The following is a 143,305-nucleotide window of genomic DNA, read 5'->3' as shown; positions in this document are numbered from 1 at the left end:
TTAAGAGAGCCTGGAAACGGATACAGAGCCAGCCATACAACAGTGCCAAAAATCATGGGATCAGGGATAGTCCTATCTCTCCCTTCCAGATTAGGTTTATTCCCCAAGAGCAGTAGTAGTATCTGTGATAAAATTTCAGTTTAACAAAAACTAGTCTGAGTAGCTTCTTAAACTAGGAACAGAGGAAAGCAAACGGATGCTTAATTAAACTCTGAAGTACAAAAGGGATTCTGACAGTTTAAAAATATGTACTTTAAAATTGTTTTACTTGCTAACTATAAACAAAAAATTTTCCATGTTGGAGGTTGAAAAAGGAAAAAAAATACTTTTTTTGCAGTCGCTAACCTTTTAGGAGAGTCAGTTTTTACAGTTTGAGACTATTCCTTATGTAAGAAAAAAATCTAAAAAACAAGGATATTATTCTAGAATGAAGAGGTATTAACAAGAGACCTGGAGGCAGATTAGTACATGCAGCTGCTCGTAACATTTTGTTTTGTTTTAATTTCCCAAATTCTTCTTGATTTCCTGAAAGGTTTGCCCTTTTCATAGTCCTGGCTTTCCAGTTTGTGCTTCTACTTGTTTTGCTGAAGTGAACAAGGTGGTGGCCTGCTTCTTCAGGGTGAAAATACAGGTGTCATGTCAACTTGCACCAGTCCAAGCCTTGGAATAACAAGTGAATGTTTTGTAGAAAAAACGTTTTCTGTGGAGAAAATCAGCTCTGAAAGGACTAAGACAAACATACAAACACATGCCCTTTTATCTCTTTTCCATTTTCTTTTTACCAGTTTTCGCCCACACAACATTCTTATAATGATCACTACATTGTTCTTAAAAGTAGATGAAAATTATGCTTTGTCCCTTTCCCAATAGAGAGATAGTTTGCTCACAGTACAGAAAAGAAGAGCAGGTACTTAGTAGTTAATAGTATTTGTGATAACTAGAATCTTGTCACCTCACCACATCATTCTCTGTTTCAAAAGTAAATTAAAGTCTATGAGTGGAGTGTGAACAGTTGTCCGTTCCACAGAGCAGAAAAGCTTTTGAGTAAGAACCAAGTTCAAAGCATTTACTAAAATTTAAGCCAGTTATCCCGATCCCTACCTCTCTTGCACTCTACCTTGGCTGTCAGTGGTTGAATCTTGAATTTGAATCTGATTTGCATCAGTCCCAGGAGGAGAGTAATGTTGAGGGGACCCCCATTTCCTAGTATAGATACATCTGGTGATCTGCACTGGTATTTGAAAAGGAGCCTAGTGCTTCCACACACTGTCCTTGCCCTTTTTAATTCATAAATGGGGGAAGAAAAATAAGAATTATGCCTAAATCCCTTTCTTGTCATCTCTTTCCTGAAAAGGAAGTAAATAGAGATAATAAAAAGTTAAAGGGAGGGAAAATACCTCGATGTACTAAGCAGTCATCAGTGAGCTACTTTTTAATAGAGCACAAAATTAAATGAGATCTATGACATGTTTTTTGCTATTTATAAATTCCTTCATACAGGAAGACGTTAGAAGGCTTCCGTACAGCCTGAGAGCTTCCACAGGAAGAGCTTCAAATAGAATATCTCTTTGCTTGGTAGCCTCACTGTAACAGCTTTTTCAATAGTGTTTCCTTCTCCCTTGTGCCCCAGAGATCACATTTTCGTTATGAACATTTAATTTCTTACAGCTGAATTTTGGGTATGTGGTTTTTAGTAACTTTTTTATCTTTGTGTGTGTGTGCATGTATATGTAGAGACAGACATATACGCAAAGATATGCATAAAAACATGTTTAGATACTCGAAAGCAAGCTCCTTTTCACTCATGTTAATTCAGCAGGTCTGATCTGTGCAAATTGAGTGAAGATTAGAAAACCTTACATCAGAATGGATGTTGCTTAGTGTCAGCAGATTTTCTGAAATTCAAAGTGAAAGAAAATAACCAGTCCTCTGTTCAGGGTGGATGGTATTCTCATCTGCTGCACCGTTGCAGCTGTAATTGCGCTACTAACAGCTGTAGTTGTATCGCTCACAGGATGCCCGTAATTCATAATATCAGGATTGTATTACACTAACTGTGTTACTTTCTTCCATGTAGCGTGGTTTGGGGTTTTTTTTTTGTTTTCTCCCAACTCTTTATCAGTCGATTTTTTTTCTGCAAACAGTCAATAATTTTGAGGAGACATTGCACATAAAGCTGCTTCCGTGTCTCTTGCCCTTCCGCTGATAAATTGTGACATGTCTACCTTTATTACATTATATAGAAAGCTGAGGGTTTTTTTTCTTATACGTGGTTGCAGAGGCTCTGTAAGCCTAATGGCCGTTCTGCAGAGTCATTAGCACATACGCTGCAGTCTGTATGAGGTGAGGGCATGGAGCAGCTTAGTGAATTATTTATGATTTTCTTGCCAGAAATTGCCAGGGGTTTTTTCCCTGTCTTAGTGATGTTAGTTCAATACAGTTGTCTTAAACCAACTGTCTGCAACCACCAAATAAAAATCATTAACAGATTTTTTTTCCATTAGATTGTTTTATTCTGTTTTATAAATCAGATAGCTATTAACTGTGAGTGCAATTATGTGTGCATGTGCACAGCATCTGCATTGACAGAAAGATTACCAAATTTTACTTGTTTTGCTTGTTCGTTTTTACACACATGTAAAATAATCTCTGGTATTCTGAGAAGTAATTATTTCATACTAAGTTCGAATGAGATTATTTTTTTAAAAAGGTAACATTCTTTTTGCACTTATTTTCTGCTTTCTCCAGTTTGAGAGCCCTGTCGTCACCCACGAAGTAAAAGAAAACCATCATTTTACTAATTCGAGGGATCGATCAGAAAGTTTTAGTTCTATGCAGTCTTAAAATCACTTGCTCCTCAAAGATATTTGATGTAGCCTTACAAAAGTGTGTATATAATCTTCATTTTAATCTTTATAAGTGAGTGTATAATCTTCATTCTTCTTCTTTCCTTTCAAAATGAAATTTTTGACAGTGAGGGTCATGGAACACTGGCATAGGTTGCCCAGAGAGGTGGTGGATGCCCCATCCGTGGCAACATTCAAGGCCAGGTTGGACGGGGCTCTGTGCAACCTGGTCCAGTTGGAGATGTCCCTGCTCCTTGCAGGGGGGTTGGACAAGATGACCTTTAAAAGCCCCTTCCAAGCCAAACTATTCTATAAGTCTGTAACTTACACAAAGTCATAGAGTCACACAGAAGTAACATAACACTTCTAGTAAGAACATGCAGCTGCCTACCTGGGTAATTGTTCAAACACTGCATTCTTTTCCATCCTCTCTTCTTGCTTTAGGTTAAGCTTTACCCAGATAAAGCTGTTTACTACACTTGTAACAGCCCTTGATTCAACAAATCTTATCTCATTCTTGCCATTACTCAAATACAGTTCATGGACACTGAGTTACATGTTTTCCTGAATGCAGTCATTTCATCTGTTGCTTAAACATGCTACTTTTGGTTTTCTCGGTGTAGAAACCACCCAGGTCTGGTAATTTCAACTGTGCTTCACTTGGAAGTTTAATTTTTAACTCTAAAAGTATCTGGAAGACAGGCATAGCTAATACTGTTTCAGATCCTTGCAAAACAAAATCACAAAATATTGCTAGGCTGTTATTTATCCAGTAGATGAAGCAATTACAAGCAGTGTAGTAGATAATGTGCACCTAATTGCATCCTTGGTGGAATTCATTGTATCCTCCTTTTCTTATCCTTCTTAAAGCCTAAATACGTATTTATACAAACACAAAGGTTCATCTGTGTGAGAATAAAGTGTTCCCCAAAACACCTACTTGGTTTTTATTTCATATGAGTAGCTTTTAACTCCATATGATTTTTTTTAACTTTTCTCCTTTAAGGGCAAAGAACAATAAGATTTGCATACGCTGCTCTTTTAGATGTTTGAATTTCTCTGTGTATGCGCACACGTGCATGTGTACACATGTATGTATAAAAGTAGTTAACGTTACTAGTTAGCAGCAATATAATTAAAAGCTCATCATAGCTCATTTTGTTGAGTTTTACTGAATGCTTTTACGCCCATGTTTGTCAGTTTTTCTAAGGAGTTGCATGTTAATATATTTACCAGCTGAATTGTAGCATTTTTAAATTGAAGCAAATGGGAATGCAGCTCCCTAAAGATAGTGTATAATTCAGAAGAAAAAACACTAATAATTATTATGATTTGTGAATTGCAGTGAGGCTGTTGCTCTCACTTTTCTTTTACATTGGCTTTTGTGTTTGGCTTGTGTATTTTAGACTTGGTAGTGAAAAAAACAATAATTTTCTATCAGAATTAAAGATTTTGTCTTATAGTTAACTTTTCTTTGTATGTTTGTCTTCAATGCAACAGTAGAGTGATTACTACCTTTGAAGAATAAATCTTTGATTTTAGCTTATAGGTCTAAGTATGTAGTCACCAGGACAGGAAAGTGAATGAACTGGAAGTAAAGAGGAGTCTGTTAAATAGAAAGTCTAAATTCTGTAATGTAACATTGTGGAAAGGCATATATAACTCCATATGTATTTTTGTCTCCTACCAGCTATTGATTTGATTCCAGTGTATATTCATGCTTCTCTTACTATATAATCAGTTATTTGCAAAAGACCACCAGTTTACCCTAGCTTTGCTTTTAGAAGTCTTTTTTCCTCCCTTCTAAGGGAAATAGGTAGGAGGAAGGAAAAAACTGCTGTCGGGTTTTTTAATGCGACAGAAGATTTTTCTGTTTCCGACCTTTTCCCTGTGCTAGGTGCCAAACACTCATTTTAGTAAGTCTAACAGCACTAACGTCCTGGTCTCAGGTCCTGCTTTGTGTTCATATTCCATGGCATTTTTGTGGATTGGTGAGCAAGGCCAAGTAGACCACCAGAGCTTGGTCACGTGGCCCAAAACAAAAAATTTCTGCCTAATCTCAACGCAGAAGATAGTGTAACTTGCTGCCTGCTGGTAGTATGGCTCCAGTGTTACTGTTTGGGAACAGGAGGAGGGAAGGGAACCCTCAAAAGAAATGTGGCTTTAGGGAAGCTTGAGCCTGTGTTTTTCCAGCAGCTGAGACTACTGATGAACTTACCACCCTCTGTCATTCACTGATGTGAAGGCTCCTGACCTGTTCTGCCCCTGAGATGCTGCTCTAACTCCTGCCTGTGGCATTGGGCTCTGTTTAAGTGAAGTTAATGAAGACACGCGTTCTAAGATATGGTAGCTTGCTTTCACTGAAGGTGCTCAGAGCCCAGGGGCAGAAGTACCCAAGCCCGTTATCCTGCCTCTGGCAGTGATGCATACAGGATGCTACAGACTTCGCCTCTGCCTTATACTCCTGGCACATACACTGAGCTTTTGGCAGCCAGCATTTGATAGATTTCCAGGACTGGAAATTGTATTTTCGCCATTGTGTTTAGTAACCTTGGATGAACCTTTCTTTTCTGCATTTGTTCATTTGTATTTTGAACATCCTCATGATTTGTGCCAATGAGTTCCACAGTCCAATTTTGCATTATATAAACTTTCTTTTGTTAATTTGCTGTGTCATAGCTGTATTGGTGTCCTGTACTTTTCTGGGAGAAATAATGAATAATGGTTTCCTGTAGACTTTCTGCTTGTCATTCACTGTCATATGTAGTGTTCCCCCTTGCTTGTCTCTTCCAGTCTGAAGACTGACAATTCGTCTAGTCCTTCTTGTGCAGAAACCTTTTCATACCAGTGATCATCTGTCTCTCCCTGCTTTGTATCTTTTCTAATTCTTCTGTCTTCGTTTGAGGTGGAATGATCAGAATGGATAGCCAGATGTAAAATGAGGATGTATCATTTATGCAGTGGTGTAACGATGTTTTCTGTTTTTTTTCTATTCCTTCATAATTACTCCTAGCTTTCCTTTGCCTTTTTGACTGCTACTGAACCACCTGCCCACAGAAAGTTATCCACAGTGACTGCAAGGTCTCTGTCCCGGGTGGAACAGAGCTAATTTAGAGCCTATTGTTGTGTATGTATAGTTAGGGCTGTGTATCCCTGTGAGCTCCATTTTACGTTATGTCAACATTGTGCACTCAGAATTTGTAATATCCTTCTGCAGTTCTTTGCAGCTGGTTTTACTTTGACTATCCTTTTTTCTTTTTATTTTTTTTGTCAATAAACTCTGTCATATCACTGTTCACTCCCTTATCCAGATCACTTTACAAACAGTGCAGCACAGATCCTTGTGGGACCCTGCTGGTAACCTTCCTCCATTGTGAGAAATGGCTGTGTATTTCATTTCCTATCTTTCAATCAGTTATGGAAAGTCATGTAGGACTTTGCCTCGTAATCCTTGCCACCTTAGCTTCTGCCAGAGCTTTGATCAGGGACCTTCTCAAAGGCTGTTTGGAAATCCACATTCACTCCAAGCCGAATCACTGCTTCCCATGTGCTTCCTAACTCCTTCAGTGACCTCTGAGAGGGTCTGGAGGCAGGACTTCACCCTCAACAAAAGACTAGTTGATTCTTCATGGATGTATCTCATATATGTATGGATATGTTCTAATCAGTATTTATAGCTTCAGTGCATGTGCCAGCTTTAGCAGTAGCGTTGTGCGGTTCCCCAAGCCCTTGCCCTGGAGGGTTTCCATGTGGTGCTTTTGCCAGCCTGTCTAAGGGGTAGCCGGTACAGACAGTGGTGCACAGCTGGGAGCCAGCCACCTCTTCAGCCGCTACAGCTGTGAGCAGTGAAATAAGTCCTGGGAAAGGCCTTTCCCACCAGCTGTTTAATCTATGTGAAGTACTGCTATTCCACTGTTGGTTTTTTCCCTCTCCCCTTTTAATACTAAAAACAAAAAGGCAGGGGGGTTGAAGAGGCAAGCCTCTGTGCAGCCAGATATACGGCCTCATTTTCTTCGCTTCCCGTTTATGTAGGTGTAGGGGCTATTTTGAGATGATGTGCAAAGGAGAGTAAATTGTATTCTTATTTTGGGTTGGAAAACTAAGCATGTGGGTTTTATTTCTGTCATCTTTATTTCCTCCTGCATTTCATTGACAGAACATCATGGCTTGTTTTCAAACTGCAATTGCTTAAGTACGTTGGAGTTCTTGCATTTAGAAATGGTCTCTCGTATGTGAATGTCATAATATCCTTGTGTCATTACTGTAATGTAGCATCAAAAATTAGGTGCTTAGTAAAGAAATTTGAGGGCTTTATTCTTTAAAAAAGACACTTACAAAGGTACAATTTATGGGGCAGTCAGACTGTTCAAGAAAATAACCATAAATATTTTATTACATGAAAGTGGTTCTTGTTCTCTTCTTTGCATGGCTTACTGTGAAAAGAAAGACCAGAACCTTAGAATGAGATTGTCTGTACAGTCCAGAGAATTTCTTGGGAAGGTCGGTTTTTGCTGATTCATGATACAAAAATAAATCAGCATTTAATGAAAAAAGAAAATACGTGTTCAAAGGCAGTAAAAGGACAATAATTCCTGCATTGAGTGCTACTTCAGACTGTGGAGCTCATTGGCACATAGAAGTCTTCAAGAATTTGTTGAGAGTCCAAAAAGATGGTGGAACACAAGAGCAGTCAGTAATATTGAGAATTTCAGAAGAGGTTCTTCCTCTGCATCGGAGCTCAAGGTCAACCCAAAATACTAAGAATCAGAATGAAAGCTTGGAGAAAGGAGTTGGAGTGACAAAATGCTAAAATAAATATAGACAAGGAATATGAACCACTTTATTCTTATCACATTAGACAGAGTGAGGAAATAACTTCTCATGAACACCATACTTCTGCAGTGTTTGTACCTCCAAGAAATACAAATGTCAGTCTGTTAGTACTGAGAGGGAAAATAACCAGCTACCTGAATACCCATGTGTTCTCTGTAAGCTGGAGCCAGCCGTTCAGGACAAAACGTGCATAGATACGTGTATTGGGTGCACTGCTTAGCCGTTGTAAGTCTGCCTCATTCTCCTAAGGCTTTTTTCCAGGAGGAAGTTCTGTCCTTCTTTCCAGTTAGACGAGTGCTGCATCTTGCCTTTGCATTCATAAGGGGAAAACAGGGCTGTAAACTCCCTGCGTTTAAAATCGCTATAAGCTTTGCTTACTTGCTTTCCTGTATGTTTCTAATCAAGAGGGACAGTTAGCATCTCTCAGACAAGTCAAAACTTGAATCGTATTAATTCTGAGCAATCTGAAATAATGAAAACAAATAAAAACTGTGTAAACTTCACAGACATTTTACAAACTCCTATTTATGCATGTTTGTGCAAAAGGTACAGACTCAAAGAAAGCAAGAAAATATAATATCTGGAGTTCCCCACCTCACACCATGGGTATGTGTGTTTTCCCCACAGCAGCCTGAGCTTAGGGAGGAGGAAGATTTTGGCCTAAACACCGAATTTTCTTGACATTGCTAAAGAGACTGTCAGAGCAGATCTGTCTGCGTCCCGTGAGCCAATTCAGGAGACCACTGTTGGTCCCTCACAGCTTAGCTCTTGCAGTGTTTCATGCTGAAAGCCTTTGATGCTTGTACCAACATAGCTGCAGTGGATTAAGGAACATGTAACAGAGGAGAAATTTTACCAGCTCATTCTGTGTCACCTCAGTGGGACTGAAATGTCAGATATACCTCACTTTCCTCCCAGTTCCCTTTCACATTGCATCACACCTCCTCCGCGTGAATGATACCATTGCCTTCTGCTCTTGAAACGGTGGAGGTAAAGTCGATTACTTTAATGAATTGTCATTGCGGTGCAATGCAGGTTCCGGGTTGACCAATGTTAAAACAGAAGAGATTTCTGAAGTGAAGATGGATGCAGAGTTCCGGCATGACTCAGGATATGAAGTTCATCATCAAAAGCTGGTGAGTTAACTAACGGTGCTTTCCACACACGCGTTTTGAGTTGCTGATTCAGTCTTGAACTAGTGGGTCGATTATGGCCGTGTTTCCCCGGTATGATGTGGATGCTGAAAGTGCCAACAAAAAGTTTTCACTTGAACAGTTTATGTTTTTTTTCTGGTTTTCTCTTAAATGAGAGTAAACCTGGAATAATTTCAGCAGAAAGGATGGAAAGCATTCAGGTCTCACATGAGAGGAAGTTCTGACAGTTCCTGCCCTTGCCCTGCCACGTGACTGGATGTGGCCATATGGGCAGTACTTGTCCCACAGTCCATCTGTCATGGTCACATAACTAGAGAGAAGGGATACAGAAGAAAGAAAATGCTAAGTTTAGGAAAAAAAAAAAAGTTTTATGGAGACACACAGCATGGTGCAGCAGGAAATAGAGTGACACCATTTCAGGAATAGATTCCTTTTCTGTAGAAACAGATGGTGGTGGTACATGAAGGAGGCTGAACTCCATGGAGCATAACCTTTCACAAGATTGCCTACTTGGGATAGGAGGAGATTCTCCACTAGTATTAATTTTATTTTGTACTTGGCTGTGTCTTGTGTGTTCTGTTCCTTGAGGTATATTAAATTATTAAAAGATGAAGGGCAGGTAGGAGCCAAAATATTGTTCCCCGCTTGAACTGTGCTTCTTATGAACACAAAAATAACAATCAAAAGCAGTGTAAGCAAGAAGAAGCATCTTCTGAAAGCTTTTTTCAGTCCCTTAATAAGTAATGAAGAACCTGTACAGCAGCGTGGACTATAAACCTTTTCTACTTCCTCTTTTGTAAAAGTACATTATATGATGAGATTTCCATTCCACGACTTTCAATAACCTGGTATTAAACTTGAAAGCTTTTTTTTTTTAATGTATTCTTAAAGTTAAGTAATGCTGAAAATTAAAATTAACATGGGACTCTAATTTGCATTTGAACTAGGCAGTCACTGTGTGAAAAGATATTCTGCCATCTCTTTGATGCCGAGAACTGAGAATTCCCAGTTTGACGAGCTAATCCAAAATGCATTAGCACTAATTTGGGAAATTCTGACATGCTTAGCTCAGATAGGTTGAACATCCCGATGGAGTAAACCCGTGCAGTTTACTGAAGGGAAGGAACTTGCAGGAATGTGGTTTAGACACAGTAGTTATTGATCTTGTGTCACCATGCACTTCCCGGCAGCAGCCTTTAACGTTTAAGTGGTTTGATACCATCCTGAGCAGTCTGGTGCTGCTACCCTTACTGCGGTGGCATCGTGCTAGGGAATGCATTGCAATCTCTCCACTTGGGTAATCTGTGTTATGCTTAAAATGGGGCTTTTCCAGCTTTTAAAAGCATTTAGTGCCATACTTCTTACTGATAGGTACAACCATTATTTATAAAATAGTAAACTATCTTTTAGGTTATCATTTCAACTGAGACTGACCAAGGAGTCCGGTATTGTTGAGAAAGTGCTGGACTGATGCCTTACGGGGCATTGCTTGTTTACCACATGCCTAGCTGATGCCCTTCTCTATTAGCTTGAATTCAAAAGCAGTAAGCAGAAAATACTTTCATCCGTGTTTTTTCTCCTGTGCCGCGGTAGGATTTACTGAAACAGTCTCCTTAGGATGTTGCTTTGATTCCAGCTGCATGTTGTATTTTACACACAGACTTCTAAATTGAGCTGAAATTGCGGTTATTTTCTCCTTTATGAGTGTTCATGTTTTAACTGTACATTAAGTTGATTTTCATGGCTCAGTGTGCTTAAGGCCTTCCTCTGTTGTACATGTGTATTAGCTGGGGCATTTCACCATGCTCCAAAATAGTATGGTAACAGAATTTCAGTCCTCGGCAGGTAAAATTGACAGAAGAAATTGTTGCTTCACATCAGCTTATTCCAACACTGCCCATTGTGTGTACTTTCCACTGAATTTTTAACTTTAAGCACATTCCTTGCTTATGACTAGGAACAATATAAATATTTATACAGCATGCTTTAATACCTCTCTGAGGAAGATTGTGTTCCTTAAAGACTGCAAATGTGATACAGCTCGTTATAATTCTCAGCTGGTTCCCTGCTCTTCTCTGCATTTTTGTTAAATACTTGTCAAAGTATTTAGTCTTTCAGAGTGAGGTAGTCTTACAATTCTGTGAATGTAATTTATTCTCTAATCCTTTTTGCCCATTTTGGTTAATAATAATAAAAGCCTGCTGTTGACAAGCGGACAAAAGATTTGTAAAGTGTGCACAGATGTAAAATAATCCAGTATATTCCTTGAATACAAAGCAGAACAGTGAAAACAATCACCCACTTTTCATACCTGCTTGTGTTGCTAAAAGCCAGTCTTACTAAATGCATGGTAAAGCGTCTTGCTGTCCACTGATTTGCCTATCAGTACACATAATTTTAAGTAGATCTGTTTTTCACACAACTGTCATCTCATCTAGGTCTCACATGAGTATGGTCATCATCCAGGTACAGCTGATTCTCCCTTTACCCTGCAAAATCTTAATGCATCCCGCGGTGGTCACTTAAGTAGGCATGCTCGTGGTTTTTGGACTCTCATCTCTTTGATATGAAAATTTTCTCCCAACTTGTTGTACGGAAGTTTCCCTGCTGTCCTACAGATCTTAACTGCACCTTTATTGAAGAAATGCATCAGACATAGTCCAGACAAGCCACACAGATATAGATTTATGAACACTTTAGTGATTAGCATTCTAAAAATAAAGAACTCTGTATGCTCCCTGGTTAGTCCTTTACAAGCAATGACAGTCAGTTGTTTTGCAGTTAGCTTGACTCGCTTACCCAAGGAAAAAAAAACAACTTCTGTCTAAGACCCATGTAAGGCAGAGACATGGAAATGAGTTTTCCCTTTAGCCACAGCACTGCTACACCACAGGCAATACAGCTTTCCCAAATTGTTCTTCTCCAACTATGAAAGCTTTGTGGTACAGCGATCCAGTTTTGAATAATTAGGATGACATGCAATGCTGTTTAATTACTGATACTTCAGTAAGCTTTAATTTGATGTGGCAGCTGGACAGGTTAGCCAAGTATTTTGTTAGCCACCTTCCTTTATTTTTCTTTTGTAGGTGTTCTTTGCTGAAGATGTGGGTTCAAATAAAGGTGCCATCATTGGACTAATGGTGGGAGGTGTTGTCATAGCAACAGTGATTGTCATTACTTTGGTGATGCTGAAGAAGAAGCAGTACACATCTATTCATCATGGGGTTGTGGAGGTAAGAAAAAACTACCAAGCACAACTGGTGTCACGTGTACAACACAGTCGACACACTGCTCTCTAAATATATTTACAAATGAAGAAAACATGGTTTTGACTAGCCTGATGTTCAGAGTTGGAGTGGTTGTATCTGGCAGAGTGGAATCAAATTGCCTTATTTCGTAAATTCAGACACAGTATAAACCATGTTAAATTGGGTGTAAAACCACAAGAATGTCTTCTGGAACTATCCCAGACCAATCATCTCATAATGTGAAAGTTCATTTTATAGGAAATTTAGCAGTAGCCGATGAGCAGATACTGGCAAGAGGAAAAATCTGTTTTTACTGTTGGAAATGCGCATACACAGATTCTTTATTTAGCTTGCATGTAAATGTTTGAGGCAGATCTTCTGTGGATTGTACTCTACACTACAAGGATTTTCACTATACAGATGCTTTATTACTTTTTGTTCTCTAAACAACATTTTTTTTTGCTACCAACAGCTTTTGATTTATGGCTAATCTAAAACTCATAGATTTGAGAAACAAATAATACATATGACTCTCATATGGGATTTTCAAGATGAAAACCCTTGTCTTTTCCCAGTCTACCAAGTAAATTTGTGGTCAATTACAGTAACTTAAAATACCTCATCTGTTGCTTAGATGTAAGAAAGGATCTCTGTAAGTAGAAAAACTTTATTATGAGAACTGGAAGTTGGTTCATGTCACTTTTTTTTCCCCTTGTGTGTTGATATCTACTTTGCTGTGTGACTGTCTGATTTACAGATAGCACTTATATCAGCCAGCACTTGAAACATTTATATGCTTTTGCCTTCCAAAATTGGTATTTTAAATTCTTGATTGAAACTAAGTCTTGTTCAAGTCCACAGTTACATTGGTTTCACCTTGAGTCAAACGCACCTTGCTTTAGTCTTGCTGGAGACATACATGCTTCCTGATGCATGTATTCACCATCTCAGGCAATGAAGGGTCTTAAAAGTAAGCCTTTGTCTTAACCCTGTGCTTGTGTGTCCCTATGTCCGTGCTGCGGTTGCCCACGTGGTTTGAAACCTTCCAAAGAGACATGGTCAGAAGAGCACCAACAGTTTGGGGTGAGATTTGAGCAGACAGCAAGCCAGGCGGAATTTGGACTGAGAGGCAGAAAAAAGCAAGCAAAAATCTCAACTTTAACTTTCCTTATGAAAGCTTCCAGCCCATTTTGTAGAAAATTGAAACAGGTTTTAGTTTTAAACCACCTAGTTGGTAGCTGCTGACAACAGTTCTGTAACCTGAGAGCCTCCTGTGGCTGAATTTAGCGGCAACAGAATAGGTCAGGAGGCTTGCTGGCCAAAGTCCTCATTCAGACATTGAACGTGGACATACCATTATTGCCGAACAGTCTGAAAATTTCAGATGGGCTTCACCTCAGGGAACGACGCAGCAAAGGTAATCCTGCATTCCTAGGAGCTTTCTTCAGCGACAGTGAACTTGGAAATGATGGACTAGAAATAATATGCTCAAACTGAACAAGTGATTCATGTCAAAATGACAGCATCAGTTATGGTTTTATCTGTAAAATTTTTTATTCCCTACAGCTATAGCATGCGCATCCACCAAGAATATTAGTTGATTTATGGTACCACACTGTAGATGGTGTTGCCTTGTAGATTTGCTGCATTGTGTCTGGCATTGGCAGGCAGGATTTCTTATTCTGCCAGACTTGCTTTGTGGTCTTGGCAGACTGCAGAGCCTCACTGTCTGAGCTTCTCGCCTGCAAGAAAGGCATAACATCTATTTTTGTCCTAGGTTAGTGAAAATTTTTAGCACTTACTTTGTGGAAAAAAAAAAAACACCTAAAGATCCATGTACAATTCATGCTTAATATTAAAATGTCTTCAAAATTAAGCTGTTCCATTCTAAAGAGGATTCATTTATTCAGCAATAGTGCACCTTTAATGTGCCATGCACAAAAGAGCAAATCATATAAAAATAACTGTACGTCAGCTTTAGGTCGGTTGGGTGTATTTTAACAAAACTTATAACCTGCTTGTTGCATGTCAGAAGTTACTGTGAGAATTTAACTCTCTGATAATAATGGGTGCAAGGTTACCAAACAGGTACTGTTCCACCTGTATTCTTGTCTTCCAAAAAGTCAACTCTGACCATAGTACTTCTTCTCATTTCACTATTTCTTTAACAAAAAGCCTTATTAAAAATCCTGTTAGCCTTTTTTGGAAGCTCTGAGGAGGAATATACTTGTTCTATTTAGAAGAAGTGTCATAGTAATTTTCTTCCAAGCCTGAGAATATAAATGTTTCAAAGTGGTTCAGCCTCTCCAGGAGAAGGACTGCCACAGTCAAGTAAATGACTGAGTGATTTAAAATTACTTATTATATGTGCACATAGGAGCTCCAGGAAACATTTTGAAGGTGTTTTTTGCTGGTGCGCTCACCCCAGCTGTCTGCAGGAGGTTGCTTCCTCCATGAAAGCAGGTGGCAAAAGAGAGGTTCTCACCTCTCCTGTGCTCCACACTACAGCCAACTGTCTCAACTCCTCCTCTTCCAGGATGTCCTCTTGGAAGCTCATTTGCTTTCTGTCACAGAGGCAGCACCTCCAGCGGGAGCATGTGGGGAGAGGTGACAATGGGAGGGCTCACAGCAGTAGCAAAGAAGCCTTTAAAGTTGCTGTAGTACTATCCCAAGTCCATCTCTCAAAGTATCATCTGCAGGTGTAGATGAGGCAGCACCCATTTACCATCATTTAAACAACAACGTTGTGTTCAGCGCATCTCTGAGGACTGCCAGCACCTCCTGTCTGGGCTTTTGATCTGCCCCATGTGTGTAGAGGCAGCACGTGATTTTTTTTTTTCTGCAGCATTACCATCTTCCTGACTCCACGTTAGGATTTTCTGTGTGAAAGATCCATAGGCTGGAGCAGAAAGGGGCAGATGGACAAACAGTCTCAAAAGAGTTTATCTGCCTGACTGAGCTGTTTTCTCAAGAGACATCGTGCTGTAGAAGAGAGAAGCATCTACACTGCTTCTCAGCAGCACCAGAGTACCCACACCTCTTACATGCTGAACTTCTGCCACCTCCATAATGGGTGCAAAAAGCTTCTTAAAATGGTAAAGGGCTTTAGGGATTTACTGACAAGGAGATAATCGGGTTCAAGGCATGTCATTTGGCAGAGCAATACCTAGGACAGAGGTTACAAGGAATGAGAGGAAGAGTTTGTCAGAGCTGAAACAGGTAAAAGTGAGTAGAAGAGAAGACATTCAGGATGAACGATAGTTCGCGCAGGTTGGCAGTGAGATGCATTACCCTGCAGCAGACAGCTACAGGAAGGAGAGGAAGTACCAGCACTAGTCATTGTAAAGGCTGAAGGGGAAATTGAAAAGAAAAAAAAAAATTACATTAGACTCCAAGTAGGAGCCTTAATAAATCCCTTTGATCTCTAAATGCCATATTTTAGAGGTTAATGGACTTCCACTATAAACTAGTTTTATCAAAGTGAGACTTTATAATATGGAATATTGTGCAAGGGTGTTAAAAATTCAGTCTGATTTTACTGTCCTTACTCATTTTTTTTTTTCCTAATCTTTCTCCTCCCTGATTTTCTTCCAAGTTTCTCTAGTTCCTCACCAATTCTTTAGTCTCTTCTGCTTTGCACTTTCTTTGATTCTTTTTTATTTGTGTTATTGTCTTACCTCGTTTCTTTCCCACAAGCAGATTATGCTGTGTACTTATCACATCTCCTAGTCCTGAATAAGAAGTGCTGAGTGGGAGGCTTAAGCTAAAACGGGTGACAGGGTTCAATACAGTGTCTGGAGCTTAAATATGAAGAATTACAGCACAGGATCTGGCATGCCCCTCCTTTGCATCCCAGCCTAGTAGGGGTAGCCTCCTAGAAAGGAAGGTGCTCTCAGGCATGTATTGATACACGGAGATCCCTGATCCTTCAACCCCAGAGCTTCATACTGTGCTTTAATTTCATGCTGGAAGAGAATCGGTGGGTGGGTTTAGTTGTGAATTGTTAGGCTCTCATTTCTTGATTTGGAGAAGTACCAGATACTCCACTAGTGTGGTGTTATTGTGCACAAGAACCAGGGCTGACCTGGTGCTACGGCAGTCCCTTCAACAATGAAAGGAAGGGTGGCTTTTCCTCTGCACTTCCTTTGTTTTCTTATTTTCGGCCAGTGCTGAAAAGGCTACAGGGACATCTGCCATTTTCCCTGCTTTATTCTTCTCTTCCCTTCGCAGCCATGTTAGTGACAACTTTAGCAGCAGCAAATGGCATGTGGCGACATTGTCACAATGGAAATAGTTAACGCTGTTAAATTTGCGTGGTCCTCAGGGCAGAGATTAGGCCTTTTACATGTTTGTACAAAACCTATATGGAATGGATGTATTAGGCCCTACTGCTGTTACGCTGATGATGTGCATCGAAAGTAAGTGCTCTGCCAAGCAGCAGTAGCATCAAGGAATTGCCAGAAGTGGATTCACTGCATATGGATATAGGTGGTGTCTCCTTGTGGAGGGAGAAGTTGGCAACCCCTGGAGAAAGGACAGGTAAAGCAGCAGGAAGCAACCCACCCCTGCTGCTGCCATTTCTGCTGGGTGTAGGTGAGACTTGAGCAGCAGACACAGACGAGTCTTTAAAATGCGAGTGCACAGTTGTATGCTGGCTGCTGAGAACGTTGTTGTACAGAAATGTCTTGGGGATTTGGGTGTAGGGGTGGAAGAGGAGACAGGCTGTGAAATTCCCAGCAGTTCTCCTGTCCTGGGTGAATCAAAATGATTGTTGACAGCCAAGCAGAGCACTTGCCGCTTGCTTGGGCTGGCCAGGGGAAGCTTGTGTCCTTCAGAAGAAAAGAAAAGATTTCTTTTGTCACTTTTGGAGACAGAGGTGGGCAGGGAAAGAAAAACGCTGTTCCCCCCTCCCCAGTTTCTAAAACAAGGGAATTTTGGAAAGAGCAGCTTAAAGCAAGAGTGCCATCTCTAAACAGGATCTCACTGCCTGAGAGCATGTCACAGGAGGTGAAGAAATAGATGTATTTTGGGTTTGTTGCATAAGAGAATTATTCCATACAAATCTAACTTAAAAAGAGTGAGCCAGTCTTCGAATGGCAGTATTTTATCAGAAAAAAAAAGGCCAAATTACATTGCGGAATCAGAAACACAGGGAGCACCGTGTCACCTCAGCCCAGTGATCTTTTCTCCCTGGCATCCCGTTCCCTGCCAGCAGGAGTCAGGGACTTACTGGAGTGTTTGGGACTCCCAGCTATGGAGAGTTTCTCAATAGCTTGTGAGCAAAAGCGGTATGTGACCCTTGAAGTTGGATATTTCACAAAAATGTGCAATTATTGCGCAAGAAAATTATTTGATGGAAGATAGTGTTGATTGAAACTGCAGTTTGAGAGTTGGAACATGGGTGAGGAGCTTTAGAAGGTGCACAGGTATGAAAATGGATCACGTTTGGGGTTAGCAGTTCATCTGAGCAGTCCAATACACGTGCCACACAGAACCATTTCTTCTCTTAAGTAACAAATAAAATAACATCAAGACAGAAGATGGCTCTGAGAGGAGCCATTTTCTCATGGTACTGTGGGGAAAGGTGGTCCTGTGGTATAACCTACCAAAATAAATGAATTGCTGCAAAAATAAGCTGAGCAGTCTGCATTTGCCCCAGGCGTGGAAGAACATACCTTTACTCTTTCTCCAGGATATGAGGTAACAACTCACCGAAGGTCACAGTCTGTCCTCACTAAGCTGAGTTATTTCCAGTATTGTAGAGTAGGTTTAAAATTAGTAGCAGACATAAGTACTTCTCCTTTGCTTTTCAGAGTAAGTTAGCTTGCTTCTTAGAAGGCTTCTTGAGAGAATACACTTTCTGTTATCGGTTGTTTTAATGCTAAAATTAAATGTTCTTCCTAAAGGTCACTACTTAGAGGAATGCACAGGAAAATGTTCATATCTAATACTTTAGTGTACAGTTTTAGAAACATTCCTGATACTAAATTTTTTATGATGTAAAATTCATTTTTTACCTTCTCTTTTAAGAGCTGTCAAACACTAGAGGTAACAGATAGCAAATGAAATAGCTGACAAGCAGCCTTTCTTAGTGGTTAGCAAGGTAGCCCGGATACGGTAGGGTTTGAATACACAGCAGCTACGGAGCTCATACAGCAGTGGTAAAATACCTAATTAACATTTAGAGATTGTTCTTGCCCTCTCTAATTTGATGGACTATTAGATTTCTGTAATGTTCAGTGAAGGAAGAAAATAATTTGTGGAGCCACAGGTATTCAACGGAAAAGTCTCGACTGAGCTGTCTTTATGCCTGTCTTCCAAGTAATCAAGAAAGGTCAATTTTTGTTAAGTAAAAATACTTAAACTAGTGCAGACACGTCAAGCTTTTTGTCACTGAATTGAACCAAACTTGACCTTGGAGCCAAAGAAGTTCTGTTTCTGTAAGTGTAATGGGATTTTTTGCTCACCTTGTACCTGGTTATTCTGGCGTTTCCTTGATACCTTCATTTTATTTTTTCCAATTAATTTTTCTTGGTCTTGAGACCACAGCATCTGCCGCAGATCTGAGAGCACAATATAGACAGAAGGCAACCTCAAGCCGCTTCCTTCAGCTTTTTAGTGAGCTGCTTCTTTTCTTTTGAGATCCAGTTGATCCTAAGTGCAGATACTGATATGTATCCTAGGAGGAAAAAACAGTAATAATGGGGGACTAGTGGGAAGATGCAAAATATATCCCCTTTTTTTTGTTTGTGGAGCTGCGTGCTTCCTCAGCCAGACAACAAAAAAAAACAAAGCTGGTACTGCTGAGTTTGGACAGTTGGTTTTGAAATCCTGCAGCCAAAAAAAAAAGAGTTGCAGAATTGTTCCTGTTGCTTTATCTTCTCCTGTGTATTATTCTATCCAGAAAGTGAACCATGACGGTCCATGCTGGAAGGGCCATCTCTTGCAAGTTGCTCCTTAAATCTGTTTGCTGGCTTCTCATTTATTGCTGGGTGTTGATTTTGTTCATGAGGCCACTTGCAGTCCTGCATAACTTGGAGAGAAGTGTTTTCAGAGACAGTTGTCTCTTCAGACAATGTTAGAGCCTCCAGGTACTAGATTTAATGCTCTGTTTAGTGGAGAAGTATCCTTATCTCTTCCCAGCCACCTTCCGTTTAGACTTTCTTATGAGATTTGAACTAAGCTCGGGACCCGACTTAGTTTAATCCGTGTCAAAAAAAAAAGAAAAAAAAAAAAAAGAAAATAAAAGGAGGGGGCCAGGGAAGACCCAGTGAAACAAACTCTGTCTTGTGTTTCAGAGGATGCTTTCTGCCTGAATGCACAGGAGAGGGTACAAAGTGTGTTGGATGGCCGTGAAGTGGGGAAACATGGAGTAAGCTGTGAATTAAGCAAGAATCTGACCCTGGTTGTTTCTTCTCGCGGCAGGTGGATGCTGCAGTGACACCAGAGGAGCGCCACCTTTCCAAGATGCAGCAAAATGGCTATGAAAATCCCACCTACAAGTTCTTTGAACAGATGCAGAACTAGGACACCACAGCAGCCTCATGAGTTGGACAGCAGAATGATTGCTTCACTGCCCATCGGTGTTCAGTTACAGAATAATGTGGAAAGAAAGAAAAACACTCTGTTTTATTATTTACTCATTCTCGCCTTTTGACAGCTGTGCTGTAACACAAGTAGATGCCTGAACTTGAATTAATAAAATCAGTAATGTATTTTCTCTCTCTTTCTCTTTACATTTCAGTCTTTACACTACATTATTAATGAATGTTTTTTGTGTACTGTAAAGAGGCTAGCTGTATTTAACTAGTGCATGGGTAGATTCTCTTTCCCAATTATTTATCATGTAGCTCCTTAGCCAGTTGTATATTATTCTTGTGATTTGTGACAAAAATTAAGTCCTAATTGAAATATGCTTTAAGAATTGATGGGGGATGCTTTCTGTGTCTGTGGGGTTTAGCTGCTTCTCTTTGCTGAGCATTTTTTTCTGATCACTATGCATTTTAAAGTAAAACAACATTTTTTAAAAAGTATTCCAGATGAGTTATTGAAATTCTTTTCCTCTGCAGCTGCATTTTATTGTACAGATTGTTGCTCCTGCTGTATTAGTGACGTAGAAATCATGGGAATACACATTCATTTCTTTGTGCCTGTTTTATGTGCACACTTTAGGCATTGAAAGGTAAACTTTATTTTCTTTTCCATGTATCTTTTTGATCTTAAAAAAAAATATTAAAAAGAATCCCTGTTAATTGTGAGCACTTCTGGGGGGAAAAAGTGCCTGCTGGTCGAAAATTAACAGGGATCCTCTGCAGGATGATTGTACAGAACCATTGCTTATGAATTGATAGCTTTCTACACTGTGTTACATAAATAAATTAAGAAAAAAACGTTTGGGCAAGAGTTTTCTTTGGAGGCAGAAAACAAAGATTTCTGAAGGCCACTTAAACAGAAAGCATGGAAGTTCACACCGAGAGAGGGTTGGGAAGGGTTTTTCCTACGAGGATCGTGGCATCCGCAGTCGGAGCAGAGTGGAAGGAAGGCAGCAGTGAGACAGGGTGGGAGCGAGAAATGCCAACTTTGGCATAGCTGCCCCTCTAGGACATCGTCTCTTTTTTTTTCCTTCTTTCTTTTTTTCTTTCAGTTTGTATAATAGTGTTTTAATGTAAATAAACACATTCCTGGAGGAGCCCTGTTGTGGTGGTGTGTTTCTGCGCCAACCAGCCACCCTCACTCGTGCAGAGGAGCGTGGCGTGAATGACTAACCTTCTGCCTCCCCAGCCATCCCCAGGAGCAACTTGCAAGCTCTTCTCTCGCCAGCGCTGCTCCACTGCTGTCAGCTTCCTGGCGAGATCAATGCCCTGCGACGTGCCGCATCGCTGGACACAAAGAGGAGCCTCCCACCCAGCCCAGTACTGTGGCGTGGGAGTGGGTGGCCGGGAAGCATAAAACAGCACCACCAGTAATTTTTTCCCCAAAGCTGCGGGAAGAGGGTGAAGCTGTTGATGAGTTGTGGTACATAAACCCCAGCCCGGCACCTTCTGGTGCCCATTGCTGGCTGGAAGCCTGGCTGAGAGCTTCCTTCAGCCCCTGTGCCTCTGGGGCACGCCTGCGGCACAGGGAGAAGGGAAAGCACAGTAACCCACACCCCTGGGCTCACCTACCGAGAGAGGCGAGACCACAGCAGGTGAGTGGGCCTGGTGATCTTCAAGGCAGCCTCTGTACCCAGCTTGTAACAAGGACCCCTCAGACTAAGCTTGGAGATCAGTTGGAGGAGCTAAAAATTGGGTTATGAAGTAACCCAATTACGTGCATGTTGAGTGAAAAAGAAAGTTAATTACTGTTTCTGCCTAGCAAACAGTAAGCAAAGCAGGACTGAAGAAGGAGAGCTAGGAGCAGAATAAAGACAGCAAGATACATATCCAGGGAAAGTTTCTTGCGTTTTATCTGCAAGCCACAGCAGCCTCTTCTCCAGCGTTGCCTGCGGCATTTGTGTCCACAGTGAGATGAAGTGTGGCTGCAGCAGGGCTGCACAGCTCAGGTGAGTGAGGGAGTTGCTCTAGACCTCAGCTAAGACCACACTTTCCAGCCCTGTTGCACTGACTCATCCCTTCTCCCAATCACGACATTCCCCAAAACCTCACCTGTTTGGCCGATTCGCCTGCTGGCCTGGCACACAGCCGTGCTGGCCGGCTGACCAGGAGGTATGTGCGTTCAGAAGTGGACAGCCGGGGCAGGTAGTTTCGCGAGCCCCCTGCGAGGATGCAGGATGAAGAAGAGGCACCTGCTACTCTGAACCAGTAGCAGGAAAAACTGCGGAGTTTCCCACTGCCTGTCACCAGCCAGGTGTTTGTTCCTTCTGCTCTCTCCACGATATCAAGAGAATTCAGGAGAAGGGATCAGAGCCCTGGAAGTGGTTGGTGTTATTGGCAGGCCCTGGAGTACCGGTGTTTTATAAAGAATTTGCAGAACGTCCCCCAGAGGATTTACCATCTCTGGCTTTAAAAATGGACTGTTCAGGCCAGAACAAGTGGTGGTGGTGGTGAGCAGAGGCCTTCAGGCCCAAAATTGTTCCACAAGAACCAAAAATGTTTTGTTTCACAAATATTCAGGGTTAGGCTTTTGTCTGTTTGTGTATGCCTTGGTATATAGGGCAGGCACACTCCCTAGAAAGGAATATATAAGACTTCTGTGTGCATGTCCAGTGTCATAGAAAAAGATCGCACTCTCAGGGGAAGTGCAGTCTCATGAAAGGAGCATTATCGAAATTCCTTTTAGGAGAAGCTGGAATAATCTGTAAGATATAGAGGGCCACCGACCTTTAGAGTAAATCCAATTTATAATCCCATAATTCCATGCAATCCTAGTTACAGAAAAATGCAATTACTTTGAACAGTAATTCCCAGACAGTCAAGCTTCCTGTGTGGAGTTATTTGTCCGGTGAGACACTGGTGCTGCTCTTGCTACTTGTGGACCAACTGTTAATTAATGACTCAGTTTTATGCATTGATTAAGTGATTAGTTTTTACGATTCCCTCCACACAGGCACACTCCTGAAAGAAAGGCAGTAACTACACACCGTGACAGGCACGTAAAGCACAGGGGACGAACAAAGTTCCTGAAACTTCAAGACAAACACTCCCACCACCACTGCAAACGCGAAAGCTGCCTAGCAATTTATCACAGTTCCCAGGTAACAGCAGCAGCCTCCTGTCCGTCTGTAGCCATGCAAGCTTCTTATTGTGAGAAGATTGTATTAGGAGTGAATAAAAACAGTTTGATAGGATCATAAAGTAGAGAAGCTGACAAGAAGAGGGTAGCTAAGCACCTCGCTTCCAAGTGCAGGATTGATGGGGCATCATCCACTTTCAGCAATAAACCAAGCGGGGCGGTTGCATGCAGTTGTGGGCTGGAAACAAAATTCCATTCCCCGGCCCTGAGGAAATTACTGCTGGAGGGGGAAAATAAATAAAATTAAAATATCCTTGTGTGTTGAGTTGATACTTTCTATAGAGAAAGTTTTCTATCCTGAGTCATTTTGACAGAATGGGGTTAAGAAGCACTTAGGCCACAGGTCCATCAGTGGAGTTGGTGAGGGTGGTCCCTGGCGAGGTGGCGCGGTGCCGGGCAGGGGTGAGGGCTAGTCCCAGCCTTCTTGGCCACTTGCACACCTTGCTGGTGGTCCACCACTCTTGGTTGGTTTTCACAGACCCACTCGGATTAGCAAGTACTGGATGCAAGGCAAACATTATCAGACACATGCTAGAAGACCCTCCCTAAAAAACATACATGCGTACATGTGCCGCGCTCTGCAGTCAGTACCTACCTCTTGCTAAATTTGGTTCTCCAGGTACAGGGGGATCTAGTAAAAACAAACTGGGGCCTGGTGTTGCCCTTATGGAGAACAGCTCACAGCAGCTGTATTTTCTATTAGGTCTGTCATGATCCTCGCACAGCTCCAAAGTCTCCGTCCTCATTATATCTGCACTTACCAAAGCAATTTTAGGGCCATCGCTGTGTGGCCAAACGGCTCATTTTTACTGTTTAAACTAATGGATTTTGTGGGTGGTGGGTAAGCTACTGTTAAAATGCCTCAAGGCAGCAAGATTGAAAATATCCTAATGATATATGAGAACAGATTACAAATAATGCTGTGTGCAGCATCCTGGCGGCATTCCTCTGCAGTTTTTCCACCACTCAGAAAGCAAGGGTCTCAGTTCGGTCAGGCCAAGATGGCTCTTCTCTCTTGCTGCTTCCCAGTAATTCTCTCTTCCACCTTATTCCTAGGAGTAAGCACTAAATCTTCTCTGCAGCTTTCTACAGTCCTTGCAAATTTATTTGGCTGACTATACAGAAAAACCTTGTAAAGTTCCAAATATAAGTATTAGGATTTATACAGAGGTAATAAAATATTCTGCCTTTTGATGAGATTCTTAGTTAAAATTGAATTTGGACACTGAATTAGTGAATGAGTCTCCCTAACTAGTGTATCCTGTGTTTGTACCTCAGTTTTTCTAAGGTAGGTCAATGGAGAAAAGCATCCACACCGACTCCATCTTACTATGCCTAAGTACTACTTCAGGCTATAGTTCTGGGAAGCATTTCAAGTGTGGGATCTTTCTTCTATTTCATTAGGATGAGGGGTCAGGAGAAACGGACAAAATATTTTCACCCGGCTAGGATGAAACTGCCGGCCCAGGGCACCCCTCTGAGGACTGCCTGGAGGGAGCGCACTGGGCCCTCTGCTTTGGCCTGCCGAGTGGCTGTGCGGGCCCACGCCGGCCATGTTGGATATGCTGCTCCTTTGCCCGAGCATTAATGGCCTGTGCTGGGGGGGAGGGTGTCTGTAATGTTCAGGCAGCACAGGGATGCACCAACATTTTAGGCTGGCTGAGATCCAGCCCAGTAACAATAAGTTTGAGGTTACAAAATCCTATCAGCAGTAGTGAGGACTGGAATCCTACGCCAGGTCTTACATGCATGGTGCCCAGCGACCACCTGGAGGGAGCCGGCTTATTGGCACTGTCAGGGCCGGACCTGGGGAGCTGAGCCAGGGCCACACTGGCTTCAGCAGCTGGGGAGTTACGGCAGAGCCCGTGCTCTGCTGCCAGTGCTCTCTGGCACAGCACTACAAAAGATGATCATCACCTGCCTTGCATGTATGATCATTAGAAACTCCTTATTTGCAAGAGAATAAAGCCTCTCCAGAGCTAACACAATGAGCAACGAAAGACGGAGCTGCAATTAGCCTAGTCTTTTTTTGAAATATCATTTGTATCCATTACCTATCCAGAGTGCTGTAATACAGTTTGTCTTTTATTTTTTTCTGGTACAGAAAGCCTGCATCCCGAAGGCACTAGGCTGGTTTTGGCAATAGGGTTGCTAGAAAATCTGCTGTGAAAGTCTGCGGGCTGCCAAAATTCAGTAGCCGAAAGAGTTTAGCAGTTAACAGCCTTTGCTTTGCAAGCCTAAGTTTCACATGGTTACAGGCAGCACAGCAGAGCTGCTTTCCCTTGAGGAGGGAGGCCAGGCCTCCTTCTGCAGCCTGCCAAGGACAGCCCTGCAGCCCCAGTTCTGCCTGGCCCGGGGAGGGTGTCGGGGCATCCTCTAGCAAATCTGTTGGCACTGGGGCACAATAAAGGTCCATGGGCCCACAAAGAGTGGAGCAACTCTCAGCCTTTTCTGAGAGAAGGAGACACCTGGAGCCACAAAAAGATTTCATCCATGATCCCAATCCTGCTTATGATCTGCAGTTTATCCAGAAAACAACCAGCCCCACCGTGACCTGCTTCAATACATAATCAGTGCCATAAGCAGGGATCAGAGGACACCTTCCAAAGGGTGTAGGACCCACCAATGGAAGCTCAAAGTAGAGAGAAAAAAAGTCTGATTTGCACTGCATAGTACTGGCATGACCAAGGCTCTCCTAAGCCAGCTGAGAGGAGAAAAGAGAGTAAGGAATAGCAGAAACACACAAATGGATACACAGTGTCAGAGTGAAGGTCTACCTAAGCCCAGCATCCCACTTCCCATGGTCACCAAAAATGGAAGGCTGAGGAAGGGTGTAAGGGATTCCTAGATATCCACTGTGTTCTTCCCCAGGGGTCTCACTTTGCCAGGACTCCCTGAAAGTCGCTAGTGACTGAGCATATGGTGCAAACCTCAGAGAACATTTAACATCCACAGCACCTGGTCCAGATAGGCATGTCTAGAACAAGACAGTGCAAGGTGGGGCTTTGATGGGATGCCAGCATACAGGCCCTCCTTATGATGGAAATGCCACAGCAGAGTGTGTCTAGCCAAGATAACTGCTACTGCCTTTGGCCTATATTGACATTTTTAATACAGAATCACATTTGTGACACAGAATCATTAGAGTAAAACCCAGTGATTTTTAGGCAAGTGACATGTCTGGGAATAAACTCTTTTTAATTGGGCTGAACATATACCCGTTCCACCAACATACTGAATCGTCATTCTGAGCATGACTTTGATCAAATAATATAATGCTTAAACATAATGGCTAAACAATATCATGCAAATCAAAATTATGATTTTGCTGATTCCTCTGAGCTCTCAGCTTCTCTAGCCTCCTGGCAATATTAAGGAATTGAGATTTGGTACGATTCTAGTTGAAGTTGCTCCTGAGCTCACAGTTAAGCTAAACAATGTAAATGCAGATTGAAGGTGGCTTCAGCTTTCAAATCTGAACTCCAGACAGAAAAGTAGTCTCAGTACTGTGGCAGGTGGGTAAATGGTATTTTGGACTTCTCTCTGTAATGCCACATTAAAAAACTATGTTCAATTAGAAATTTTCTGGACTGCTGAGTGTAATACAGTAACAGCAGACCAGCCTATGTACACAGAGCCTCAGATAATGAGGGAATGGACTCAAGTTCAGTGAGCTTCCATGCCTCACTCACTCGTGTTGCCACCCCAAGCTACACTCTGATGGCTTGTAAGTCCTTTCTGCCCTTGCAGCAAAGCCGTGTAAATCCCGTTCTGGGAAGATGCCTGTGATTTCACACCACTGCTCCTGGGACAGAAGAGGTACAAGGAAGCGATGAGACCGGGCACTCCCTCACCATCATGCTGCAGGTAAATGTGCCAAGGAAGCCGAGATTTTCCTTCCTGTCTTTCCTAAAGTGTGGGCTCAGCCCCATGCCCACATACCAACTTGGGTAACTTGAGTCCATCACTATTTTCTAGTAACAAGCCCTGTGGTGGGAGTCTTCCTCAGTGTACAGGGCACAAGAGGGCTCAAGTCCTCAGCTGCAGAGGTTTCAGACACATTTTCCCATTTATCCCAGCAGAGCAGCCTGCCTACACAGTGAGATGGCTGTTCAGCACTGGGAGGAGGCTATTCTGTTCAGCTTGTGCCGTTTTATAGCATCAAGTTAACTGAGTCTGGGAGAAAAAAGAGCCTAAGAAGCTTGCTGTAAGGCAGTCATGAGGGTTTGGGTTGGTTTTTTTTTTTCCATCCAGATGGGGGAAGTTGTGGAGTTCTATGTTAAAAACCAGTGTAACAAAAACCAAAAAGAGGCAAAAACCTCAACTGTATTTTATGAGCAGAAGATTAAACCTTGCACAGTTTCTGGAAGGAGGAGACATACAAACCTACTTTCCGGGGAGGATTTATTGCCCTACTTAAGAGGAAGCAGAGACAGAGCTCTGAAGCCCTGAGGATATGGAATAAACACCCACATCCACAGTTTTTCTTACTGGTTTGCTCTAGAGGGCTTTCCAATAATTATCCTGACTGTAAGACCTCATCTGAGCCTTGGGAACCAAGCACATTAAAAAAAAACCCACAGCTTTTATGTGCATCAGTCTTCTATTGATCTGCCTAAAATCACAAGCCCTGGCATGTGGCTTTGATTATGTGAGAGCCGTAACGAGTTCAGTTGAAAGAAGGAGCATTCTGCAGCCTTGCCAGTCCTATGCATTCAAAATATGTGCTTGAGCAATGCAAGATCCTGAGATTTGAACATACTATGCATTCTTATCTGCCTCTTGATTTCAGGACCTTGAAGCCATACTTACATCTCGCTTCCAACTGCTCGGCCGCAGTCACGCAGACCGCAGCCTGCTTGTGATGCTGCGGTCGAAGAGCAAGGTGAGATACTTGTGAGATGAGTCCAGTCTGTCATGAGCCCAAATGAAATCTCTAATGCTGAGACTGACAAAGAGCAAAAGATCATGTTGCCCTTTTGTGAGTATAACATTGCCCTTAAAATAAAAACCAAAGACTTCCATAATATCCTCCTGAAAGCAAACAATTTTGTGTCAGAAATCTAACCAAATTAGCATACCTAAAATACGTACTTGTTCAAAGTGCGGTGCCTGTATGCAGGCAAGACACTGAAAGTCAGAGGTTTAGACTCAGAAGTGAGCATGAAGATTCACTTTTTCCCCAGTAAACTCTCTTTTTTACCCCAATAGTATGCCAGAACACAAACACAGCACCTAATCAATGTATCTTGCTGGCTGGGAAGGAAGACAGAAAACGCTGCTGCTATTTCTATTTTGAATTACTTGGGAGCTCTCTGAGGTCCACAGCTCTGTAGCTTTATAAAATACAGAAGATTCTCATGGACATGGAGTTTTATATTTAAAAGTTCAAATTTAAACACACAACTCAAGAAATGTTGCAAGCCAAAGGCCATAACAAAAATAGGCCTCTATCACACAGTCGACTACATGAAGAGTACAGACTTGTAGATGCTCAGTGAACCTATAATTACAATAAACACTAAATATACACACCGTGTAGGCAAGTCAGTGTTAGCTGAATGGCATTTTAAATGGCTCCATATGCTTTTGACTAAACTACTTTGTAAATGTACACAATAAAGTCTTCAACATTTTGCTACTGCATAATGTTTCCTTCAGTTTTATAGTGCTGCAGACTATTACACAACTCAAGAACAAACTCTGGCTCCATTAACACAAACTCATGGGTTTGTTTGTAAGTCAAGTCTACTCTGATTATTTTCCTCCAACCTGGCTGCAGACTGCATAGGCAGTAAACTCTTGGAAAGTGCCTTTTTTTAAAATCTGTTTTGATGGCACTTAGCTGAAGGAAACTGGTTCAAAATCAATGCTTCTTCAATAATAAATAATTAGATCTCAATAAGCACTGTTAGCCTTTTATCTGTGAGCAAAGGTCTTAATTAGCTTAAAAGCAGGCAAGGTATTTTCTCTGTAAACATGTAACATTTTTCATTTCATAGCACTTCCAGCTTGGAAGGGTTCAGCTCAGGACTTCGTGAAAGTGGGGAGCACGTAAGTCTCGATACTGCAGAAGGAATGCAAGTTCTTCCAGGGTTGAATTAGACAGAGCTGTTCAAGCAACTGGAAAGGAGAGCAGGGGAACCATGAAATATAAAAGCTGTTCTGCAGGAAATGAGTGCTGAGATGCATAGGAAATGTCATGCTGCTGCTGCTTTTGATGAAGAGAAAGCTGATGTGACATCTGGCTCAGCCTACCTTAGCAATTAATGCAGTGCAATAAGTGTGGATCTGCTGATCAAAGCATTTGGTCCTCAGGCGTCTCATGTCCCCATTACGACCCAAGTTCAAGGTGTTTATTTCAGAGTAACTATAATCCAGCCTCCAGGGCTAAACAATTCGACTGCATGTACGGTCTGACACTTTTAGGAGGCAAGTGACCCCACAAACCCTGCTTCCCTCACTTGCCACCCCTTCTAGAAAGTACCACGCTGTCCTTTCATCTGTCTTCTGTCAATGTGTCACTGGCTACATGAGTTTGTACACACACCACCTCCCTTTTAAGGCTTAATGCCAGAAAATCTCTATTTCTGTCTTTCCTACTGCTGCCCCTGAGTGGCACCATGAAGCCAGCTTCTCCATCCACCTCCCTGCTCATGTTCCGACAGTGTGACCTGCAAGGGGCTGTGTGCTGAAGGTGGGACCCTAATCCTGTGGCGTTACTGAGAGGACACCTGATGTCTGTTGTCCTGGGCTGTTTTTTTCCCAAAGGATGAGGATGGCAGCATTTCCTCCTGAGTGGCCACCATCCTTGGACTCCTCTGCCCGACTGTGACCAAGGCCCTGGGGACACATGGGGCCGCATGACCCTTGGGGGTGCCTGGCAAACATCCAGCTTCTGAATGTGAGTGGCCACAGGCAAGGCTGTGAGTGGACTGCGGTGCTCCATGCTGCCTTTAGGGAGCTTCCTACACGCTCCCCTAAGATTTGCCTACTCCACTCTCTCACTCCTGAGTAACACTCAATCTACAAGCACAGGGCAAGCATGGTTACTTGGATTGCGCCTTCCCTGGCCCTCTGTGATTTGGGGCCTTGCATCTCCATCAGGCATTGGTGCACTTTTGAAACACATCTTGCAGGTTCAAGCCCTCCGAAAGGGACCTATCCTGCATACACCAAAACCACTCTGAGATACAAACACGTTAACAGGGGAAATGGAGGCTCTCAGGGGGGGTTGTTTGAAATCCCTCCACGATGGTTCCTAACCAAACCACTAAAGCTAACACAGTTTCTCTTTTTCAGGTGTGAGACGCAGTCAGTCTTTCCTGTCTTCCTCTCCTGTCAATTCTCCCCCTCCTTCCCACTCGGTGAGAAATGTTAGCACTGTGCTCAAAGTGCCAAGTGATTTTTCAGCTATTCCCTTCTTGAATCTGGAACAAGCTAAAAGTAGTTGAACCTAAGTCATCTCAGCAGGAATATAGATTTGCTTTTGCCTTACAAACAATTATAGATTTCTTTACCCTTTGGACTGCCCTGAGTTTGCTCTTGATATCTACTTTCCCCATCTAACAAGCGTACGGGGTCAATCTCTGAATTCACCAGACACATCACGAAAAAGCAAAAGCTGCACTAAGTCCTACTGCTATCCCAGCCATGAGACTGCAGGCTGTGCAGTCTGTCGATGCTTTTACACTATGCAGTACAGGCAGCAGAGAGACAGTCAGTGGAGTCAAGCAAATTATCTCAACCCCAAATTTACACATTTGGTCACAGGAATTACATGCCAGACTAAGTCAACATTGACTGAAATGAGAGAGGAGAGAGATAGCGTGGTAGGATGGAGGGGTTGCAGCTGTTACAAATACCTCTTGTGGCAGTACAAATGACAAAAATCCCATTCAGGGAACTATAGCCTTGGCCTGAATTGGAGAAAATCGTCTCTCTGGACTCTGGGTTCCTCTTGCTTCCTTTTATCTGTCTACAGCATAGGCATCTGCTTCTAAGTGGCATCTCCGTTGACCATCATGGGTCTTAGGGACCGACTCTGTAAGTGTTTCCACAGCTGCATGATGGATAGACACTTAAAATGAGGCAAGATGAAGTGGAGTAATTAAGGATGCTAACTGAAGGGGTCACTAACTCTACAACAAGGGCTCTGGTTCAAAATTGGGAGCAAGATTATCAAATTACCTAACCTTCTGACCGTAAGACACCACCTTCACCTCCATGCTACAAACGATTAATTAGGCAGCTGGTGTGCGGATGCTGCTTATCGCACCACAGGAGAAACGGTAGCACACAAGGTCTGGGATGTGAGTTAGGAGGCCAGCCGTCCCACGCTCACTCAGTGGATGAGGAGACAGAGCATCTGGGGTGAGTCAGGGAAGACAGATTCATGTGTTCCCCACCCCGCCCCGTTCAGGACTGGGTGCCACAGAGAGATTAGATCCGAAACTCTCCCAGGCAGGCAGAGCCTCTGTGCTAGCTATTTGCAGGCATGGTGCATCACAGGCTCTGGCTTGCTCGGAAATGGCTCAGTTGTAACTAAATAGCAGCTGCATTTTAGAGACTCAGAAAAAGAAGTACTGGCTTTTGAAGAATAGATGTGAAGTGCTGCAAAGGTATAAAATGTAAAGGTAGGAGGAAGGGGCAATCAAAACAAAAACTGAGGGTTCAAGCTGACTATCAGTGTACTGCTGGAAATGCCAGTAAAGGTCTTACTCCTTCCCAGGGATCCCTGATTGTAGCTTTGTAGAGAAAAACTGAAGTGAAGAAGAAACCACTGAGATTGACTTGCTGTTCCCAAGACATCCCAGCTAGCTGATGATCCTCAACAATTTTGCTTTGTATTACAAAATTATTTTGCCTGCTGGTACCTGTCCTTGAATGAGCCACGAGCAAACCATACACCCAACAGTGTGCTTTGTAGGTGGGGAGAAAGAGGGATGGGGAGAAGAAGTTCTTGTTTCAATTGAGCAGATCAAAACACTGCTGGAAAATAAAGTCTGTCTAAAACATTCACATTCTGCTGCTCAGTTCATTAGAGGAAGAGTTTCAGACTAATGCACTGTTACTCAAAATTAATATAGAAGTAAACCAGAAATAGTCGCATGTGCCAACTTACGGAAACCTCAGTAAGGAGACAGACACAAAACCAAATGTGGTAATTTGCACAACTTAAGATACCGGCATTTCAGGATCCTATTCTTAACCTCCTAAAAAATGCATTTATACATCCCACACATTAGCAACATGATCTCCTAACACGAAGAAGCCAACAACCTTCCCCATTGTAGGGAACATAAAGAGCTCATCAGCCGCTTGGAAAAAGCAAAGAAGGCATCATTCCGAGAGGCCTTGGGGTGGGGAGTGTGACCCAAGGTTTACAAAGTCGTGATGCTGGATGCAGAGCATTATCCCCCACCTCGTGCACAGCCAGAGTTTGAGGGCACCTGCTGAACCTCAGGAGCCATCAGTCCCAGACGGGGAAAAGCGAGTGCATCTTTACACCCCAGGCAGTCAGCTTGCACTCCCTGCCTCAGGAGCTCGGCAGGCAGACAGGATCATCAGGTCCAAAAAAAAGGGCCTAGAAAAATTCACCAACAACAGGTCCATAAATATATACCAAAGGGATTGGGCAAGGACGTACCCTCTAACAGCCCAGATACAGTGCCTGGAAGGTGGGGGGAGTGAGGAGGAAGGAGCACTCGTAGCTGGGCTCGCACGCTCACCTTAAACGGCATCTCCCGCTGGCACTGTCAGAGCTGAGATGCTGGGCGGCCGAGATGGCCCATTAATCTGATTCAAGAGGGCATTTGTCATGCTACAAATAACCTTCAGGGGAAAAGAAAAAAAAAAAAAAGCTCTTCCATGTGGCTGCAGAAATTGAGAGAGGCATAGAGAGCATTTACACTCCCAGGAGCTCGGGCAGTGCTGGCTGCCTCAGGAGCTGCCTAATGACACCATTAAATCCATTCCCCTTGGGGGTCTCTGCAGCCAGCTGGCACTGGAGGAACACTGGGGGTAATATTTCAGAGGGGACTGACAGCAGAGATCACTGGCAGGGTCATTTTGCTGCTCTCTTCTCCTGCTTTATACGCATTAGAAAAATTAATATGAAAATTCAAATGATGGCAACTCTGGAGCAGGAACGGGTACAGAAACAGGAGAATAACACCGCAGTGCTGACATGGAATAAACTCTGACCAGGGAGAGGATAGGGGTATGCACAGTCGTGTTCCCCTTGCTCTCTCCCTACCAAGAAGTGCTTTCTCACGCTAAAGGGCCTTTGAACATGATGTTACATTTTTTTACACCATTATTAAGGTACTGTACCATTCAAATCCTAGTTAGGACCCTCATGCTGTAATAGGATTTGTAGTCAACTGGACCAAGGTAGCTTTCCAAAAAGAAGACAAAGAAAATAACTTGCTCTTTTTGATAGCCACAACTCTTTTTGCTGGTGTTGCCTAAAGAGAGTGGGATGCTACACCTGCAGTTACCAGGCAACAGCCAGGAGTTATCTTCTCTTTTGGGCATTACCTATTGGACTTCTGAGAGGAAATGGGGAGACTGGAAGCCTCAGGGAAGGAGAAGCCCACTCAAGAAGCCAGCATTTGTGGGCACGGCTCACCCAAACTCACGTCCCCGGACAGCTGGTGTCTGCAGGCTCTCATGGGCGCTGATGGTTGAAGTTTTACTGCACCCAAGACTGTTATGGTTGGCTTGGAACAGAACAGGGAAGCTGCTAGGTGTGGAGTGCAATCCCTGATCTGCCCTTAACAGAAAGTACGGGCACAGTAGATCAGCCTTTGTGCATCGTGCAGTAAGGTGAACACTGGCAAGCGAGGTACTCAGCTGCACTAGCAACGCCCAGGCAGCACCATGCCATCTGAGCCAGCCTTACAGGCAGCCTGCCTCTGCCTGCCAAAAAAAAAGGTCAAGGGGAACTTCTTTTTCACAAGGCAAGGGTGTTTTTGCTCTCTTGAGTCATCTCTGCAGGGCGGCCTGTGGAAGGCAGGGTGGCTGGCGGTGTGCCCGTCATCCTCTTACTCCTATCTGTAGGGGGGATAGTGCAGTACCCTCAAGCAAATAGAACCCTTTAATGTGGGTTGGTTTTTGTTTTTTAAAAAAGGAATTGAGTACAATAAGCTCAGGCTGTTGCCCCAGGAGCAGTGGGTAATTCTTTGACTAAAGAAAGACAGCACATCAAGGAAAACGTGTGGGCTGCAATGCATGATAGCTTTCACTGGTCCCAGCGTTGGGATGACTCATGATGAGATGCTGTGAGGACAGACCTGCCGAGGGTGAATAAATCTGTTTGTTAGGCAAGGAGGGAGCACTTGAAAGTGGTGTCTTCACTGAACCACTTAGGAGAGACAACATACTTCCAGGGAACGCTTGCAAAAAACCAGAGACACAGAGGAGCAACTGCCACTGGCGGCTGTTACGAGAAGAAGCCGTGTGCCCTCCCAGGCAGCCATGGCATGGGCAGCCCAGGCAGGGAGCAGCAATTTACAGCCTGGGTGAAAAGGAGCAGAGACCCTCCTGTCCTTTAAAGGCCTGCATGTGCTCCTTCCTCCCAAGTGGCTGCCAGATGCCCTGCCAAACTTGTTGACTCTCCAAAGAACTGACAGCTCCACCAAAGGAAAAAAAAAAGAAGAGAGGGGAATGCGGTGGGTTGACCGTGGCTGGCTATCAGACACTCACCCAGTCGCTCTTTCATTCTGCTCCTCAACAGGACAGGGTGAGAAAATAAGACTAAAAAGCTTATGGGACATGATAAAGACAGGAAGATGACTTACTGTCATGGGCAAGCATTAATTTAATTTATTGACAGTTAAAATACAGTTGGACAATCAGAAACAAAGACAAAAACTAAAACACCTTCCCCTTACCCTCCTTTCTTTCCAGGCTCAACTTCATTCCTTCAAACCCAACTCTTCTGCCTTCTTTCCCCACCCTCAGTGGTGCAGGGGGATAAGGAATGGGGGCTGTGATCAGTCCATAATTGCTCCTCCCTGCCACTCCTTTCTCTGCACGCTCTTCCCCTCTCCAGTGTGAGGTCTCCATGTGCCACAGTCCTTTGGGAAAAATCCACCTGCTCCAACGTGGGGTCCTTCATGGTTGCAGTGTGGATACCTGCTCCATCCTGGTCTCTCCAGGGGATCCCTGCTCAGGCGCCCGGAGCACCTTCTTTTTATGTTTTATGTTGCACTTTCCAATTTCCTCCTAATCTTCTGGGATGTTTCCATGTGTAACACCCTCCTCTTTTGTCCTGGCAATGTCTCCTGAGGCAGTGAAAACATTTCAGAGATCAGACCAAAACAAGTTTTCAGGATGGCTACCAACCCCCCTGCCCTGGTGCAGACCTTGTCCCTATCAGCCATCCCCATCACCCTGTCCCCAGGAGTCAGCTTGTCTACAGCCACGGTTCTTACACTGATCCTGTGTTTCTCTGGCTTTAGCTGATGATCTCTAGAGTCAAATCGTATCACAAGCTTTACTGAAGCAGGTAGCTTTGGCTGTACCAGATTTCCACCTCTCTTTCTGCTTTTTGGGAGATAAACCAGTGTGTGTGTTTGTACCTCTTGCCACAGAGCCATCAGAAAGCACGGGAGAGCAGCGGGCCAGACCCTGAGTACGAATGAGTGCAGGTAGCATCCACTCGGCCTGCTTAATTGTGTGTGGCAAGAGGCTTTTGGGTACAGTGAAAACATGTGCACGGCGACGCTCAGGCCGAACGGCTGCAGGTTATCCCCTGGTACCTAATTGGAGTGGTTTGCCTTGCCATGAAACAGGCTGCTGAGCCTCACAGGTCCTCCAGTGTGGGGAACAGTGTTAGCAAGGCACAGAGAGAAAAATTTGAGTTTAGTTGGATTTTATCATTTGAGAAACGGCTGACCCCTGAGAGAACAGAAAGGAGCAACAGCGGGGAGGGTGTGTGACTGCAGAGGATGCTTACGGGGACTCGGGACTGAGCCTGAGGTACAGTCTGACTGCCAGCCCTGATCCTGAGCAATGCGTACTATTTACCTGTACCGTAGAGCACTCCAGAGAGGTAGGAAAAGCTCTAACGGAGTTGGAAATAAGGCTCAGCAGACTGAGTGAAGGCCTCAGGGGGGCAGTGAAGCTGGTTTCTAGGCCTATGTGAGCACTGTTTCTGATCTTCTTTCCATGATCATATGACATTAAAAAAAACAAGGGAAAAAAAATAATTTCTTTTCTTGCCATGGCAGAATGTGGTGACATAAAATTCAGGCCGGGTGGCTGTGGCTTTGCCACAAAAGGGATGTATTTATGCAGACCGGAAAGAAAATAAATCCCTTCAAAGATCCATTCATCACTTCTAATAAGCTGGTGATGCAGTATCGGGTATTGTCATCCTCTGCAAAAAAAAAAAAAAAAAAATTCTTCCAGCCAAGCATAACACTGTGGGAGAAAGTGAACTTCCCTGACCTGTACCTGCACTGGAGAAGGAAACCCCATGCCCCAGAGCCCAGACCCTGCACACCAGGACTTCCTTCTGGCTGTGTTACTCACATATTTCAAATACATCCCAACCTGCTCAGGCGTGAGGCAAACCTCCCCTGCGTCCTGCTGAGCTCTCATCCCACAATCAGATTTCCCATTTCTCAGTACTGCCTGCTTTTTCTGTTTAGACCTAAAACACTTAGAAAATCCCACAGACAAGCCCAGCAGGCACAGCTTGGGCAAAGCCGTGAGCAGCTGCAGCCCAGGTCCCATTGAACACCGCAACTGCAAGGACCAGGATTTTCCTTTTGTCCTCTGGACAACGATATTCAGTTTAGCCCACGCTTTGAGCTGCCTCAACATTTTGCATCAGCAATGTCCTTCCCACCCTGGGTGGTGCAGACTGGGTTGAGGAACAGGAGAGCTGGGCCCAAGATAGCTTCCCCTCACCGGCAATGACTCTTGTGAGTGGGAGATGGCGTCTTCTCCATTGAGAAGTCTGGATGAAGGTTTTTCAGGCAAAATATTTCCATTTTTGGAAAACAAAAAAAAGAAGTCTGGCCCACAGAGATGTCAGTGGGAAAGACAGACAAGCCCAAAACCATGTATTTTCTTCAGAGAATAAAATTTGTGTTAGCAAAAACCTAAATCTGACAGAGAGCTCTGCCAGCCTTGATGCTGACATGGAAAAGTTTCTTCTTTCCTATTCAGTCATGTCCTATTATCCTCTAACTCAGAAAAAATGGGGTAAAGGATGTCTCTTGCTCTTTGAAGGCCTGAATAAATTCAATCAGACTGATGTATAATGAGGTTTATTTAACAGACCCTTTTGCACTTCAGATGTTTCTACAGACAAGTGTGCATGTGGAATCCATCCGTTTCACAGCAAGATGGTAATACCCACTCGAATTTAAAATACACACTTAAGAAAAAATTGCACTGTATCTTAATAACTGCAGGGGACTTTGGAGGTCACGAACATGAGGAGACAAGTGGATGCATTAGCATCAGACATTAATTCCCTTTTGTGAGGTCTAGCAGCACATGGCGGTCCTTGACCTGTCACAGTGAGGCATTGATTTTCCGATCTTGAGTGGGCCTTTTCTGACCAGAAATCAGCAATTGTAACAAACTGTATTGCAGATGTATTAATCAAACACACACTCACTAGAGACTGCTATTTTCTCTAACAGCTCGCTAATATCTGTGGTCAAATCCCATGCATAGTGTCAGAAGAGGTTCAAATGATAATTCAAAGTTCAAGGTAAGGTTCGTTTGTGCATTGCCAAGGTCATCTGCCTAGTTGGTGAATTTCACATCAGAGAGAGGAAAAGAGAGAAAAGCAATAGCCAACACAAACCAAGTCCTCTGTGAATTGCTTTGGGTGAGAGATTCCTGATGGCACCCCTTTATTTATGAAACCACTGATTTTCTTTCCTTCATGCTGATGATGAAAGCTAGATATGAAAAAGCACTCCTGACATCTTCCCCATGTCCACATGCTTTCCAGTGCAGCTGGGAGATTCATGTGAACAATTCCTTATGGCAGGACACGGCTTTTGCAGAGCTTCAGGTCACGAAAGCAGCCCAAGGGCATTGATGTCGCCCAGATGCAAGGTCCCTCCTTGGGCTGAGGGTTGCTTCATCCATTTGTCTCACTGCTGGCTGAAAACCTGCTCTGTTTGCAGCCTGCAGAAATGATCCCCAGCCACAGGTTTCCAGGCTGCTGCCTGGGAGCATTGCAGGGCTCTCTTATTTCAATCTGAAGAAATGCTTTTAGGAGTAATCTCTCTGGCAATCTGTATTTATCGTCCTACTTTTGCATGATTTACAGAGTCGATTCAGCATTATTCGGTCGATTCTCAATTAATCTTGGTTACAGACCTTTATATCTAAACCATTTGTATCTTTCTTCTCAATAATATAACCAAATTTCTAAGCAGGTATCACAGCAGTATTATTACACAGACAGCTTGTGTGCGTAGGAGAATATTTTGTTCCGCCTTTGGCTTCTTTATACTCTCCAGGCAAAAGATGAAGGGATCAAGCTACCCCAATGTCCTTTAAGAGGTATCAGGAGCAAAGATTTTTCTGAGCAGCCCCTACTCAGGCATATGGCAGCAGGTTGCTAAGACAAAATATTTGGATTTCCCTTTTTAGCATATGTGGGTAATGGTCTTGGAAGGCTCAGAAGGGCCTGGGGGGTTTGCCTGCTTTTGTTCATGCATCAAACTTGACAGAAACAATAGACTTGTAGGAAAATAGGATAACCTTTACTGGATATTGCCTCCTGTTTGAGGGTTGAGTAGAATAATGATTTACACCCGCACATCACCACATGAAAAAACTATTCTTGTGCAAAAGGTACCGCAAGAATCTGTTAGCTCCCCGTGACTAGGACACCAGTGTTTCACACTGCTTTGCTGCCACAGTGGCTGCCTCTACCCAGTCAGAGTTGAAGAGCAATAAGCTTCACCTTGACACAAGGAGCTCGAACCTACAGATGCTGCGAGAACTTGTCTGAGTATCAGTTTTTCTGCACCATGCTGCCTTCACGCATGGCCTCAGTCTGTCGGTGTTGCTTGACATTGGAGCCTGGAGAAGACTGCTGACACCAGCCGAAGAGAAAGCGGCAGCGTAAGTAATGCAGACAGTCATCTGTTTGGGTTTGTTGGCCTTGCTTGCCTCGAGAGAGAGGATTCTTGAAAATCCACCATGTACTCTCTCAGGGTTCGGTGTGACTGCAGGCACCAGTAGGAAGCCTCTGAAAATGAGAAATATCATCGTTTTAACAGAACAGAAGACGACTAACATGGTGGCTGAAGGAAACAGGGGGACACCTTCTATCTCCTTAAACCATAATGGTTACAAAATGTGAGACTCCTGTGTCTCTAAATTACTGCTTACTGAGACACTTCAGTGAATCAATCTCTGCAAATAGCTATCCCATTTTAACTTCTCTCTAGGCATCCGCTAACCCAGCCTCCTGCTCCAGCTCTGAATGCAAGAAGTGGCTGCCACTGGCTACTGAATTATAGGCTCTGTCATCATCACAGTGACATTTTATAACAACAAAAATTAGCCTGGGTTTAAAATGAAAAAAAAAAAAAAAAGGAGAAAGCATCTGAGGGGAGAAGGATGTTTTTTCCTTCTAATTGCTGTACACGAGACAGCATGGCATCCTCTAAGGCAACATGAGCAGGCTTCAGTGCCAACACACCGAGACGAGCTGCCTACTGCTTCTCATGAATCTAGAGGCAAGAAGGATCCCCTCCAATTTTCTAGCAACATCAGTAGGCCAGTTATTGGAGCCCAAGTGTAATTTTAGCAGCTGCTGGCATTCGGGAGATGTGGGCAGTTTTGCGTTGCGCATGCTAATGACACATAATGGTGTTGGCTGATCCTTCATTTCTCTTTACAGATCGCAGTTCCAGTAAACTGATAGAGGAACACTTCAGGCACCAGAGCTAAGAGCATCAGACCTGTGCCAGCTCTCGGGGGCTGGTCCCAAGGACATTGCTGCCAGTGGCAAACCCAAGCTGAGCAGGGCCTGGCCCTTGTCAGGTGCAGGTATATGTTTCTATCCCCACGCGGTCTTCTCCACTGAGAAGCGAGACATTGTTAACAGAACCGCAGAACTGACCCAACTGAAAGATAACTCTAATAAAACATGCTGGGAGGGTTATTTTAAATAATGTCTCTATTCTACGCAAATATTAGGTATACATAATCATATATTATGTCATATATAATTGCTATATCTGTTTTCATACATGTACATTTATATTTTTTTACTATGTCTGCCCAAACATCACTTGTCATTGTTTACCTGGATGAGCTTATTTCTGTGGCTTATCTTCCTGTGAAGCAAAACATTTTTAACAAAATCATGTTTCACAGACCCTCTACTATGCACTCTTGCTAGTTCTGATTGGCCTCCGGCACCGCTTTCCAGCCGGGACTCCAGGTTGGATACTGTTGCCTCACAAGCAGGCAGCCAGGACACATCCCTCATTTAACGCAGCAAGCATTGTGGCAGGTGACCACCATGAGGGCCACCCAAACAACCACCCATTTGAACCAGTGCTCCCCTCCATCTTCTGGCTAGTGATGGGGAGAAACAAGGCACGGGGATGCTCCCTGCGAAAGCCGGAGGTGCCTGTTCTTCGGCTCACCTCCACAGCTGCGGGCAGGCTGGCTGCTTGCAAAAGGGCAAAGCCAGGAGTTGGCACTGGTTCCTCCTCATCCTCCCCTCCAAAAGGCTAATGGAGGTTGAGGGCTGCACTTGTGCACTTTGCAAGGGCCTCTGCTTGCTCAGGACAAGAGGGGCAGCAAGTGGAGCTGCTGACCAGGCTTGCCAGGGCATTTCTTCTGCTGCATGAGCTGCCGCCCCAGAGTAACCCCCCTGCCTCTCTCATTCCTCAGCACTAAACCACCAAGTTGTGCGACAGCATAACAGAAATGATTTTGTAATAAAAAAAGGCCCTACTTTGGAAGTCAGAGGCAAAAAGATCATAAATCTTTAGAAACAGCTCATTAGGAAGCTGGAATTAAGCACAAGTGAGTAGGAATTTTAAAGATGACATTCTAATTTTTAAATTCAAATTATTGATACTGCAATCTTCTATTAATTTCCCTATAATTTGTATATGCACTTGAGAGAACATATACCCTCCATCCATCTTGTCAGGCACACACACGCAGGATTTTACCAGCAAGAGGCTGAGAGAATAGCCCAAGATTGGTAGAGAGAAAGCTGCAGCAGCAACACCCGCTCTCACAGGGAAATGTGAGTGTCTCTCCAGCAAACACATCGGCACAGAGCTTTGTAACACAGGAGGCACATGGACCCTATAGCTTCACAGATTTATTTTTTTTTTCCTCTGCATTACTTCTGTTGAAGTGCTTCAAACACTGAAAATGTCAGAGAACAAATCAATATCACTGAGAGGAGAGTGCTGTTGATGCACCATCGCATCACACGTGAAGAGAGGGACAGCACTCCTGTCTGCAGTGGCTTTGCTGGTATGAATGATGCTGCCTGACACTTTCTCCCAAGAGAAGAGAGGTGTTGGGATTTTAACCTTACTTCAGCTAACCATCCTCACTGTAACGCAGCTTAAAGCTCAGAAACCAGGACACACCATCTCCAGGGTGTGTCACAGCAGACACACAGTCTTTTTGTTTAGAAAGGACAGGAGTAATTTTCATATACTTGGAAAAACCCTGGGTTGAAAATAACCACTTTCAGCTGATCCATTGCATCTGCTACCTGCTGCCCCAGAAAACCTGCCTTGCCTGCAGTGAGGAAGGCAAAAGCTCTCTGCCCACCGCCCACAGCTGCAGGTGGTGAGGAGGAGGAGGAGGGACGTGCCATCCATCCAGGGAGGTGCAACCCAACCAGGCAGCTTCAGAAGGCCTCATGTGCAGCAGCAGCAGCAAATGGAAAGCTCTCTGGTGGCCTTAGTGACAAAATGCTCTGAAGCAGCATTAAAAAAAAAAAACAAATCCAATAAAAATGAGTGGTTCATAATTTTCAGTGATTTTCAGTGCAGTTGTGCCAGACTCTGCAAATTCAGAGCAGGGGCCTTGCGAGTGCTTTGTCACTGTGGTCCCCATCTCCTTGGAGCTTTGTAGACACCCAGGTAAGTAACTAACCCACACAAACATCTTTCTCACAGGGGAAAACACAAAGAGGCTATCTTCAACAGAGAACTTTGCCTCAAGACATGGTCTTATTTTGGTAATGTAAGAAGGAGTTTTGACAAGCGTTATGGAAGAAGAAGTGGTTTTTCACCCCATTTTTAACATCCTGCTACTTGCCATGACTTGGTCCTCTGTTGTGTTATGTTTACCTTGTGTGCTAAGCCTACCCATTTTTAATTACTTCCTTGCTTTTGACTTCATAAATAATTTTCGCTTCCTTTCCAGTTTTTTTTTCATGCTTCTTTGTGCATTTGCACGTTATCTTCTTAGATTTTTCTGGGCTTTGCTCTGATGTGAAATACGACCAAGTTACACGCAGAGCCTTGGAGTGTATTCATTGCTACCTCTTTTCTGGGTTTAATTTTCCCCACAGCCTTGACAGCCTTATTCGTGTGTTTTCTGACTGGCACTAGTGCACTTGGGTTACAAATGCCTGGTGACTCCACCTAGATCTGGACACCAAGAACCCTCCCCACGAAGGTGCTGAACACCTGTGGCAATCACACGCTGCCCTTCCTGTTTCTCACAGGGAGGACGTGGGCTACCAGGCTGCTGGGCTATGTCCTCCACCCAGGCCCAGCCCCACAGCAGCGGGGGCCAGAGGCCCAAGGGTGGCAGGTGGGCACAGTCAGCGGTCCCATGACATTGGAAATGCCCCATGCTGTTTCTGCTGGCCCAGCCGCAGCAGCTGAGCGCTGCCGTGGGGCTCAGCTGGTGGCTGGTGCCCACCCTGAGCCTCCAGCTCCACCATATGTGTTAATGCCTCTCTTTCCTACGCCTCCAGGGTGAGTGTCCTCTTCCTTCAGATTTTAGAGCGCGCTGCTTTTCTATCATCTGGTGTCTTTGAATTCATTGTCAGAGTGACATCAGCTGGGAAAAGCTGGTACTGGAGCAGAACTTTGTTTTAAAGAAAGACGTTTATTTCCACCCTAAAGCAAGTTCCCCCCGTGCTGCAGGGAAGAACAACTCGGTTCTTCTGAGATCCAAGAATCCCAGGCAAATTATAACCTTCTGTAATCCAAAGGCAACCAATGACCTCCCTCTTCAAAAGAGTTACTTAGTTTAATAACAAATGAAGCTGTACTTTAATTATTAATTTTAACTGCAAATTCTTCATACATGCAATTAGCAAGAGACAACGTGACAGTGATGCTCAGCCTGGTTGAAGGGTGGAGTTGACCACAGCAGGGTTTTCTTTTTCAGACACACAGGAATGAAGCTTCAGCATCAGCTCTCGCGGGGGTTGGAGGTGGCATTTATCATACTGAGGGACTGGCTCCTTTATATGATTTTTTTGGGGGTCCTTCCAGTGGTAGTAATTGTATTTTAATGTTATATTAAGACTGCAGGCTTCTCTTTAGAAGGCAAGGCAGTTGCAACACAATACTAAGTGATCCAACACATGTTTATAATAATTTTTTTCTGCTGGCTGGCAACACATGTTACTACACAAGAACATAATGTGTTTCATATGATCCGGGCATAAATCAGGACTATATTTCTTTCTGAAATCTGCAAACAATTACTATAAATTAAAATACCTTGGATAATTTCAGCATAAACAGATGAGCAGGAAATACATCAAGATTTTTCTTTGGCAAGAAAGCACGCATACTTTATTTCTGTATATCTGATAGGTGAGGTTGGAGAAATGCTTCTCAAAGAGGAAGATAAAGAAATCCTCAAAGATTCAGATCAGCATTGAAAAAAAGTGGGTGTTCATTTTTTGGTTTTTGTTTTTTGTTTTTTTTTTCTTGGGGAGGGGGACAAATGTGTATGAACTTTTTTTTCAGCCAAAAATCTCTACAGGTGCAACTGAGCTCATTGTTTGGGAAAAGAAGCTGTATGAGCTCTTACTCAGTAATACCAGTGATGTTTGCTACGCTCAAATCTATTATTGATTTGCTGAACCACCACAACCTTGACAGGAGGGCTTTGATTAGGATTTTGTTTAGTGACAAAAGTTTTGTAGTTCCAGCAAGTGACAGGCATTTGCAGTATCTAAGGCAAGCCTTGCAAAGGGAAATTACCCCTTTTTCATATAGAAAACAAATTGCACTGAAGGTCAGAGGCAAAAAAAAAAAAATTAGATAAAGCTAATTTAAGAGATGCTGGAAATATCCCACGAAAATCAGCTTGCACGCTGCATGGCTTTTGGGAGAAGGGAAAAAGCTGAGCTTCCCAGGAGGACACCACTCCGGGAGTTGTTTTAACACCAATGGTAAGAAGGCAGGTGCTGAGCTAGCACGCTTCCTGGGACCACTGTCAGGAAAAAAAAGAGCGGTTTTGCATTTATTTCTTCCATTTCACTGAAAAGTTTCCAAGGTGATATGAGGAAAGGGAAGGAGCAAAGTGTGTACCAAACTAAATAGCTCCAGTAATTCCCGAATTATTTATGAAAGTTAGATTGAGTCAGTACAAAGTTTATGAGTTTCACTGCAGCGAACAGCTTCTGGACAGACTTTAATTTTGGTGCTAATTGAAAGAAAATTGTGATCAGTAGGTGAAGAAATAGAAAATCGCAGGAAAAGTGGAGAGCATTACAGCACGTTCCTCTACGATCACCAGGCCAAATATGGTTTGGGAAAATGAAACAAGATTCCCTGTTTCGTAGAGGCTTCAGGATCGAAGACTCTAATTTAAAATTCCAACAGCTTCAGCTGTTGGAAGCTGACTGCTGCTTGGGATCACCGCTCACTGGACATATCTGTCAGCTGATACTGAAAATAATTCTCCACAGAATGCTCAAAGTTTAATCAGAGCAGGTTTTTCAAAAGCCTCCAGTGAAGCCCAGATAATGACAGAAGAAATGTTTCTAGGTGTATGCTGTTGAAAACTGAAGAGGAAAAACTGCGTTTATCTGTTTACTCTTCCTGCCCCAGGCGGATAATCAATGCCAGTTGCTTCAGTCGGCAGCTAGCAAGGATATAGTCAAGAGCTACCTTAACACTAGCTGGTTTATTTACAGAGGCTCTCTGAGATATGGAGCCAAAAGGAGCCAGTCTCTTGGCTTACAGTACCGGCTGCTCTCAGCCAGCAAGTAGCAGCTATGACTCTCACTGCCTTTTCTCAGAGCCACTTTGGCTGAGTCAGGATTTTCTTTGCTTCCCTGCGTTTTTGTTTTTCAGTGATGGCTCCCTTTCCCTCCTCTCTGGCTTGTCTGCACCTTCAGCCAGCTTCAACGCTCTACCTCTATTTATATTCAGTCTATTAAACAGTGCATCCAGCCTCACAGTTGACATATCTGAGCAGCTTTGCACCTCTAAGGAAGAAGTTCCTATTTCTTCCTTCAATTTGTTCTCTTCAGTCAGGTCTCTCTTAAAAATAAAAAATAAAAGCTTCAATGGAGGAATGCTTTGTCTACTGCATGGTGAAGTCCAAAGGGCACAACGCTACGGGACCAAGCAAAGGGAGCTGACCATCTCCATGGGGGACTCCACCCTACCCAGGACATCCCCTCCCAGTATCTTTATTTGGAAACTTGCACAGCGCTTTTCTGTCAGGACACATTCAGTCCCTCAACAGAAGCCAGTTTTACTCCAGCCCTGTGCAAAGCCCCTTTGGTTACCCCGGCAAAGTGTCCAGGCAGAGGCTGACTGTCCTTTTCTATCTGCCGGCCTGGTCTACCTCGCCTTCTGGTCCGGGGACAAAAAAAAAAAATCATCTCTACCGCCACATGTCTGGTTCTGTAAGCTTTTAAAAACTGTTTTCAGAAATTAATATTGCTATTTTCAGTTTACCGCCAGTTTAGTGTCATACATGAGCTATCAGTATGGCACTGCACGCTAGCTCATTACCGGCCATCCCCAAAGAACTATCCTCCTCCTGACAAAATATTTCAGGAGCAACAATGAAACTAATGAAAAACTGATGAAATCTGTTTTCCAAAATAGTAGAGCCCTTTCCATCCCAACACATGCAAGCCCATGAATTGCAGCTTTCTTCCTTTTTTTTCCTGCTTCCCCAGTTGAGCAAAATGCAGTAACGGGCCAGTCCACAAAAGCATACTGTTGATTGCAAAAAGGCTGAATTATGCTTTATTTTCATACCGGAGCACACCAATTTGGGCATGATTGCACCCACTGAGCTCTTCAGTTTCACAGAATTCATTAACATTTATTGTTTGTAACCTTTTAGGTGTAACTGGCCCATGGGTTGAAAAGTTGGTAGAGCAGGAAAGACCTCTTCTCCACAAAGACATCCCTACACTAGAAGAGTTCCCCAGCTGAATTTTTTGTCTCTTCATTCTTATAGAGCTCACCTTAGGCATGGTGAATTATTCCGGAGGACAAGTTCAAACTCCTGTTACAGCTTCTAGTTCCTCGTTGGGTACAGTTCAGGTCATCTCATTAATTGATGGCTGTTAGCCAAACTGCTTCCCCATCACTTCTGCCTCCCTCAGCTCTTTTTAGTGGACATGAGCCAGGAGAGACTCCAGTTACGCGGCGAGTTTCACATCCTCACCGACCGTCTCTAACTGCCCTTCGTTGATCTCAGCGGGGAAATCAAAGTCCTGAGGTGGCTACTAGAGATTCCTGCACTTACTGTGAAGCCCAACACGCTGGCATGCCTTAGGAGGCAGGGAGTATGCTTTGAGTTTCTGGAATAAAACATTTCCTTCATGGGAAGAAAAAAAATAATAGTTTTTCTGCCTGAACCCTGGAGTTTAAAGAACTGCACCCTGCAGTTGCCCTTTCCCCTAGTTAATCTCATTAAATCTCATCTCTTGCATTCTCACTCATCCGGACTCATTTTTTCCATGCATGCTGTTTGCAGCTTTCACTCTTTGAAGATTTTTTTTTTTTCCAAACATACTGATTTCTCATTGTCTTCTGCAGCTGAAGGTTTCTGCAAAATCAGTTCCTAGGAAGCAGTTCCTGCAGAGTCCTTGAAAATGAGAATATTGAAAAACCTAAGCTTAGTGGGATCAAGGGGAAAACAGCTAACATATTTTCATCCCAAAATACCTTTCCCTAAGTGAGAGGAATTTAAAATAAACAATAAATCTTCTAATTTCTAAGGAACAGTTTGTTTAGTGCCATACATACTTGCTTCAATTATAATTAATACATAATATAATATCTGTGATTTATATAATTTACTTTTTGTCTACTGAGATGGGGGTATTCTACTTTGGTTAGTGAATTCTGATACACAGCCCACACACGACTAGAAATACGGCTCCTAAATGCTGATTTCTTCTATTTAGGTTACAAGGCAGGTTGCAAAGTTAGGAAAAAAAAGGTGTCTTAAGATATTAGATCTATTATTGACAGGGGTTTTGGTTTTTTGGGTGTTTGTTTGGTGGGGTTTTTTTAATACTAAAGACTCCCAGCTCATTTCGATCATTAGCAGCAAATACCCAAAGCAATTTAATAGTTTCCACAAGTTTTTACAGTCACTAAAGCTGTGCTAAAGTAAACAAGCATTTTTCCTGCTGTTTCTCAACGATCATGTCAACTCTGGCAACCTGAAAATTACTATAAACTCAATTTTTATTAGTATCTACTGTCTAGCAGTTGTTTTATAATTCAAGACATGTTGGGCAATTAAAAACTAATGCACTGCAGGCAGTTTCAGCTGTTTCTGGTTACACGAGACAACTATTTACATGAGGATTTCAACTGTTTCTGATACAGTTATCTCCTCTCTTAAACTGCCTTTATAAAGTAACTGCATAAGTAAGTGGCTTACAACTGTGATCAATAGTTAATTACCTTTGGATTCTTCCTTTCCCATCATAGCCAGTTACGGTGACACCACCTAGAAAAGGAACCTGCTTGGACGTGGTGTGTCACAAACCACAAACACAGCAACCAATCCCTCTGTTTTTTCAGGTAAATGAGCGCTGTTTACTGGGTTACAGACACGTCTTCCAGTACCACTGCCATTAGCACCATTTAATTTCAGTTTCCAGAAGACCAGTTCCACGAGTAAAGAACAATTTTAATTAAAAGGCAGACACTCGATATTTTTTTCCTCCTCCCTCAGCATTTTTGTAGCCTTAGTTTCAAATTATTAATGGCTGGGAGGTCAATACTCCAAAATTACAAGATGATAAAATTTCAGTTTGCTGCCCGATGAAGTGCTGTGAGCTCTAATCCTGAAATAAAGATGCAAGATGTAATTGAGCCATAATACGACTAATGTATCAAGTCTCACATTACAACTCGAAACCAGTCAACCATTCCACTCCTTTGACGTTTAGCATCATCCATATTAAGAATTACTTTTCCAAAAGAAAATCTACATAGCATCAAACCAAATACAGTGTAGAAGTCCTGATAGAGGTTTATTAAAACCATAGCCTTTAAGAATATGATCTTGAAAAACAAAACCCCTCAGCCTAGTCAGTAAAAATATTCCCTGTAGACCTGTGTGAATGGATCGTACATCACGCTCTCTTAAAAGCCCAAATGTTTCCTGTGAACGAATGTCAATGGACCTTCCATCACCCTTCTATCACCATCAGGCAATGGAGCCCCAAGTCAGTTTATTTTGCTTAAGACTGAGACTTGCAAGCTGTTAGTTTGTAATTCCCTGTATTGTTCCAATAAAATTTTCCGTCTAAGAATAGGAATCCCACAACAAACTCTCACTGGCACAGAGATACTAATTACCACAAACATAAATAAAAGGTCCTCAATTAATAAGATACTGAACACTTATAAGTGCAATTTAAAGGAAAACCAACAAATTACTGAAATGTTCTAAAATATTCTTTTCAGTCCTTTACATGCTGTTGTTGCTGAGCTAAACATAAACATTTTGAAATCAAGTGACTGGGTAGGTTTAAAGATGACAAAATATTTCAGTCTTGAATTTGGCAGTCCAGATGGAGGAGTTCAGAGGTACAATGAGAATATGTCTATTGAGACACAACTTAAAAATAAGGTAATGACAGCATAATCAGAACTTTATCTTCTTTTTAACATGGACAGTACTAATAACTGAGTTAGCAGGCTACATGAAGTGAGGCTATTTGCAATACTGAAACAAAGTCCAAAGACTACAGATCAACATGAACCCTTCCAGTGTAAACACTCCTAAAAACATAAACCTAACTATTTTACAGGGCTCCAATTTTGTCCTACTGTCAAGTTTTCACCATTATTTTTATCAAAGCACCACTTTGAGACTCCAATCTAAAAGTAGAAACACAAAGCCACGTACCAAATCAAAGAAGATGCATCTTCAGAAAATAAGACAGTCTACCTCCTTCCTGTAACGAGCTTGTGATCTTAAGAGTAATGAGAATAAAGTGCATGCAATAATTTTTAAATGGAATGTCATTACAAATGTCACCTGAATGACATGATGAAAAATTAAGGAGTCAACAGGCATTAGCTGTATAACATTTTTATTTTACTATATTGACATTTTATGCACAAATATTTTATCAGAGTAAAAATAGAAAATAATTGTTTCATGTAAAATTACAAAAAAAATGCAAAACACAAAAGAAATACATAATTATTAGCAGAGTATAAGTGTCTTTATTTAAAGAGTAAAAAGTATGCAAAAAACTTTCTGTTTTACAAAAAAATGGGAATATTCTTTCTATGTTTTCCTTCTGGCAGCAACAGAACAACCTTTGACAATATATTCTACAACTTTTATTTTATTGAAGACATCAAGTTAGTCACAGATTTCTGCCTCAACTACCGAGAATGTGACAGTGATTTTATACTGTTTGAAGGATTCCTTCTTTACTAGTTAGAACACAGCGGAAAAGCAGATGATCCCACCACAAAGAACCCAAAGACTATCATAGCTACTGAAAAGCTGCAAAATAATCATCAGATGTATTTACAAAGAAAGTGTGATACCAGAAGTTTCCCCTAGAGGGCTTACGTAAAAAGAATGCCCAGGGGAATAAAGTATTGATATTACATTTCAATTTTGCTGTAATTTATTCTCCCACAGTCCAGTCTGATCTAGAAAGCTGATCTTTTAAGCTTCTCTTCTTTTTGTACTGTACTTAACTAAAAGAGCCTCTCACAAACTCTGCTAAATAAAACTAGTGATTTTTATTGGACTTTGTAATGGAGCAGTGACACGTAGCCGCTGCCACCCAACTATCAGCTTCACCTTATTCTTAGTCAGCAAACCTTCATCTATTTGCAGAAGTCTCCTCTGGTGGTGGCATCAGACTACTGTAACAGTAATAAACGGACTGATGGTTGACCTCTTGTGACAGATGCATTTACACATCTTGCTCAGGGTTTAAGGTTTTTTTTAAAAACAAAATAAAACCAGCATGCTCAGTAGATGAAGTGCTTTAAGCACTCAAGAATGAAAACAGTATTAAGAGTTACCGAAAGAATCTGGCAAAAAAAAGAAAAATTATAATTGTGGTGCTGATGAAAAAAAGTAGGCTATAACTACATGCAAGATTTCTAGTTAAGCAAAAGCTATCTGCAGATGAACATCCACCTAGAAACAAAAGCTCTGTCCTCAATGCGTCTTTAAAACAAACGTGAGGCTTTTGTGTTCTTTGCCCTCTGCCTGCAACTATGACCATTCCTTTTCAGATCAAGAGCAACAGTCCAGTGCTCTCGCTACTCAGTATAAACATATTTGATTTTCAGAACCTCGCTGTACAAGCACTTTTGATTTAGGATTGAAGAGCAGCTCGATCTCTCACAGAATTAAAGGCTTTCCCTTATCTACGTGCATTTTAAATGTTACCAGAGGGGGTTTCTCTTTAGATACAGCTGGAAAACATGCATGGTGACATAATATTTATACGGTTTAATAACGTGTAGGGGCAAAAGCAAACCCAAAATCGCACCATTTTCAGCCAAAGAAAAATAGTCTAACAGCATCAGTACAGAAGCTCAAAAGTTGCTGCCTACTTTTTACTGCATGTGTAAGTTTGCATGAAGTACTCTCCATATTTCAGATTTCAGGAGGCATTCCATCTATTTCTATTCATCATCCAGACTTCAAATTGCACCCAGCTCTGGAGCATGCATTTGGCTTATGAAGCTGCAAAAACACAACTTGAAGTTCAGAAAGAAATTAATTTTAAATTAAAATTACAAATCTTTGTATTTTAATATATGTCAGACTGTACAATAATTTGAAAATCAAACTTCAGCTCTCTGTAAAACTATTTTCAACTTGCATTTTGTTTCTAAACAGGGACTACTGACTGTGATTAACTTAAGTCTTCAGTTACTAAGGTTGATTACGGTGCAAGTATAAGCACCTTGCAGAAGAGAGCATTAAAAAAATCCCCACCAATACAAACTGCTCTTTGGGTGAGGGCTATTTTTCAAGTTTTCAAATCACCTGATGGGGGCGTGGAGGTGGAGGGGAAGAACTTTGTTTTCGCTTTTTGTTAAATGGCTAGCGTTAACGTCTTTCAAAGCAGGTAAGTACTTGCCCTCATATATGCATATTATCTACATATTACAATGAAAACTCATAATTGGCTTCTCACCTAAGCCAGATCTAAACCTGGATCTCCTTCTTCAGCACTGATCTTCAGTTCGGTCGTCTTATTTTCCTTTGCTTATAAACACAGAAGCTATTTTAAGAACCTGATGCTTTGTAACGTGTAATGTGTCTTTCTGCTCTGCTTGATTAAATGAGAATAATGAACATGTTTAACTTGGAAAGCATCAAATGCCATTTGGTAGTTCAGCAGAGAACAAAAGACTGCAAAGGACTGAGTTCAGACTGCTTGCTGCAGATACTTCATTTTTGTTAAAAGCACAGCGAAAATTACTTTGTACAGCTGTGGACACAGAATGTTGACCAGTTCAACCTTCCTCACCAGTTTCAGATTGCATACCACAGAGGCCCTGACTCAAAGTTGCAGAAGTTGTGGTGATCCCTTAACTTACACTGAAATATATGCTGTTAAAAGATCCAAATTTATGCAAGTCCCAGTTCTTTGTAGAAAATCATGCACTATATTGTACTGTCAAGAAACAGAAGAAGTTTCCAATTCTGATAAAGGTAAGAGCAGCAACTGCTCTCGTTGTATATGAAAGGCCTCAGGCTGTCGCTTTCAGTTCCCAGTGCTTAATTATCTTTCTCTGTTTGCAGCGATGCTGTAGCTAGCGCCACTGCTGTAACTGGCTGTGCAATGCCATGGAGCTGCATCTTGGCTAGCTTCTTCTGCTCACATTCTGTGACCAACCGATTCAACTCTGCTGCACTGTATCCAATGAGAGTTTTCAAGTCGCAGACAAATTTGTACACAAACCTCTTGCCTTGCACTTTGCAAATCATGTCTCCATCATAGTAATACCTGTAAAACAAACAAACAACAAAAGAAATTAATGTAAACTTTCATCATTGGTAACTTCCATACATAACAGTCATTTATTCAAGGTCATTCAGAGGCCAAAATATGAATCTTTTTCTCATCATGACTCTCATCATTTCATATACCAAGGGAAGAGGGTTGAAAGATGTCTCTGCACCTTAATACGTTAAGAAGAAACAAAACATAGTATTTTATAAGCCGTAGGAAGCGCCAGTTCAGAATGAAGGCCTACGAGCAGTTTAAAAACAGCTTGGGGGTATGTGTGTAAGTTTTAGACAGCCCTTTGCCTTAATAAGAAAATGTTGTCTCCCTCCTCCTTGTTGTCTTTTGCTTTCTTTACTCTTATCTTTGCTTTTCTGAGGAAAAAATTCATGTTGGAAACAGTCTGAAAATTAGCATTGTAGATTCTATGATCCTAAAGCAGCCATTCTCTCTCTATTTTTTGCAAAGATTGAAGTAAAACTATAAAAGCCTAGTTTGTTTTTTGTTTTTTTTTTTGTATAGTTCATATGCTGGCAAAACTACATCCTTTGCAATAATTTACAGCTAAAAGTGACTTCTCTAACTATGAACACTTTTTACATCATGTCACAGAAGTGTTATCAGACTAAGTAGAAATGCAGTAAAGGTAATAAAGTCTGTGTGACCCACCATACTCCAGAGACATTATACATTTTCAGGTAAGACCAACAGAACAGAAGTTAGAATTTAAAGTTTCTTTGCTGTTCTTATCTCATTGCAGGCATTAATAGAATGTACACTACATTTCTCATTAAGAAAACTCTGGGACATAACTTGGACTTGATGAGCTTAACAAGCTTGTGATAAATTAAAAACAAAAACAAACAAAAAACAACCACCAAACGCCCCCAAACAAAAAAAAAAAACACAACAAAAAACCAAAACCAAGCCTTCCCCACAATTTAATTTCCTCAAAATCATCACCTAAATGTAGTAAAAAAACAGCGCAGACTTCTTGACTGTTTAAAACTCAGTCCTCTGAGTGATGTGCTTATAAAGCAAAGATTCTCACTCACCAGCAAAATTAAGCCAATTAAAAGACTAACTTTTTTCTTCTAGCTCTAATGGAATAGAGCTGCATACAGGAAATTAATTATTTTTTTCCAAGTCTCACTTCCCCACTGAACAATTAAATAGATGCTGATTTTAGAAAATTTACCAAGGTGTATGTAACAAAAAAAACCTGCTCTTCCCTTTTTCACCCTCCTCTAGTTTCTTACTGCCTGGTTTTCCTACAGCTGGGCAGAAGATCTAGCACATTTCCCAGTAATATCAACATCATTTTCCGAATTAATCAACAACTGACACAATAATTTCAGTACATTATTAAAAAAAACAAGTTACCAGTTTTGTTGTAACAAAACTTTAGTTTGACAACTGTGTTTACCATGGGAGTAGCAAGAGGCATTAAATATCCCTTCAGACATTCAAGTGTTAGAAAACATGTCAATATTGATGCAGCTGCCAAAATAGCAACATTTTGAGAAACGTAATTTCTGTAATTCTGTTACTAAAATACAAATGCAAAACTTCTCTAATAGTGATTTATGCAAATTACTGTGCAGACATCTGTTTAATATCCCAGTGATAAAAACATTATTCTAAAGTTCTTCAGATGCCTTTGAGATCTTCTGTGGAGTTTCTTGATAAAACCCAAAAATCGTTAGCGTAATTTACATAATTTTGATGTTCCAACAAGTTTTCACATATACCTTCAGCACACAAATGGACAGATTCACAAAAACAGATTGGAAATACTGGAATAGTATTGCAACAAAACAGGCAGGGGAGCACCTCTACTCCTCTGGGCAGGAGGTCAGACCAGAGGCCTCCTGAGACCCTTCCCACCTGAGAGATTCTACGATTCTATGAAAAAAAGTAACTTTCTAATTTAATATATAAATAATGCAAGAACAACCTTACAAGAACAGACTAAAGATCTATCTATAACAGGATATGAACTCCAACAGATCAAAAGCAGATGCCTAAGGAAAAGCATGAAAGTACAGTAAGCATATAACAATGCTCTTCCTTGCTTTCAATGATCTGGGGCTCAGGAACTTCTAGAAGTTGCATCTTTCCATACTTAACATCCTTCAAAATACTTCTCTTTTTCATTAATTTGTCCACTCTCCTCTAAAACTCATAAAACAATTCTGGCACCCACAATACTGTGCCTAAAGAAGTTATAAGGCAAATGAAAGAGTATAGTTAAGTTGCTTATCTGGTGCCTGCAAGTTTCTTCTGATACCTCCTGTTAATATAAATGAGACACTGAGCAGTCATTCGTTACCGATGCTATGCCATTCATGGTCTTCTAGACTTCGATCTCCCGCCGTGAAAGTACTCATTCAGCATTACACATACTGATATTATTTAAATCCTCCCTAAAAGACTAAGGAAAAGTCAGCATATGGTAACCTATCATCATTCCTCATAAGAGGTACTTTTAAATAGAATTCGATTTTTTTTTTTAAACAATGTTAGATTAGTTTATTTCCTTCTAGAAAAATACTGTAGCCAGAAGTGGAAATGCTGAAAAGTAAATCTTAGATCCCAGATGTCAATCAATATGCAACTTTACTTATATAAAAAGAGTTCTTAAAACTGCTTAAATATTTGCAGTATTAGGCAATAAATATCTTTACTGAAAACTAATCAAGAGAAATAGATTTAACCATATTAGAATAAGAAATGAGAAGTTCAGTCTTAATGATTTCAGAGAATTTGGATGAATCTTCAAATTATTCCAGAGGTCCAAAGAATCGGGGAAAAAAGTAGTCTAAAACTCAGATACTTGCATTCTTCCCTCTCCTCAAGCGCATCACCTACAATGATTCAATAATACAAGTCCCTTTTACCAAGGTCAAACTAAAAAATCATGCCAAAATAAACAGCCTGAAACGCTTCCACTTCTTCAGATGATAAAAGTTCACTATGTTAGAATCACAACAACTGTTGAAACTTACCTGTCAACTCTATTTCTAAATTTAACATCCCTACCATAAGGCTAATGGAATGGATGAATGAATATCTGAACTTAGAAACAGTTTTGTTACATACAGAAAACTACTACTGATTACATAATTACAGAAAATTATCCACGTTATACCATAACAAAAGCAACAGGAACACAAACCAGGTAAACTGTAAAATATAAAAATAATGCATTAACTCAGAGTATTCACATATTTCTGTACCTTTTATCAATAATGAATATTGTTTGCCACCTTACTTAAGCATAAATGCTGAAGATACATAAAAAATAAACATAATTCTGAAAGTGAGCTACCAAAATTAACTATCATGCCAGGGTTCAATAATCTTGAAAAAAGAAAAATATATCTTCAAATGTTCAATAGGTTATTGTACTAGCTTCTTTAAAAAGACCCAAACAAACCAACAAATACCTTACCCCTGAAACCAGTATGATCCCATGGGAAGAAGGAGCTTCAGAGATCTGTTTATCCCTTCACTTAAAAATCCACAAGTCTTGCATTATGATAATTAAAAATATACAGCCAAGTAAAGCAAATCATTTCATACCTGATCAGTTCCTGAAGTTTCTTACCTCAAAGCCCGACTAAGTTTCTCATAGTTCATCGTGGGTTTGTTTTTGCGCTGTCCCCATTTTTGAGCAACCAGTTCAGGCTGATTCAGTTTAAACTCTCCTTCATCACCAACCCAAGAAATACAGTCTCGAGCATCTTTGTCAGTGAGGAGTTCTAATAAAAACTGCCACAGCTGGATCTGGCCGTTGTTTCCTGTCGAAACAGGGACAAGAAGATCCATTTCAAGTAGTCCTTTTTACATTCCCCTCATAGCTAAAAGTTTTCAACTAACATTAAAGCAGATCACATAGAATACATGATAGAAGAAAAAGCTGCACTTAAAATTAATTTCTTCAAATTATTCTTTTACAAGCATTTTCCAGCAAAGTCATCAGTATTAATCTATTAAAAAAGAAAGTAATAAATATAGGGGGAAAAAATAAGTCACAGTTTCTCATAAATCTGTCCCTAGAAAGCAAGAAAAAATTATATAACACTGCACATAGTCATTTGGACACATACCTATCCCTGAAATAGAACAGATTTAGCAAGAGCTGCTCATTCCTCTTCAGGCATATACACATAAATATTTATATATATGTAATAGAAGTTGTTTTTTCAAAAAATAGCTTAGTGTCCAATTTTTAATGTGAAATATTAGAAATACAAAAAAAATCCCCCAAATCTCTACTTACATCAATATAACATCTTTCATGTCCAATCATTAACATTTCTTCTAAACTCAAGTATCTGCAGTTATGTTTCTAAATTCTCAGTGAGATACAGATAGCAGACCTAATGTCTAAAGGGAGAAATGCAGAGTATTCCTATTGACCTAGTTCCAGTGAGAATCTTGGCCTAAGAATCCCGAATGACATCATAATGGACTTTTACGGAGAGTTTAAAACAAATAAAAATTCAAGAAGAAGCAGAGAAAAGGATTTAACAAAAAAAATCATCACAGTAGAGAGAACAAAAGCAAAAAATGACAGCAAGAAAAAATAAGATAAAGAAATTAAGATGTTATTAACAATCAAAGAGTATGTACGAATAACAGTAATTCCAAAAATAAATCACAGATTTAATGTGTGGTTTTCCAGAAGGCGCATTCATTTAACAAAACCGGAATCTGAAACTTGCTAAATTCTGAAGTCACCAAATTGGAGGGGAAGAGGAGATGACCAAGTAGAGCAAGTAGTAGCTAGGCTAGAGTTCTACAACATAACAGTTTATTTCCTCCCCTTTCTGCAAATGCAAAGTGGAAAGAAGTCAAAAGCTTGAATAAATGCTATGCAGAGGTTTGAGAGGACAAACAAGTGATAGGAAGAGAAAAAATTTTATGCATCTCATTTACTGAAGGACTCAAAAGCTGTGGCACCACATTAACATACTGTCTGTATGAGCTAACCAACCTGCCAGATCCGCGTGTGCTTGTGATATATTTTTGTACATACAGCCCCTTTCGTATCACATGGACTTCCACAAACCTCACATTTAGTGACAAAGATGTGTTCTACAAAACTGTAATTCAAATTAATGAGCGTTTACTGCGTTTGCATTGAAAAACAATGGAGACAATACCTGTTCTGTTCCCAGGGGAACTTCTATCTTCCCCAGAGATCCTTGGAGCTCTCTGTACTTTAGCTGCCTTTGCACTGCTGTTTATTACCTTAATGGTGGTTGGGGTAGCAGGCTGTACAGACGCTGGAATAATTTGCACAGCTGTAAAGCAGAGAACATTGCAGAACATCAATTATAAATTGCTGGCACAGAAATAAGCATATATTATTTATTACCTGTATTATCATAACATCTATGAGCAATTATTTCTTTGCTAAAATGACATACTGTGTAAGTCACAATGCTAAGAATAATGTAAAGACTTTTCACCTCTTACAGTGGAAATTGTGGTTTTAGACTTGTCATAAAGGTGCCACATAAAAACATGCCATGATGTTTTACAGATAAAACATCAGCTTTAGTTTACTACCATGTGTATTACATGTTTCCATTAAAAAACCCTCGCGTGCCTAATTTTTTTTATCTTTATGCTGCTCCCATATGATCTACCCTAATGCACTTTCCTATGTAGTCACTGTAGAACCTCCTCACACCTGCTATTCAAACCGCAATTAAATACCTTTCTATTGCAATGGTGTAAGAGGATGCAAAAACCCACTCTACTTCAACTAGACACAAACCCAGGATGTAATACACAGTTTACCTACTTAACATATACGCTGCTTACAAGTCTTCTGAAAATTGATTCATTTTAATAATTAATGACACTGCTTCAGCTGGAAGAATGAGTTTCAAGTAACTGGAAAGTCACTTTAATGTATTTTTTCTAGTATTAGTTTCTAAACAAGTTCTCACTTCTACACTCCCTTTCAATTTTCAGAAACATTTTATTTTGAAATCCTAACATTTTAATATATCCATTCATTAATGCAATACATAACCTAAAAAAAAAAAAACAGAACAACTGAAGACCTCAAGTATGTATCCTAGACAGCTTATTTCAAGACACTGGAAAACCCACCATCCAAAATAAAAGTTAGAAACATTCATAGTTCAGGTCATACACCACCTTTCAGACAATAACAAAATATCAAGAAAACCAACATTTTGCTTTGAAGTTTAAAATATACCCTCTTCCTTTCACCAAGGAAAACGACACTCTCAAGTGATTTTCTAAATGTTGTACTATTATAGTGCTGAACTAAAGGACAGTGCTAAACCTGCAAACAATTAATTGTGTGAATCAACTGCTGGCAGAAATACTTACGCTGATCAATAGTAACAGTTGCTATTTCTCCAGAGTGTTCTTGGCTAGCTAATACATCTGCAAATTAGAAAAAAAAAAACCACAAGTTTTCATTTAACCCACAAATTTCAAGTCACCTGAAAATCAAAACCTTTCATATTTCATAAAGAAAAAAGTATCAGTTTGCAAGAGACATGCATAGCTCAGGTCTTACGAGTGGAGACATTTAACATCCGTCATTCAATTTTTAGAAATAGGTATGTACATGGTGAATTTCAAGATATCTTATGCATTCTCCCTCCCCTAAACCCTTTAGCTATATCATGTAAATGAAGATGGAAATAGCTCTTAGTCTGCCAAGTTAAATCCAAGCATGGTAAAACTGAAGTGCATACATATATTATTGTACTATGCACATACAATGCATCACTTATTGGTTCTGTTGCATATAATCGAAGGATTTAATTGCCTGTGCTTAATAATCTTCACTTCTATATGACACAGAGATGTACATTAAATAACTCATAATCAATATTTAATTACAAAACTGTCGAATTCAGGAGATGCACAAACTAAAAATCTTTATTAAAACAAAGGAGGAATCACCAGTCACCACTTTCTCTCTATTACTTATGAAGTTTGATGAAAGACAGGCAAACAATGTTTAGTATGCTGACACATTTCATAACAGCAGACATTCTCACTAATACCTCCTGTTATCTTGTATTGATGCCCTCATTTTTACTGCCAATATTAAACAGAGAAGAAACAACTGCTCACAGTGGGATTTATCTTGAAAGAAAGGAAGAAAAAAAAAAAAAAAAAGGTAATGAGAGAGGGGAAATAAGTAAAATCAGTTACAGAAAAATCTCCCATACACTTTCGAAGGAGCTCCAAATGGCTCCAGAGGATTTCTCCTCGCGGAACACGCTGGAAGAAGTCTTCTTGACTGAGGCTGCAGAGCTCCCGCCCGGGAATGCTGAGTGCATTGAGGTCAATGTCAGTCATGCTGAACTCCTTCATAACCCACACCACCCAGTGGAGCACCTGGTCTGTCGACCACTGCACTGGGTCTGGGAAAAGAGAGACAAAGCTGTAAATATCCCATTACATACCACAGGGTTCCTCCTCACTGAGAATACAGAGCTTGTCCTTATCGTAACTGACAAGAAGAATGAAATACAACTGGCTACTGACCCACAGCATTCAAACAGGCATAAGCCAGAGTTCATTTTTTGTACGACCTTTTCAAAGGCCTTTTAAAAAACTTTATTTAGGGAGTTCTTGTTATCTTTTTTTTTTTTTTTTTCCTAAAGGGTCTGGTTCTAGACCAATCAGTGCTGCTATTCAGTTGAAGTCCTTGCAAGGATGGTATGTTTTCAATTATATAGTAACTTCCACAAAAGTAAATATATAACACCAAGACGGGCAGTTACCATGACCAAATCTGACTGAAGGGAAAGCTGCCTCCTCTTAAACTGCTGATGGAGTGGTATGGCTTGGTAGTGAGATGGAAGGGGCAAAAAAGGGATTTTCTTTAGTGAAAGCTTTTACATCAGAACTACGCCCAAGATTTCTCAAACACAGAAAATAATTATTTTTCTTTTTCCATAGGTCTTTAGTTGCAAAAAAGAGTAGTCTCACACCAGGATGCTCTTCCTCAAATATGTTGATCAGCATGTGATTATGATGAAATATTACATTCTAAACTCATTCATACTATTCCAGTTTCTAAACTATTTAAAATCGTTAGTACCATCATACGGGGTTTGGCTGGGATAGCATTATTTTTCTTCATAGCAGCCCATAGGATCCTGTGGTTCGGGTCAGTGACTGAGTGTTGGTAATATACCAATGTCTTAGCTACTGCTGAGCAGTGCTTGCACACAATCAAGGTGTGACTGACTAGAGGTGGAACTTGACTCGACAAATAAGCTCCTACAATGGAAGAAGGCCCAAAGGAAATGGGCAAGAGTAAAGTGCCCACGCAGTTCAGAAAATAATGCAAAGAAGCTGACTTTATCTCAACAAAAAGGAGGCAGAGGGTGGCCTTTGTTTTAGGTAAACAGCTATCAACAGCTGTGTGGATCAACTGCTGGTATAAATGTCTCCCTGAGTCAGCCAGACCAGCACATGGGGGAGTGAATACACTGCTCAGCCCAACACAAAGTACACAAACCAGCAACTAACAAAAGAATTTCAAAACGAGCAATGGGCTTGGGCTGGTTTCAGCCCATGTATTCCTTCTCGGCATCCATAAAAAGAGCTTTATCACTAACATACACATTTTTAAGGAGAGGAGGAAGAAGAAAACTGCTTCCTAAAAACTGCAATGACAAGAAGGTTATGGAGCAAAAGGCACTACTTTAGTAAAACTATTACAAGCATTGATTCTACTTCTCTTTAGCCTTCTCTTACGCAGATATTTGCACTGTACCCTCACCATAAGAAGCCTTCTCTGAGGTACTGGAGCACTTTAATTATATAACCAAAATTAATTACTATTTATGAAAAAACACCAATCCCCCAGAAAAGCAAAAGAACCCAGCCCCTACATGAACACATGCACACATACATACAGAGTAATGTATCATTACCATAGGGTATTCCAAGGCGCTCCTGCTCCTTTCGGTAGCCTTCCAACGCTGCAGCCCATCGTGTCACTTGTTCAGAGGTTTCATCTGAAATTGTTGTAATATGTTTTGTTCCATCCAAGGTTATCACTTGAGCTTCCTCAACAAGGTGAGCTTCAGCCTCTGCATGATGAGCATCTGGATCAATCACTACCTCCACAGTCTCCACAGGCTTCACAATTTCAAGTATATTTAACTTGGGCTCTATCCCTAAGTACAGAAAGAACAAACACAAAACTTAAAGATAGCAATGCAAATATGTCAAAAACACTGTTTTAAAGCTTTCTGATTAATAGGTGCTACCATACTTAGGAAAGAAGCATGACAAAAGCATCATAAAATTTCTGCAAGTGTCCTAAATTAGAATGAGATATTCTATTATACAATATATACTTTAGTAAGGTGAATACAAAGCTGTCCCTCTTTCCTCCCCCAGTATTGCAGCTTCCTGTTCTATGTAGGTGATCTATTTCATATATCTTGAACAGAATGTTCAGCATGTGGACATAAAGAACAAGTATTTTGGTTTGTAAGAAATATAACGAATCAAAGCAAAAAAAAAAAAAAGCAAAAAAAAAAAAAAAGCAAATCCCCCAAAACCAGAACAAGCATCCACCTTTTTCCCCAACCAAGAGGCATTTCTTTCAGCCTTTACAATATTTTCCTGATATCTCTGGGGTCCACACACAGGAGTTAACATTTTCTTTCAGTACCCTGCAAGAGGCAGTGTGTTCAACAGCAAGTTAAAAGAAAAACTAGAAAACTCTTCATGTTTTAAGCTTCATCAGTTATTCACGTTTTGGTTTTATGTCTGTCATTTAAGACATTAGACCACAGAGTTGGAAGATGTGTCTGTATCTATTCTGCAGCAATAAAGAACACATTCACTAATGCTACTACTGCTTTGTATCACCACCTTCTCTGTCGTCTTCTGAGAAGGTATTTTGACCAACTGGTGCCTCACCAAATTTCTGACACTGTATAGAAGATTTTTCTTGTCATTATAATACGCTGAACAAAAAAAAAAAATAAAATCTTTTAATTGTTGTAACATATAATTTCCATTATGAAAACAACTAATAATCACACTTTTTAAAGACACTTTTATCAAACATATTTGCACATTAAAAAAAAAAAAATCTGTAAAATTCCATTTTATTATGACTTGGAAAATCTTGACTAGGGTTAGGCAGTTGAAAATAGGATTCACAGAACATCATAAGGCCAGAATAACTTCAGTATCTTGTGCTGTAAGGTATCACTTTGTGTCCCTCCCACCTAATCTAATTAAAAGTCAATGTGACATGGTAGGTTCTGTAGGTGACAGTCTTAAAACCTAAAACCATATTTCGTTTACATTTTATAATGTACTACTTACCAGTAGTACAAGTAAGAACAAACCAAGTCTTTTTCAGACAAGTATTCCTCCAGACTTTAAAAGGAATTCAGCTTGAGAAAAATATTTGACCGGGAACACTACAAAGACCGTAAGTACAAGATGCAGCAATATTAAATTAAGAAAGTGAAAACAGATGTAGACAACCAGTAAGTGGTTATTAGATAACAAAGCGAACATGAAGATAAGGCAAACAAGTCCTTTACTTAAGAGAGTGTTTTATCTAGGCCATCTAGGATTAACGTGCGCAGCACAGGTTTGTTTTAAAGTCAGATAGAATGGGTAAGGGAAAACAGTAAGGGTTCTATATTATATTCTGGTTTTGATCTTCAAAAATGAAAAGTAAGGAAAAAGCTTCTAGAGAGAAAAATTCACTATTGCTCAACAAAATAATTCACTGACTGTCAAATAAATACATACCAAAAGAACTGTGAATCTACTGCTTTATCCATAATGAAAACACGGAGATCAAAGTGATGATTCTCTGTAGAGGAATGAGCTTACAAGTAAAAATGTTGTGAAGTAACAGTCTGCCACCTGACCTACCGCAACGTCAGATCAACATTAATTCACTGGGTTTGTCTGCATCTCTTCTCACATCTCTCCATTCACCTACTGCATAAGGAAACAGATGTCCAGTCTTCCTTGGACAACATGTAAGTTGAGGAACACAAAGTGACAATGTCACACACCCTAGAAGTATAAACTGGTACAAAAAGTACAAAAATTCAAAGACATTAGCTATCAAGACATGTCCAGATGCTGCTAGTACATCTAGTTGCCAGTACACTGCTAATTGTCTGAAGCTAGAGAATACACTAGGGTTAAGACTGACCTACAGGCAACTAAAGATAGGGTCAGAAACCACTTTACTGTATTTCAAGAAAAAACACGCCTATCAACCTTAACAGCTTAAGGATGGCAATGTGTTTATCTGTTATTATCTGTAGTCAGCTAGACAGGAGAAAGTCTTGATCAGATATAACTTGTGTCTGGATTAAAAAAAAAGACCAAAATATTTGCCATGGTGGTCTTCAAAACTGAAGCTTTTATCAAATTATTTGACATGCGATGCAACGCAGTGACTCAGACCTCCACAGACTTGCAGGAGGCTTAGTTCAGAGCAGTACAGAACAGGGCTGCACTCAAAACTGCTGTTCTCACAACGGCAGGAAAACCACATACACGTCCACTATTCAAACCAGAAGAAAGGAGTTAAGGCAAGGTGGACTGACACAATGGTCTTTCTAGTAAAAAGAATACACAGGACTGATACTTCATGTGCTGTAGCTTATATTAAGATATATTTGTATGAAATGCTATAAAAGAACTACAATTGATTACATTTCAGCTGGTGTTTATTCCTTTGAATTTACAGATGGATAACCAAAGTTTGATAAGAACACTTGAACTGACATAAGAGCTTGTCTCTTAAGAAATAGGAGAGTCCAATCCATCACAAGGATTAGCATCCCTGATTACTGCTAGCTGAATTCTATATGTTATAGAAGTTGGGGAAAAATAAAAATAAGTAAATAGAGAATCTTTCAGTACCTCATCCATACAAGAGAAATACGTGGAAGGCATAAGAAGCTGTTTTTTACATCTGGCTCAAAGGGACATGCAGTCAGAGTAACTAACAGCTTCCCTGTTAGTGATCTAAATATCTTCCTTTTATTATTTATATCCATGCTGTTCGTTTTCTGATATTCTGTCCTGCCATATTTTACTTGCCTTCAACAGCTAGATTTCTTATGAGTTGCTCAAGTGTTAAGTATCACGGCCTGAAAAACAACACTGAGGATCGTTCTGAAGTTATACAAAAATATGTAATACTGAGGTGTTTCTTTTAAGGAGAGAGAAAAAGGAAAAAAAAAAGCTCCTTGGATGTGGTTGAGTCACTATCCCTGGAGATATTTAAAAGATGTGTAGACGTGGCGCTTAGGGACATGGTTTAGTGGTGGACTTGGCAGTGTTAGGTTTATGGTTGGACTCAATGATCTTAAGGGTCTTTTCCAACCTAAATGATTCTACGATTCTACGGTCACGCACCTCAGTTTTACATGAAAGAAGAAAAAAAAAAAAAAACACAAGAAGAAAATGGAAGATAATAGTGAAGATAATCACCACCTGCATCCTTCTGAAAATGGAAGCTGAGCACTGCATATGACAAGTTACTGGGCGTTAATTAAGAGCAGTTATTCTGGTTCTCTGAAGGGTATTTCTACTCTATTTTTAAAGCCAGAAAGGTAGTTCAAAAGCTCCATCACACACAAGGAACTGAGGATTCAACCTAGCACTAGTCACCTGACACTCAGAATTAAATGCAAATCATCAGTCTTACTTAACACTGTTAATAAGAAAAAGGAAGGCTTTCTTCTGTCTAATCTACACTGAAGCTATAAAAAAACAAAATACGCTCCCCAAATTTTGCTAACGTGCTTTGCTGACATAACTTAAAACAGACGATCAAAGATACCCTACTCTGGTAGGGACTTATTGTCACTGTTTGTCCAAAAATATGGCAACAAACATCTGTAGCTGTTCCCAGAGTCCAACATGAACATTGTCTTCAATGAGTGGTAGCAGTCCTTCCAGTCAAGACATATAGAAGAGGCCAAGGAGAAGAATAGGACAAAAACAATGAAGCTACTAATTCCTGAGGATTCAACAAGAGGAAATCCTGTCATACCTGATAACACAAATAAAAACTATGCATCAACAAATCCCTGTCCACCTGGTTAATACTCCTCTGTCACCAGGGTTTACTCTGACTTCTCATTCAAAGAAAACAGACATTAGATATCGATCCCAGCCTTTCATACCAGTTAGCTACACACACTCTCAATAATCCAACGGTTCACAAAGCACACAAGCTCATTCACCTGACAAAGATGAAATTCTCACCTATCTACCATTATAGAATCATAGAACAGTGTGGGTTGGAAGGGATCTTAAAGATTACCTAGTTCCAGACTCCTGCCATGGGCAGGGACACCTTCCACTAGACCAGGCTGGGCAAAGCCCCGTTCAACCTGGCCTTGAACAATTCCAGGGGTGGGGCATCAAGAACTTCTCTGAGTAACCTGTTCAAGTGCCTCATCACCCTCATAGTGACAAATTTCTTCCTTACCCTTAGTCTAAATATACCCTCTTTCAGTTTAAAGCCACTACCCCTTGCCCTATCACTACATGCCCTTGTCAAAAGTCCCCATCCAACTTTCTTGTAGGCCCCCTTGAGGTACTGGAAGGCTGCTGTAAGGTCTCCCCGGAGCCTTCTCTTCTCTGGATTGAACAGCCCTAACTCTCCTAGCCTTTCTTCATAGGGGAGGTGCTCCAGCCCTGTGATCATCTTCATGGCCCTCCTCTGGACTCACTCCAACAGGTCCACGTCCTTCTTCTGCTGCGGGCTCCAGAGTTCGGCACAGTACTCCAGGTGGGGTCTCATGAGAATAGAGTAGAGGGGCAGAATCACCTCCCTCAACCTGCTGGCCACGCTTCTTTTGATGCAGCCCAGGATGCGATTGGCTTTCTGGGCTGCAAGCACACATTGCCAGCTCATGTTGAGCTTTTCATCCACCAGCACTCCCAAGTCCTTCTCCTCAGGGCTGCTCTCAATCCATTCTCCACCCAGCCTGTATTTGTATTTGGGATTGCCCTGACCCATGTACAAGACCTTGCACTTGGCCTTGTTGAACTTCATGAGGTTTGCTCGGGCCCACCTCTCCAGCCTGTCAAGGTCCCTCTGGATGGCATCCCTCCCTTCCAGCACGTTGACCACACCACACAGCTTGGTGTCATCACCAAACTTGCTGAGGTTGCACTCTATCCCACTGTCCATGTTGCCAACAAAGATGTTAAACCTAGACAAAAATCTTTTGCCTGCTTAGATACTTGGTCTCATACTGTAAATGTCACTATTTGACCCAGGTTTGTTGGAGGTTTTTTTCATCTGTTTTTGGTTTTTGTTTTTGTTTTTTTTTTTAACCTAGAAATTCATACTAAAATTTCAAAAACATGAAACATGAAGCTGTAGAAAACATTTCCAACAGCATCAGTCCATGTCATTTATTTTAATTACTACTATTTATAACTACAGTACACAATGAAAGAGACATTCTGATGCTATGTGACCATTCAGTGATTTTCTCAATTTTACTGCTAGAAACAGTAGGGGATTAGGTTTCCTCACAAGCACTCCTACAGTATTAAGTTGTCTGTACAACAGACAAACAAAACTGCTTACCTTGCCTAGATATTACTTGTACACTAAGTTGCACTGTTCCGTCTGTTTTTACTCCCTGATCAAAAAGGCTTCGATCTGGGTCCAGCTTGACAAAAGAAAAAAAAAAATTGAAAATATGTTTTAGTTTCACAGTTATAAGACACTTATCCTCCTTTAAACTTCATAAACACTTAGTATCTGCAGCAAATTCTTCTGAAGAAGCATGAAAATATTTTTAATACTATGTAGACATAGTACATGACAAATAATTTTATCGAAACTTGAAACCCGCCACTCTGTTCTGCTGAAGGTAGTTTCACTTACAGGGACATTTTTTAACGTAAAATGCAATGCAATGTCTCGAAGTACCTTCACTTTGTGAAAGGTACCTACAGCTCCTTTTCTCAGTTTTTAACACCTTCATAAAAATTCTTGTCTTTAAAGCAGTATTCTCCCTGTTGTTTCTGGAGAAGCCACAGGTGTCTAATTATAACTACACAGTTAAACGCAATGCAAAACAGTTATACTGTCTAACATGTGGTGATGCCTGTAAAAATAAGGGGGCAGGATTTCTTGAGTAATGTTTTGCTATCTATGCACCTGAACAGTATAAATAACTTCTCGCTTTACTCTGATTTTAAACAAGATTAGGCTCACAGAAGTTAAGGCAGCAATAAGTGTTGTGAGCTACCTCAAGGGAAGAAACTATTGCCATTGTCTGTTGGTGCGTAGATGTGGGAGCGTAGTCCAGTTGTTAGAGCTCAGTCTCAGACCCTACCGCGTGCTAGGCGGAGAGCTGACTATTGTTACCGTTTCCGTGCTTTTATACTCATAGATCCTCTAACCACCACCAGGTGTCCCCGATCTTGCTTTCCTTGTCTTAGAAAGTCCCTTATTTCTCAATCCCATGGCTTCTGATATTCATCGCCCTCAACAGTTGTCCTCAATCTTCTTTCACTTGCAAGGTAGTACATTTTGCTTTCTTACCTCACCCCAGGAACCCTGAGAGTATTTTCATTTTACTCACGTTGAATTAGTGTGTACGTATTAAAGGGTCTGATGGTAATGAACAGGATATAAAGTTAAACTCTTAATTGTAATTAATATACCAAATGAAGTATGAATTCCACAAACAACAGGAGAAAGGGGCAAAGTATGTAAATTGCTTCTCCCTTAAGAGGTCAAATCTTTCATAACCTTTCAATTTACCTGGATATCTTGCAGGCATATTTCATGGGCATCCAAGGAACACTGCAGTCTGGGTTCCAGCAACTTCTTAAGATTTCCAATTGGTTCATTGATGTCAATAGCTTGACTCACAAATTCTGCTGTGGTGTAGGTTTGCTCAACGATGCTTAAATACCAAATTAATACAACAAATAATTACCTACATGTTAATATAGAAGGTATAGGAAATCTTAAAAAAAAAGTTAGAGGTAAACTACATTAAAAGGTTATACGAAATCTGGAGTCTTAATTCCAGGCAGAAAAACTCTTAGATTGAGCAGAGAGTGAATTACTAAATTTGGTCCCATTGATTTTACAGCTGTGTAACTCTCCTTTTACCCTGTTGCAGTTAAAAAGCTAGGTTAAACAGTAAGTTTATTTTCAGATCACTGTTTTCAAGAAACTAAGTCACGGTTAGTATGTTACACATTATTAACTCGCATGCAGAGTAAACTAATTCCATTTGTCTTGCCTAGACTGTCTTTAAATGATATTTAAGTTAAAAATAAACACAGAAACTTAACATCATTTCTGCTCTGTTAAAAACAAATGACTCTGTATAACAGTAGAGCAATGGACTGAAGAAACAGAAAGGTTCATCTCAGTTACAGAAGGATATACTGAAGCCGAAAGGTTTGCAGCATGTAAATGTAGACACATTGCTACAGACATGAAAGTAGGGGAAGTGAATTACTAAGAACATAGCAAGAGAGAAACAAAATGGTTTGGGATTTAAGCAATTAAGATTGAAGATTATGATAACAGTATAGTGATTTCCCACAGTGGTTACAGTTAAGTTTCAAGAAAACCATCATTTAATTAGATAAGAAACAGAAAAACTGAAGAGAGCACAAGCAAAACCAAGAACTTTGTATCCAGTGTGAGATATGTTCACCTGATTCGTGTTAATGTGAAGCAATACTAGGGTTGCATGGTGAAATGTGGCCCTCTTTGTATATGGAATCTTTGATTATCCTGTTTGTTCTTATACAGCCACAGGCTTAGGGGAAACAGGAAGATATTTACATAGTTCTGTAAGTTTTGTTTAAAGTTATAAACGTATTTGGGAGGTTTATTTAAGTTATTAAAAATGTGCTTGGCAGGATTCACTCCTGCCTTAGTAGTTTGACATAATTAAGGATTTTACCTGCTTAACAGCGCTGTTTGCATAAGAAGGACACTTGACAATGGAGCAAACAAAAGGCCGGAAAAGCGGGCTGGGGGCTGATGACCACGGACACGTAAACAACCCCAAATATGGGAGCAGCCGCTTCTGTACTTTTAGCCAATTAACACCTGTATAGCGGCTAGTGATACGCTCTTGGCCAATCAGTACCTGCCACGAACGGTGTGAGTAACCAATGGAATGTAGACTGTGAGCTCCCAAAAAGGAGACAGGCACGATGGGGGGACCGGGAGAGGTTATAAATACTGTAATTGTAAACAAAGGGGTGTGCGTCTTGGTGGAGCGAAGACTCCCTGCGCGCCCAGCGCTGTTTGCTTGTTTCTATTCAATAAATTGGAAACTATAATTGGAATCCTGTTTTGGGACTCAACTCATTTATAACACCAGCAAGCAAGTTGAAAAACCATGGAAACAATCAACAGCAGGATTGTGGAGATCATACTGAGCCAGGTACTTCTGCCAGTTTAAAGTTACTTCTTTCGCCTAGCTAGAAAACACTTCTACGTATTTCATAACCATGGCCATCTCTGAAGGATTACACAATATCCAATAATAAATCTGAATAATCAAACTTAGTGCGTACAGCCACAAGTCTGAAACCAATTAAAGAAAGTAAATAAATTGCAGCTTAAGGACGCCAAAGAGCAAAGGCAGTACATACCTTTCTTCAGTGCACTCTTGTTTCTCAGTTCCATCAATTTCTATTTCTATCAGCTCCTCTGCCTCTCTCTTAGTCATGGCTAAAATGTCTTAAGAACAGACCTATGAACAAAAAAATTTTTTGGTAAGTCACGGAACAACAAAACTAGATTATGGGTTGTGTCCTAGAAAACATCTTTTAAAACAAATACCAAGATAGCTTTTTACAGACAGATCCATGCCCTATAGAATACTGGAGCCTGTTGGAACGTAAAGAGGAAAGAAACAATTACAGCATCTGGTCTGTAAAGACACAGTTTGTATAACATTATGTTTCACCAACCATCCCATACATTGTAAGTATGAAACAGATACGATGAAGAACTGGGCCAAACTATACTATAACAGTTTACAATAAATAACACCACCAACTCGCAGGAAAAGGAGAAGGAAGCAGGAGTACAGAGGAAAAAAAAAAAAATCACAGTAGGAAAAGCAAAACATGCTGCTATTTAAATATCCACAATAGAAGCGACTAGCAAGGTTTCCATTTCTGGATCATTCTTTCCCAGGTACTACTCTATCCCAAACCCACCTGTTAGTAAGAGAATTTATTAAAGACAAGTTACTAAGGGAACTTACCAAACTTTAAAACTTCTCAAAAGCAAGAGTAACCAACTAAGTTGTACAGTTGTTACAGAAAAGGTTTAAAGAAATTAAAACTACTCATCTTATTAACTCCTTCAAAAATTATTATGTAAAAGTAGTTTTGAAGAAATCAAGTGCTGCACGTGATCAATCTGTAAGAAGCTACCCAGGCTAGACAGGAAGTAAATAGTACCTCGTGAATATCTCACCACTAGAAGCAAAACCAGAATCTGTTCTGCTCACAGATCCGCCTCTGCGAAAAGCCCCTAACTGCCAGGGTAGGGTCTGCTGAACTGGAGTAGCAGCGTTCACTGAACAGGGAGTCCAGTTCCTGTGAGTTCAATTCCTGTATCACTTAATCTTGTATGTCATCTTCATGATAAATGGGGAAGAATGAAACACCACTTCTGAAGAACACAGACAACTTAGTAACTAAACTAAACAACATTATTAATTAAATATCTGAAAGAACTGACACCTGCATGGTTACAGGTGATCCGGTTGACTGTTAAAAAGATTTTTTGAAATTAAGGTTTGAGTAAAGTCACTTACTGAAAACTCCCAAGAAGGCAACTGGTATCATTAAAAAAGGAGAGAAATTCTTTGCAGTATTAGCAATCAGGTTAAAAACCCCAAACATCAAAAGTAAGTAAGTTATCTTTTTTTTTTTTTTTTTTGGTGAGGGAGTCTACCAGTAAGGTCATAAAAGGATTTAGGCTAGGATTTCTGTTTCTTGATGTATTTATAAGTTAATTATTGAGAAAACTGTGCAAATTTGCAGAAAGAACTCACCATCTTGAATGATTTCTGGGAGAAAATATTCAATATTGGTTAACATACAGTGATGCGTAATGAGTAAATATTATAGCAGCTTACTAACTGTAAAGAATTAGGTAAGACATTTTGAAGTTCCTACAGATTGGACTCCAAATTCACAGCTGGACTAGTAACTGTTCACTCACTCTTCACTGGCGGTCTGCAGCTGCATCTCGCAGGCTCTAATACATTTCTGGTTACCCTGGGGAGGTCAGGGAGGAGAGCACAAGAACAGACAGCAGGTACAGAAAGAGGAAGAAAGACGGTTCCACTGAGTACAGATGCAAACAAGGGAGATGATGGGTGGAAAGAATAATATGAAAACATGTATAGTCACTAACAGTTCAGAGAAACCTAATGGGGAAAGTTATTCACTCTTTCATACACTAGAATGTAACTCCAGATGATATAAACATTTCACGCAGAGTCTAGCGAAATTACTGCTACAGGATGATGCAGAGATTGAAAGCGTACATAGCTTCAGATGGGACTAAACTTCCTGAGCCTTCCCTGAAGGCTACTGAGAAACAAGAGAACTCAAACCATCTGGCTTGCTAAGAGGGTTGATGTGGTGGCCACACCACAACAGCAGCGCTTCTTTTGAGAAACACATAAAATTATGCTTGAATTGTGGAAGGTATAGCCTCCTGATTTCTGTTTGCTTTTATCTTTCCTTCAACCTAAAAAGCCCTATCTGTTATCCAAGAAGGAATCTGACCATAACGCCTGACACAGACCACCACTACTGCAAGAGAAGGCATCTGTCAACAAAGCCTTTTTTGACTTTGCATGACAGCCTTGTGCTATGCCAGTACCTTTTATAGTTTTGCTTGTGCACTCAGGGGAGAAGTCCCATTGTTCTGTTAAGAATTTTCCCTAGAACACAAGGAATTAAGCGAGTAACAAGCCCATTATGACACGGGCACAAACTCTACTAGTAGAATGGGCATTTGTTATCTTACCAGGTCATTGTGAAGCGGGGGCGATTACCGGAGCCCATATGCATTAGCAACTGATACTGAAGCCCAGTCACCGGAGATGGTTGCCCTGAGAAGCTCCGGTGTTCGTGGAGCACTTGGTACTACCCATCCCTATTACTGTTCAAATTGGCAAATATCCACACAAACTAGGTAACAAAGCAGACAGCTCATCCTTCACAGATCAGCCTTTAGAAGTTAACAGCCAATTCGGATTTAAGATAAAGACAGCGGACCACCAAACGGGAGCGGAGACTTTGCCAGATTTCAAGTGTTCTCCTTCCCCACGGGCGGCCAGAAGCTGGAAAATCAATCCGAAGCGGGGCAGGTGGCTGTGCAGCACGTACCTGGCCGAACACCAGGAAGCAACCTACGTAAGACGCCGAATACCCACTCACGTTTTGACCCAAAATAAGTTGGGTACAAGCGGCGGTAAGTTTTCATGCCCCGAGAGGACTCCCGGACCCCGGGCCGGGCCGGCCGGCTGGCAGGACCTGCGGCGGGCGGCCCTCCCCGCCGCGCTGCCCGAGGCGCCCTCCCCGCGCCCCGCCGCAGCCGCCGGCTCCGTGTCCCGCTCGGGCGGCGACCTGGCCCGGAGGAGCCGAGGCCCCGCGGGACGGGGCCCGCCCGCTCCACCGGCCGCGGGGCCGCCGCCATGGGTCCTCCTGCGGGCGGGCGGGCGGCGCAGCCAGGCCGGCGCAGACCCGCGGCCGGGCGAGGCCGCTCCTCCCCGTAGGCCCCGGTTCTTCCCCCGCCACCCCGCCCGCTCCCCCCCACCCCCCTCCGCCTCCCCGCGGCGCCTCGTCGTTGTTTGAACCCGAAACGGAAATGAGACTCGCGGCGCCGAGGAGAAACGGAAACAAAACACGGGCCGGGCCGCCAGGCCCCGCCGCGCTCACCCGCTGCCGCCGTCCGCCGCGCCGGCCCCGAGGGGAGCGGCCGCACGACACCTCCCGCCGCGGCCCTCGCAGCTCCGGCGGGTCCGGCCGCCGCTGCCGCCGCCCCGAGGAGGCCGTCGCGCGCTCGGGATTGGGCGGCGCGGGCCCGGGCGGGAAGGGCACGCCGACACCGCCACCCCCCGCGCAGGGCCGGGAACTACAGCTCCCGGCGGCCCCCGCGCGCAGCCAATCCGCGGGCGGGGGCGGGGCTGGCGGCGCCCGCCACTCCGGCCGGTTTCCCCTCACCCGGAAGTGTATCGCCCTACTTCCGGCGGCGACGGTGGGTGGTGGGCTTTTTTCCCTGCTCCGTTTCCCCCCCCACCTCCTCTCCTCACCCCGGTTGGCAGCCGAGGGGGGCCGCGAGGGGGGGCGGGTGCCGCTGCCCCTGCCCCGAGACCCCGAGTGCGCGGGACTCAGCGCTGTGGCGGCACTGGGCTGCGCGGACGGGGCGGCTTCCCGGCGTGCACTGCGCGGGGGGGGCGGGGCGGCGGCGGCGACTCTCCCAAGGTGACTGGAGCTGGGCCGGGGCGGCCCCGTGGCGGCCCCGTTCCCTTCTTTCCGCGGCCCCGGCTCCTCCTCCGTCGGTTTGCGCTTGGGGCATCGGGGCCCTGGGGCTAACGGCGTCTGTAGGGCGGGTGAGGTGGAGCCGGGGGCCAGGGTCGAGGGGGCAGCTGGCTTTGGCTGGGTTAAAATTGTTACTTTTTCTGTAAACAAGAGAAAACCTGAATTTCCCTGTTTGTCTCGATGGTGGTGAGGGCAAGGTCGGTCGCAGTGCGCAATTCTAAAGGCACGGCTGGCAATGTAATGGTCTTTGGGGTCAGGGGCTGCTTGAGTCTTCACCCCAGATTGCGTGCTGGTTTAAATGTTCTGTCTGGTTTACAGCTTATCTCTAAACTAATTTTTTTTTGCTTCTTTATGCATTTACATTATGGAAAGAGCTAACTAATTCTGTGTTTCTGTTTTGGCTTTTTCTTTTTAGCTAAAACATCGGTGTCATCATGATTCTGCATCAGATTCTGCGGCTTTCTTCCCTTTTCCGCTCTGCTGTTTCCATTCAGTTGCGCAGAAACATTGGGTTTTCTGCTATTGTCTTTAATAAGGCAAAAGAGCTTGATCCAGTTCAGAAGCTCTTCTTGGACAAGATCAGAGAATACAACACAAAGAGCAAGTAAGTAAAGGAAATTATTTTAAGGCTGATGGCAAAAGGGGGAAGAATGTTCATTCTGACATGTTAAAATGTTAGCTCTGTAGCTTGATCTCTGAATACTTCAGGTATGCTTCTGTGTCAACTGGCAACATTCTGTTAAGTGTTGAGATCCCTGAGGAGCAGATTGAGTTCTTTCAAAAGGCATTTAGCTGTTTAAATTCTTACACTGACAACCTTTGTCTGGTAGTGATGGAGGGAAACTGGGAAGAACGGTCTCTTGAGTCAAATTTCTCTTTAATAATTTCTGAGAGGCCACTTAAAGCTGGATAGAAGTGTTTCACATAAATATTTTAGTTTTTACAATAGGTAAAGGATGGCACAATTGTTTGGAGTTTGGATTTTTTTTTTCGTACAACCATAATGCTTTTATGTAGTTTTCACTAATAGACTTCTTTGTTACAGAATCGTAGTTTAGGCGGAAGGTATTCCCAGGTTTAAAGCTAAATCTGGAGCAAATCTAGCTTTTGTGCTCTGAAATAATACCTGAAACCACTGACATATTGGCTGATACGTTGTGATAGTTCTCCTGTTGGTGATACATGCTAGTGCAAGAATGTATTGAGAAGGTGGCATTGGCAGTGTTGAAAATGGAAAATTCCGTTTCTTCCCTCTGGTTTAGTAGAAGGTTGCCTTATTGTTGCATTGACCATTATAGAATCATAGAATGGTTAGGGTTGGAAGGGACCTTCAAAGGTCATCTAGTCCAACCCCCCTGCAAGGAGCAGGGACATCCCCGACTAGATCAGGTTGCTCAGAGCCTCATCCAGCCTGGCCTTGAACGTTTCCAGAGATGGGGCTTCCACCACTCCGGGCAACCTGTTCCGGTGTTCTACCACCCTCATTGTAAAAAATGTTTTCCTAATATCCAATCTAAATCTACCCCCCTCTATTTTAAAACCATTACCCCTCGTCCTATCGCAACAGGCCCTACTAAACAGCCTTTCCCCATCTTTCTTGTAGGCCCCCTTGAGGTACTGGAAGGCCGCTATCAGGTCTCCCCGGAGCCTCCTCTTCTCCAGGCTGAACAGCCCCAACTCTCTCAGCCTGTCCTCATAAGAGAGGTGCTGCAGCCCTCTTATCATCTTTGTGGCCCTCCTCTGGACCTTCTCCAACTGGTCCATGTCCTTCTTGTGCTGGGGGCTCCAGAACTGGACACAGTACTCCAGGTGGGGTCTCACCAGGGCAGAGTAGAGGGGGAGAATCACCTCCCTCAACCTGCTGGCCATGCTCCTCTTGATGCAGCCCAGGATGCGGTTGGCCTTCTGGGCCACAAGGGCGCATTGCTGGCTCATGTTGAGCTTCTCATCCACCAGCACTCCCAAGTCCTTCTCCTCAGGGCTGCTCTCAATCCATTCTCTGCCCAGCCTGCATTTGTGCCTGGGATTGCCACGACCCAGGTGCAGGACCTTGCACTTGGCCTGGTTGAACTCTGAAAGAAGTTTCTGGTTTGCTCATAAAATAACCTGAGTGGATTTAATTCTGCTCTGAGAGAGAGTTCTTGCTTTCCAGCAACACTTATTGGTAGTGTGATGAGTGAGGTGGCTTGTTTTGCATACCTGACAGAAAGCATTTATTTTTTTCTCCTTTAAAAAAACAGAGAAAAAAACTAAAGCTGATGTCATTCTTGAGGAGTTAAGGCACTCAATTAAGTTTTTGTACTCTGTGGAATATACCAGTATGTTAATTTTTGCCTATGTATGTGCTCTGTAAACAAACTCCCCGCCCCCCCCGCCCCCCCCTTGGTTTTTTCCCTGGAGAAAACAGATATTCTTCAGTCTTGTTTCAGAAGCTGGACAGAAATGGCCTCCAAGAGCAACTGAGAATTAATGGAATTGTGAAGCTGGTTCATTAAACATCTTAAGTTAACAAGTAATTAATTCAAATCGAGTCTTAAATTCTTGTAATGTTTAAATGAACTATTTAACGGGAAACTATAGTAATTCTGTGTAACTTGTACTCGGAAAGGAAATAAGAGGCTTCTTAGTTCTACTGGAGGAAGACATATGTTTCCACACTAAAAAACGAGCCGGTGTAGGGAAGTGTATTTTCAGTGCCTTTACCACTCAGAAGTGATACCTGTGTTGGTATTACTGAGCATTGGTAATCTAAAGAGTTACTATTTTAATTATTTAATATTTATATCCCAAGAAAATCATGCCTGAATCTATATGAATGCAAGGTGCCCTGTCTCTTGGAGTTTTCTTTGTTTGTTTAGTATTCAAATAATGTTTTATTTGCAGGAATAGTTAAGATCAGTAATCAAGATAACCAATTCAGAAATAGCGGAGGTGGAAATTACAATTTTGTCAGGAAATCACACCTGGAACAAGTGAAACTAAGAGCCCTGAAAGCCTGGATACTCAGTGCAGTTTTATGTGTCAAAAGGCTACCTCTGTAGCTTGGATTTTTATCGTTGATAGTAGAAAGAGCCTGTACTTTACCCTGAGAACCTTGTTTATGTGTAAGGTAAGTTGGCCCTAAGGTGCATCATGTGTCAACTTTTGGAAATATTTCAAATAGTCTGCTTTAGTTGTTGTCACATTGGTTTTAAATTCATAGACGGCCATGAAAATGTAGAACCTCCACGTGAAATTTCAGAACTGAACTGTTAATCAGAACCTTTATTTTCTTTTAGGCAAGCTGGAGGGCCTGTTGATGCTGGTCCTGAATTTCAGAAAGACATAAATGAATCCCTTGCTAGACTTCAGCGGGCTTATGGTGAGGGAGATCTAACCAAGTTTCCAGAATTTAAATTTGAGGGTAAGTTAAGAATCTTACTGAATTTCTAATTGCAAGTAAGGTCATGTTCACTGACTAGTTTTCTTAAATAATTCCCATTTAGTTTTTGTTGTGATCATTAATTTGATGTAAGATGCTCTCAGTGAATCTGCATACTTTCACATAGTTCATATCTGATTCCATCTGACTCTTTAATTTATTTATTTATTTATTGTTTATTTGCCTTTTCCAGTAGAGATGTGCACTCATTTATACTGATGCTTAACAAAACTTGCAGTCAGACCAAGCTATCTTGGTTACCCTTCACAGACCCTAAAGAAATAGCCTAAAAAGAAATAGGAATAGCCCAGGGCCTATTGTTATATTTTTTTTTTTTCCTCATCTTCCCAAAGAGGTCAGCAGACTATAGTTTGAAAAGCAGTTGTCTGTGTCATCCAGGCTGCAATTTGTAAATTTTGTAAGCTCCTCTGGAAAGTCTGTGATTTCAGAAAATGAACATAACTGTTACTTATGATTACTTCATGACTAAGTTGTATTAAACCTTTCTTTTCAGTTATTTGAATATTATTTCTGTTTAACTGCTCTAATTTGTGTTAGCATATTGTCATATTACCCAGATTGATTATGACAAGAAGAATGCTTGTCGTGATTGGTTTATCAAGAATGCAAAGGAACTGCACAAATTCTGTTTGCCTTAGGACATAAAGACAACTTAGGGTTTTTTTTTTCATGGACAGGCTCATTTCTATAGTTCTTTGTTTCTTTTGCTTGCTTATTTAAGTACAGTTCAATGTCTTCATGGCTCACGAGCAGTTTTAGCTAAAGTCAGGTTTTGTGGGGGGTAAGCTGTCTTTCTCATAAGCTGTAAGCAGCTGGTAGGTGAGATCCAGTAGTCTTTTGAACATGCCAGTGAATTAGGTTTACATGGTAAGATTTTGGTAGCAAGGGGCTGCAGGGGTGGCCTCTATGAGGAGAGGCCAGGGATGTCCACACAATGGACAGAACCAGTTCCAGCCAGGTCCAAAATGGACCCATTGCACAACACAGCTGAGCCAGTCAGTGATGCTGGTGGTGCCTCTGCAACAATATATTTAAGAAAGATTGAAAAAAAACCAGTCTGTATTCTCATCCCTCCTGCGGAGGGAGTGTGAGGCTTGGTGGACATCTGGCAGCCAGCCAAGGTCAAGCCACCATAATCAGTGACTTGTAATTCTGAGCAGACTAACTGGAAATTCTATTTTAGACTAGGAACGCACCTAAAAAAAAATGTTTTAGTGGTATTTTAGTTGGATTAAGGAAGAATTTGGTGTCAGATTGTTACTGGTGCAAATAAAACAGAGCATTTGTAAAGTAGGATCTATGGTGTTCCCCCCCCCCGCCCTGTTTTAAGGATGTGGTTTCTTAAAGGGAAAGGAGACCATGTTCTTTTGGCACTGTTGCCTATCCTTCATCCACTTTCAACAGGTTTTCAAAACTAAGAAGTGGCTAGATGGGTAGAAACTTAATTTTGTCTTAGTGAAGATTACTATAAGCTGAGCCTTACCTCTCAAACTCTTTGTAGCAAGGAGAACAGGCAGTATTAGCCCACCTCTCAAAAGCTCTAACCCTTCTGAGTTTGTAACTTTGACATTAAGAATGCCTTCTTCAGTATTTGTATGTGAAGAACAGCTTTTGCCGAGTGGAATTGAAGTTGTGCGCTCCATTCTATTAATCATGTATAAGATGCTAATCAAGAGGAAAGAAGAGCTTAGTTACTTGGTCTTGTGTCAGAGCTATGTTGGAAATACTGGTGTCATGTCCAGCAATGTTCTGGTTGACTTCTTCAGTTTCTCTGCTGTTGCTAAAAGCTGTTTTGGCAGAATGTTGCTAAGGTGTCTGTCTGTTTTAACCCTCATGCATAACTCCTCCTAAGGTGGAAAAGACCTGTCTCCAGCATAGTTTATTCTTTAGTGCTGCCCACATCCAATCATACCCTGATACAAACCAAGTGATGGTGCAGACTACAATGTACAAGAGCTTGCTTTAGCTTGCCAATGTAATGTTTAGTTGTCTTTGAATAAACAGATGAATTGTGGTGTTCAAGGCTGGAATAAAAAGAGACTAATATGACTTTTCTCTCTCTCCCCTTCTTTTAGAGCCCAACTTTGAGGAGACTCCAAAGTGATCTCTGCAGGTTGTACACCAAATAGCAGTGTACAGCACTGGAGTTGCTGAACATGGCACCACTTGTAACTTAATAAATGCAGTGTTTCAGTTTGATCTCAGAAGTGTGAATAAGTTCTTAGCTGTATGGTGAGCATAGTTAACTGTGATCGTCAAGTCTTTCAAGTGACTGAGGCATCTGAGTAGTATTTCTCAATATTAGCTGCAACTCCTTTGTCAAGCTATGTTTTAGTACTGAGAAGTTGTAACACCAATAATGATACAGGAAGAAGAAACTACTTATTTTTCCAAGTTCGTCACATCCAAAAAACTTCTGCAGAAGAAACTACTGTGAACTCTAAATCTGTAGCAAAGCCCTATGGTAGTGATGGACCTGCACAGCCAAAAGCATAGGCACAAATATACAAATTTTACACTGCATCAATGAATGCACAAGTGATTAAGTGTTATTCTTATAGAAGCAACTGAAACCTGTTAATGAGGTTGAGAGATTGAAATTTCAGTAACTAAACTATTGATAGGAACACTTGAGGTTCTGAGGAACTATTTATTTGCAACACTTCAACAGTTAGGGTGCAGATACAGCTTGAGTTGTACTGGCATAATTTTTCTTCAGCATGAAGTTACATGCAGTCTACAGGAACAGCTATACACATCCTGCTGGCAGAGAAGCTGTAGGCATTTATATATTAGACAATAAAACACCACTTGAGCCTCAATTACAGGAAGCTTTATTCTGTCAGGATAGTGAGTTTAAGTCTGTACAACTACTTACATTCTTATAGGTGGCTTTGGCAAATGTAATACAATGTCAAGGATACAATACAATACGTCAGAATTGCAGGAGAGTTTGAGCCCCTGACAATGGTGGAGACGTAAGCAGTAGAAGTAGTGGTAACAAGGTCATCTGTGACAGTTATTTGAATAGATTGTTCCAAGCTGTAAGAGTTAATCCTGTACTGCTGCATGTATACATGGACAAAATGAGACATTTTCACACAAATTGACTTGTATAGTCAATGTAGTTCTATCTTCAAGGTTTTGGGAGTTTTGTGGTTTTTTTTTTTTAAAGCAATCAGGTTGACTAGATCTAAACATTGGCAGTTTCTATTTTCAGCATGTAGTACATGGAAACAATATTTACAGATTAGAGGTCAAAAGATCCCTTTGATACTTTTGTATAACAAGTAGTCATTTGATGTCCCTCACAGAGGGTGAAATCTTCTAAATAACAAAGGACTTGGTATGCTTGAAATCCTAAGTGAAGCAAATAAGGTTACATAAGTAATAGTTCAAAGATCTTAACCAGATTAACATTTAGTGTACATTTCAGAAAAAAAAAACTAAGGGTCATTAAGATTGAAAGGAAGAGCATGCCTGAAGCACTGTTGATTGTTTATCCTTTTCTGGAAAGGGAAGTATTAAGAATGCACTGCTACACAGAATAGAAGTAATAGCCTATTAAAAAATACAAGTATCAAAACAGCTCTGTTAAGCATCTGATTCATAAGTGCATTAATATTGATAAACAGAAACCACAGCTCTTCAAAGTTTGCTCCTTGTCACTCAGAGCAATCAGCTAGCTGGCCTCAGGAAGTTTCTTGCATGCATACTTGGTGAAGAGATAGAGCATACTAAACAGCATAAGCTTATTTTTATTAAATAAATGTGTGGTGTGCAGTGAGCTTTTAAGGCTACTAATGTAGCCTTAAACTATAGATAGCAAAATTAAGGTGCACTTCATTGGAGCTCTATTCTTTTTGCACCAATCTGAAAAGCTGGAGCAATGTATATGCAGTTAAAGCCCTTGAGCCCTCTCAGTGAGGAAGGGGGGAAAAAGTACTAAGTTTAGCTTCCATATTTAGTCAAGCCTTTTGACCCACATAAATCTTAAAGGAATTGAGGCACAGACTCTCCCTCTGCTGCTTTGAACAGTGTCTGAGTTAGGTTCCTTGGTTAACCAGCATGCACAAGCAAGGCAGACTGGCAGACTTCACAAACAAGGAATTACATCATTAAGTGGACAGTATAGAGATGAGATTGCCAAACAATGTAAGGGTGTTTACTTTCCATCCATCAGATAAAAGGTATCATAAAAAGGGGAAAGAGAAAGAATGAAAGAAGCTGATAGAACAGGGAGATGTTGCAAGAAGCAGGTAAAAGATAACCAAGTAAAAATCTGGTTAGTGTGATAAAGAAAAAGATTACAAAGTATGAAACAAGATGCTGGAGTTGTATGGCACTTGAGACTAAGTAATAGGAAGCTATAAATGCAAACAGGTATCTCCAAGTATGGGTGACAGGTAAGGTTTGGGGGTGTGTGCAAAAACATCACTGATGTAAGGAATTTTGAAGACACAAAACTTTTTAAACTGAGTGCAAAAATACTTGCCTTTTCACTCGTAGATTGATAGTTGGTCTTCTTTCTGTTACCAGAAAAGGAACATAGGTTCAATAGTGACTTTTCTGATGTTAGTTCTAACCCTTTCAGAACCTTATTTATGAAGGCTTTTTTTGGGGATTTCCAGCAATCCTTAGAGTTTTTTTGCTTTTAGAGAAAAGTTACAATAACCAATCCATTGAATGCTTTTAAACAGCTGTCATTATCTCATGAACCACTGCCAAATTACCTCTCTAGCTTATCTTTTCAATGCTTCAGTTATGCTTTTTATCTAGTTCATGGACAGTATAAACAGTTCAGTATTTTAAGTAATATTTGTATTTCTCTTTAGGACTTTTAAAAATCTGCTCTTACCTAGAAGTGCTAAGATAAACTTTTAAAAGAGGAAAAAAAAAAGCCTCCAATGAAGCACACATTTTTAGCCTTGTATAGGAGCAGTAAAATATCTTGAGGAATTTTGACTTGCTGCTAAGAAATTTAAGTGCATGAAATAAATCCCTATTAAAGGAGTAGACCAGATATGCCTAGAAAGTCTTCATCTGCCATATTTTTACAAAATATTTCCTGAAATAATTTTGAGATGTGGATATGAGGACAGTTCAATTTAGTTCTGAGCATCTTTTGTCCAGTTTGAAGAGGAGGCAAATGCATGCTTGTAGCTGAGTTATGGGTGTAAACCATAACTACATAAAAAGACACATCTCTGCACATTTATCACAGTAATAATGCTTAATTCATTTTCTGACCTTCTAATAAGGGAACTAGCTGTTGTATAAGATCAAGTTCCTAAATTCAGGTTTATTTCAGTGTTCAAAAGCCACTGTACAAGAGTCATGTGAGAAGGAACTTAAACAATCATCACAGTTACTAAGTAACCAGAAACGTAAATGAAGTTTGCAGTGATTTGTGTACTACTTGCATCAAGATACTTACTGGGAAGAGCTTTCCTCTGAAAAAGAAAAAAAAAAAAAAATTAGCACAAGAACAGTTTCCTTAGCTGATTTAAAGTGCTTTGAAATTGTTATTTGTAGCTTATTCAGCTCCTCAGTTTCTAGAAAGATATTCTGAAGCAAATTTTTTTTTTGGTGTGGTGTGTTTAAATAGAAAAAGAGCAAGTGGCTTTCAAAGGTAAATAAAGTTCCAAGTGACCATGAATTCTAACAGCAGTTCAGTTAGCCTGCTACTTTCAGGCAGCGGATCTTCTCGGACCCTGACATTTGCCATCCCTTCTTGCTGTGTGGAACTCTACAGGCACTAATGTAAACGCTACGGAGAGGGCTGCTGGGTGTCGAGGTTTTTGCAGCAAACCTTAAAAGCAAACTTTCTCCAGGTGCACTTTTCACCACGACCCAGAAGAGGGAGCAAGTAATTTAGTTTCCCCTTCATCAGAACTCAGACATTTTAGATGACAAGTGAACTTGGACGGCTTGTTTTTATGTTGCTTGTCTTTGCCATCCCTTCTCAAAACTAGAGCAGAGAGTCTCTAGGAACCAGAGTTTGGCTCGGTGCTTTCCCTAGACTGCCATTTAGTAGCCTTATGCAACTGCGCAAACACCTCCATGTCATTCTTAAAGCATGTTTTGCAGCAGAAGTTGGCAGAATAAAAACGTCTACACAACAAAGTTGCTGTTGTAATGCTCTTTAGCTTTAGTACCATATAGTCAGAGCCTTCATGAAAAGGAGGACATGTTACAGTCACCAGAAGCACAAGACTTTTTTTGACACAGGGAAGGAGAGATTTTACTTCACTTACTTGTAAAGTAGCCCTTTTTTTGGGCATAAAATACTCCAAGGCCACACAATGCCATTACCAGAGCCACAAACACTACTGCAGCAATAATACCGCTTACATTAAGGTCATCTGTAATTATAAAACATAAGTCCAATTTTTATAAGTTGTAAAAATTGCCATTGACTGCATTTTTTTCCCCCTAATGACTACAGGCACCTTTTGTATCTACAGGTGGTCTTATGCCCAAGCTACGTAAGTTAATTAGCAACACGCAGGTGTAAATAAGCAGTCCAAAAGCGTTACTGTATCACAGCCATATTAACAGGAGTACTTGACACTTCAACACCTTAGTTTGTCTCAAAAGTAAGGAAAGAATAGGAGCAGTCAAGGGATACATGCTCCTTGCTATACCTATCCCCAATAAGGATACATTACTTGAATAATACTTAAGGAAAAGTATCTTGAAATCTTTAAAAGCCTTAAAAACAAGTGTTTTCATATAGTTAGTCTGCCTAAAATAGGTGAAACAGCTGATGACAGTGTCAGGTCCTAGTCCTGAAGAACTCATCAAGTGAGTTACTTAAAATTCAATGCTTTTATTATTTTTAAACAGCCAGGCTTTAAAAATTCAACACAATAAAGACCAACAAATATTTCAGTCCAGATATCCACAGTTAAACTCTACACTGGGCTACCAAAACATCTAGCCTATTTTGAAGGTGATGACCCCTGCCCATTTCAGACAATCATCCATTTTAGGAAAAACATAAAAAAAAGCTGAAACATTTTCATAGGTTTTTGTTATATGTCCAATTACTTATTTGTATCCAGACTTTAAGCATACATTAATATATGGTTGGGAATTTTACCCCCAAATGTATCAATTTTTGTGCATTGGTAGACAGCAACTTAGGACCTTGGTTAGTATTTCCACAACAGAGGGATTCTATCTTGGTAGCTTGTGGAACATTTGGTCATGATCCACCAGGAATGCATTAAGAGCCATGATACAGGGATTTTCAGCTAAGTTCTAAGAAAGTACCAGATAATTGCTTTATGGAATACTTGGACATGACCTTATGTGCAGTATTTGTCAGGATCTTTTAGAAACTTTAAGTGTTTCTTTACCATTGGCTTTCCTATCACATCTGCAAGAGATAGTTCCATATTTTGTAAAAACATTCATACATTTTTGGTTATTATAGACTCTGCCCTTCCAGCCTTTCCTAAATTCTTTATTAGCTAACCAATGTTACACTTCACCTATGCTGTGCAAGTAGAAAAGAAACAGGCAGAATGTTTGGGGTTTTTTTTTAAAGACACACTGACTTCTTCAGTGTTCCTCTGGAAGGTGTAGCTGACTCATTCAGTTACGTTAAGATCTCACATGAATGCATTTCAAAAGGGAGGCTTTCTTTAAAGAAAGTAACCCAGTGGACTGGTACATTATGATGTACAGCTTCCACAAAAGCATTCTGAAATATTAAGGATGTCACATGGATACTGCTGTTGTGTGAAGTTCAGTGCTTAGCAGCCTATAGGCTAGCTACTGCAATGATTTTAAGGTATTAGAGTAGCTGCTTTTCTGTGAAATGCAGTGAGACATCTTTGTGCTGTAAGAAAAGAATGCGTTCTGTAGCTACAGCAACTACATATAAGGAACTCATTATTATTATTCCTCCCCCAAAATGCCATAATCAAACAAAAATATATAATTCAATCTGGTCTTAGCTTCTCAGTTGCATCATACAATAAAATCTTTCCTATTGCAAGACTGTTTTCCACCCTTATTTGCTTTGATACATACCGACTTGCATTCGCTTCACTGAGCATTTCTGAGATAATCCAATCCCATTGGAGGCTTCACAGAAATATTCTCCAGTGTCATTCTTTGTAACTGTGTTAAATAGCTGTTAAAAGAGAGTCCAAAACCATTATCAGAATGGGGGGGGAAAAAAAAAAAAAAATCTATCCTGTGGGATAGAAATTTTGATATGTCAGAGTTTGTTTCTTTGTTTGGTTTTTTAAATAAAAAAAAAAAACCTCAAAGAAAGTGAGAAAATCTGGTCTCGTTTGACCTTGTAATTCAGCTCCCTAGTCACATCCCCTGGTCCTTAAGTTCAGTGTCTGGTCTAAGATGGGCTTTTAACACATTTTAACTAGATGAAGTGCATCTATAAGGAGATTCTTTTTCAGCAGATCACTACTTTCCAAAAAAAAAAAAAAAAAAATCTTTTTTTTTTTAGATATGCTCTAATTTTAGAATCCTTGATATCAGAGTGTTTTGTTAATTTCACAAAAAAAAAAAAACCAAACAAACAAAACAAAAAAAAAACAAACAACAAAACCAACCAAAACCAAAAAAAAAACAAACAAAAAAATTTCATGTAGTAGAAAATAATATTTCCCATGGGAAGTCTGTGGGCTTTTTCCCCCTTACAAGGAATGACACTAACACAACACTGCACTACTTATCAAATAATATTGCTGTAGAAATGAAAATAGGGGAAGCAAGAGATGGACAGAGACTGACCTCACATCAGTTCCAGTGTTTCTCTGTATTTATTGTTATTATTTTAATCATTAGACTTGTTAACTTTTTTCCTTTAATATATCCCATACTGTAAAACTCAGATTTTCAGAAGTGATTGGTAATTTTGAGTAGCCCACCTGATTTACACAGTGTGCTGAAAGATCCACAGCCCCTCTGAATGCTTAGTCATGTTTTAGTTTCTAGGTTTGATCAAGCACAAGAGTAAGGTGTCCCTAGAACAACTCTTCTGAAAAATCTCAGCTGACAACACATCACAAGTAGTACAGATCAATTTTTTTAAAAAGGATCAGCTAATGGGAGGGGGATAAGAAAGGGATGGCCAGTTCTGGCGGGGGGGGGGGGGGGGGGGGGGAACTACCCACAAAACAAACAACCCACAAAACAAACAACAACTAAAACAAAAACCACACTAAGGTTACTTACAGCCCTGACTCATTCCCACCGACTTCACAAGTACTGGACTGGAACTTGTAAATGCCACTGGATTGCACAGATTTTGAGCTGCTCTTAGAGCTGCACTCCCACTGCAGTGTGTGAAGCTGCTATTTGAGATTTTAAGGTGCTATCAAATATAACTCTGTCAACATATTGAGAGATCATTCTCACCTGGGACTGGCTAGCTAACTGACAAGGTGAAATTTGACATTTATTTTTGAGATTTTGCTCATTTATCATTACCACAGCCTTGCAACTCACCCAATTTGTCTGTATCACTGAACGTTTATGGCTTGTCCTTGGTCTGAGGCAGACACCACCTTACAGGTTCATTAGCATATATTTCAGTATGACATTGATCTCTGACAAAGACCTTGTGCATTTTTGGATTAAGACTCCTGTGCATCATTGTACTAAACAGTAAATTTGGTCTTCTTGATAGCTGGTTACGATAGAGTTGGTTATTACACTTACCAGAGTGCCAGACTTTTTATTCATGGTGTAAGTTATATTTACTGCTCTAGCACTGCTTATTCCTGTCTTCTCCAGTAAGGCGACACCATTCTTGTACCACTGGTACTCAGACGGCGGAGACCCCTCAGTCTCCTTACAGCTCAGTTCCACTACCGTTCCCGTCATTGCGGAGCTGGGTACCTCACATACCGGAGTAGTCGGAGCAACTGGACAACAAAATTGCAATTGTTACGCAGTCTTATCATTGTCTACACAACAACAGTTTGACAGTCACTGGTGAGGAGGTGACCACTTGTGTATGTGCTTAGGAACTACCTCGTTAATGAAAAGAAAGAATTACCAAGACTGGCCATCACCACAGCCATTGTGTGAACCCCAGGTTGAGGGCCAAAAACAATTGGCTACTAAATTTCAGTTTAAATTAAAAACAAACATTCCCCCACACAGATGCAGGAGAATTGATCATTTCTTCTGTCATGAAGCTGAACATTTCTTTTCCAATTATTCTTATGTGAACAGAAAAGAAACTTTTTTTTTTTTGGTAACTTGAAGCTATGTAGAATAAAACTAAGGCATGCATGGTACATTAAAAGCATGGCCAACACCTTAACAGGTATTCATAGTTTTTTCTTGGCTGCTTTTAAAATAAAAAGCAAAAATAAAGAAAATAAAGTTAAATACTAACTAATCTCCCTTAATTTTCAAAAAGGTTTGTGTGCAACATGCATATACACTCTCTCCTTGGGCTCTAAGATTTCAACTTTACATTGTGAAGCCACATTCAAAAGAGGAAATCTGTTGAAAGAGTGAAAGAAAGAAGGAAAAAAGTGGTGTTACCTCATTGTTGGAGCTAATCAGAAATTCATGAATTTATCATCCTCTATGAAGAACTTTGAGACTTTATAATTTCAAAAGGTAATTATTTTGTATAGAAAAACAACAATATAGAAAATACAAAAGCAAATATTTTATTTTCTCTCCATATGGAGAAGAGAACTAGTAACCTCTACCACTCATCCATTGGGAATAATACCAAGAACAATGCAAGAAGAATGTGCTCAGTATTCACTTTTCCCTCCTTTCCCCAACTGGGAAAGAGAACAAACAAAAAAAACAGAGAGAACCACCACCCCCTCAAGCCAACACCATCTTTCCTGTAAATAAAGTCCACAGATTGCTAGCTCACTGGCTGATGTTGCGCAGACACTGCAGTAGTTTCTCCTTCCAAAAACAGGAGGAGACTGTAGCATATTGCAATGAACTGCTGCTTAGGAATATTTGATAAGTGTTGACAGATGCGGACTTTCTAGTGCCAAACACCATATTCTCAGCCACTAAATGACTTCTGTTTTAGTAGACGTGGAAGTTGCACCATTACATAAATCAGTATGCTTGCTAAGTTTTGAGAACTGAACTACACATTCATGAAAATAAAAAAAAGAAAACTAGTTATGTTCCTTTCTAATGCAAGTGTCTATTTTGCAAAGCTCTCTCATGAAACAGGCTGTAGAATGAGCATATGTACATGTACTTATAAACCCAGGCCAAAGATTAAAAACCCAGCAACCACACATTATATGGACAACCCTACCTTCAAAACCCCTTCCCATCATTCACAGTTTCTTTGCAGAAGCCCAAGTAATAAAGTTTTTTTTTTGTACCCAATACTGTGAGAGTAATAGTAGCCTCTCCCAGGCGTTGCCCCTCTTCACTCTTTGCACTGATTTCGCAGCGGTAGGTCCCAGAATCCTTTCTAGTCACATTTCTAATACGGATTCCTGTATTCAGCATCTCTGCTCGGCCTCGAAGATCACCTATAAAAGGAGAACAGACACACAACTTTCCGCTCTTTGCTTATAGCAAGTATCTACATCTCATTGATTTGCTCTGAGATCATGTACAACTTATGAACTATTGCTCATTTGCTCAGCGTTAGTTGTCTATCACCAAGGAGCACTATGTTATCCCCCTCCCAAGACAGTAAGCACCTTTCACAGCTTGTCTATTTAGTCCAAATAAACTCAGTTCAAAAACCTGCATCTGTCATACATTTAATAGCTGGAAGATGGAATACTTTTTTCCTGCAAACTTTTCAAGAAAACACGTACAACAGTAGTCAGGTGACAAAAAAAAAAAAAAAAAAAAAAAAAGGGCATCATTTTCCACAACAGGGATGGCAATCACAAACTTAATTCCCTTACAGAAATAATTCTGCATGAGACCACAGCAAAGTATTTGACATTTTAACTTGTCAAGAAAAACTTGATTGATTTAGCATTGTACCTTCTTACAATGAGGTTTTGTTTATTCTACAGCTTGTTATGAAATTAAAGTTACTTGCACACACAGAACCAGGAGTTCCAGTGTCTCTCTAAATGAATGTATGCAGAAAAAAAAAAAAAAAAAGTCCAGCAACAAGACCAGCACGTTTTGCAAACTCTACAAACTAACAAAATTACTGTGCTTTTATTTTCCTTCTCAACTTCTATTTATTGTGCATAAGGTACCAGAAACCCATATTTTCTTCAACATGTAAAGCTGAGGTAAGTAATTTTAAGAACATATAAGTAAATTCCACTTCTGAAAAGAATACAAATAATTTAAAATATACAGCTGAGTTTATATTTTATGTATATAAAAGTTGCTGCATTATTCATATCTAAGCCTCCAGCTCTACAGGAGGCTTCAGAAGCCTCTTTGTAGGATAGAAGTGCAGAGCTTGCGGTAATTTTTGGGAGGTTATATTTGAACATAATTTCATTTTTTAAAAACTTCAAGGAACGTGCAAGTGCCATGTTTCTTAGTGTTAGGTTTTATTATATTTAACTTCATTAAAAAGGTAACTAACCATTGTGATTTTACTATTTTTTTTTCTTTTTCCCTTGGGGAAGCATTCTTGTCCTCAAAAGGACAGCTCTTCAGCATGGAGAGTCAAGAGCACTCTCTTTCAATCATTTTCCTTACGTTATTCCCCAAGAAAGAGTCAATATCTATGCTAGAGAATGACACATTAAACCATCAGTCTAAGTTTGTAGTACTGTACCTGTAAATTCACCACTGTAGTAAACAAATGAGACTCCTTGAGACTGGATTTTCTTCCATTCTATTCTTAAGCTCATCTCTTTGGAAAATTTGTGCTTGCAACTAAGAATAGCCTCTAGAGGGGAGGAAAAAAAAAAAAAAGAAAAAAAAAAAAAAAGAAAAAAGAAAAGAACAGTCCAAAAGGGAAAATTAGAGACTTTAGCATTGTCCCCCTTCAAAAGAATTTGAGCAGTTAGCAAGGGCCAGATCTACTTCTTAAAGTGATGCCATCAGACCTTCTCCAGATTTACACAAACACAATGGGGAAACAGAAACCAGTTATTTTCCCATACTTCAGTGGCTTTTGGATCAAACTCCAGATGCTGGAAACTAGATATTCCCATGGTGGATGGGCACAAATTCTGTATTACTACTCTCATTTTAGGTTTAAGTATTTTCATCAGTGAGCAGATCACCAATAAAAAAAATTAAAAAAAAAAAAAAAGGACTCTGTTAAAAATAAGTATTTTGTGAATTGACTTTCTGAATTCAGTATCAACAGTTTAAGTGTTTACATTTATAGCTTAAAGCAGACAGAAAAGATACCAGTAAGATGGTTAAATATTATCTTAAGTAACATAAATACTTAATTACAATTTCACACTGGTTATTGCAAGCGTATGTGGGAGGCGAGAATCTGCTTCGTTAATGTTACCCAATCAAGGACCTTTTCAATGCAAAGGTGATAATAGGTAAAGAGGCACTTACAACAAGAACACAGCAACACAAACATGACAGACAAGCACTAACAGAGACAATGACAAAGACCATCATTCTCCAAACAGACTGATAGGTCTGTGGTGTCAGTAACTGGATCTGTGTGTCAACAGATGGAGGGGGCATGGATCTTGGCGAATCTCAAAGCACGTATGCTTGGAGTGCCAGCTATTGCGGAAGAGGGGGAATGTGGCTTGAGTGAATTTAAGGCCAGCAACTGAGGTCACACTGGGGATGTAGGCACCCCTGGGCTTGTGGTGCTGGCTGCTGGAGGTCGGAGTGTGGTGTGTGTGGAGTGTTTTCATCTTCCCCAAACCTGGTGTACCTGGAGGTGTGTGCAATTTGCTAACAAACCTCAAGCTCGGTGAGCTAGTGAGGAGGAAGCCCAGAGTCAAGGCAGGGGCAGTGAATGGACAGAGGGACCATGCTGGTAGTCCTGGGATTCATGAATGTGCGTGTGCTTGTGAATCCAGAGTGTGTCATTTTACCATAGTACTCCAATCTCTACCAGCCAGAGAGAAGGAAGGAAGCTTCATTGTCTACACTTAGTGTTTTATGTGAGTGCAGGCAGTGTTATATGTGGGTGCCGTTGAAGGCAGCACCTTACCTGAGGTCTCTATAGCTGGCAGTGTCAGTGTCATGAGTATGTGTATGTGTGAGTATGCATGCACAAATCTCTGCGACATATACACTGCCTTGCTACCAGCTGAACTTGGAAACGGGAAAACAGCAGCTATGTCCACCAGCTGGGAACAAAGATGCTGGTCTCCAGCCACCTTAGGCTGGGCTCCAGTGGTCAGGCAGGAGGAAATCCCAGGCTCTGGAGCTGCTGGAGGTGGCAGCTGCTCATAACATTTCTTGGCTGTGACCTCTTATTTTTCTTGGGTTCCCAAGAAAAGAAGGTTCATACAATTGTTCATCTTTCTGTCTGTCCACTCAAGTTTCCCTGACTTATGCAGAGCAGACATCACCAACCAAGTTTCACACAGAGGCTGAGCTTTCAAGAATTACTGAGTTTTGCTAAAGTTGCCATAACTGGGTAGGAAACAAACCAAAGTTAGCGCTTCTAATAAGTAACATGTTGTACTGAGAACTCAACTGTTCTTTTTAACTCCCACCACTAATATGTAGCTTGTATGATAGTAATTGTGGTCTATGGTCAAGTCTGTAGTTATTATGGGGGCACAAAAGAGGGAGAGAAGATATGACAAACTATATAGGTGGGTTACTGGGACAAACTCACTGTTTCAGTAGTTCTATTCTCTGTTGAACAGCATGCTGGAATTTTATTTTTTCCCCTCTAGTAAATGACTCTTAAGGTGTTAATAAGAATTCTTAGGAGACAGTACCAGAGGAAAGAATTTATCCACACATTTGACTGGCTCCAAATCTATTAACCAAGTAAAATTTAGTGTCTCCCAGAAACCTCTGTGAAAGAGACAAATACAATCTTGATCTTGCCACTTTAGACTGCTCATCTTCCAATATAGATCAGAGTATCATGGATCAAAGGCCTTTATAGTTTTGGTAATGCCTGTCTAGTTTCAGGAGACAAACATCCACTACTCAAACATACAGTCAATCCGCATTAACCAGCGCCCTCATTTCCAATCTCAGCAAACAAGGCTGAAGGGCAATTAAGAGCTACCGACAGATCTACCCACTCACCTTTTAGAGTCCAATTTCCCAAGTCTCTTCTGTAGAGAAAGAAAAAGCTTTCAAGAGGCCAGGCTGGTAGCCTTGGTGATCTCTCCAGAGAAAAAATATGTCCAGACTTGAAAGAAAAATTGAGGCAGGAAGGCATTCTTTGCCAGAAGCACATTACACATGCACTGGTCACCTCGAAAAACATGCTGTGCACTCAGGAAGTCTGAGGTTCCTGACTTCAGGTTGAGTGGATGGGTGGAGGCTTCCTGAATCTTAAGATTTGCTAAAGTTTCCTTTCCATTTTTTTTTTTTTATATCCTTCTAACAAAGAAAAAAATATAATTCAAGCTCAGCTTGCTTTTGCTACTGACCTTGCAACAGCTGGCTGCTGTCAGGAGTTGGTCTATATTAGTTGACACAGAGACAGCTCAGGTGAAGTGTTCTCAGCTGAACAAGTCACCTCTGTCTTTATTGAACTGCCCCTCTCTTGCATGCCATGTTTTTTCATTTCAGAAAAAGCTAGTATTAATGCCCTCTCACTAATCTTATTCAGAGAAAGAGAATGGAATGGAAGAAAGAGAGTAAATGCAGAACAGAGATAACACAATGAAACCCTCCTTAATTATAGCTCCCCTCATGGAAGCAGCAGGAGGTATTTTCCAGAACAAGTCTACTTGACTTGCATTAAGGTAGGCCCACAGGACACTGTGTTAGCACAGGCTCTGGCAGGCCTGGAAGAACCCTCTGGGATCTTGGAGATGTCAGGACAATGTTTAATTTGGATTTACATCTGGTCTAGAGGCTATCATTTGATTATAGAATGATAGAATATCTCAAGTTGGAAGGGACCCATAAGGATCACCAAGTCCAACTCCCTGCTCCTTGCAGGACTACCTAAAACTAAACCATATGACTAAGAGCATCGTCCAGACGCATCTTGAACACTGACAGGCTTGGTGCCGTGATCACTTCCCTAGGGAGCCTGTTCCAGTGACCAACCAACCTCCTCTACAGTAACAGGAGTTAGAGGGGAAAAGAAGAATGCACTTCAGATCAGCTGCATTAAGTTGAATAGATACATCTATCAGCCCCTGCCGTTCCCTTAGTGCTGCTACACAAAAATAACTCAGCATGGCATCTGAGCTATGTTAAACTGCTATCACTCTGTCACACAAATAACAAAAGAACAAAATGCAAGCCATATGCCATATAAAAAGACAGAAGATAATCAAGCTTTAATATTACGATATTCTTGTCTCTAAACTGGAAAGAGATGGATTTGATGGATGGGCCACTTGTAGATAAGGAATTGGCTGTCCGACCACACTCAAAAAAGTTGTGGTCAACGGCTTGACATCCAAGTGGAGACCAGTGACGAGTGGCGTTCCTCAGGGGTCAGTACTGGGACTTACCCTGTTTAACATCTTTGTCAGTGACATGGACAGTGGGATAGAGTGCAGCCTCAGAAGTACACTGAGGACACCAAGCTGTGTGGAGCAGTTGACACACTGGAGGGAAGGGATGCCATCCAGAGGGACCTTGACAGGCTGGAGAGGTCGGCCTATGCAAACCTCATGAAGTTCAACCAGGCCAAGTGCAAGGTCCCGCACCTGGGTCATGGCAATCCCAAGCACAAGTACAGAATGGGCAGAGAATGGACTGCAAGCAGCCCTGAGGAGCAGGACTTGGGGGTGTTGGACATGAGCCAGCAATGCACACTTGCAGCCCAGAAAGCCAACCACATTGTGGGCTACATAAAAAGAAGCATGGCCAGCAGGCCAAAAGAGGTGATTCTGCCCCCCACCCTGCTCTTGTGAGACCCCATCTGGAGTACTGCATCCAGCTCTGGAGCCCCCAACATAAGAAGGATATGGACCAGTTGGAGTGAGTCCAGAGGAGGGCCATGAAGATGAGGGCTGGAGCATCTCTCCTATGAGGAGAGGCTGAGAGAATTTGGGCTGTTCAATCTGGAGAAGAGAAGGCTCCACAGAGACCTTATTGTGGCTTTTCAATAATTAAAGGGAGCTTATAAGAAAAATGGGGAGAAACTTTTTAGCAGAGCCTGTTGCAATGGGACTCAGGGTAATGGTTTTAGCTAAAAGAGGGTAGATTAGGTTAGACACAAGGAAGAAATTTTTTTTACAGTGCAGGTGGTAGAACACTGGAACAGGTTGCCCAGAAAGGTGGTGGATGCTCCATCCCTGGAAATATTCAAGGCCAGGTTGGATGGGGCTCTAAACAACCTGATCTAGTTGAAGATGTTCCTGCTTCATGCAGGGAGATTGGACTAGATGACCTTTAAGGGTCTCTTCCAACCCAAACCCTTCTATGTTTACCAGAAGAGCTTCTCTCTCCTCTTTCCTGTCTTAATCTCTAAATGTATTAATTTTTCTCCCTCAAAAGTGACAAGAATACTTGATAGGAGCCCAGTTGACAGCTTCAGAGACCACCAAAATATTTTATTATTACCTCAAACAGATGAATAAAGCCTAAAACTCAAACAGTTCTTTCAATTCCCAAATTTCTATCTCTCTCCATTCCAACCAAACGCAAAGAAAAAAAAAAAAAAAAAAAACCACAACAAAAAACAACCCACATACCTCATATACACGCTACTAGGATCCCTTTCTCATCTACCCAGCCAGAGGTTTTCCTCTGCCTTCTTAACTTCTCTAGCACATTATTTGAAGTCACTGGACATGTTACAGGTGACATATACATGTGTACATAACTGTTATAGTTACTGACAATTAATATAGCCATTAAGTTACAGTTACTGTCAATTAGCTGATGTACAGTTGTTCTCCCTCTAGTCCCTAATTTCTCTGTCTTGTAAGATAATTAATGCTTCTCCTTTGTATTGGTTCCCAGCATTTTAAGTGGAAGGAAACCAGGCAGAAGTTACAGAGTGAGCTACCAGGACTGACAAACAAGTCATAGAATCACAGGTTGAAAAAGACCTCTGGGGAATGTCTAGTCCAATTCCACATCAAGTAAGATAAAATGGGGACAAGACCAAGATTACACAGAATCAATTGAGATAGTAGGAGCAGAATCACTCAGGAAAGAAGACCACAGTCTTAACAGCTGCAGAGCTTCTGCATGCACAGCTTGCTGTGTGTTGTGTATACATTAAAAAAATAATCACAGTAATGCCCATACTGTACCCTTAAACTCCTCTGCTTTTACGTTTTTGTTATCCGTTTCAATGGAAATTCCAGATACTTTACGATCTGCAAAGGAACAGAAAAAAGAAAAAAGATAATTCAGCAATAAATACTTGTCATTTCATATGTGCTTCAGCAGCTACAAGCAATATTTTCAAGATCTCCTTACACTGGACAGATTAGATACTGTCTGCTAAAGAGAGCACAGCACTAAGAGCTAGACCAGGGCTGGTTGTGTGGGTGGCCTTGAACAATTAGTCTTTTCCTCTCCATGCCCTGGCACCCATAAAAAATAGTAATATTTCTCTTTTACAAGAGCATGATAATATTTACACGTGAGAAGTTCTATATAAACAGTAGGTGTTGTTTCATACTATGGTAAGGTTTCAGCCTGTTTCTAACTGGAGAGACTTATATTAATCCATAAGTGTATTTTCCACTGTATTGCTATCACAAGACAGGCATGTTTACTGAAGAATACCACGTACAGTTTCTACAGGGTGAAGCAAAAAAAAAAAAAAAAAAAAAAGGTGTGCAGTAATTGGCAGTTACTTCAAATTCTTGTTGAAATGAGAAGGAAAACATTAGTCAACATTTCTATAGTTTTATACCAAAGAGAGTAAAAAAAAAAAATAAGCTATATATTCTTGGATATCTCTGGCATCGGGAATACTGAAATTCCAGAGACAATAAGTGAAATAACCACTAACCCTACAAAAACCCTGACCCAGCTACCTTCTCCGTCACTGCACTTCACTATACATCCTCTCTTAAGAGCCACTCTCCTCCCAGGAAAGGATTCCAGCATGTTCCCTCATGATTCAGCAGTGTTCCTGCAAGGCCCAAGAGTTGGTCACAGTTACTCCAATTACTCCATGGCAGGCTACAAGTCTATCAAGTGCTTAAGAACAACTAAATACAGTTCTTTACACAAGTTTACATTAGCTTTTTTTTTTTTCTTCCCCAAAAGCATCTCAAGTTCGCTTGGGTTTAGGACCAGTTTTCAAGACAGCATGAACACTCCTAATGCAGTCCACTTCCTTCATCCGCATCAGCCAGCTGAACAACTGCTACAGAGGGTATGAACAAGAACTGAGCCCCTCTTCCCATCAACAATATTTAAAAATATGGCTTGTTTAAAAGTATAATGTCCTTCTGATTGAGAGAAACTAGTCTTGCTTTGTTCATTTTAGCTTAATCTTGCTATTAAGCTCTTTCACGCACACAGACCTCCTTTGTTTATCCTCAAAGAACTAATTTTCCTTTACTCTGCCTAATGGGGGAAGAGTTGCACACAACCTAGCAGATAGATATCCAGTCTTGATCTGATTTTCTTGATCATGTTTTTCTTCTCAATTAAAGATCATTCCTTATTGTTCAAGTCCGGCATTAAAGAGGAAGTTCTCCATCCAGACTGTTCCTTCAGCCCTTTCCCTCCAGCATTCTTTAAAATACAGATCACAGTTCTATTAGCATCTATAACCATTGCCTTTGTGAGTCACAGAGCAGTCAGAACAGGTATTTGAGTCCCCAGCACTGTAGCGAAAGCACAGTTACTCATTAACTGTACACTGTTGTAGTGAGTTGATGTCCTGGTTCCAGCTGGGACAGAGTTAATTTTCACAAGAAGCTGAGAGGGGACGCAGCCAGAACAGGTGACCCAAACTGGCCAAAGGGATATTCAATACCATATGACATCATGCTCTATATATAAAGCAGGGATGGCATTGGGATCGCTGCTTAGGAACGGGCTAAGCATCAAGTTCTGGTCAGTAAGCAAGTTGTACTGTGAATCATATGCTTAGTACATCCTATTATTGTTACTGGTTTTTCCTTGTTTTCTCTTCCTTTGCTGTCCTGTTAAGCTGTTTTTATCCCACACTATGAGTTTCGCTTTTCTTTTTCCCCCAGTTCTCCTCCCTATCCCATTTGGAGGGAGGAGTGAGCAAGCGGCTGTGTGGTATTTAGTTGCCAGCTGGGGCTAAAACACAACAGTTGACCTTGGCCAGCTGCCAGATGCCCACCCAGCCGCTCTCTCACTTCCCCTCCACAACACGGCAGGGGAAAAAATAAAATTAAAAAGTTCATGGGTCAAGACAAAGACAGGGACAAACACAATTACCACCACAGGCAAAATAGCCTCAACTTAGGGAAAATTAATTAAGTTTATTGCCAATTAAAAAAATAGAGTGAGTGCAGGCGTTGTGGGGAATTAGAGGTGTGGTCAGTCTCTAACAGCTCATCTCTGCTGCTTCTTCCTCTGTGCACTTTTCCCCTGCTCTAGCATGGGCTTCTCTCCATGGGCTACAGTTATTGTAAGGAGCCTGCTCCAACATGGATCCTCCACACACTTCAGCTTCCTTCAAAGCACATCCATTCGCTCTGGCATGAGATCCTCCACAGGTTGCAGCATGGATAGCTGCTCCAGCCTGGTCTCTCGGCGGGCTTCTGTCCCTCTCCCCTTGGTGCTCGCAGAGCTGTTTCTTACACTTTTCCCCTCAGTGCTGGACAGCATTTTGCCCGTCCATACCCAGGGTTTCCCCAAGGTGCAGCCATCGTGACTGCGGGGCTCAACTGTGCCCTGCACTGGGGCTGTTGGAGCCGGCTGGAACCGGCTGTGTCCATTATGGGGCAGCCCCGGCCTCTCTGCACAGGGGCCGCCCAGCAGCCCCCTGCCAGCCCCTGGGCACCAGCACCCCATACCCCTGTATTACTCTTCAGACTTGCTGATATCTAGATCTACCACCATCCCTTTCCCCCCCTCCAAATGTAAATTTTCGTATGTGCACATTACCAAAAGATCCAAATTTGTGTGCAATTATCCTGTCCTTGATATAGTTTAAATTTATCGTCACTTTTCTATTAGCCAAAAATAGCTACAGCAGAAGTTTATAATATGAAAATAAATAAGTGAAGATGACAATTCCAGCAATGCCATTTACATACCCTTAAAACACCGAAATAGCAAAAAATATTTGCATTACAAATAGCACTGGGAAATTTTTTCCACACCATCAAGAAAGGAAACTTTCCTGCTGGACTTTAAAAAAAAAGAAATAAAAACCTCATAATGACCCCCCTGCCCTGCTGAAACCAGAGGAGGGAACTGCTTCTCCAGCACCTTCCAAAGTAACCATTACTCCTGCATGTCCACACAGAGCCCATCTCCCTGTTTTTGTCCAAGCTTGGTCTAGGATAAAGCTGGAATTCATTAAGTCATTTTCCTTTTAACCTATTAAGCCCTACTGAGATTTATGGAAAGAACATTAGCTTTTGACACATATTCAGACTATGTTGTTTCTAGAACGTTACTCTCCCCCCCACCCCCAAATCCTATATGCCAATAAATAGTAAATCATGTTTACTAAAACAACATCTTCCTTCATGTGTTCACGATGGGGAGGAGAATTTTGTTCTGAGGCTCTGACAGCAGCTAACACTTAGGTAGAAAGTATTTCTAGGACTCCAGTGTGTATGTAAAACCATTTATAAATTATTGGCACATCAACCTTCTTTGTCTGGACACAAAACAGCTCAAACACATGCAATTCACCACTGTATTTAATTCACTGTTTCATAGACTTGGAAATTTCCCTCCTCCTCTTTAATACAGATGTCACACAGCTCACTGTCACAGTCTAGGTATTTATAAGACAGAAGCTGCAAAAAGAAAATATGTTTTGAGACTTCTGGGGCAGGATCATGGTACTTACTTCTCACTATGGAATTTACCACAAAATTACTTTGCATACTTTGTATTGGGAGCTTGCAATTGCACAAAGTCTCCATATTTCCCCTTACATCAAAGGATTTACAGAATGCATACAGATCCTATTAGGCAATACAGTAAGTACAAAATACATCAGAAAAAAAGAAAAGTTCAACATACACACAGCCTTCCTCCTCGCGCATATACACATATACATGACCCTCTTCAAGAAGCAGTAGAATCTGAACAGTAACTTCAGGTGGTACAGAGATAGCTGGCCAATTAAAACCATTATATATTTTGATCAAGCAGAATGACAGGGGAGCTCTTTAAAGCTAGAACATCTCTTCCTTAAAATCTAATTTTAGAAGTGCCTCCACCAATTATTCAAAATCCAAGATGTAAGACTTGGCTTTTAACTCACCATATAAAGAGCAATAGTGAAAAGATGACATATTACTGTACCAGTAAACTTCTTGTTCAAACACTTTCATACAGACTGGAAAAAAAAAACAAAAAAAAACCCAAAAAAACAAACCCTTGCATGTCAGTAACTTCATTTATTTAGAAATAAACCCCAAAACCACACACTTTCCATTTGATAGTCACTCACACAGCTGTAAACTGATACTACTAGCTGGAAGAATCATTAAGAAAAAGTGCATTAGTCAAACCAAATCAAAGGAAACAGTGTGCTTGGAGGAAATTACAAGAGAACAGAATCAAAACAAAGTTATAAGTACAATAGAAAAAAGCAGTCTTGCGGTATTTGTTCTGCCAAGTTCTAAATAGCAGGTGGTCTACAGCAAAGCTTAACAAAGGATTTCAGAGGATACTGTAAGTTTAGGAAGTTCAATGTCCCAAGAATAAAGCGATAATGAAGCCAGTTCTCTTACCGAAATCTCTGAAAGAGAATAGGAAACCAGACATCTGTTTGGTATTAGCACCCTTCAGACATGTGACCACCTCAGGATAAACCATAAGCAACATGCCTAGAAGCTGATGCAGGCTTTTCAGCTATGTAACTACCTACTATGAGGTACTCAAACAATACCTAGAGTTTTGCCACAGTCACATCATATACACACTCACATCTGGTTTGGCTCTCCTGTTGCCATATTTTTTTTTTCCTAAGAGAAGTAGTCCATAAATGGGGAAGCGGGAGGAGAAGCTATCTACCTTTGGACAGAATTAGTTGTGAATCACCTCAAAAAACCAACCAACCAACCAAAAAAGACTAACTCCCATTCTTCTTAGTAGTTTAAGATGCAGTTGCTACAACCGAGAGGCTACCAACCCTCGGTAGTTGGCAGGCTAGACTACGTTAACTCTGACAGTTAACAACGGGCAGCCAGGGCTCAGACCCACCACTCTTGCCAGCCATGCTGCTGTCAGTGGTCAGTGTTTAAGCAGCCTTCATCTTCCATCAGTTTTGCTTGGTGAATGCTAACCTCCAGCAAACACGGGAGTATTCATAGCCTCTGCAGGAGTCTTTGTTGGCCAGAGTCCTTAACCAAACTCCAAACCTGACGATTTAGGCATCAAAACACAGCCTAAATAACTGGAGTAAACTTAGCGTCATTAAGTAAACATAACAAACATGGTACTAAGACTTCAGATTTTGGACAAGGGCTAGAAGAAATTATCCCACATAATGAGGAAAAAAAAAAAAAGGATAAAGAAGTTCAACTTCAGTCTTTCAGTTATCTTGAGTAACAAAGTTCCTTGAATCTTAAAAAAATAATAATAGAACAGGATTTACTTTGGGCAGAGTTCATCCGATTCACAAAAACCCAATCCTGCATATCTTCAGCCACAGAAAACAAATAACATAGTAGTTTGAAGGCAGAGGGTGGTCCGCAGGGTGGGAATAATAAGCCCCTCTAAGCCCAGCTGTGGAGAGCAAGTTTGTATTTTAATAGGTACGGTGTGACTGCATAAAGGATACTAACCTGAGAGAGAAGGCACATTTTCTGGCTGACCAGCTAAAGAGATCTAAAATACAAAAGGAACTTAAAGAGCTTCTCAGCCACCCCTTCACTTAGGTGGCAGCTGTTAGCAGCGCTTCTATTGTGTTTTGGAAACTACTGGACTTAAACTACTAGACTTAAACGCAGCAAGTTTTAGTTGTTCAGACCCTAGAGCTGATGCATCTCTGAGACCTGCTAGTAACACATACAGCTCTTGAGAGCAGCTTAACATGCTGTGAAATACGTTGCAAGATTTTCACTTACTGGCTAATTAGGACATAGACATTACAGATGTTTTTAATCAAAGAAGAAAACATAGGGATCCTACACTATGTAGACATGTGCTACCCCTATATCAGTGGCAAATGAGAAGAGTCTTTACAGCAGCTTGAAGAAAGTGCTTTTAAGAAAAAAAAAAAGTTAAGTTTTTAGTCCTCACAACTATAAGAAAATCTTCCTTGAAATAAGCAGATGCAGTGCTGGCTTTGTGGCACTACAAAGAAGTTGTTCTACTGTATTTTTGCAGGTAGTATTACAAGCAGCAAGAAAAAAAATTATGGCAAATTATTTTCACTCCTTAAGTAGTATCTTGGTCCTGACTCTTAGGAATGACAGAGTGCTGTGGTTTAGCCCCTGTCAGCAGCTAAATACCACACAGCCACTTGGTCACTCTCCCTGGGGAAATGGGGGAGAGCAAATAGAACAAAAAAGCTGGTGGGCCGAGATAGGGAGAGATCATTCAGCAATTACCACCAAGGGCAAAACAGACTCAATTTAGGGAAATTAACTTAATTTTATTAACATCCAAATGAGCAAACGATAATGAGAAACAAAACCAAATCTTAAAACTCCTTCCACCTCCCTCTCCTCTCTTCCCAGGCTCAAGTTTACTCCCGAATTGTTTATCTCTTCCCCTCAGGCAGCACAGGGGGATAGGGAATGGTGGTTGTGGTCAGTTCATTGCACCTTGTCTCTGCTCTTCCTCCTCAGGTGCAAGACTCCTCACACTCTACTGCTTCAGTATGGGGTCCCTCCTGCAGGAGACAGTTCGCCATGAACTTCTCCAACATGAGCCCTTCCCATGGGCTGCAGTCCTTCAGGAACTACTCCAGCGTGGGTGCCTTCCACAGAGTGCAGTCCTTCAGGAATGGACTGCTCCAACATGGGCTCCTCGCTCCATGGGGCCACAGGTCCTGCCAGGAGCCTGCTCCAGCATGGGCTTCCCACAGGGCCACAGCCTCCTTCAGGCATCTACCTGCCTCAGCATGGGGTTCTCCACAGGCTGCAACTGGATCTCTGCTCCTCCGTGGGCCTCCATGGGCTGCAGGGGGACAGCCTGCCTCATCATGGGCTGCATCAAAAGCTGCAGGGGAATCTCTGCTCCAACGCCTAGAGCACCTCCTCCCCCTTCTTCTTCACTGACCTTGGCATCTGCAGGCTTGTTTCACTCACATATTCTTACTCCTCTCTTGGCTGCTGCTTTCCCCAGCTGTTGTTTCCCCTTCTTAAATACATTATTCCAGAGGTTCTACCACCATCACTGATGGGCTCAGCCTTGGCCAGCAGCAGGTCGATCTGGGAGCTAGCTGGAATTGACTCTATTGTTCACAGGGGAAGCTTCTAGCAGCTTCTCACAGAAGCCACTCCCATAGCCCCCTTGCCACACAAACCCAATACACAGAGACACAGCAGAAGCAGCAGGCTTTTAGATATTCTCAAGGTTCAAAGAATAGGAGGATGCAAGGAATAAAAGCTCATTGGTAGAGAAACACAGCTTGATGTCTATGTTGTAGGCTATGCCTTTTTCATAAGGAGATTTATTAACCTCATGAAAAGCCTTGTAATGAATCACAATTTGTGCACACAGATACCTCCTAGCTTTCCCTCCTCTTGTTTAATACAAGCCCTCTCCTAACTCCTGACAAATTTCTTATTCAGGGAGAAATGGACTAGGTTTTTGGAGCAAGAGAAAAGCAGCAGTGGCAGGGGCTCAGGGAAGAAAATAGCTAAATCCAATATTTGGTTTGGCTTCTTTTTGGAAAAGCAGCTACTACAAAATGAAAATCTCTACAGTTGAGTATCTAACACACAGAAAATTGACCTTCCCCCCACCCCCAGAGAAACCAAAAAAATTTCCTCAAAACTTAAAGGCATTTTCCTCCCTTCCAGCCCAGGCTCAGAGCAATGCACAATGGAGTAATCCTCCACTCGGTTTGCTCTCCTGAGCAGAACTATACATTTGAAGCTGATAAAACTGGCAAACATCCAGACAGTAGGTCAGTTAAATATATAACACACACATTAAATGTCTTGCTGGGGAGTCAGCAGATCCTCTCGTCACTTTTTAAAATTAAATGATATTAAATTAAGAGCAAAAGAAGTCAAATTTAAAAAAAAAGTTATATACAGATACTCAAGTGAGACAAAAGAGTAAAGTTTTAAGGTATCCTGCCTGCAGGACCTCTATTACAACAAAGCAAGGTTCCTTTAAACAGAAATACCTGACAAGGAGTAGGTTGTTTCAACAGTAAAAAAAAAAACCAAACACCGAAACAAAAAAAAAAAAAAAAAAACACCACATTCCAAAACTTAGGCTAAAAAGTTAGAGTTTAAATGGCCAAGCTGCCCAAGTTCAAATAGTTTTTCTATTTACTATTTATTTACATATCCAGAAGTCTAGAGCCTAATACAATAAAGTGTTCTTTAACTTGTACGCTACATCTAAATAAAAACAACCCTTCACACTCATCTGTTACAGAAAGTAGGTTTTAATCAGCTTCAGTAACTCTGCCTTCGTAATGGAAATCACATGAGAAACAGAATGCAGAACTGCATTTTCATCCAGCCAGAAGTTATTTAAACAGAGGAAGCGAAGTTTTGCCAGAAAATGACCAAGAGCAGGATTTCTACCTGTTTTAAAAGATGATATTGGATGACCTGAGGAGCTCTCAGTCTCACAGAAGAAAGAAGTTCTTGTGTTAAATGCCTGAACTACACAGCAGACTAGCAAAGTGACAACCTAAGAATGAGTTAATCCTTGGCTTTGTGTATACTTTTTAGTGCAATCCGGAAGGCTAGCACACCAGCTGATGGTGCCTTTATTCTTAACTTTAAAGTTAAGCAGTAAACCCTTGAAAGTAAAAGCAATAAGACAATGAAGTTTTCAGAGCCAATTATCTGAAGTTATTAGTCGTAGTCCTAATAGTTTAGGGTCATGTTAATGATTCATTTCAGAGCAGAGCCCCAAGGACAATTGTCCCTGGAAACACAAAACTGGAAGTGCTTATAGAGGAGAAAGTAGGGAATAAAAAGCAAGTGGCACAGGACAAGAAAGGAAGAGATTATTTAGGTCAGCCTTTCTGAAGAAACTGAACACCAAAACACAACCATTCCAGATAAACTGAAGAGCCTCCTAAGTGCTTTCAGCAGTCCCAACACTGACGGATTACTGCATAAAATGGTGTGGGAAATTGTGGGGAAAAAAAAACAAACCCAATTTTATATAATTAATAATAAAAATGTAAAATTCAATTATCTTCAAAGTTTTTTCCCCCCTCTTTTTCTACTCACACAGAAAAGAGGAACAGTTTGAATTTACAGTTTGCAAAGGTTCAATGTAGCATGGAGTTTATTCCAACAAAGAGATAATCCAGAAAGCACATGCTATTAGCTAAACAAATATTCATAGCTTGCACTTTTACCAGACTCAAAACTCCACTACTCTTCTTTTCTCTATAGCAATTCAGAGGGAGCTTCTGAAAATGGGGGATGGGGTTTTAAACTAGGCAGGCTCTCACATAAAAGCCTGTTTTCTAGCCCTCTCCCAGTCCTGCTCAACACTGGTTTCCACAGCAACTCATCAGCAGCTCAGAAACAGCTTGTAAATGCAGTGCAAGCCTATAGCTGCTTCAGCTGTTGCTTATTTTAAGATGCATCAGGATGCTGACGACTTGTGTCTTAGTACCATCATGTTTCAAAAGACTGTGAGAATAGGTTATGGGAGTAGAAGCCCCTTTCTGCTGCTGTCCTGCCCACCTCATATCACACACTACAGCAGTGATCTGAAGAAACAGATTTCCAGGTGCATTACTGAGTGTAGCAATTCAGCAAAACAAAAATTCCTAGAGAAATTGTAGAATGATTATTAAATTTACCAAACAAAGCTAGGTACCCAGTGCAAATGGGCATGTTCCTCTGAATAGTACTAGACTGATTTACATCAACCGTAAAAATCAGTCCTGAAATACAAGGGAGCTGAGAAACTAGAAGAAACAAACAACCATCCCCTAAAAGCCACACAACCACTCTGGCCCACAATTTGAAATAAAGATCTCCAAAATCTCCTACAACATTTAAGTGACTTTTGCTGGAATTGCCAAGCAATTTGGAAAGGATAAACACTTTCAAGAAGTCGCATCATTTATATACCTACAAATACACACATTACTTGTCTAAGAAAGCCTGAAGACAAATTTAGTTTATTTTCCAACTGTGCCACCAGTATTAGTTACAATTCCAGTAAACACCATATGAAACTGGAGTCTCTGCTCATTCAGAACCAGTGAAGTCATTCAAGCTCCCTCACTGTAGGATCATGTTTCCAGATGCTAGAAGAACATAAAGATGCTACAATTTTAAATCATTGTAAGTAAATACATTGTAATAGTGAAGGAACATCTCTTCCCGTAGGTAGTCTTATTCATTTAAGCTGGAACCAAATTTCCTGTGTATCCTCAGTCCCTTCTCAAGCTTATAGCAGTTTTGCCCCAGTACTTCTTTTCAACTTCTTTTTGGTTAATCTAAGCATTTCTGCAAAATGCTTTCACTGCAGTGGATGAGTATGTATGAGTACGTATTAAGTTCTGGATTTTAAAGGTATGGGACTAGCTACCCAACCAGAATTGTGCATTGCACACAGATACTAAGTAGCAGGCAGGATAGATAATTTTATGAACTACGCCCAAATGTCTCACTTTTAGGAAAGTGAGACATTAGTGTAATAATCAAGGTGACAATGCTGACTTGGCTTTATGTCCCCCACTGAAAAGGATGATATATCTGAAATTCATTAATTTTTAAAAAGTTCTTTCTAAAACAAATATTGACCTAGAATATACTTCTATACTAATACGCAACAGATGCAAGAATTACTCCTTGTGGTGAGTTTCTAAAGAGGGCTTCACACAGGCTTTCTCCCATTCAATTTTTGCTGACTTTGGGACAAGCCATGACTTCATTCTAGCTAGCTTGTCCATAAAAAAAAAAAAAACCCCAAACAGTCAGAGTCTTTCCAAAAACAGTAGGATGCTTTTTAAATACAAATACTCAGCAAGAGCCTTGTATAATGCTTTGTGAATTTGGGATTTCTGAGGAGATGTTTCCAATATCTGGGCGTGGTGGGGGTGTTTTCACTTGAGCAAATGTCACTCAAACCATGAGTTTTAGGACTGCATCCTATTAGTGATGAACAGCATTGAACTTAACTTTTAAAGTTTTTTCCTACAGACTAGGGACCAGATGCTTTGCTAATATGAGCTGGGAACATGATGACCACTTCTCTCCTGGCCAAAATAATTTGGTGAACCATTCCTAATAATCCAAATGCAATTGCCAAATTAGCTCTTACACTGCAAAGTTTGCTCAATAGTCTCTTCCTGCCAGAAACAGCTAAGTCATGTTTGATGGCTATTACTTTCAATCAGCATTGTAGTTTACAGTACAAATACATATCTTTAGCTTTAATTCTACAGGCCTTTTATAGATAATTTAGTTCTTTAATACCAAATTTTATAGAAGCACCTTCTGACATATTTGAACAAGACTGACGTCACTCCTTCAGTTCAATTAAGGCTGATATGTATCGAGAGGAGCTGGAAAAAACAGCAAAAGTTTTGCACACTTGAAGTAGAAGGGTGATTAGAAGAAATCCTCCGGAAGGTAGAGGTGGGAACAATAGGTCATGGTCATAGTAAAGCAGATGCCAAGTTTTCCTTAAAGGGGATGAAAGGGGTAAAAACAAAACAAAACAACAACAAAAAAACCAACAACAAAATAAAGGACTGCACAGCACTACAGTCTTCATCACATTAAAAGCTACACAAGCGAAACAACATATGGGTATTGAGATTAGAAAATATGAGAACAACACTGGAAAGTTACACAGGAAACAGGAATAAACATACAGTAATGTTGTGCTTTGTTTATTTATTTTAAAATCAAGCATAAATTTTAACTGGGTGATCATCACAGCTTTTCAACAGAAGATATGTGTTAGAAGCCACATCCTAGAGAATATTTGGATAAGGCTCACTAATGAAACACTTTGCTGCTTTGCGTCAGAAGAAGGGAAAGCTCAGTATGTGAGCAAACATTCACAATTCCCTGGGTGGCTGCTTCATATAACATGATTTGATTATCTTCTCTGCAGGTACTTAAACTAAGAAAGTACCAGCTGTTTCACTCTAGCAAGAATGAAACAAAAAGATGCCAGTAGTTCTGTAAAAACTATAATATAAAAATAATCCAGGAGGCATTATTTGAATGGAAGACAATTAATCTTGTCAGAATTAAATAGTCAATGTAGTCACAGTTCAGAGGCAGAAATAGTACCAGTAACATGTACAACTAGGAATTTTAAATTTCTTTTTTAAGCCATTAGTTTTTGTGGGGTGAGGTTTTTGGGGTTTTTTTGTTTGTTTGTTTTTAGAATAAACCATATCTGATTAAGGATTCAGCTCCCTGGGTCACTACCTTCTTAAGTGTAATTTAGTGCTTAAAAGTTTGGTGGTTAAAATGGCTATATGTGGAATACTCTACAGTGCACATAAGACATAATATTATCAAAAGCCATGTGTTACATATCTAACTCTTGTTAGAGTCAACAGATCAACACATTTCACAAAACCGTGACTCCCAGATAGGCATATATGCCACTTATAACTACTGTTTTTATGACATTTTAACAAGAAAATATAAGTTTTCTGTGACTTTTTGTTGAACTGAATACTAGCTTAAAAATGTAAGAAAAAAGTTCTGCACAGCTTTGATGTTCCGCAGAAGACATTAAGTTTGCTTTAACTAAAGAAAAGTGTTCTACACCTGAAAGAACTTGCCACCCTGCCTCCTCTTTCTCTGTTTACATAGCTTTTAAAAGCTTCGAATAAACTTTAAATAAGTTTAAATGCTTATAAAGAAACGTCACTTCATTGTTCTCTCACAGAAATCAGTGCAGTCTCCTAACAGCTATTTATGTTAGAAAGCCATGGCACTCTGACAACAGGGCAAAACCTTTGTCGCACTGTTTTCTATCCCTTCTCCACCTTAAAAAAAGGGAGCTAAGAATTTGAACACAGCTGGAAAGCCAACAGCAACTGTGTGTTGATTGTTATAGTCTTGAGGACTCAGCTAGAGATACAACTGGAGCATGAATGAAATAAGAAATAGGTAAGAGTATGCAGTGACAGGCAAAAAGTAGAGTTGAAAACAATTTTTTAGTAAGTCTCTCTACATATGGTGCTGATTCCCTGTTGATAAAAGTCATCTGGGGAAGCTGTTTATCCCCTAGAACGCTATTTATTGAAGGGCTCTGAAGATGAGTGCTGTAAGTTCATTAACTTCTGGAAGTACCCCATAGCCATCATTTCAATAACATTTAAACTGAACATGCAGAAAAGGAAGAATCACATTTACTTTTTATGTCTCATACATTTCAGAAGACTTCTGTATCACTTGATTCAAACAGCACTAGTTGATCTCCAGGATGTAGGTCATCTTTAGAAACAGAAAAAAAAGTAAAGCAATTGACTTGCAAATGGAATTACATGAAGGCCTCTTAGACTGTATGGCAAGTAGCAAAATCACATGCTAACACAGCCCAAAGGGTTGCTTCTTGATGTCTAAGCATACTTCCACTATGGATGCATCTGTTCACTTCTCTCTCCTTCCTCTCCCAGACATCAACTTGGATGTTGCCTGTTAATCTCGAGTGTCTGACTTTGTTTGCTTTACTAGTCACTCCAATAATACAACAGCATAATCTTAAAAAAAAAAATTATGAGCCCTTACTACTACCTGGCTGTCCCAACCCTCCCTCTTTTACATTTTCAGATGCTGTATTGCTCTATTCCAATACTGAAATATTGATTTTCCTTTCTTGTGTACCAGTGAATCACATTACACCAGGGAGGACCATTATGCCAGAAGGCAACAGTGGCATTCAATACAAGATACAAAGAATACTAAATCCTGACTAAAAATAAAACATTTACCTTTCACATAAAAATACTTACTGACATTTAAATGAAAAGGTACTAAGTATTCTCAGACGATAAAGACCTTTTCTGCACAAACACTTCCAACAACTAAGGATTGTTATTAACGATCTTTTAATTGGACTTTATGTGTATGTTAGAGGAGAAATAAAAAAAAATTAAAAAGAAAAAAAAAAGGCACATACCTTCCCAAATTTCCAAGGACAACCCTGTGATACATGTTTTTTCTTTCAAGAAAAGCAGCAGAGATAGACAGAGACACACACAAAAAAAAACCTACAAGCCAACAATACACAACAAAAAGAACTCAATCCAGCAACATTTGTCACATATTTTTGTTTCTGAACAGTGTTAAGCAGATACTAGTCATGTCTTCCTTTGATATTGTACTACTTTGATTTTACAGATAATCCTTCTCTATTTAATTCCTACAGTTTGGAGTTGCAAACATCTGAAACAAGCTGTAGTTGTTTGTGTGCAGTATAAACCACTGATTAGTTATAATCTTCTAAGTCTCAAGCAATGAAATATGCACCATTTTGGTTTCTTTATTATATTAATTTGAGCAGAAGTTACTTCCAAGAATGCACGTTCCATCACTGTTTGTGAACAGCAGATATAGCCCCTATTGTTAACGTTATCTGCTACGAAACCAACCCTATAATACGTCACTTTCCATCCAGACGATAACATGTTTTGTTTCCCTTTGAGTCTGATGCAGTGGTTTGGAAGGGCTTGAGTGTATGTTCAGCCCTCAAGAAGTTAATCCATATGAAAGCTATGTAAATATATCTATTGAAACTTCACAGGGTCTGTTCTTTCCAGCTCAAGTCTGACCATTTCTTACTTTCTTGAACAACCAGGATCAAGTTGTAGCTATTTCAGTGCAAGTTTGATCTTTCCATCTCTTACTGAAAACTGCTAAGCTTTGAACTTGTAAAAAGCAAACATTCAAAAAGGCTTATTATTAGATTTTTCTATTATGTTTTCCTCTCCAAATAATCTTTGAGAGAAGCTAGATGCGTGCTTTAATTCCTGCTAACCAGGAGGGGCTACAGCCTTACTAGTGGTTCAACAATTACTGCTGCTGTGGTACTTGCTGTTGTTCAGAAATGGCTATTTTCCCCTTCTTCCTTCTCCAAAAGCTCCTTCACCTCCCAGAAACCGAGAAGCAAACAGGACCAGATGTTCATCTGCCAAGCTCACCACCTGCCTGGTTTAAGAAATTTTATATAAGCACTTGAATGCTCAATGATATGCTGTGAGCATAGAGGTGACATAACTCACTGGAGACCTCCAGAAAAAAAAAAAAAAGTGGCTTTGGAAACACAGGTGAGAAAAAGCACTGGCAATTATCCAAATGCTCATCCATCCTTATTTGCTGTCTCATTCTTTGAAATACATACCTATTTCCCTAAAAACAAACAAACAAAAAAAAAAACCAAAAAAAAACCCAAACCCTCAGTGTTTAGATGAAGGAAGCAAATTATTTGTCTTGATTACAAGACACGATAATATTTGCTTTAAGTTTCCTGTGGTGGAACTACAGTACAATAATGTACAACGCTTTGAGGAAGACACGACAGGCTTTTCTGCAGAAGTGTTTTTTTAAAATTGATAGTTCTTTGAAAAGTACTCGAGATGGGAAGAGGCATGCCAGAAAGTAAAACTGTAACAAAGCCAGCTTTACAAAATTGTGGGGAAGGGGGAGAAGGTGAACTAACCAGAATAGAAATAAGTACTGGGGAATGAATTGCCTTTCAGCTTCCACGTAACATTTCCCTCAATTTCCATTGAAGTGTTCACCTCATTGTAAGTTAACCACTGAACTAGAAAGTAAGATCTTGTACACCATCTATTTTCCCACATACATGCAATAGTGCCACAAAGTTACCATGGTGGAGGAAAAAACCCAACCAGCGAATGAAGAAAAAACAACAATAAGATAGTTCATTGTATACATCCACAGGGACACTATTTCAAGCAATTTTTTTTGGTTGTTGTTTGGTATCACTGTATAACTTCAAGGGAACCTTAATTTAGCCATTCTATACGGCCCTGGCAAGTAGTCTGCAGTGACAGGTACAAATGTCTGCCTTGTGCTTCAATTGTTTTGATACACTAGATAAATACATTGGCGATGTGGACATTTCTGGCTGTGTGAACACTTCTTAGTAATCTTCCTTTACGTAAGCATTTACACTGGAGTCACCTCTAGCATTGCTAAGAGAAAGTACAACACTAAGCTTTACTTTGAGAAAAGTATCCCCAAAAGGGATTCCTGGCTGCAGGGAAATGATGATAGACAGTCTTCAGAAGCGCTCCAACAGAAAGATGATGTTTTGGGTGTTGATGGATTCTAAGTAGATCATACCATATGGAAACTTTAAAATTCCAATATAAGAACTAAATTAATAGTTGCTCCTGCCCCTCCAAAAGCACTGGCAACCCAAACCTACACCCCCCTCCCTGAACAAGGAAAGGAAGGGAAGCTCGCTTACTGCTACTGCAGAAGACTTACATGCACATCACTGTCCCTCTTCAGTGAAGAAATATCACTGCTATTCACTTATATGAAATTATGAGAAAACTGGGGTGGGTTTTTTTTTTTAGTATCAGTTGTACAAGAAGATTCTACCATACTTAAGAGGGCTTCTGTCTCATGACCACCAGCATTTGAGAAGAAGCTGAAGCACTTGGGGCAGCCTTTGAGGAAGAGTAAAAGCTTTCTCTAACAATTTTAGCTCACTTCTTTAAAAATAGGTCTGCACATATCCCAAATAATATTTGGGGTTAGTCTGTGGACACAGACAAGTTTGGCAGCTCTAGGTCACAAAAGATGATCCCACATGTTTTGTAAAGTCAGTCAGCTAAAACAAAAAGTTGAAGTCAAAGTTCAGCTACTGGCAAGTTCTTACCTAATAATTTGTGATGTCATCAGACAGTTTCTGCAGCAGAACCTGGCAGCTACCGTGTTGCTGCCAAAACAGTCTGCAGTAGGAAATATAGGTATAATACAGGAAACAATTGCAAAAATATCTTTGTGTAATTCAGTTAAATAGCCAATGAGAAGACCTCATCCAGGCACAATTAGATCTGCTAATCACAGTAGTAGCTTTAACTCTCATTATTAATGCCAGATGCCCTACAGTATTCACAATTACCAGAAACACATGTCCTATGAGATGAACAAAGAACTGTTGCAGTGTTAAAGCTGAGAAAACAGGACCTCAGAGGCCAAGTGACACCAAAAGCAAGTCCTTCACTTGCATACATCCAGCTTAAACAGAAGGAAACAAGAGGAATAGCCATTGTCTTGACATGATATTTCCAGGTATGTTTTCTCTCTCCTGTACACAGTGAGGGAAGACAGTCACCTTCATTTTTTTCTTCTGCACATCCAGTAGCAGGCTGTGGGGCCAGTAGCCTGAACTAAGGATACTGCAGGGCCAGCCAGGGACTAGTTTTCTCTGCTTCCTCTCTGCTGCAGAGAGGGAAAGAGGAGAGAGACAAAGCCCTTGCCACAGAACAGCACTGCTTCTGTCTGAGGCCTCTCAGAAACAGAGAGGCCCTTCCAAATAGCATGCCCAGGTTTAAGGCATGCTTAATAGAGCAACTTGCTCAAATACAGCAAAGGCCACGATTTCCAAGAGACATGCCAATAACTCACAGCCAGAGTTTCTTCTGAGCCCTGAGGGCTTAACCAAGAGGGTGAAACTGGAAAGGCTCTAATATAAGCTAGAGATAAAAGCACGTCTCCCTTTTTAAGGGCAGGAAGGTCTTCCAACCAAGTCCTCAATTTTTATCCATTTTAGAAGCATTCAGATATCTTGAGCAGTGTCACCACAACCACATACGAAAAGCATTAGGCTGAACATTAGAAGCAAGCATGGCTTTTCTGTAGTTCATTTTCAATTGTTTGTTTATATTTAAGAAGCTTGCTGTCATCTCACAGCCTATGTTAGGGAGTCTAAGAGTCTGTGCAGGTTTGTAGACCACTAGCAGTCTACAGCAAAGAAATACTGCTTCTCAGCTAAAACAGCAGGAGAAGGAACCTTCCCTTGATGTCTCTTCCCCCACTCCCTCTCCAAAAAATACATAGTCTGGTTTATAGTGTTATGTTGTACAGGTATTACTAGGGAAGTATGTAGTCTTACAAATTTAAGAAATCCCATCTAACCTGAACATGGACTCAAATTTAGAAATCAGAGTAAGTCCCTACCAAATTAATCCAACAAACAAAGAAGGTTCAACAGAAGACTGGAGTTTGACAATATTCTCAATTTTGAGTACATCAGTTGTACATCACGTATAATCAGGAAAGCTTGGTTGACTTCCACTGTCAATTTCTACAGCCAACGCAGTCATGCTTTGTGATTTTTGTTGGTGGGCAGGGGGAAGACACAAAAGGCTTTTCTTGTCTAGAACCTCTGTATCTGGCCAAAAGATTCCTGAGCACTAAGGAGTGTTTGTTTTAAAGCTGAAAATAGACAGACAAAAAAAACCCTTCACCTTATTTATTGCTCAAACTACCTCAGTGAGCTCCATCAAGTGTTTATGTAAGACTACTATTTACTGGCTCTGCATTGTCCTCACACAGACACATTGTACTGGATTTGCTTCCAGCATCACCAGCTTAAATTTGATTTGTAATGTACACTAAGGCAAGAAAAATCACATCTAAAGGCTTCACAAGAAAGCAGTTCATCAGTATGTAATATCACCTCCAGAGCAGCCCTGATGATTAATAACAATCATTTCTGGTGAGACCCCACCTGGAGTACTGCATCCAGGTCTGGAGCCCTCAACATAAGAAGGACATGGACCAGTTGGAGAAGGTCCAGAGGAGGGCCACGAAGATGATCAGAGGGCTGGAGCACCTCTCCTATGAGGACAGGCTGAGAGAGTTGGGGCTGTTCAGCCTGGAGAAGAAGAGGCTCCGGGGAGACCTTATAGCAGCCTTTCAGTACCTCATGGGGGCCTACATGAAAGATGGGGAGAGGCTGTTCAGTAGGGCCTGTTGTGATAGGACAAGAGGTAATGGTTTTAAGATAGAAGGAGGTAGATTTAGATTGGATATTAGGAAAAAAATTTTTACAATGAGGGTGGTAGAACACTGGAACAGGTTGCCCAGAGAGGTGGTAGAAGCCCCATCCCTGGAAACATTCAAGGCCGGGCTGGATGAGGCTCCGAGCAACCTGATCTAGTTGGGGATGTCCCTGCTCCTTGCAGGGGGGTTGGACTAGATGACCTTTGAAGGTCCCTTCCAACCCAAACCATCCTGTGATTCTATGATTTCTGTACATTTTCTGTCTTGCCAAGAGAGTTCACAAGTCTTACCCCATGCCACCTTCTAAAACTTTCCGGGTAACAGTCTCAGGAGCTCATGCTGAGAGTGAATACGATTGAAAACCTTAAACTCCCATACTGTCTCCTAAATTAAAGGTGAAAGAGAAGCTTTAACTCAGAGAAATCATTATTTCTGCATGTCATTAATATTTCTTTGTGGGTTGTCACTAAAAAGCAATACAAACCTCACCTACTACTGCACTGTTCTTGGCTATGCTGACGTCCTTTGACCAGCTTACACAGCTCTTAACTTCTGCAGCTGAAGTACCAAGCAAGTTCTCTAGGCCTACTCCATGATACGATGTTCACACACTTCAGGTATCAACCACTACTTTCTCTCCCTCATTAGTTTCTGCCCATTCCCCGCTATCTCCATGGCACACTGCACCACAATCCCACCTAACAGATCACTCAGCCCATACGTCTGACTTGGAGGCCAGTATTACACAGTCTTACTGTTAATGTGAATGTACTCGGGCCACAGGAGCAGCAGCAGACTCCTGATTGCCTGGATTTCCTCCGGCTCACACAAACAATCAGCATTTGCACACCCACCTACAGTCACTTTCTTCATGCCATGACTTCTTATCAGCACTTTTCTGGTAAACTTTCTCCCCACCTGGCATTTCTCAGGAGTTGGGACAGGAAAAGGAAAAAGAAAGCAAGTCTAACAACAATGTAGGCACCAGACTTTGATCCACAGTACTGCTTCCAAACCGCCCTCTATAATTTCCTCACTGGTCAAAGCCAGTACCATCAACAGACACAACTAACCAGAAAGCTGAGCAGCCTGAAGACGCTGAAACTTGTCACCAAAAAAACCACAGCAGCCGCGTCTGCTCAGATATGTGCATGCAATTAACAACAAAATGAAGGAAAAAAAAATTATTTTTGTTATTATTTACTATGTGAAAGAGAATGTCTGCCTTAGCTGCTCATCTGACAGTTCAAAATTTCCATAAAAGTCTTGTAGAAACAAAGAGAGAGGAAAAGAAAAACTGCCACCAAACCAAAGATCTAACAGACATGGGTCATTTCAAGTCTCTCCTTGACAGGACTCATCCCTCCTCTGCAAAAAAAGAGTTTCCACACAAAGTTTCTGGTAGGTGAGGAGGAATGACAGGTAAACAACAAAAAGATACCCAGCATCAGCATCATGGATGTCCCGCATCCACAACAGACTGAAAACCCCTCCCAGGTGATCACTTCATTGCAAGACTCTAGTACCTCATCCTTTTCAAAACATGATTTCCACATAGAGCCTCTTTCTCTACAATACCAGCAAGACACAAGAAACATGCAGCAGGAGCATGGTAAGACAAGATCTAGGAGTGACAGCCTTATCACAAGGCCGGCACTGTTAACACTGTATATTAATTCACTGCTTCTTTGCAGTTATGTGGCCCCACAATCTGTTTTGTTTTGTTTTTTTTTTTTCTGATTTCCATGTGCTTTCTGGGTGGGGCAGCTTTTGCCAACTTAGTTTAACATCCCCCTTCCCCATTTTGTTTTTAACGAAGTAGACAACAGGACTATAAAAATATTGGATACATAAGCCTGTTCTGGAGCTGCAGCACCCCGGCGCAGACAACGGAAAACATGCTCCCGTCACAGGCCACCAAAACAGCAAAACTACGCAGCCCGCATCCTAAAGTTTGCATCGCCGCAGAACAGGCCCGGCTGAAACAGGTTACATCTGTGCCAAAACCAGAGACACATGGAAACCATCAGCCCGCACCGCCCCGGCTCCGGCGAAGGGCGCGTCCGCTTTCCTTTCGCTGTCGGAGACGGGGCCGGGACCCGGCCCCTCTCGCTCCGGGGCGAAGGAGCGGAAGGGACACCCCCCCACCCCGCCGCTCCCCGGAGGATCCCCGGGCCCGTCACGGGCAGGGCGGCTCTCGGCGGGGCGGGGCAGGGCCCGGGCGGCGACCAGGGAAAGGGCCCGGGCGAGCTGGGCGCTCCGGGGCCGAGACCTCCCCCCTCAACAAACACACAGAGGCTTTGGGGGGGGGACCCGTGTGTTCCCCCACTTTCGGGGGCCGGGGCGCTGCCGAGGGGAACGGTACGCGATATCCCCCACACCTGCTCCGCGGGGAAGGGGACGCGGCCACTTACAGCTCAGGACCCCCAAGTAACCGAGGAGCAGCAGGCGGAGGCGCGAGCTCGCCATCTTCCTGGCAACGGCCGCTCCCCGCCGGCGGCAACGGCTAATAACCGCCGGCGGCGGCGGTGGCGGCGGCGGGGCGTGGGGCGCGGCCAGGGGGGCGGCCCGGCCTGGGCCCGGGGGAGCGGGGCGTGGCCGGGGGCGGCGGGGTGGGCGGCTGTGGGGCAGGTGCGGCGGATCCTCGCACCCCTTCCTCCTCTTGCGGGTCCTGGGGCCGGCGCGGTGGTTGAGCTCCTGTGTGTTTGTTCGGTTACTGGACGGTGAGATGGGCGTAAGCTGAAGGGCGGCTGTCGCAGCGGGATGAACTTTTCGTTGCGCAAAGCCCCAACTTCTCGAGCAAGGCCGTCGCCCCCCTTGGCACGCGTCCCGAAAAGGCAAACCAGCCCCGGGGTGGAAGTGGGAATAACGGGGGGAAATCCCACCACGAAGATGCCGGCGTTGCGGGTGAAAAGAAAGGAACGTGACGACCGGGCGCTGTCGGAAGCCGCAGACTTTCAGCCCGGGTCTCGGTGACTCCTTGCGCCGGGACGGCTGCACCGAACAACGCCTCCCCGCCGCGGGGCACAGCAACGAGCCAGCTGAAGGTGGCCTTCCCGCAAACCTTCGAAGCCCTCTTGTATGTAACGGTTTGTACCGGTCTAGGAGATTCCCGATGAATCCTGGAAACATTCAAGGCCAGGTTGGATGGGGCTCTGAGCAACCTGATCTGGTTGGAGATGTCCCTGCTCCTTGCAGGGGGGGTGGACTAGATGACCCTTGAGGGTCCCTTCCCACCCAAACTATTCTATGACTCTGTCATTATAAATAAAATCTCTAGCAGCTATTTCAATGGAGACCAGAAGGACACCATGATGCTCTTCATGTCAAAATCTTCTTAGCTTATTTTTCACGTGCAAAAACGTATATAGAATACAAGTAATATTTTTGCAAAAATATATGCCCAGCATGTATTACCAGTATAACAGTGACGTACATTTAATAAAATCAAAACCACTCCACAGGCAACAGAAAAGTTCTTTTTTGTGTGCGTGGCCCAGCACATCGTATTTTTAAGTTTCATTCATTTCAGTAGGACCGCTGTAATGTTTAAAGCCACACAGTGATAGAAACACCGTGTTAAATAAAAGTTAAGTGTACGAGAGGAGCCTGGTGAAAAAGGTATAGAGGTTGGGGAATGTTAAGAAATAGCAGTACAGATATGAATTAAGCGATACCTTATAGGATGACTACTAAAGCTGATGTAATGACAAGGAATTGATGAGGGGAATTAAAAGATTGATCGTGAGGAAAGGATATCCCATTAGACGATGGGATGAAGCTTAGACTTGTACAGTAGCCTTTCCACCACAGTAAACATTCAGTTCTGATTGCCCAAATATATAGACTCACATTTAGGCTTTAATTTGTATTTCATTAACACAACTCTCACACCACAGTAGATCTACTTAAATGTGTAGGGTTTATACAAGCATGAGGTCAGAGTGAAGGTATTTTTTTTTTCCTGTTCACTGGTTTGTTTCTCTTACAAGTGAAGCAAATACCCAGTGTACAGGGTTATCTCCTCAACCCTTCTCTGACTCTTTCTAGCAGAGTTTCACAGTACTTTCACAGTTTCTTTACATTCTTCTTTCACGGTTCACTGTTTCTCTGCTTGCTTTATACAATCGCAGGAAATATCAGCAATTAAATGTGAATATTCTGAATGCATTTACAGAATTATTGGAAAAGTGGTTGTTATGCATGTAGTTCGTTTAATTTATATACTGTTTCTGTACGTACTTTGCTGAACAATTCTTTAAAATACTGTAAGTATTTTTTTTTAGCAGAGTACAAGACTGCTATCCATATTTTTAATCTTTTTAAATTAAACATAGTAAAAATATTTTCATTAACACATAGAGCCCAACATGGAAGAATTTATCAAGATACTCAGTTTAACAGTTATTCTTGGAGAGCTTTCCACAGAGACTCCTTTTTAGAATAATAAAAATAGTCTATAATTAACATCTGCACACAGACTGCCGGTCAAGAATAGCTATCTTATTTTGTAATAACTATTCTAGTCAAGTTCTTTGTGTAGAAAAGCCTTTAAGAATTGTGTGGAAATGCAACATGATTTCAAGACTTGGCTACTTCTTCATGATTTCAATAATTCATGTACCAAAATATTACCATCATTTCATTACACAGTATTTTAGATACATCTACATTCCATTGCAATGGAATTATTTCTCCTTTTAATGAAGCTTTCAGTTGCAAATGGAGAGTGCTGGTGATGATCTGCTCTAACAATACAAGCTGACCTCCTTTATCAAGGTAACATCACTCTGTTAGAGAGCTCTGTGCAAAAACAGTTTTGAAAATTAATTTGCACAAATTCTGTGAAACAGTATAAGCCAAAACTCTGACTCTTCACTTTGGTTTAATTTTTCTTAGCTATAGGATGATAAAAAAGAATACAGAGAATTTAATATGTATTTTAAAATATTCCTTTTGGTGATTTATCCACACAAAATAGGTTTTATTTTGCAGGGAGAACAAAGCCAAATCATGCTAGATTTATTTTTCCGTGCCTTGCATGCTGATTTCTAGAATAAGTTTGAGGTACAATAATAACAACAACAACAAAAAACAGTACAACAAATTAGAACTACTAAATTTGGCTACAATGGTGTCACTATGTAAATGCTTGAACACATTACAGATAGGTAAGAAAGGAAGATGATTATGATTTTTCTTCTCAAAAACATGCACAGGATGGGGGAAAAGTTGTGCACTACAAAAAGAGAACTGCCTGTTTAATTAACACTCAAAAGAGCAAAATGTCAATTCCTATGTAATCACTCATCTGCCATGGCTTACACATCCCAGACTAGAAGAGAGTCATGGGAGAGCTAATGAATTGTCATCCTTGCACCATGATTTAAACTTAAAAAAAAAAAAAATCGTGAAAAGCAATGCTTCCCTAGTATACCCCATTCAGGCACAAACCTGACACATCTCAAGTTTACTCATTGAATTTAAGTAGATCAACTGCGTAACTCTAGTTTCCTGTAAGCAAGTACATTTTTTTTATTCTGTTGATGAGAAGGTAGTATGGATGTATGACGAACTGTGAGTAGCTCATCTCTTGTTTGCAGAATGAAATGTCAGTGAAAGCATAAAAGACTATAATTCTGCACTACTTTTCCCTTCTCTTCCTGTGTTCTTTAAACATCTTAGGGTCTCTGAGCTGACCTATAATAGCAGGTGGGCCAGCAAGGCTGCTGATTACTGTGCCTGGTTACGATGAGAGGAGCAGGGGCAAGATTTAGAATCTGGAGCCGCTGAAGGAGAAAGTAAAAGACACAGGAAAAAGCACTCCTGTTCATAAGCATACCTATAGCTTTATTTATATGGGGAGGTGGAGGCCTGATTGTTACTGGAATTTACATGGTTTAGGTTTTGATCAAGAAGACATCTTTTAATATTTTCTAATATTTAAAGAGGGCTGGAGCACCTCTCCTATGAAGACAGACTGAGAGAGTTGGGGCTGTTCTGTATGGAGAAGAGAATGCTCTGGGAGACCTTATTACAGCTGTTCAGTACTTAAAGGGGACCTGTAAGAAAGATGGGGAGAAACTCTTTAGCAGGGCCTGTTGTGATAGGACAAGGCATAATAATTTTAAAATAGAAGGAAGTAGATTCAGACTAGATATAAGGAGTAATTTTTTTACACTGAGGGTGGTGGAACACTGGAACAGGTTGCCCAGAGCAGTGGTAGAAGCCCCATCCCTGGAAAAATTCAAGGCCAAGTTGGATGGGGCTCTGATCTGGTTCGAGATGGCCCGGCTCCTTGCAGGGGGGTTGGACTAGATGATCTTTAAAAGGTCCCTTCCAACTCAAAACATTCTATGATTCTATGATAAGAAGAATTTTTTTTTTCACATTTTTAGAAAGAGAAACATTATGTTTGAGGTGGTCAGAGATGCCATTTGAGACTTGATGCCATAGCCTATGGGTTAAATCTCTGTACACATCTTTTTTTCCAGGTACACTACATTATTGTCACATATGTTTGTTCTAGTAAATGCTGAAGATGGGAGCACATAGCTGTGGAGCGACTGTTCTGGTGCGGTTCTCGGCATGGCAACAGGACAAGCTGATGGAAATCTATTTTGTAAAACTGCTAAACCAGATTCTATTTAATTAACTAGTTTAATCACCAAAATACATATTTCGTGCTCTGTATCACAACCCTTTTTTTTTTTCAAACTAATTTATCAGTGTGCTATGTATTTTTCATTGTGCCCAGCCTACCAGCCTGAAGTACACTGAATCTATTAGCTTGCAAGCCTTCCTCTTTAGTGGGAAGAATTAGCAGCAGCCATGTGTAAGTGTGAGGAGAGGTTGATATCTACAATTTAAGGGATAATTTTTTTCTTCTGCAATTTTAGCTATCACCACACCTAGCTTTTTATAATGTACTGAGGTATTGCTTTTCAGGCTATCCACTCCCCTAGTCACAGTAGGCCTTGTCTCCTTTCTGCTTCTGCGGCATCTTGTTAGTTTGTTTCACTGCTTCGTGTTAATTGCTTTAACTCGTGTCCGGGGAAAAAAATCTGATTCAGCTGGCAGATTATCTGCTTATTTTTACTTTGAAACTGCAAACTGTGAGCAAGTACAGTTTTGAGAAAAGAAGCAAAAAAAAAAAATTCAGATATTCTTTTTTTCCACGAAGCCATTGTTGATGGCTGTTTAAAGACAGCATATGCCGTAGATTATTTGCCTTGCTATAATGAAATGGGACTAGAGCGCTGTGATAGAACACTGTATCTCTATTAGACTGTTAAAATATTTCATAGCTAATGTGTCAGCCAAACTTCAACCAGGAAAGCCAGAAAATGTGAGGGCAGAACAAGATAACAGTAATACAAATTACTTGTTCTCTGTAGCTTTTTATGTCAATATCACCTCGCCATTTTCTGGAACGTTTTGTACAATATTATCTTTGACTTGCAAAGTACAGCATTAATGCCATTTTTTTTCCAACTGATTTTGCAAGATAACTGCCACTGAGTAGAGCCCTCAGTAGCAATCAAAGATACATTTCTAAAAAAGATCCACCAAATTGGATGGCACTGTAGGATGCTTCCTGAGTCACCCTAAGCAACAATGGACAATGTGTTAGCCACGATGCTGAGGGTGTCAGAATTATTTTGCCACAGTGTTTAAAACGCTTTGCTGCTCCACAGTGGCATGAAGAATATGGCTCTCAGGCTGTAGCTACACACCATGTTGTCTTCCAAGGCAATTGCTGCCTCTGACCAAGAGTTACTGATACCAATTCACTTGCGCACAGAAATGAGTATACGAAGCTGTACTTTAAGCCAGGTCACTGAAATAATGTGAATAAAACATAATCTTTCAGCAAAACTGATCCTGCAATTTGTAACCCTTCAGTGATCTTGTGCTCAGCACCTCGTACAGCGCTGCCACAGTTGTCTGCCTAGAGGGTAAGCAGTGAGAAACAGTTGAGAATGGCAAATGGAGGAACAGGAATTTTCAAGCCAGTTTTGCTTTTGAATGAACCTGTAAGTGAGCTCAGAGCTGAGTTTGAGACCATGAGGATGATAAACTGTCACAGTTTGTCACTTACACATTCTTAGTGGGTCACATACTATGGCACAAGAGCAATTATGGGGTTCCTGTTGCCTCACGGGGCAACTTCTCATTTTCTGTCCATTATAAAATAACAGTTTTCCTGAAGGTCAAAGGGCTTTATGAAGACTGATACCTTGCAGTTATTCTTGGACAGTGTTGTTACTCATATCTTCTCCATACTACAAACATGCTCAGTGTTGTGACACACTAAAAGCCACTGGACTTCAGCCAAAACCCTTCCCCGAGTACTTGTCAGTTGAAAGGCTTTTGTCTTTTGGCATTGAGGGTGGATAGGGGGGGATTGCAGTTGGTCTGTACATCCCTCACAGGCTGCTGCCAGGGCCATGTTTGGCAGCAGAGAGCAACCCCCAGCTGGCCCTCGGCTCAGTCCATGGGGTTCAAGTGGTCCCAGGGGCTTTTACCCCATCACAGAAGCCTCAAGTAAATATGCTGTAGTAAACAGAGAAATCACAGTTGTGAGTCAGCTGTGCTAGCATAAATAAAAATCAATCTTGAAGACTGAACTTTTTAATTAACCCCAAATATATGCCAATGTTGTTCCCCTTTTCTGCCCTTTTCCAAGAGCTGTCAAGACACCAGCTGAACCCTGGGTGAAATTTCCAGCATCTTTGGATACCTTTTGATTTCCACTGGCGGGTAAAGCTTTGTGCTGTCACTCTCTTGGCTGGGGATTACCAAAAGGCAGGACTATCACCACGCTCCTCCCATAGTCTTCTGTGTGTTACAGGTTCCAGATAGGTTTTTTTAATCTGCATTGTGCTTCCAGATCAACACCAAATAAATGTAAGGAGGGACCAGATAGGCTACCATCATTTTTCTGAAGAGTAAGACAAATTAAAAGTTGCAAATACTTGTACAAAAGAAGATTCAGAGATTTGAAAGTGGCAATTTAAAGCAGAGAGACTTATACTAAAAAAGTGTGCAGTATCAAATAGGATTTTACTCTTGTCGTTCAAAGTTTCCACATAGTGACAGAATAGTGTTTGTTTCTGTCTTTCATTCTCCAAAGATTTCTAATTTACCTGCTTATAGAGTAAAAATGTTCTTCTTATACTCTACATTGCAAACTTTATGGGTTTTTTAATTATTTTAAATAAAACGATTAAGTGATGGGATCATTGAACCACATACGATTCCTCAAGCCACAGAATAAAAAGTTAACAGAAGAAACGATGTAGTCGAGCTACAATGACGTAAATAATAATAGCATCTTTGTATTTTCACCTCAAGGCTATAAACTGTTCTACACACAAGTATGTAGCCTACAATGAGCCTGCTGCATTAAAAAACAACTTGTATTTTACTCATTTTAAAAAATGAGGAAGCAGGATGATCGACTTAATCTATGAAATAATGTAAAGAACAGCACAGATAGTTCCTGTACTTGCACACCTGGTTTTCCGGATGAGAGTCCAGGTGAGAGGGAAGCTAGTGCCAGGTTCCGAATCAAGAGAAGCCAGCTGTCCCGCTGTTCTGCAGATGTGTTTCCACAGTGGAAAATTCTCTGTCTGTTACTGGCCCTTGTCAGTATTAAAACATTCTTTTTTTTTTTTTTTTTTATTCTGAGTTTGTTTATATCCTTTAGCTCTTAATAGCACTAATTCAGGGTAACTGTTTGACATTGACATTCTTGATGGCTGTTATATTTTTGCAGATCGGATGAAGACCGCCATCAGCTAAATTGTAAAGCATTGAAACAACCTCTTGAATTATTTCACAAATTTTAGTAAATTTTAATGCAAACCATGGTTTTCCTATATGGGCAGTAGCTAGTTTCAGCTTGGCTTCATTGTTTTGGGGAGAAAGGGTGGTAGGAACGTGTGGTGGGTTGACCCTGGCTGGACGCCACGTGTCCACCAAGCTGCTCTATCACTACCCTCTTCAACTAGACAAGGGGAGAAAAATACGATGAAAGGCTTGTGAATTGAGATAAGGACAGGGAGATCAATCAGCAATTACTGTCATGGGCAAAACAGACTCGACTTGGGAAAATTAGTTTAATTTATTACCAGTCAAATCAGAGTAGGGTAATGAGAAATAAAAGGAAGTCTTAAAACATCTTCCCCTCACCCATCCCTTCCTCCTGGGCTCAACTTCACTCCCAAATTCTCTACCTCCTCCCCCTGAGTGGTGCAAGGGGACAGGGAAGGGGAGTTGTGGTCAGTTCATCACATGTTGTTTCTGCTGCTCCTTCCTCCTTACACTCTTCCCCTGCTCCAGTGTGGGGTCACTCCCCCAGTTCATGGGGGACAGTCCTCCATGAACTTCTCCAGTGTGAGTCCTTCTCTGGCTTCAGTTCTTCACAAACTGCTCCAGTGTGTGTCCTTTCTACGAGGTGCGGTCCTTCAGGAGCAGACTGCTCCAGTGTGGGTCCCCCACAGGTTTGCCCTGCCAGCAAACCTTCTCTGGTGTGGGCTCCTCTCTCCCCCTGGGTTCACAGGCCCTGCCAGGAGCCTGTTCCAGAGCAGGCTTCCTGCAAGGTCACCGCCTCCTTCAGGCATCCACCTGCTCTGGCATGGGGTCCTCCACAGGCTGAAAGCGGATCTCTGCTCTCTGTGGGCCTCCTCGGGCTGCAGGGGAACAGCCTGCCTCACCATGGTCTTCACCACAGGCTGCAGGGGAATCTCTGCTCCGGTGCCTGGAACATCTTCTCCCCCTCCTTCCTCATTGACCTTGGGGTCTGCAGAGTTGTTTCTCTCACATATTCTCACTCCTCTCTCTGCTGCTGGCCTTTCCCCCTTCTTAAATATGTTATGTCAGAGGTTCTACCTCCAAAACTGATGGGCTCGGCCATGGCCAGTGGTAGGTCCTTCTTGGAGCTGACTGGCATTGGCTCCATCAGACATGGGGGAAGCTTCTACCAGCTTCTCACAGAAGCCACCCCCTGTAGTCCCCCCACTACCAAAACCTTGCCACGCAACCCAGTACAGGTCAGTGATAGTGAAGGGGAGCTGGTGCTACATGGAAACTTGGTGGCTTGCGTGTGGTGTGGCCTGGCCTGCGGCCCTGCCACAGCAGGGAGCTGGGCACCAAAGCCCCTTTCCACCAGCCACCAGCCCATTTGTGTTAAAGCTGTAACCCCGCTACTAGATATTTGTCATCCTCACTGCCCAACGGCTGAGTGTCCGCCGCAAGGGCATCCAAAAGGTGCCGGTTTCCGCGGTGACGTTACCACCCGGCCTAACGAGGCCTGTTGAGGCGAAGGGAGGGCAGGGGGCAGCGCCTTACACCCACAGCGCGACGGAACTAATAAATACACAACGGTGCCTCTAAAGAGACAGCCAAACCCCGGGGACGCACCGAGGACAGCTAAACCCCTCCCGCTGGGCGGCGGGCAGCCGCCGCCGCTCCCGACAGCCCCCGCCCCCAGCAGCCCCGGTAGCCCCGGCCCCGTGGTGCCGCCTGGCGGCCGCGGGTGCAGCAGGCGGAACCGCGCTGCCGCCGCCGCTGTTTCCGGCGGAGCCGGGGGAGGTGGCACCGGGGCGGTGGGACTCGACCGGAGCATGGCGGCGCGCTGGGCCGCCCGCTGCCTGCGGAGCGGGCGCCGTGAGTGGCGGCGGGGCGGGCGCGGGGGCGTGGGTGGGCGCCGGGCCGGCTGCGGGCTTGTGCTGCGCCGGTGCTTTGAGGGGCCCGGTATGGGGCGGCCGGGCCTGGCCTTGCGCGGCGGCTTAGGCCGCCGGCCCGCCGGGCTGAGGAGGCCGCTGTGAGCGCGGGCTGGGCCGTGGCGGCCGTGGTCCGCAGGGGCAGCGTGGCTTGTGTGAGCGAAGGGCCTTTGCGGCCAGAGAACGGCGTCAAGCTTTCGTTGCTTAAGAGTTTTCTGTTGTGACTTCGTGCAGGCAGCGCGGGGACCAGGAATGGACGGGCAGCAGGAGCTGCTGAGGCGCTCACCTGATGCATGTTGAGAGTGACACATGGATTAGCAGTGCAGTGGCATGTCTTGCTTCCTTTAGAAACCAACATCTTATAAAGAGGCTTTGAAAATGCCTTGTTGCTTATTTTATGTCGTTCCTTTTGCCAGGGTTCTTCTCGACACCGAGCGTTTCTCGACTGACATCAGATGAAGTGATTCAGATGCGTAATGAGCTCTTCACCAAAGAGAAAGAGAGACAGTTGTCTCTTCATCCACGAATTGAGAAAATCGAAGTAAAATATACTGGGAAGTCACACCCTGGCAGTGTGTTTGTAATGAACAAAGCTTTGTCTACTCCGTACAATTGTGCCATGCGTAAGTAAATGAACTCCTAAACTAATATTGTGCCACTGTTTATGAAAATCGTGCTGCCAATTGAGGCACCTGTCATCTCAGTTTGAAATGTTAAAGCTATTGACATTTTAATGGCCAAGATAACAGACATGCATTCAGAATGTTTGTGTTTGGTAAGTTTATTCGTACTAAAATACATCAGCAGCAAATGAGTCAATTTTTGCAGGCTTTGTTAACAGCTCATCCTTCAAAGTAATTTACAGAAGTGAAACTTTTGATTTTTGTGTTACAAGTGTAAGGGTCTAAACTGCTAACTCTGAGGAATATGGTTAATAACTCTGTAATACTTTTTTAAACTTTGTTTAGACTTAAGTCAATGGCATTGTGAGAAATCCGTTCTAGCTCTTGTGGATGGTGAGGTCTGGGATATGTACAGACCCTTGACGAAATCGTGTGAAATTCAGTTCCTTACTTTCAAAGATGAAGATCCAGAGGAAGTAAACAAGGTAAATCTATATCTTCTCTCATTGTAGGTGACCCTGATTATGACCATTTGGTTTTGTATGCCCGTTTCAGTTCTATGTCCATCTACTTTCTTGAATTTCATTGTTGTGAAGGTTCAGATATCTTTTAGTAGTTGATTGGTGCATCTTTATTATCATTAGTTGGGCTAGGTGATGCGTGGGAATCCCTTTGAACACATATTGTTGTATTATTCTATGGTTTCAGATTTAAATATCTCCAGGGAAACATCTGGCTTGCATTTTAAGTGCTGTTTTGGTTTTTTTTTTTTGATTGATTCTTTATGGAGAATCATCTCCAAATAGAAGTTGAAATAGTAAATAAAGTAGTGCTTGGGTTGACAGCTAGGTTTGTGCATCAATCAGTTAAGTGTTGGTATTCTTTTAGAATAAATAGCTGACGTCCATCTGGTATGGATTGTTAGCTTCTAGGTAATAAATCTGTATTTTGAAATTCTCTTTATAGGCCTATTGGCGTTCCTGTGCTATGATGATGGCATGTGTGTTAAAGCGAGCATTCAAAGATGAGTACTCAGTGAATCTGATGAAAGCTCCAGAAGTGCCAGGTGATAGAAGTGTTTTATATTCATTGTCTTGTCTTTTGCTGCTTCTTAAGTGAGTGACTGATGGTGTTACCAAAAAAACAGAGGCTCCTTTTCCAATGATAGAAGGTACTTAGCGTTAATATGTGTATTATATGCTGTTATTATAACTTTTAATTTATAGTAATCACACCGAAAGCAATTTTGTTATCAAAGCACAGAAAATTGGTTTGTGTGGCAACTGGGTTTCAGACCACTTAGGATTTTCTAAGTTGAGTTAATAGTGTAAGGACATAACCTTTTTATTGTGAAGTTACGTGAGTAAGGTATCTGGAAGATGTGATGTGTTTCTGTGAAATTTGCTCTGGTAACTAAATAACCTTGTGAGCACTTGAGTTACTAAAAATTACAATGTATCCATAAAGTTGGAAGATTATTGAAGTACAAACAGGGTTACTGACAACTTTTGCAAGTCTGTGACTTGATTTAAGATTTACAAAAGTGAGAAAATGCACAAGAGAGGAGGTTATTTAAATAACAAAGCCTGTGTGATTATGCATTTGATATATAAGAAGTTTGTTTGCTGGCCTTATGCAGTCCTCCTACAATTGATTCTCTCTTTAGCGATTTCAGCATTTGTCTTGATTGGTAAGCTATATTGTTATACTGTATGTATAGAAATAGTGTGAGCTTACTGGCTTGATTTCTAAGATGGCAATAAATGACCGAATATACACAAAGAGCGTTCTAATGATTACCACAGAAATCTGTGTTCCCTTTATCAGAAATTTGTGCCATGCTTGTGTCATGGATAAACATTTTACTTCAGCTTTAATATTATATGATTTTTCTATGCAATAAATTCCTCTTTACAATTTAATAGTGCAAATTTACTTTTAGCGTGTGATGCATACAAAGGAAAAATGTGAAATGTTTTCAAGGGTTTTTTTGTTTCAATGTTAAAAACAGTTTTGGGAAGCAGTATGATTTTGTTTTTTCCTTCTCTTTAGTGAGGTTATATTATACTGGCATTGCATTAAAACTCATTTCAAATAACTTTCTCATTCAGTGAAATGAAATTAAAATTATACTGGTTTAATCTACCATTTGGATAATCGTAGCTGAAAGTTTGTATTTTATGATGGATTTCTTGAGATCATTCTGGTTTTCATATTGAATTTGAAATACTTGTAAGAATATAAGACAATGAAATACATACTTTGTTACAAACATGAATATTTTTCTCTTTGGAATTGGAATTGCAGTGATCTCTGGAGCTTTCTGTTATGATGTAATTTTGGACAGTAGACTGAATGACTGGAAACCAACAAATGTAAGCATGATAACTTCTTTCCCAAAAAGTTATATAGCTTGCATCCTTGTCCAATGGTTCTTTTTTAATGGGGGAGAGGAGGCAGTGAGTTTTTTTCTTTTTGTTGGGTATATCTACACTGGTATTTTTTTAGCTCAGCAGTACTCTTTGGAAACTAATCTCTGCCTTTACTGCATACTGGCTCTCATTGCAGAGTGCTCTCAGAGCACACGAACTAGGTTCCTTTCAGATGAAATTAAAGCTTGAGCTGTCGTCCAGATACTTACAGGTTTTAGGTCTGTGGGGCTACAGTGAGTTCTGGTCTGAGATACAATTCCAAAACCAGTTGATGTGGCTGTTGGGATTTCAGTGCCATCTTTGCTACAGTACAAATCTGCTCTTACTCAGCCATTCTTCCCCTGGTAATGTAGATGTGAGCATAGTCTTTATGTGAGTAGAGCCCTCTGAAAATAAAAATATGTGTAATATGCATGTTTTCACCTAGTGCTTTACAGCATAATTGATTTGTTGTTGTAAAAGAACTGTGAGCACATTCAGCTGAAGTTCTCCTTAATAGCTTACTTATATTTCATGCTCTTCAGTAAATCAGATAATCTAAAATCTCTGAGTCTTGTAACTGTTTGGTAGCTGGTGTGATCACAAATGTTTTACTCATCTGGTGCCTGTTCTTGTTCTCATACCCAAGTATCAGCAGAGGTGCGTATGGCTAACAAAGCAATGCTGGTACAATGCAGAATTTTTCTTCAATATGATCTTGTAGTTGAAGTAACTTAGTTTGAAATATTTTCTGTGTGACATTATAAATGTAATTTCTTTTAATAACCATTTCTTATTTATCAATAAATCTGAGTATGCAGAGCTTTGGATTCTGGATGAAGGTCATAAATTTATATTTATTAACTATTCCGTACCTTTTTTCCCCTTTGATTCCATCACAATGGAGGTAATTTATAAGTGGAGTCATGACTCTGGGAATCAAGATACACAGGTTAATATTAAACAGTGGCAAGACTGTATGTGTATATATCATGTTGGGATAACCTGAGAAGTTTTAACTCCAATTAATTTATATTGTTTCTGCTGGAAAAATGCCTATTGAATTGACTGGGCATTGAATCAGTCCATTTAAACAGTGATGATCTGTAGCAATCTGTTGCTCATAAATAGAAAGAGTTACAATTCTACAGCAATATTCTTATATTTAGAGTTTATAATAGAAGATACTTAGTGTTTTGGCTAATATTTTGTGTTTTCTTTGGTTTGTCTGCTGACTCCAGCTGTGAAACTGGGGTGGCAGTTTTATATGTATCACCTGTTTTTTAGGACAACTTCCGTTCTCTTACAAGGGATGCTGGAAAGCTAATTCATAGAGACCTGCCATTTGAAACACTACATGTTGAAGCAAAAGTAGCACGTGAAATGTTTCAGCATAACAGGTAAGTGTCTGAATTTGCCTTTCTTTTAGAAATTCATTTAAATTTCTGCTTGGTTTGTAAATCCAAAATAAGATGTGACAGGTGAGGTAAGAAGGTACATCTCCCACTACTCTGAACAAACACGCCTCCACTCTCTTTCTCGCTCTGCCGTATTTCATTTTTAATGTTCTCTCCAGAGGCCAATGGCAGGCATCTTTGCTGGATGCAGTTTTGTGACAAATGGAAATACTGTAGACTTCTTAGTTTAATAGTGAGCTTCAAGATTTCACTACTTTTAAATTAAAGTTCTGGTGGTTAGATTTGGCATGCTAGTTACTTTCAGCCTTTGCTGAAAGGCTTTCATATTCAAAGAAAAAATGTGTATTTTTAATATCTTGATATATTCAAATGAAGATTTGATGTAATGCGGTTTTTGAGCTCTGCAGGGGAAGATGGGTAAAATAGAATCATAGAATCATAGAATGGTTAGGGTTGGAAGGGACCTTCAAAGGTCATCTAGTCCAACCCCCCTGCAAGGAGCAGGGACATCCCCAACTAGATCAGGTTGCTCAGAGCCTCATCCAGCCTGGCCTTGAACGTTTCCAGGGATGGGGCCTCCACCACCTCTCTGGGCAACCTGTTCCAGTGTTCTATAACTCACATTGTAAAAATTTTTTTCCTAATATCTAATCTAAATCTACCCCCCTCTATTTTAAAACTACCCTTCGTCCTATCACAACAGGCCCTACTGGACAGCCTTTCCCCATCTTTCCTGTAGGCCCCCTTGAGGTACTGGAAGACCGCTATCAGGTCTCCCCAGAGCCTCCTCTTCTCCAGGCTGAACAGCCCCAACTCTCTCAGCCTGTCCTTATAAGAAAGGTGCTCCAGCCCTCTGATCATCTTCGTGGCCCTCCTCTGGTCCTTCTCCAACTGGTCCATGTCCTTCTTATGTTGGGGGCTCCAGACCTGGACACAGTACACCAGATGGAGTCTTGCCAGAGCAGAGTAGAGGGGGAGAATCACCTCCCTCGACCTGCTGGCCACACTCCTTTTGGTGCAACCCAGGATGAGGTTGGCCTTCTGGGCCACAAGAGCACGTTGCCTGCTCATGTGGAGCTTCTCGTCCACCATCACTCCCAAGTCCTTCTCCTCAGGGCTGCTCTCGATCCATTCTCCGCCCAGCCTGTATTTGTGCCTGGGATTGCCACGACCCAGGTGCAGGACCTTGCACTTGGCCTGGTTGAACTTCAAGAGGCTGGCACAGGCCCACCTCTCCAGCCTGTCAAGGTCCCTCTGGATGGCATCCCTCCCTTCCAGCATGTTGACGGCACCACACAGCTTGGTGTCATCAGCAAACTTGCTGAGGGTGTACTCTATCCCACTGTCCATGTCGCTGACAACGACGTTGAACAGGGCCGGGCCCAACATGGACCCCTGAAGGACACCACTTGGACATCAAGCTGTTGACCACCACTCTCTGAGTGTGGCCATCCAGCCAACTCCTTATCCACCGAGTGGTCTGTCCATCAAACCCATGTCTCTCTAGTTTAGAGAGAAGGATGTTGTGTAGGACAGTGTCAAAAGCTTTGCACAAGTCCAGGTAGATGATATCCGTTGCTCTCCCTTGTCCACCAATGCTGTCACCCCGTCATAGAAGGCCACCAAATTGGTCAGGCACGATCTGCCCTTGGTGAAGCCATGTTGGCTGTCACCAACCACCTCCTTGCTCTCCATGTGCCTTAGCATGGTTTCCAGGAGAATCTGCTCCATGACCTTGCCAGGCACAGAGGAGAGGCTGACCGGCCTGTAGTTGCCAGGGTCCTCCTTGTTCCCTTTTTTAAAAATGGGGGTTATGTTCCCTCTCTTCCAGTCATTGGAGACCTCACCAGACCGCCACGATTTCTCAAATAGAATGGCCAGCGGTTTGGCAACTTCATCTGCCAGTTCCCTCAGGACCTGTGGATGGATCTCATCAGGTCCCATGGACTTGTGCACCTTCAGGTTCCTCAGATGATCCCGAACCTGCTCTTTGAGTACAGTGGGCGCTTCTTCATCCTCGCAGTCCCTGCTTGCGCCTTCCACAGCTTGGGTGGTGAGACAAGAGCCCTTATTGGTGAAGACTGAGGCAAAAAAGTCATTGAGAACCTCAGCCTTCTCCATGTCCTGGGTAACCAGGACACCGGTTTCCTTCTGTAGGGGGTCTACATTCTCCTTGGACTTTTTTTTGTCCCCTACGTACCTATAGAAGCTTTTCTTGTTGTTTTTTACATCCCTGGCCAGATTAAATTCTGTCAGGGCTTTAGCCTTCCTCACCCGATCCCTGGCCACTTGCACAGCCTCTTTGTAGTCCTCCCAGGCTACCTGTCTCTGCTTCCACCCTCTATAGGCTTTCTTCTTCACTTTCAGTTCGTCCAGGAGCTACTTGTTCATCCACGCAGGCCTCCTGGCCTTTTTGCCCGACTTGTTCTTCATGGGGATGCACCTCTGCTGAGCTTGGAGGAGGTGCTCCTTGAATGTGGACCAATTTTCCTGGGCCCCTCTTCCCTCCAGGGCCACCTCCCATGGCACTTGGCCCATCAGATCCCTGAAGAGGCTGAAGTCCGCCTTCCTGAAGTCTAGGGCAGAGAGCTTGCCGTGCAGTTTCCTTGCTGTCCTGTGGATCTTGAACTCCACCATGTCGTGGTTGCTGCAGCCAAGGCTGTTCTTCAGTTTCACATCCCCCACCAGCCCCTCCCTGTTGGTGAGCACAAGGTCGAGCATGGCACCCCTCCTTGTCGGCTCCTCTGTCGCCTGCAGGAGGAAGTTGTCGTCCACGCATTCCAGGAACCTCCTGGACTGCCTGTGCCCTGCCATGTTGTCTCTCCAACAGATGTTGGGGTGGCCTCTGCTATGGCATTATTCTTTAAATGCCTTTCAGTAGTACTCAGTATAATCTCCGTAATTTTTCCAGGAGCTGAGGTTAGACTAACAGATCTCTATGGCATGCTTTATAAAACATGCTGGTATGTGTTGTCATATAAAATTAAGAATTTAAACCTGTTTCAAAGCTCACATAAATACTACAAGCATGATTTTAAAGAATGCTCCTTACATCGGTCTCTTAAGTATTTTTATAAGAACTAGATGTTAAAGATGTTAAAAGTGAGGATTTTTAAAATCTTTTTTTGTCTTGTTCAGATACAAGATGGAGATGATCGAAGAAAAAGCTTCTCAGAATATGGAAGGAATTGTAACGTTACACAGGTGAGCGAAACTGTACTCTCATTCTGTAATGATTCACTGAAAGATTTGATTATATTGCAAGTACTCTCTGCAAGTGAGAAGAGTAAGTTACTTGTGATAGTTTTCAATTTAGAAATCACTTGTATTAATTGCTGTCTGCAGCCTGTCCTATGTTGTTGTTTGGGTGTTGGTTTCTTTTTTTTACAGCCATTGTTTTGAGATACTTAACACTTGGTGGCTCTCACTACGTTTCTATTTCTTGTTATGTTAAAGGTGCTAAGTGCCAGAGAAGTCTTGCTGCTTTAAGTGCTTTTACGTAAAATCTAAATAAATCTCTAGAGCTTGACAAGTTAAATAAAATACAAACCAAATGCTTATTTGAAAACAATAGTTTAGTGGATTTTTCTTCCAAAGTTGTCAAGATCTTCCTAACTGCCAAGCTACTGCCTTGTAGTGATGGAGATGAGAACCAAGCTGACTCCTGGGATGCAGTGTAAGATGTAAAGTTGTTAGACTGGAGGCAGGAAGCTTGTATCTCAGACATATTTGTGACCAGCTTAGGCTAGTGTAGGATATTCAGTTTTCTAGATGTCTAAATTGTTCTGCGTTTGATTTTGGAATCCACATCCCTCTAAAGGAACAGATATCTTTGCAGTAATGATTCTTGAAATGTTAGAATGATGTTGTGTCTGTTGCTCTCTCCTTCCTCCCACTCTCTAGTTCGCTCAGTAAGAGGGAAAATGGGCTGTTGATTTCTGGGAGAAGTTTGTTCTGAATGTTCTTTTGCTGTACAGCTTTTTGTCTCTCACTTTTCTTAATTGATTTGTAGTTTTCCAAGACCTGAAAGGAAAATACCTATGCAGGTTGTAGACACTGTACTGTGGAAAATGTGTGTCTTGGAGACAGATCTTTTTTCTGATGGATGACAGTTATCTCACTTTTAAAGCCAACGTGGCTTCAAAGATTTGTTAAACCAAGGGTCGTCTTTCTAGACTTGAGGTTTAAATTTCATAAGTTCATTTTAGGAAACTGTGTGACCTGTACTATTGCTTCAGGAAGCCTAGAAATGCTGAACTGGGGATTTGTTTAGTTTTGGTTTGGGATTTGTGTGGTTTTCTTTCATCTGTCCTGTAGATAGGAATTTGCTAATAAAAGTAAAAACAAATAGGCTTGTACTTGTCTCTGAATATGTTTGACATAGGGTTTTTCTTTTCTCCCATCAGGTTTGGTGACTTTGTAGATGTTACGGAAGGCGCCCATATTCCAAGGACAAGTTTCTGTTTCCAGTATGAGATAACAGCAGCCCATAATCTTCAGACTAACCAATCTGAATTGATAAGGAGGTTCCAGGGTGTGTCCCTGCCAGTTCATTTGAAGGTAATTAATCAATTTTGTACAGGTTTTCCTTTAAGTTAGGGCATTTGTCTTACTTTTTGATCTTTTTTATATACTGTGCTGGTAACCACACATAATTCAGAGGTGAGAACAATAGCAGAAAGGGAAGATCTATGATGATGACTATCTTGGATATCTGGGGTTAGTTTTCCTGGAACTATTGTGGATGTGAAATCAGAACTAGAAAAGTTTGCATCAGAGGGCGCTTCCTGTTATTTTTCAGTACTGAAAGTGTTGTGCAGTTTCTGCATGGGTATTTAATTCACCTTGCCTAAGTGTAGTTGTATATGCTAATCTTCTGAAATTGAAGCTGCTGACAGTATTTATTGAGATTCACAAAAGAGCAGAACTTTGAACTTATGCTCATGATAAAGGATACAATTTCAAAGTCAGTCATGCCACCAAAGTAAAACTTAACAACAATAACAGAAAAAAGTCCCACCACTAATCAGCTTTAAACAAAGGCTTTGCTGAACTATAGGTGGAGGCAGGAATCTCTCTTTGCATTCGTGTTGACTTACATGATTTTGACCTGTGGTCTAGCACATGTGCTGTTGTCTCAGTTGGGGAAGTTTTTGAGGGACAAGTGGGCACTAGGTTCCTCAGCTCATCTCTGTATACCCTTCCTCATGATCATAAGATTTTAATTCCCATTTTTACCCATTACCCCCTCAATGATTCCACACAATGAATAGATGTGATCAGCAGACATTTATTCAAGTCTCCCAAAGGAATATGCACAAATTGGACACTGAAATTGTAAACTGTAACATCTGAATTAAGGATTGTTACCTTTTTTTTTGCCATAATTTCTATACACTTGTCAGAATCTATTCTATGAGAAGATTATTTTTCTTTTTTTGGCCTCCAGTAACATCATTTAATGACATTTGATACAGGCTCACCACACTGTGTGGCACAAACTGCTGGAAAGATCGAAGAGGCTGGTAAGTCTAATTTGTGGTGAAGTACAGCTCGCCAAATATAAAGACATGCTGTGAGAGAGTAGAATTTGAATGATTAGAGATTGGTGGGGTATTCAAGAACATAACGTTAGGAATGGAAATGTTCACAGGTGAGGATAAATTGGATGCATTGGAAGTCTTAACTGCTGTGTAGAAGAGGATGTGCTAGTATTGTTTCTGAAGTCTGGTTACTAAAATGCATTGTAGCGTTTAAAAAACCCATATGCTGATCAATTGATAGAATTAAAAAAAAAAAACCGGAGCAAATTATATCACACTTGCTGTCTGTGGCTCTGAAGCTGTTTGCTTCTGAGAATCCCACATGGTTTTAATAATAATCTCTCTAAGCTGTTGTTAATTATCACTTAAAATTATATTGGTGTTTTACAAATTCATTTCTAAAATTAGTGTTGGTATCATATGTGTGTAAAATATAGAATTATTTTTTCCTGTTTTAACTGTGAACATGATATAAGAAAACTAAAAATTCCAATAATGCTTTTGCACTTACCTAGTTTTTTAGGTAATAACAAGTTTTCTGCCACAGGTTTGAGAGAACATGTGCAAACATGTTTCTTATAAGTAAATGCAGGGATAAAATCTAATACCACTGGGTGAACCTAGGTGAGAGTTACTGGAGATTAAACGGAATGCTATTTCAGTAAACTGCATAAATGCACTAGTTTGAGCAATTCTTGCCCGTTTAAAACCTACATGGAAAATAAAGTTCTTGCAAACATTCTTCGGTTAAACAACCAGTGTTCCAAAGTTGAAATGTACGTATCCAAGAGAAGCTTTGGAATGACTGAATAAATGCAAAAGGCAAGTTTTTAAGTTAAATGGAACTATAAAATATCATAAGCCTCATATAACCAGAGACTCACTATCAAGGCATGCTTAAGTGTAGGAAATCTTCATGAGAATCAAGCAGGAGATGTTTTGGAGCCTTCAGATCAAATATTTTACTTATCTGTGTGGCAAGAGAGGGGGAAACAAAATGCTGTATATCTACTGAAACTTGTTAGCCATGGTATTTTTCTATGAAATGAGTTTGAAGATACTTGTTATACATTTAATTTTGGAGACAGTAATTGTCTTTGTAGACTGTCCTTTCTTGTTACAGTGACAATATGAGTGGAGGATTTTCAGGATCAATGAGAACTAAATAATTTTAAAAAATATAACAAAATTGATGTGTTTCTGCAGGTTACTGAAGAAAAGTATTTGGAAGCAGTAGCAGAACGTAATGAGGCAAAAGGTGGAACTGAAGAAGGAAAAACTGTATCAATTTAAATTAACTTTAACCTCTAAATGTACATAATAAAATGTGTATTTTTACATGATGTCTTTGTGCTGCATATAAAAATGTCTTGGGTGATTAATTTAAATTGTGTGGACCTAAATTATAGATAGATATAAAGCCATTATCAGACATTTGAGTCCACTTAAAAAATTTCACTTTAAAAAACTGAGGAGGAGGAGAAGATAATGTTTTATTTGCAATAGCTCATCTTGCAAGTCACCCTTGTCCTTATCGCAACAATTGTATGAGTCCATATGTTGTCCTCTGTGATTAGTGCAATTTGGCCTACAGACTGTAGTTGAACTGGCAGCTGGAAATGCTGTCCCCTCTATCTTGATACAATTTCCAGACCCCTTGTTTGATCTTCCATTAAGAAAGTATTTCTTTCTAATTTCTGACCTGATGTGTTTGTTTCTGTTTGAACTTCCTGATGAAATTCTATCGAGTTCTTTGCCTACTGCAACAGAAAGTTGATACAAAGAGTATTTAAAAAAAAAATAAATAAAAAGAAAGAAAAAAAAAGAAAAAAAGCCCCTTCAGAAGCCCATAAAGGGTTACAAAAGGTTATTATTTTACTCATGTTGAGTTGCTGCCAGAATTGAAATTAGATGCTCGATTGTGTTTCAGGTTCAAAAGACTCTGTTCAGTAGACCACTGTGTAATTGCTGTTGCTTTACTAATACAAAAATAGCAGAATGTAAAAGCTGAAAAGTTGTTTGAATTTAATATTTTCTGCTGTACAAGTGCAGTTGAAGATTGTTTTCCAGAATAGCACCAAGACCGTAGTTTATTACTGGCATCCCCAGTATGGTAAGATTTATTATGCATTTTTGTTCTTTGATATTTAAATGTGGTGACTTCAATTAAATTTCAGAAGGAGTTTTTGTTAGATGATGTTTTCTGACATTTTGTATTTTCATCCTTAGTTCATTAGAGCTGTTCTCATTATACCAAAGGAGATTTTTATTACTTTTTGAAATGCAAATATTTTCTCTGAATTTTATCCCAATTACTGTTTTTATCATTAACTGCATCACTTGCTTTTGATGCTAGTTTTGTAAGAGCAGGGTAGCAGTTCACTAAAACACATTTAGGAAAGGAAATCTTGCCTAGCTTAATCAAACTAGAAAATATGTAGGTGCTGAATGTGTTAGAGCACAGAAGGAGAAATGCAAGTAAAAGTAGCTTTTGGTGAAATTGCAGAAATCTGCTTAAGGTATATGTTGAAATAAGTTTGCTCCTGTGCGTTTCTGTGCTTAGTGCAATATTTAGCTATTCAGATTTACTGGGAGACCCTGAACTTCTGACGTCTGTGAGTATGCTAACAGCCTATGACTTAGAATCATAGAATGGTTTGGAACGGACCTTTTAAAGATCATCTAGTCCAATCTCACTGCAAGGAGCAGGGACATCAGGGACAACTAGATCAGATTGGTCGTAACCCCGTCCAACCTGGCCTTGAATGTTTCTGGGGATGTGGCATCCACCGCCTCTCTGGGCAACTTGTTCCACTGCTTCACCACCCTCATTGTAAAAAAAAAAAAAAAACAAAACCAAAAACATTTCCTAATGTCCAGTCTGAATCTACTTCCTTCTATTTTAAAACCATCACCCCTTGTTCTATCACAGGCCCCGCTGAAGATTTTCTCCCCATCTTTCCTGTAGGCCTCCTTTAGGTACAGGAAGATGGCTATAAGGTCTCCCTGGAGCCTTCTCTTCTCCAGGGTGAGCAGCCTTAACTCTCTCAGCCTGTCCTCATAGGAGAGGTGCTCCAGCCCTCTGATCATCTTCGTCACCCTCCTCTGGACCTTCTCCAACTGGTCCATGCCCTTCTTATGTTGGGGGCTCCAGACCTGGATGCAGTACTCCAGGTGGGGTCTCACCAGAGCAGGGGGGCAGAATCACCTCCCTCGACCTACTGGCCACGTTTCTCTTGATGTGTCCAGGATGTGGGTGGCTTTCTGGGCTGTAAGTACACATTGCCAGCTCACATGGAGCTTCTTGTACACCAGCACACTCAAGCCCTCCTCAGAGCTGCTTGATTCATTCCCCACCTAATGGTGATGACACCAAGCTGTGTGGTGTGGTCAACACGCTGGAGGGGAGGGATGCTATCCAGAGGGACCTTGACAGGCTGGAGAGGTGGGCGTGTGCAAACCTCATGAAGTTCCACAAGGCCAAGTGCAAGGTCCTGTACATGGGTCAGGGTAATCCCAGGCACAAATACAGAATGGGCAGAGAATGGATTGAGAGCAGCCCTGAGGAGAAAGACTTGGGAGTGCTGGTGGATGAGAAGCTCAACATGAGCCAGCAATGCGTGCTTGCAGCCTAGAAAGCCAACTGCATCCTGGGCTGCATCAAAAGGAGCGTGGCCAACAGGTCAAGGGAGGTGATTCTGCCCCTCTAACTCTGCTCTCCTGAGACCCCACCTGGAGTACTGCATCCAGCTCTGGAGCCCTCAGTACAGGAAAGACGTGGACCTGTTGGACTGAATCCAGGGGAGGGCAACAAAGATGATCAGAGGGCTGGAGCACCTCTCCTATGAGGACAGGCTGAGAGAGTTGGGGCTGTTCAGCCTGGAGAAGATGAGGCTCCAGGAAGACCTTATAGTGCCCTTCCAGTACCTAAAGGGGACTTAAAAGAAAGATGGGGAGAAACTCTTTAGCAGGGCCTGTTGTGACAGGATGAGGGGTAATGGTTTTAAAATAGAAGGAGGTAGATTTAGACTAGACATAAGGAAGAAATTTTTTACAATGAGGTTGGTGAAACACTGGAGCAGGTTGCCCAGAGCAGTGGGTGATGTCCCATTCCTGGAACCATTCAAGGCCAGGTTGGGTGGGGACCTGAGCAACCTGATCTACTTGGAGATATCCCTGCTTCTTGCAGGGAGGTTGGACTAGATGAGGTTGGAAGGTCCCTTCTAATCAAAAGTATGCTATAATTCTATAATGTTGCAGAGGATTTTTATATTATGGTATCAGATGTTTATTTTTTAAAATAAGGTTCTTCATTCAAAATTTACCTTAAGAGTACACACACATCTCTATATATTTTCTTAAGACCATAGATGATCTTTGCAGTGAACTTCAAATATTTATGTTTCTTCTAAACCTAACCTTCTGGAGTACACTTTGGCTTTGGACCTGTTGTTCTGGTGCTACTGAGAAAGTAGGCATTAGTTCCTCTTGTGGAACACAAAATTTGCTGGGTTATTTTATTTTATTTAGATCCCTGCTATCTCTGATTAACCCAAGACCATAGTGAAATTATGCCAGTGGGATCTGATCTAGGTGGTCTGTTTCGAATTTTAAGCCAGTTATATCACCAGCCCACACAGTCTCCTGGTTTCTGCTCTGTATTTTGGGAGTCAAGTTCAGAATTCCTCCTGAATTCCACCACCTGCAGAGGAAGGTGAGAATGCTGCTTGCCCTTGGGAAATTTTTTAACTGTAGCTCCGTAACTTGAATTTAATGTTTCAGAGCTTTTGAGGTTTGTTTGGGGGTTTTTTTTGGCTTTTTTTTTTGTTTTGTTTGTTTGTTTGTTTTTGTTTTTTGGAGGGAGAGGGAACCTGACTTTTATAGTGTGCACTGCAAGACACAGTTCAAAAGACATACCTGGGCTGAAAACTGGAGAGGGAATTTCCCTTTCCTGACCTTCACTGTGTGCAAGACAGGTGCAGGACTGGCAGGGGAATTCACAGCAGAGCCTGAGGAACCTGCAGAGCTCCTATCACGAGGTGGGAGCGGTGGTGTGGCGAGGAGAGGTGCTGCCTCACCGCTGGGCTGGTGAGAAGCAAGAGAGTCGCCCTGCGAGGTAATGGGTGAATCCCCCTGGAAGGGACTTCTGCAAGTGCAGAACTACATTACCGAAAATGCTGTTGAGGGCTGCTGGCTGAAGTTGACATGAGATTGAACTTCCACCCCTTCCCTGGAAGTCTACATGTGAAAAAGTCGAAGTTCAAATTTCTGCAGAACTTAGTGCTACCTCGCGTCTCTGCTCACATGGGCTCCAGAAGGCAGGTCTTCCTTTGGCAGAGATGAAGCTGGAGAGGATGTCTTTGAAAAGCACCAGGGTTTTCACAGAGAACAGTAGCAGTTAAAAGAGAACGAGGTAATAGAATGTAGTGACCACTTCTTTCTTCCCACCAGTATGGTGGTGACAGCACTTTTCGAAGTAGGAGATGTAGATTCAATTGTCTACTGTGCCAGAGAGGGATTCAGAGCCACCTTTGGTGGGGGAAACATTTGTGGGTTTTTTTGGGGGGGATGGATCATAAGGTACTTTGAGTACTCCCTACCCAATCTGTATGAAGTGATGCCACTACTAGAAGAAAGTCCTGAACATTTCTTGGATGAGCATGGGAACAAATGGAAACAGTGCTCAGTGCTCATGGCAGCCACAGAGCAACAGGGAGATCCGGTCCCTCAGCTTGTAGCTGTTTCTGTTTTTTTTTTACTATTAATTGTTGGCATATAAAATGCTGAAATTGCCTACCAAGAGGAATGTTACAGCAGCTTCACTAGAGTAATGCTTCTTTTCTTTTTTTGGCTTGAGGATTTCTGACCTTCAGCTGAACTGCAGGGTGGTACCAGCCTGGCTGACTATTTCGGGCGGTGCTCTGACGTACGCCTGGAACTATGACTATATACCAAACTTAAAGCTATGGGGAAATATAAAATATCAAAATGAGCTTAGGTATGTCAGAGCTCTGACTGAGTGTGGATTCTGGATGTGTGTGCACTGTCTTGCCTACCATGGGGCCTGGCCCAATCTTCTCCATTAGAAGTAGCTAAGAGACCATCATGGACCCATTCAAAGAGAGTCAAGAAAGCAGATACTGTTTTTTCTCTGTACTGGATGCTATAGACAGCAGAAACTACAGGGATTAGGGGAGGGTAGATGGACAAAAGAGACTGCAGAATTATGCCAAGTGCCCCCCTTGGCTATTTCTCCTCTTTATTAAATTGCTTTCCAGGTATAAAGAGGCAGTTTTTACTGTATCCATTCAGTAAAAGCTAAAGGTAAGGAAGAATCTAGGAAGACACCATACTGCAAAATGCAGATGGTGGAGAAAGGGGAGGGCAGGGTGGTTTAGGCCAACATACATGAGCAGAAGATGACACTGGCCAGATTCTGATAAGTAATAAATAAGGAACGTACTTCTTTACTATGAGGGTGGTGAGGCACTGGAACACATTGTTCAAAGAAGTTCTGGATGCCCCATCCTTGGATGTGTTCAAGGCCAGATTGGACGGGGCTTTGAGCAACCTGGTCTAGTGGAAGGTGTCCTTGCCCAATGCAGGGGAGTTGGAACTAGATGGTCGTTCAAGTCCCTTTCAACCCAAACCATTCTCTGGTTCTGTGGTGACAGGGAAAAAGGCAGAAACTGAAGCCTTCTTCCTTGTTGTATATCTCAGTAGTAGCTCCATGGCCCCTTACATGCAAGTTGTTCATCCTTTTACGTCTTGTTTGAAAGAGAGTTGAAACTTTTCCAAATAGCAGAATTTTTGCTCTGAGCTTAGGACTCTTGAGCCTTCCCTTTTATTTATTGGTTTTATCTAAAAAGGAAACTCTCTACCAAGCTTATAGCTACATGGTGTCTTGATCCTAACACGTGGCAGTAAGAAGGTTGAGCTGAATCAGTTCCAGCTTTGTATACACATTA

General features: G+C 41.4%; 5 protein-coding genes across 9 annotated transcripts in view; 3 read left to right on the top strand and 2 right to left on the bottom strand.

Moving 5' to 3' along the window:
* APP (amyloid beta precursor protein) overlaps positions 1-20,770 on the top strand; it is a 225,569-nt gene extending 204,799 nt beyond the window's left edge. For both annotated transcript variants that reach the window (XM_086764185.1, XM_086764178.1), the window contains 3 exons: positions 8,715-8,815; positions 11,920-12,066; positions 19,507-20,770. In XM_086764185.1, the coding sequence (XP_086620311.1) occupies positions 8,715-8,815; positions 11,920-12,066; positions 19,507-19,608 (350 nt within the window). In that variant the 3' untranslated portion in view covers positions 19,609-20,770. The remainder of the gene's footprint in view (positions 1-8,714; positions 8,816-11,919; positions 12,067-19,506) is intronic.
* Positions 20,771-49,334: 28,564 nt separating this feature from the next.
* On the bottom strand, positions 49,335-73,574 carry GABPA (GA binding protein transcription factor subunit alpha). 2 transcript variants are annotated; one of them, XM_086764140.1, is made up of 10 exons: positions 73,259-73,574; positions 69,941-70,041; positions 68,076-68,220; positions 66,888-66,972; positions 61,210-61,455; positions 59,491-59,685; positions 58,634-58,690; positions 57,427-57,567; positions 55,866-56,058; positions 49,335-52,255 (listed from the first exon to the last, which is right to left on the bottom strand). In XM_086764140.1, the coding sequence occupies exons 2-10, from the start codon at positions 70,015-70,017 to the stop codon at positions 52,027-52,029; spliced, it is 1,368 nt and encodes a 455-aa protein (XP_086620266.1). In that variant the 5' UTR covers positions 70,018-70,041; positions 73,259-73,574; the 3' UTR covers positions 49,335-52,026. The 2 variants fall into 2 exon arrangements, with proteins under 2 accessions (XP_086620266.1, XP_086620275.1); XM_086764149.1 differs by lacking the exon at positions 73,259-73,574 and adding an exon at positions 72,758-72,868.
* An 83-nt stretch (positions 73,575-73,657) lies between these two features.
* On the top strand, positions 73,658-79,502 carry ATP5PF (ATP synthase peripheral stalk subunit F6). Of its 2 annotated transcripts, none has more exons than XM_086764157.1 (4): positions 73,658-73,804; positions 74,277-74,465; positions 77,140-77,264; positions 79,379-79,502. In XM_086764157.1, the coding sequence occupies exons 2-4, from the start codon at positions 74,296-74,298 to the stop codon at positions 79,405-79,407; spliced, it is 324 nt and encodes a 107-aa protein (XP_086620283.1). In that variant the 5' UTR covers positions 73,658-73,804; positions 74,277-74,295; the 3' UTR covers positions 79,408-79,502. The 2 variants fall into 2 exon arrangements, with proteins under 2 accessions (XP_086620283.1, XP_086620292.1); XM_086764166.1 differs by lacking the exon at positions 73,658-73,804 and adding an exon at positions 73,811-73,932.
* A 612-nt stretch (positions 79,503-80,114) lies between these two features.
* On the bottom strand, positions 80,115-118,067 carry JAM2 (junctional adhesion molecule 2). The gene is made up of 9 exons (XM_086764130.1): positions 117,028-118,067; positions 95,615-95,680; positions 90,046-90,159; positions 88,664-88,816; positions 87,003-87,208; positions 85,347-85,449; positions 83,561-83,668; positions 82,741-82,756; positions 80,115-81,832 (listed from the first exon to the last, which is right to left on the bottom strand). The coding sequence occupies exons 1-9, from the start codon at positions 117,743-117,745 to the stop codon at positions 81,469-81,471; spliced, it is 1,848 nt and encodes a 615-aa protein (XP_086620256.1). The 5' UTR covers positions 117,746-118,067; the 3' UTR covers positions 80,115-81,468.
* An 8,109-nt stretch (positions 118,068-126,176) lies between these two features.
* MRPL39 (mitochondrial ribosomal protein L39) lies at positions 126,177-137,680 on the top strand. 2 transcript variants are annotated; one of them, XM_086764106.1, is made up of 10 exons: positions 126,177-126,286; positions 126,759-126,965; positions 127,311-127,450; positions 127,932-128,031; positions 129,273-129,340; positions 130,664-130,776; positions 133,933-133,998; positions 135,201-135,354; positions 136,272-136,319; positions 137,544-137,680. In XM_086764106.1, exons 1-10 carry the CDS (start codon positions 126,244-126,246, stop codon positions 137,628-137,630), a joined length of 1,026 nt encoding a protein of 341 aa, XP_086620232.1. In that variant the 5' UTR covers positions 126,177-126,243; the 3' UTR covers positions 137,631-137,680. The 2 variants fall into 2 exon arrangements, with proteins under 2 accessions (XP_086620232.1, XP_086620242.1); XM_086764116.1 differs by lacking the exon at positions 137,544-137,680 and having other exon boundaries at positions 136,244-136,319.
* The last annotated feature ends 5,625 nt before the right edge of the window (positions 137,681-143,305 follow it).

This window comes from Chlamydotis macqueenii, chromosome 1, assembly GCF_036417535.1.
Source record: "Chlamydotis macqueenii isolate bChlMac1 chromosome 1, bChlMac1.mat, whole genome shotgun sequence".
NCBI lineage: Eukaryota > Metazoa > Chordata > Aves > Otidiformes > Otididae > Chlamydotis > Chlamydotis macqueenii.
This window is presented reverse-complemented; position numbering and strand designations above follow the sequence as displayed.

Bases quoted from the DNA above. Each gene is read 5' to 3' on its own strand.
- GABPA (XM_086764140.1), bottom strand. From the start codon at position 70,017: ATGACTAAGAGAGAGGCAGAGGAGCTGATAGAAATAGAAATTGATGGA. The intron at 61,456-66,887 runs GTAAGCAGTTTT...TTCTGTACTTAG, and splicing joins ACAAGTAATATCTAGGCAAG to GGATAGAGCCCAAGTTAAAT. The intron at 52,256-55,865 runs GTAAGAAACTTC...TTTGTTTTACAG, and splicing joins AAACTTAGTCGGGCTTTGAG to GTATTACTATGATGGAGACA.
- ATP5PF (XM_086764157.1), top strand. From the start codon at position 74,296: ATGATTCTGCATCAGATTCTGCGGCTTTCTTCCCTTTTCCGCTCTGCT. The intron at 74,466-77,139 runs GTAAGTAAAGGA...ATTTTCTTTTAG, and splicing joins GAATACAACACAAAGAGCAA to GCAAGCTGGAGGGCCTGTTG. The intron at 77,265-79,378 runs GTAAGTTAAGAA...CCCTTCTTTTAG, and splicing joins TCCAGAATTTAAATTTGAGG to AGCCCAACTTTGAGGAGACT.
- JAM2 (XM_086764130.1), bottom strand. From the start codon at position 117,745: ATGTTTCCAGGATTCATCGGGAATCTCCTAGACCGGTACAAACCGTTA. The intron at 95,681-117,027 runs GTAAGTGGCCGC...GTTCCTTTGCAG, and splicing joins TTACTTGGGGGTCCTGAGCT to ATCGTAAAGTATCTGGAATT. The intron at 88,817-90,045 runs GTACAGTACTAC...CTCCTTTTATAG, and splicing joins CTACAGTGGTGAATTTACAG to GTGATCTTCGAGGCCGAGCA.
- MRPL39 (XM_086764106.1), top strand. From the start codon at position 126,244: ATGGCGGCGCGCTGGGCCGCCCGCTGCCTGCGGAGCGGGCGCC. The intron at 129,341-130,663 runs GTAAGCATGATA...CCTGTTTTTTAG, and splicing joins ATGACTGGAAACCAACAAAT to GACAACTTCCGTTCTCTTAC. The intron at 130,777-133,932 runs GTAAGTGTCTGA...TGTCTTGTTCAG, and splicing joins GAAATGTTTCAGCATAACAG to ATACAAGATGGAGATGATCG.